The sequence below is a fragment of the Myotis yumanensis genome, unplaced genomic scaffold (genome assembly GCF_028538775.1).
Source record: "Myotis yumanensis isolate MYYU_CA2020_CCGP unplaced genomic scaffold, mMyoYum1.0.hap1 SCAF_1, whole genome shotgun sequence".
Classification (NCBI taxonomy): Eukaryota; Metazoa; Chordata; class Mammalia; order Chiroptera; family Vespertilionidae; genus Myotis; species Myotis yumanensis.
The window spans coordinates 37,383,381-37,503,907 of NW_027223752.1; the positions used below are offsets into that span (position 1 = coordinate 37,383,381).

A 120,527-nucleotide genomic window follows, 5' to 3' on the forward strand; every position below is an offset into this window, starting at 1 on the left:
CCGTCTTGATGATCTGCTCTCTCTACATAACCCAACACAAGGCTTTGAATGGCACAGGGGCTTAATCCCTATTTGTTGTTAAATGAATAAATAAATTAATGAAACATATATGTTAAAAGGCTTTTAAATGAATCAGATATACTTTTAATTTTAATGCCAGTAATATAGCCATACAAAGAGATTTAATGTTTAAAATATTTAATTTGCCTTTTTATAAAATTTTTTTACAAACATACCAAAGACACTTTGTCATAAAGTAAAAATGAACTTAGAAATTAACAAAAAGAATATTTCTTCACTAGTCCACTAGAACACTGGCTAAATGTCCTGATATGTTACTCTAGTCACATAGAAGCCAGGGAGGTAAATAAATGACAAAGCAAACTTAATTACAGAAACGGAATGTATCAGATTATTTAGGGAATGCTGTTGTAGAGGACAGTGTTTTCGTGACCAAGTCCAGTGAATCCCGAATCCTTACGTTATTTTTTTCTATCAGGAAAGACTGTCTCGTGGGCGATTTCATGTTTTCTTCTGGTTCAAGGGGGAGAAGAGTATGGGGGTTGAACAGACATCGAGGCTGCCCCAAGATGCCAACTCTGTGAAAAGAATTATTGGTATAGCTGAAGCAGTAAGGCCAAAGACTAAGGTGTATGGCTGTGTGTGTGTGTGTGTGTGTGTGTGTGTGTGCGTGCTTGTACACACAGCTTTTTATTTTTATTTATTTATTTTTTTTAGCATTCCCTGTTTCCCTGAACCACTGTGGTCTTAAATATGGGTCAAAAACTCAGCCCCAAACCAGATTTTGTACCGGTCCTTCCCACATTTCCCAAAGATGAGTCTTCTAATGGAAAAACCTCAAACTTCAGCCTTATAAAGTCTGCTACTCATGTGTCCAAACTAGAACTAGATAATGTTCTAGCAACCTTTTCTAGTCTAGATGGGTGTTCCAAGGGCTACTTGGAGAGGAAACAGGGGGAAAGGAGCAGGGATGGGCAGGAAGATGGTGCTTTCATCTGTGCTCAGCTTTCTGGCAGAGGCATGGTGTCTGAGGCCCTGTCCCTCCTGGCCCAACCTAGGAAATGATACACGGGCCCTCTCTCCTCTTTCCGTGGGCCCTTACACTGGCATGGACACAGACTCCAGCTCTTCCATGTGCTTTTTCATCTGGGCCGGGAATCTCGCGCCGACTCGATTCTTTCTCTCAAAGACATTCTGAGCTTTTTCTTTGAGAGACGGCAGCAGAGTAGACATGACTGGAGAGCGCATGTGAATGGCTGTTTTAATTGCTGGGCGCTTTGCCATCATTCTCCTATGAGGATAAACGTGACATTTAGTTCATATTATCCTATTTTCCAGAAATATTCTTGAGCTTAGGAATGTCAGAAGGCCATACCTGAACTCTACAAATGTCATGCGTTTCTTTTCCCCTCCTGATTCTTCATCCTCACGCTTCCTTCGTGGAATATTGAACATATTGGTACGAAAGAGCCTCCCTATTTCTTCCTCAATCTCTGAGAAATGTTGACGTCGGAAAACAATCCAAGCTACATATGCACAGAAAGTAAAAAAGGACTACAACGGAAAACAGGCAAGAATCACAACCCACAGCTATGATACGAAAAACTCCCACCTGTCTATATAAAACTGCTAAGTAGACGTAAAACTAGACGATCCAATTTTTCGACGTTCCTAAAAAGCTGTGGGAAATTATACATGTACTTTGTAGAAGGAAAATCACACCAAAAATATATAGTTTGTTGGCATCCTTTTGAAAAAGGGCATTCACTATAAATAAGCACCTGGCAAATGGCTATTAGTTATTGCTACACTTCATATTTCACATCCAAGAGAAAAGCCCCCAAACATAAATGACTCACCTCAAAGAATTTCCAGTCTTTTTGTGTATTTGATATTTTCTCCCTGCAATATAACAGATCACAACTCTAGGTTGAGAGGAAAGCTCAAATATTCAGTGATCTACACAAACCCTTATCTTCAAAAGGTCCCTTTGCAGGATCAATCCCTGCGGCCCCAAGACTATTTAGGCACATAAATGCTAGCAAGATGCATCAGTAATGAGTCCCAATGTGTTTTTCTCCAACTTCTTAGGTTATGTAGATAAAAACCCCTGGAGTGCTCTATCAACGGTTAATTACTATAAATTCAGGATAAATAAGCCAAGAAATGTATTCTTCCAAATGCTACTGGTGATGTGAGTGTTGGGGAGGTGGGGGGAGTGGAAAGATGATGAAGAAGCAACATGAGGTGTTAGTAGGAACAGAAATAAAGCAACTAGAGGGTAAGTCTAAAATGAAGAAAAAGGAAAAAATTGTAAACAATGGTTATGGTGATTGGGTGCAAAAAGAAGTGGAAATATATCATTATGCCATGCAAATATAATCTATGCCATGCAATCAATAGCCTGGGGACAGTAGTGTGCTCTTCCTTCTGAATGAGGCACTAGTGACTAATGGGCAGGGAGCATGTACAGTGTGGAGATGATGGACAAAGGGATGATTGACATCCTAGGATGAAGCAGGATGGCATGAGATTTCATCACAATACTCAGAACAGAGTGCGACTTAACTTATGAATTGTTTATTTCTTGAATTTTCCATTTAATATTTTCAGACCACAGTTGACCACGGGTAATGAAAACCTCAGAAAGTAAAACTGCAGGTAAACTAATGTATAAACAAAAAAACAAAGAAAATGATCCTGACTTGAAAATATATCAATAAAAACAACAATAAACCCAAGTCCTATTTGAGGAAACCCTCACAACTGGTGGCAGAAGAAGATTTGACTTTGGGTGGTGGGCGGTGCAATATACAGATCTTGTAACATAGAAACCCACACCTGAAACCTATATGTTCATGTCACCCCAATAAATTTAAATAAATAAAGTAGCATAGCTTTAAAGCAAAAAAATAATTTAAAACATTTTAATATATTTTTATTGATTTCAGAGTGACAAAGGGAGAGGGAGAGAGAGATAGAAACCTCAATGATGAGAGAAAATCATCCATTGGCTGCCTACTGCATGCTCCCTACTGGGCATCGAGGCTGAAATCCTGGCATGTGTTCTGACTGGGAATAGAACTTCGACCTCCTAGTTCATGGGTGGATACTGAGCAACATCCGCCAGGCAGGACGCTTTTACATTTTAATTACTGTAGTGTATAAACTGTCATCCTTAGGTAAAAATTGCCTTCCCACAAACAGGATCACCTCACTAGCTTGTACCCACAACTGTTGTTGCATCAAAACAAAACAGGGGACACACCCAATACACCCATCAAACACTGGTCTCCCTCGCAAGGCAGCCAAGTGGCCTTTGTGTGGCAGCAGGAAGCCTTCCTGGTTGAGAGCAAGATTCCATTAATCTGATATATGCTGAGAGAAAAGACTTTTTTGTTGTTGTTAATCTTCACCTGAGGATATTTTTTCCATTGATTTCTTTTAGAGAAGGGAAAGGGGAAGAAAAGGAGAGGAAGGGGAGCAAGAGAGAAACACTGACGTGCGAGAGACACATCGATTGACAAACCTGCAACCAAGGTACATGCCCTTGGCTGGGAATCAAACCCAAGACCCTTTGGTCCGCAGGTTGATGCTCTAACTGGAGCAAACCAGTCAGGACTGAGAGAAAAGATATTTAAACCCAAGCAGTAGATGGTTATTAAAATATCAGCAAATATTCTGGGATTCTTCCCATACTTTCTTGGCTTTCTCAAAAGAAACATCACATGTTTTGGGGGCAGAGCCTCAGCTGAGCTCAATTATTCTGTACAACAAAAAAAGGAACCTTTCTCCAGGGCACCAAAAGTCAAATTTAAGAGTCTCGAGGATGAGGATATACAAACAAATGAAGATGGAATGAAATCCTAGGTGTGCACTTACTTCCCACAGCACATGTGATGCTTATCGGGCATTCCCAAGCCCAGGACAAGGACACAGTACTTCTGTGCCAAGTATTTCTGTGCCACTTCTAACTTACTTAAAACCAGCTCCATCTCTTTTTTCTCCACAAGGCCCCTGAAAAGAAAAATGATAATTTGGATTAATTTTGGAAAATGCCTATATTAATTAATGGAAAGCCAGAAGTATAAACTATTTTGAAGGAAATACAAGTGAGTCCACATATCCGACTTATCCTTTCATCTGTTTTATTCAAGCTGTGGCAAAGGTCCTCAAAGTCCTTTGATATTTATCATTGTCACCATCATCTCAAGTTTATGGTGAATTTTCACTTTTTTAAAATATATTTTTATTTATTTCAGAGAGGAGAGAGAGAGAGAGAGAGAGAGAGAGAAACATCAATAATGAGAGAGAATCATTGATCAGCTGCCTTCTACACACCCCACACTGGGGATCGAGCCTGCAACGCAGGCATGTGCCCTGACAGGGAATCAAACCGTGACCTCCTATTTTATAGGTCGATTCTCAACCATTGAACCATGTCAGCTGGTTTCACTTTTTTACAGATTCTTTATACTTTATGCCACATAACCTTAATTTTATATACAGGCAGTCCTAATTTATTACCTATCTTGGTTTCTGAGGCAGCTAGCAGCCCACTTCCCTGCTGTTTTGCTAAAACTCCCACCTGAGCTTCCCCTGGGTTCCTGATGTTAATACTAAGGGCTAGGGCTCAATGTGTGCCTATTTGCACCTCTGTGTTTGCTAAGCAGGCATCGGTGGACTACTACTCTTGACACTTTGGCATTAATTACAATAACCTTTCTTCCCCTTGAAAACATACCCCAGTTTGAACTGAATTGCAAATGAACTTTAAGACAGCCTGTTCTTCGGCCCCGGTGAGGTTGAAACGGCCCCGGTGAGGCTGAGACGGCCCCAGTGAGGTTGGGACTGCTCCAGTGAGGTTGGGACAGATAATGGGGACCAGTATAGACTGATGAACAGGGGTAGATGCAGAGGCAGAGCAACATTGAACAGACTGTCAAACTACAGTGGGAAGCCTGGGGAGGGTTTGGGGGGCAGGGATTAAGAGATCAACGGAAGGACTTATATGCATGCATATAAGAATAACCAATGGACACAAGACACCGGGGGGTAGGGACCAGGAGAATGTCAAGGGGGGGCGGGGAGGAGACATATGTAATACTCTTTGTAATACTTTAAGAAATAAAAAATAAATAAATAAAAAGAAAATTTAAAAAAAAAAAAAAAAAAGACAGCCTGTTCTTAGGTTACACCAGCGGTTCTCAACCTGTGGTTCGCGACCCCTTTGGCAGGGGTTGCCTAAGACCATCCTGCATATCAGATATTTACATTACAATTCATAACAGTAGCAACATTACAGTTATGCAGTAGCAACGAAAATAATTTTATGGTTGGGTCACAACATGAGGAACTGTATTTAAAGGGCCAGAAGGTTGAGAACCCCTGGGTTACAGCATGTCTGAAGCCTAATTTTATAAGTTTTTGCAATGGATGGACCTTCAGAACATTATGCTAAATAAATCAGTCAGTCAGAAACAGAACCATATGATTTCACTTATATGTGGGATATAAAATTGAAACTCATGAACATAAACAGCAGTATGGTGGTTGCCAGAGGGGTGGGGGTCGGGGGAGAAGGGAGGCCTAAAGTAAGGTGACAGGAGAAGACTTGACTTTGGGTAGTGAACACACAGAGCAATATACAGATCTTGTAACACAGAAACCCACACCTGTAACCTATATGTTCATGTTGACTAATGTCACCCCAATCAACTTAATAAATAAAATAAAATAAAATAAAATGTTTTTGCAGTATAGAAGGGAACAATATTGTCCACAATACATTCCAATGACTGCTATGGAAAAGGTGTCACTAACTTTTTTCTTTAAAAAAATTTTTTTTTTATTGATTTCAGAGAGGAAGGAAGAGGGAAAGAGAGAAACATCAATGATGAGAGAGAATCATCTGTCGGCTGCCTCCTGCATGGCCCCTATTAGAGATTGAGCCTGAAACCGGGCATGTGCCCTGACTGGGAATCGAATCAGTGACCTCTTGGTTCATGGGTTGATGCTCAATCATTGAGCCATACCGGCCAGGCAGCATTTTTCTTGCCTTTTAATTTTCAGAAAGATTTAAACCAAAGAAATGCACTCTAAACAACAGGGAAAAATTATTACCTCTTCTGATGTTAACCACTAGACTAACTACATGAGGATATGCTGTGGGGGGTTGAGAATAATATGGCTAGCTCAAAGCACAAATCATTATCATATGTGATGAGAAGGCTTATGAGTGGCTGAAATAAAATAAGTTTCTGAAATAGACAAATTGGGTTCCAACTTTAAATGCCCACATTTCGTATAACCCAACACACATCCCCGCAAGCGCCCCGATGGCCATCACTGGCCTGTCTCCCTGTGTCCTTCAGTAGCCCCCACCCCCACCGTTCACCGCTGCTTTGCCAGAGCTGCCAGTAGCTAATATTCTTTTGTTGTTGTAAACAAAACAAAGCAAAGTTGAGAAAAACCTTGAGACTTTTAGGCCAATGGTTCTCAAGTTTTAATATATGTAAGAATCGCCTGGGGTTACTTACTAAAAGTGCAGATTCCCAATGCCACCCCCCTCTCAAAGACTCTGGTTCAGTAGATCGGGGTAGGGTGGAACCTGGCATTTAAAACAAGCCCAGATATAATCCTCTGGAAAAAAAATTGATAATAATTTCAAGTGCCATACAATTGATCATAAACTTTGATCCAATAATCTCTCCCAGAATTTTCTTTAATCTTCCAAAATTAGGAAAAAATCTAATGCATAAAGATATTCAATACAATCATTATTTATCTTTTATCTATCAGAAAAACTAGAAGTTCCAAAAATATATAAAATATATATAGCCAGGTACTTAACATAGCATTTAACTTAATGTATGACTCCTGTGGGATTTAAGCCAAGCACCAAAGTCTATACCCTTAACCACTATACTATACTGTCTCTTAATAGGTACAGTAAGTCAATAACATACATTGAATTGATGGAATGTTATGCCACCATTAAAAATTGTAATTATGGCCTAGCCGGAGTGGCTCAGTGGTTGAGCATCGACCCATGAACCAGGGGGTCACTGGTTCGCTTCCCAGTCAGGGCACATGCCCAGGTTTTGGGCTCAATCTCCAGTAGGGGGCATGGAGGAGGCAGCCAATCGATGATTCTCTCTCTTCATTGATTATATATATATATATATCCTCCCTTTCTCGCTGAAATCAATAATAATGTATTTTTAAAATTATAATTATAAAGACTGTAATAACAAAAAAGACTTGTGACATGATGTTTAAAACTGCATACATTAAAATAACTGCATACATAAGTGTGCCTTTGTTCAGAAACTGTATGTCTGACGGAGGAGTAGAGGTACAGTAACCAGTGAACCACAGAGGTATCTTAAGACTAAAAAATGAAGCAGGCAAGTCCATCCACTTCAGAAACTGTATGTCTGACGGAGGAGTAGAGGTACAGTAACCAGTGAACCACAGAGGTATCTTAAGACTAAAAAATGAAGCAGGCAAGTCCATCCACTATAATATAATTTACTATAGGCTAAGTTACTTACAAGGGGCAAAATTGGGGCAGACAGGCAATCCAGTGGTCTAGGTCTGCATAGCAAACCTCTGTCATCAGACAGCTACTACAGCCAATATTTTATAGTACAGCTGAACTCCTAATGACTGACATGACAAAGAATGTAGTACAAGCCAGGAACCATATCTCCTGGTGGATACTTGCTTAGAATTGATGCCAACACCTAGTTTGATATTTATCGGGGTTGCTATGCCATTCTGGCCGTTTACTGACAGGAATCTTTATAATTACACTAGAGGCCCGGTGCACAAAAATTTGTGCACTGGGGGGGGGGGGGGTCCCTCAGCCGGGCCTATGCCCTCTTGCAGTCTGGGACCCCTCGGAGGATGTCCACCTGCTGGCTTAGGCCCGCTCCCTGGGGGATTGGGCCCAAGCTGGCAGTCAGACATCCCTCTGGCAGCCCGGCAGCCCATGGGGGATGTCCACTTACCAGCAGGGAGCAGACCTAAGCTGCAGTCGGACTTCCTTAGTGCTGCTGAGGAGGTGGGAGAGGCTCCCACCACCACCGCTGTACTTGCAGCCATCAGCCTGGCTTGTGGCTGAGCAGAGCTCCCCCTATGGGAGTGCACTGACCACCAGGGGACAGCTCCTGCATTGAGCATCTGCCCCCTGGTGGTCAGTATGTGTCATAGTGACCAGTCATTCCCAGTCGTTCTGCTGTTAGGGTCAGTTTGCATATTACCCTTTTATTATATAGGATAGAGGCCTGGTGCATGGGGGGGCCGGCTGGTTTGCCCTGAAGGGTGTCCCAGATCAGGGTGGGGGTCCCGCTGGGATGCCTGGCCAGCCTGGGTGAGGGGCTGACGGGTGTTTGCAGGCTGGTCACACCCCCTTCAGGGTGGGGGTTCCCACTGGGGTGCCTGGCCAGCCTGGGTGAGGGTCTGATGGCTGTTTTCAGGCTGGCCACACCCGCTTTAGGGTGGGGCGTCACCACTGGGGTTCCTGGCCAGTCTGGGTGAGGGGCTAAGGGCCGTTTTCAGGCTGGCCAAGCCCCCCCGGCGACAGAAGCTCCCAGCCTCTCCTTTTTTTCTTTTTCTTTTTATTCTGGGATTTATTTACCTTCTATAATTGAAACTTTGTAGCCTTTAGAGGAGCTCAGAGCCGGCTAGGGCAGGCGAGAGGGAAGCTTGGCTTCCTCCATCATTGGGGCAACCAAGCCTCCTGCTTGCTCCAGCTCCGTGGCTGCCGGCTGCCATCTTGGTTGGGTTAATTTGCATATAGTCATTCTAATTGGCTGGTGGGCGTGGCTTAAGGCATAGTGAAGGTACAGTCAATTTGCATGTTTGTCTTTTATTAGTGTAGATTGTGTAAGTTTACAGGACACAGCTAATCATTAACTGAGGCTTTGGTGCTGGTGGAGACTAGTTAGGTCAGAGTTTTCAGCATGGGAACTTGAAGAGAAACAAAAGCAGGGATACAGAGATGGAGTCAGTTTTGTTCACATCAACATCTATATACTGTAATTCCTGATTATAAATGAATGAACTGTGGGAAAGTGAGCAAAGTTGATTGGTAGCAGGTGGTGGGCACTCTGCACAGTGGTTTGGGCACAGACTTTGGAGTTAGACAGACCTGGGTTCTAATGTCAGGTCCAGCAATTACAGGGTATGCTATCTCCAGCCCACTGTTTAACCTCTCCGAGCCTTAGTTTCTTCTTCTTCTGTAAAATGGGGATAAGGCTTCTTCTGCTGGAAATAGGGGTTTTAATCATCTAAAACCAACAAATGTATCTTTGCTATCCTCCCACCTCCTGTTCTGCTCTTCTCTCACAATTTGTAGGCATTCCTCCCAAGTGCCAAGCACTGGGTTAAGTTAATATGCATTATTACTCTGTGAAGCAGGTACTGTTATTATCCCTATGTTATACCTCACTAGTTCGATTAAAATCAATTTTTTTCCTTAAAGTTATTTATATCCACATATCTCAATGTAATCTATATTTATTTCTATTATAATAAGTAAACCAACAGACTACTGGAAGCCTGAAAATGAAGTTACCATAATTTTGTTTAGAATCACACCATAGAATCAATGATTTTAAGTCTTATTTATTTATTTATTTATTTAAGAGTATGTTTATTAAAGCTGGGGACAGTAAAACAGAGGAAGATCTTAAGCTAGAAGAGGCAAGATCATAGCAACAGGAGGAGCCTAGCGGAGCTGCGCTGACCCTTCGGAAACATGAGGAAGGTCGAGCCTAGGCGAGGCTGCCTTGGCCTTTTGGAAGGAAAGTCACGGAGGTGGAAGAAGTGAGCCAGCTGGGCTGTATGGACTCAGGGAACAAGTTATAGAGGCAAAAGAAGGGCCCTTGGAGACAGGTTCAGGGAGTTAGTCCCGGTGAGTTGTCACTGCCCGCTGCTCCCCTGCTTACAAGTCTACTGAGAACCCTTGGGCTTAGGAGAAAGAAAGCAAAAATACACGCCTGAGAAAAGAAGGTTGGGGAAGGCACAGGCGTGCTCAAAAGAGAATGCACTTGTTTTTTTCTTTATCATCTGTAACTAATTCCTTCTAAGAAAGCCTACCTTATACCACTGTGTTCTAATAAGTTTTAAAATAACTATGAAACCTTTCTTCTGTTATCTACTTCCATAAATTAAGAAATGAAACAAATATCTCTGCTAGATTAACAATATTCCTCAGAATTAGGAGAGAAAACACCTTACAACATATAAGCTAACATGCCACCAAAGTCCAATGAGTTTCTTTGGGGGAATAATAAGACTCCTCAACCATTCTGAGCTCACAGTCAGCTTGAGCCCCTTTGCTTGCTCCCACAGAAGCACTTTATGATCTCTGGATGCCCTGCTCTGAAATGCAGACCTGAAATAACATGGATGTTGCATATTATGATGGCTTAAATGGAGCAGCAGTGTGTGAATTATTTATTTCGTTCTTTACAAAACTGCTGTCCAGATATATTTATCTATCCATAAAATCAGACTGCTTGGTTGTATACAAGGATTTTGCATTTTGAAAACATTCCGCAGCAGTAGATTAATGACTCTACCAGCATTCCTAACAGCTAAATCACTGGATTGGTTCCACATGTACTGGCAAAGGGCAGGCTGGGCACTTGGAAAGTTCCATGGCTTTTGAAAGGTCACCAAGCCTGAGAGGCATTGTTCTGCTCTGGATTCTGAGTTCCAGATTCTTTCCCTGTGTGTTGCTCTGAGTCACCTCTGTCTAAAGCAGTTAAATTCTTCACAAGCAGCCTAAGAAATTTTGTGGGGTTTCTTTTCCTGTGATATGAAATACTATTTTGGTTAAATCTGTTAAACTTTTTAATGCTTAGTTTTTTACTAGACACTTACAAACCTTTTTTAAAAAAATATATATTTTATTGAGTTTTTTACAGAGAGGAAGGGAGAGGGATAGAGAGTTAGAAACATCGCTGAGAGAGAAACATCGATCAGCTGCCTCCTGCACACCCCCCTCCTGGGGATGTGCCTGCAACCAAGGTACATGCCCTTGACCAGAATCGAACCTGGGACCCTTCAGTCCACAGGCCGATGCTCTATCCACTGAGCCAAACCGGTCAGGGCCACTTACAAACCTTTTAGCAAGAACTTTGTAAGCACAAAAAAGCATACAAATAATATCTATGTCTGTACTGTCCAATATGGTATCCATGAAGCTACATGTGGCTAGAGAAAACTTACTGTGGATAATCTAAATTGAGATATGTTGTAAGTATAAAATAGATACCAAATTTCAAAGACTTACCAAAAAAAAGTAAATTATTTCATCAATAACTACCTAATGTTAACTGTATATTATAATGATACTATTTTGGGGTCATTGGGTTCAATAAAATATATTAAAATTAATTTCACTTGTATGTTTTTACATTTTAAAAATATGGCTATTAGAGCCCTAGCTGGTTTGGCTCAGTGGATAGAGTGTCGGGCCTGGGGACTGAAGGGTCCCGGGTTCAATTCCGGTCAAGGGCACATTCCTGGATTGTGGGCTTGATCACCAGTGGGGGGCATGCAGGAGGCAGCTGACCAATGATTCTCTCTCATCATTGTCGTTTCTATCTCTCTCTCCCTCTCTCTTCCTCTCTGAAATCAATAAAAATGTTTATTTTTATTTATTTAAAAATATAAAAATATGGCTACTAGAAACTTTTAATTACATATATGGCTCTAACTATATTCCTATTGGGCAGTGCTGGTCTATATTATTTGATTTTTTTTTTTTTTTTACCAGAATACCTATCTGAGTTATTCAGTGAACTTTAAAAACTGGTGAACTCCTCCCATGTAAAATGTTTTCGTTTACTACAAAGATTTAAAATTTTCCATCATTTCTTCACCACAGACAAAAGTTCATTTTAATACTGGTAAGACTCTAAAGCACATTACAAAAACCTACTTACACCATATAGCTTTTGGGCTTCTTTTCCAGTGAGCTTTTTTCCAAGTAATGAGATAAATAGTACAACAATGCCATGAGGAAATGATCAAGATTCTTATTCCTTTGGGAGATGAAAATAAAAGATATTAACACTAACATATTTCAAACCTAAGTTTCTCAAAAACATATATGAACACAGCATAATAAGTAGAAATACATGTCATCATATCTATCATACAATTAATTTCCCATTTAAAATTCTATTAAATGTAAGAAATCTATTGAAGGTGTAAGAAATCTGATTTTTTCAAACAAGACTTTTTGGAAAGTCAGACATGAAATTATAATTCTGCTAATTGATAACTTAAATTGATGTTTTACTTTTCAGTTATTTTTAAATTTTAAAAAGTTTTTATTATACTAATAATATTTTCCCATTGTTTAAAAAAAATACACAAATGTAACAAGTAAAAAGTTCTCTCCTCTCCTCTTACCCCTCTGTCACCATCCTATTCAAGTTTGTTATGAATCCTTCCCTAACTTCCTACGAGCATGTCAAACTCAAAGGCTAACATGGGCCAAATAAACAAGATTTAAGTGTATGTGGGCCGCAAAAAAACCAAAAGCTTCAGTTTTCATAGAAACGTAGGTTTATTTTGATAGAGACACGCTGAATACAAAGGGCTGAAATAAATGAGTAATCGTTAACATAAAATAATAGAACATTTTAATAAAAATTAATATTTTTCTTGAACAGTAACTTACCAGACACTGAATAATTGCACAAATTAATAAACGTAATGCAAATAAACCTATTTTTCTTGTTCTCCGAAAGCAAAATATTTCCTATTGCGCACACCAAACAAGTCAGTCCAAGACTAATGACATGGCAATCAGCTGCTAAAATATTCGCTGCTAATATTAGTGGGGAGAAATGGTGCGCCTGCGCATACGGAGCATAAGGGAAATGAATGCGACACAATTATAGTAATCAGTCATTAGCGAACATTGTAGTTATTAATAATAATGTATAACAGGATAGTGTAAAAATTAAGTTACAAAATTTTTATTAAAACGTTTCTTACATACCATTATATTGGCTGGGCTGCAAAAATATTCAATGTGGGCTGCATTCGGCCTATGGGCCATGAGTTTGACATGCTTGTTCTAAAGCATAAACAATCACATATATACCATACAAATACTAATGCATAAATATGCCTTAATATTTTTGTAACAGGATAATGCTATATACACAAATTTTTACAACTTGTTTTTGTCACTCACATCTGTGTAGCGAGGACCTCTTTCCATAATACTATGTATAGATTTTCCTCGCTCTTTTATTTTTTTAATCTTTATTGTTGAAAGTATTACATATGCCTCCCTCCACCCCCCCATTAACCCCTTCTAGCTCACCCCCATCCTCACTCTTTTAAACAGCTGAATAAAGTATTCTACGTCTCATAATTTATGTAATTAGCTCTCTATTGACGGATATTTAGACATGCCCTGGGTGGGCATAGACATGCCCAGTTAGCTGGAATGTCATTCCGTACACCAAAAGGGTTGTGGGTTCCATTCCCAGTCAGGGCACGTAGCTAGGTTGTGGGTTCAATGCCTGGTCAGGGCATGTACGAGAGGCAACCAATCAATGTTTCTCTCTCACACTGATGTTTCTCTTTCTCTCTCCTGTTCTCTCTCTCTAGAAATCAATGAGAAAGCATATCCTTTGGGGAGGATTAAAAAAATATATATTACAGACATTACTGCAAGTAACCATATCTCTGGGTAACTAGCTAGGTGAAATTGCTAGGGCATACTCTATATGCATATTAAAGTTTCACAAGTCCTGCTCTCCAAAAAGATTGCACTGATTTACAATCCTTTCTCATTTTCTTTTATACTAGAAGTCGCTGTTTTCTTTCTAAATAATCTTACAAGACTTTTACTGCCTCCTTTCCAACCCCAAATGGCAATGTTTTCCTTAACTGTATCTTGAGAGCAGGATGAAGGTGAGCATTGCAGACTTTTCACAGGATATTAATAACTACCTGTCTTGGGTTGGGTCCTCCCGGAAACCAACCCTGAGACAGAAAGATCTGAGAGTAAGTAGTTTACTTGGGCAGAGATCTCAGGAAACATCAGCATATTCATCTACCGATATACTCTCCGCATCCCTTGCCCTGGGACTTTATTGTGGGCTCCTGTGACTTCTGGCGTCCTCTCTTTGGCCTGGTTCCTGAGAGGATGGCATGCATAGAGCCAGCCCCATGGCCTTTCTCCAAAAATCAGATTTGTCATCATTTATCAGATATAATTACTTTACAATAAAGAATAAAAGATCTAAAATGTCTCACAAGCATTACATACCTCATAAATGCTGAAAAAGAACAGAGCCGCTGCATCTCACTCTCTTGTAGCAAAAGCAAAGCAACAACTAAAAAGAAGAAGAAAAAAAGAAGATGGACAATTGAAAGAAGAACAAAGAGCTGCCTGAGAGGTTCACACCGGATAAGACGTAAGGATGAGGAAGCAGTTACTCACATTTAACATCATTCAGTGTAACGTTGCCCTGCTGACCTCGTTTCTCTAAGGCTTGAGGTGACTTAGCCTCTCTTGAAGCAAGTCTTTTGTCTGTCAACCTGTTTTAGAATATAACAGTCTCTAGTAGCGCTTTGAAAGGTTTTAGTTGATTTTAATCTATCCTCAGGTACATGAGGCTTTTACTATAAAGTAACAAGAGTTTAAGTCTCATGCTTGGGTTTTGTTGAAGGTAAGATCATTTTCAGATTTTAAAAAAACTAAACATTGCCCAGCCGATGTGGCCCAATGGTTGAGTGTCAACCCATGAACCAGGAGGTCACAGTTCGATTCCTGGTCAGGCATATGCCAGGTTGCAGGCTCCATCGCCAGTAGGGGGCATGCAGGAGGCAGCCAATCAATGAGTCTCATTATTGCTGTTTCTATCTCTCCCTCCCTTCCTCTCTCTGAAATCAATAAAAACATATTTTTTAAAATAAAATAAAAAGCTAAAAATTTGCCAATAGGCACATTATCAGAGGGATACATTTATGGGGATTTGTAACTCCCACCATCACTGTGAAATAGTGCATCCTCTTTCATTGCTGGGTATTTGCATTTCAGTGTAGAAGGGGAATCACATTTTCTTCAGGTTTGTAAAGGCCTAACCCATTCTGCGGAGAGGTGCCATCGTGGTTGGGAAATTCGGATACCTGTCTGAAGCATCAATTTCAGCAAAGTGAACTGCTTTGCCTCGCCTTCCTTTTTCCTTGGGTTCTATACTGGCAGGTGCAAAACTGTGATAGAAACGAGAAAATTAGGAACTTACTCTTTTCCCAGGGAAAAAATAATCGTATCATGACCACAGCTTATGTAACCTTAGGACTAAGGTATGTTATGAGTGGGCCTAAAGGGAATTTGAGGCACTGCAGTACTCAACTTACCCATTTACATATGGAACAATCATCTAGAAAAAGATTACAATTTCAATCTTTATATTCAGCCTCTATGTATCCACAGCTTCAAAATACTGTAATACACAAAACATTTCCATATGAAAATGTAGTAACTTCACAAGAAACGAAGCTCATGATAAGTTTGGAAGAATGCTTTAATTTATTGAGTACCCTTTTCTTAGTCTCATCTCTACAATTCAAAGTTTCTTGCCTTACTAGTTTGCTTGAGATAATTTGAGGCTAGAGAGCCCTAAAATAAAAAATTTTGAAAGAGTACATTTGGGACTATCATGTAGATCAAGCCTATGAACTAAGTCAAACAAACTTAGAATTATAAAATCAAAACTTTGGAGTTAGAGGACATCGAAAAGGTCATCTAGTACATGGCTGGCACTGACGGAGAGGGCAGAGAAGCTGACCCAAGTCTTATGGTTTGAAATGTGTGGCAGGAAGTGCCTGCCCTTAGCCAATAGTCAGCATTTACTGCTAAATCTCTAGTCGTTCTCTGACCTCTGGACATGCCTTCCCCACTTCACACTTGTCCCGAGTGGCTTGTCACCTGACCGAAGTCATTCTCTAGCTCCCCGATGAAATAGATTTCTTTGTGAGGGCCCTGCCTAGCTCAAAAGGCAGCCTCTGCTCTCAGTGCTGTTGGAATCACTAAAAAACATCACTAGTAAGAATTTGTTTTCGTCCTTTGAACTGTACCTCTGATTGACTCCTAAACCACAGTCTGAGGTAGTTCTGTATCCTCCTACGGCCTCCGCACACAGCCTCCCCCTAAACCTGACAACCCATTTAGAATCTGGTCCTTTCACAACTGCATTTTGTTCATGTGTTTTCCTAATATTACACAATAATCATGTTGTTTCCCTTTGCCCTGAAATAAATGAGGAAAAAAAAATCGTATTTTCCCTGTAGAACCCGCCACTAAAATGCAGAGGGCTGGCCCACTCTTGGCTTCCATAGGAGTTAGAGCTCGTCAGTGATGAGTTAGTAGTCTTCTCTTAGGCCATGGTGACAAACAAGAGCAGTTCAAGGCTTCTGGAGTTGTAGTCTCCTCTGCTGTATGTCCTCAGAGGCGTCAATGACTTTGGCAAAGACTCATATAGGCTGCTGGTTCTCTCCCAGCTGGGAGTAGGGGCACTTGAGACAAGAGGGATAGGAGTGCTGACACTGTGTCAGAGAGAAGCATGCCTCACGGGCCAGCCTAGATGTGGCCTGTGAGTGAAGATATTCCCTCTTTAACAAATAAGAAATGGGCATGCATGCTGACGAATTATGCAACGCCATCATCTATTCCTCACAAGGCATAATTATTTCATTTTATAGGTGAGAGACTGATATTAGCAGGACTAAGTAACTTGACAAATGATACTCACCTAGTAAGCAGGAGAGCTAGGAACTGAACCCAGGTCTCCCTGCAAACCACTCTTTACTGTCTCTTCCTTGACTGCCTGCTAAGAAATAAAGACCACTCTTTCCCTGCCTGTTACTGTGTGTCCATTTCTTGCATGGAGGCTATGGGTATCCTGTTGTATTCTGAGAGGTATCTCCCTCAGGGGACAATCTGAAAAGGTAAGGCAAGATCTGCCTGTGAAGAGGGTGCTAGGTCTTCTCTGAAGGGTAAGATTTCCAGTGTCATTCATCCAGGAAAGAGGCCAGGAAATGCAAAGTGGGGAAGAGGATGGGGTCCTCTTCTGATTTGAACTTGAGAATACCTAGAAGTCTGCAAACTCTTGTTGGCTAGCAGGTGTAAAAGGTGGCCTGCCCATGTGGAAGGAGGCTAACACCAGATAGAATGTGAATGCCCCTTAGATCAAGCTGTTACTTTGCAAAGCAAATTATCTGGATTCACGAAACTCCAAATTTTCCTCCTCGCTTCTGGCTGCTCTTTTTTAAGTCTCCGAAAGCCTTCTTTCCCAGTTATGTCCCCTGAATGAGGGCCTATCTCAGGGTTCCATTTGGTTACTCCCTTCAATTCCTCTGAGTAATTTCATCTACTCAATACCAATAACTCACAAATTTATATTTACGGTTCAGATCTTTCTGCAGACATATAACCTGCACACCTTTGCTTGGGCATCCTACAGACACCTCAAGCTCAGTATGTCCAAACTGAACTCATTCCCCTTTAACTTGTATTCACTATTGCTATTTCCCCCATCTCAGCAAAGAAGTGCCACCACCTGCCCAGGTGTCCAAGGCAGAAAATGTGTCATCCTTAATTCCTCTATCACTCTTAAGCCCTCACAGTCCACTAATCATTCAATTCTTCAATATCTTTTCAATTTCTCTACTTCCCTCTCTTCCCTCTGCTACCATCTTAATTTTAGCCAGCATCATCTATCAACTAAGTTTCTGCAATTGCTTTTTTTTTCAATCCTCACTCCTCACTTGAGGATTTTTTTAAAAATTGACTTTTAGAGAGAATGAAAGAGAGAGAGACATCTATATGAGAGAGACACATCGATTGGTTGCCTCCCACATGAGCCCTAACTGTAGAGCTGGGGATCCTGCAACCCAGGTACATGCCCTTGACCAGGAATGGAACCCAAGACCCTTTGGTGCTCAAACCAGTGCTCTGACCACTGAGCACACCAGTCAGAGCAATTGCTTCCTTTTCTAATTTTTTTTTTAATTTTTAAAATGTTTCTACTGATTTTATTGAGGAAGGGAGAGGGAGAGAGAAACATAGATGTGAAACATCAATTGGCTGCCTCCTGTACAAGCCCTGACTAGAGATGAAACCCGAAACCTGGACATGTGCCCTGACTGGGAATGGAACTAGCAACCTTTCAGTGTATGGGATGATGTTCAACCAGCTGAGCCACGCTGGCTGGGCTGCAATTGCTTCTTAATTGATCTCCCTGCCTCCAGTCTTGTCTACCTCCAAACTATTTTCCATGCTGCAGGCTGAGTCATTTTCCTAAGATGTGGTTCTAATCACAGGCTACTTCCCTGCTTAAAACCCTTTGATGGCTCCCCTGAATCCTCTGAATAAATTTCAACTTCTTCAGCCTGGTATGCAAGACCTTTCCTGATCTTGCCTTGGTCTCCTTATCTCTTAACACTTGGAACTCTCTACCCAGCCTGCTGAACTGCCTGCAGCCCCAAACATGCCCCATGCCCTCTCAAGAATGGGCTTTTGCACGTGTTCCTTCTGCCTAGAATGCACTCTCCTCCTCCCCAAGCCAATCTCCCTTTGCCTTGTCAACTCCTGCCCCTTCTTAGACCTTGGCTTGGCTAGCCCCTCCCCCAGGAAGCCTTCCCTGTGTTCTTGGCTTCAGGAAATGGTCCCAGTCCCCACTTGGGTACTGGGTCAGGGTACTTGGGTGAACGTGGCTTTCCTCTGCCCTAGCCCAGACCACGGTGGCAGTGGTAGCAGTCACTGGTGAAGGAGCCCCAGGGGGAGCAGCAACCTCAGGGAAGAGTCAGGGTCAGCAGTGCCAACAAAAGCTCCTCCTTCTAAGGGCAGCCTGGAAGAGTTTAGTTTATTGTCAGCAAGGAGAGCAGCACAGATGTCCCTCCTGCACTTTCAAATTCCCAGGCTTTTTTGTATTACCTCCTTCCAACCAGTGGAAAAACTGCTTCTGTCTTTTCCAAGGTAACCTGCGATCTTGATCCTATTCCTACCTTCCTTCTTTTCTCCTCCATTTCTTCTTTCTCCCCGCCCCCCCCAAAAAAAACACAACAACAAACATACAAATGTCCTACCTTGAATACAAAACCAACAAAAATCCCCTATCCTTAGTACTGGACCCCCTAAAGGGCTTACCATCTCTTTCTTTCCTTTTTCACTGTTAAATGTACTGATAAGAGAACTCAATTTTTGCCTTGGCTGGTGTGGCTCATTGATTAGATGTCATCCTGCCTCCTGCACTGAGAGACAGAGAGGTTGCTGGTCCCATTCCAGTCAGGGCAGTCCAGGTTGTGACTTGATTCCCAGTCCGGGGCATGTGGGAGCCCTGGAAGGCAGCCTATTGATGTTACACCTCCCATCGTTGTTTCTCTCCTCTTCCTTCCTCTCTCTCTAAAAATCAATAAACTGTTCTTTAAAAATAAAAAAGAATACTCTGTTTTTGCAGTGCCGTCCTGTATGCTCAGTAGAGACCAAACAGAACTAGGTCTGGGAGCGTGACCTTCTGCCTCTGCAGCACCCGCCCTTACCACTGCCCCTCTCAGCCTCCTCTGCCTCTGCTCTGTCTCATCACCATGCACTGGGGTGGCCTCTCCCTGCAGCATTGTCTCTGGAAAAAAGAGCCCTCTCAGGAGTCCTCTCTGACTTCAAACCTACACTTTAACTTGTGATGGGATATGCAGAGACTTTGAAAGAGAATCAGTACCTATAGTACCAACAAATCCAAACACTAACCCTGACCTACAACACAATGTACTGCTTTCCTCTTCCCTCGTATTGTCCCTAGCAGCTGGGCTCCCAAGGTGATCCTGACACTCTGAGGTCTGCCACCCAGAGTTGCTTTAACACAAAGCAGCCCCACTACAAAGAGCTGCCCTCCCATCCATCCTTCATGGTGTTCCTTTCCCATCTCTCCTAACTGGCCCCAGTTTGTATATTCCACCGAGTCCATAGTTTGGGGTGTGTTTTTTTTAAACTTTTTAAATTGAGGTATAACTTACATGTAGTAAAGTACATAACTCTTAAGTGGACAGATTGATGAATTTTTTACTATGTATATATACCCATGTAACCATCACCCGATCACTATATAGTCCATTTCCAGCCCCTCAGAAGATTCTCTTGTACCTTCTTTCAAGCCCTTGCTAGTTGATAACTTCCCAAAGCTGACAATTATTCTGACCTCTATCATTACAGTTATTTTATTTTTTTATTAATTTCAGAGAAGAAAGGAAAGGGAGAGAGCGATAGAAACATCAATGATGAGAGAGAATCACTGTTTGGCTGCCTCTGGCACACCCCCAACTGCGGATCCAGCCAGAAACCCTGGCATGTGCCCTGACTGGGAATCAAACCGTGACCTCCTGGTTCATAGAGCAACGCTCAACCATTGAGCCATGCCACTGGGCCATTACAGGTTGTGTTTTTTTGGTCTACTTTAAACTCATATATAAGTACAAGCATATTTACATTTTTGTGCCTAGCCTTTTTTGTTCAACATTGTACATGTAATCCCCCTTTCAAAGCAACTATCTCAAGTATATTCTTCAAAATTAGTGGAAATCAATCAAGCTATTTTCAAATAATAATTTGGTAATAAATGAAAAGGAACTTTCATTTATGAATATGAATATTTTATGAATAAGGAAGTCAATGTAAAATTGATATCTGTAATTTATTAGTAGGCTTGTATGGAAAATAAGATAAATTAGTTTTTAAAAATAATACTAATTCTGCCCTACCCAGTTTGGCTCAGTGGATAGACAGAGTGTCAGCCTGTGGACTGAAGGATCATGGGTTCAACTCTAGTCAAGGTCATGCAACTCGATTGCAGGCTCCATCTCTGGTGCCGGTCAGGGCACATGTGGGAGACAACAAATCGATGTGTCTCTCTCACATCAATGTTTCTCTCTCTCCCTCTCTCTTTTTCTCTCTCTCTCTCCCTCCCTTCCACTCTCTCTAAAATTCAATGGAAAAATATCCTCAGGTGAGGATTAATTTTAAAAAATTTTAAAAACTAATTCTTATATGAGAGTTAGTTTTAAAATACTACAAATTTATTTCCATTTATAAAGAAGGTAAGTAAGTAAAAAGTATGGCCCACATTTTCATCCTAGAAGAGAGGATTAAGATGGCCTTTTAATATATATGAAGTTTGCCCAGCCAGGGTGGCTCAGAGGTTGAATGTCAATCTATGAACCAGGAGGTCCCTGATTCCTGGTCAGGGCACATGCCCTAATTGTGAGCTCGATTCCCAGTAGGGGGTGTGCAGGAGGCAGCCAATCAATGATTCTCTCTCAGCATTGATGTTTCCTCCCTCTCCCTTCTTCTCTGAAATCAATGAAAATATACATTAAAATAAATAAATAAATATATGAAGTTTGAAACAAAATGTTGGCATTTAGATATTTCTATGTACTTGTGCTTTAAAAATATATTTTGTCTGCTTAATCCCAAAGCTATCTTGCTGTCTTTCTCATTGTCTATCTCACACTCACTGAGTATGATGTTTCAGGAGCTACTCAACAAAATTTTCTGAGATATCTGAGAACAAAATCTGAAATCACTGCTTTAGAAATGACTGATTACTCAAGTCCTGAAATAAATACTCAATGAAATATAAACTTTTGATTATGATTCTAATGTACTGTTTAGCCTTTAAATTGTTTAATTAACATTAAATAGAATGTAACTATAAATTACATCTGCTTAGCCAACTCCTTTCCTGGCCTCCAGCCTCCTTTGTCCAACAGCTTAAAACATGTATCCATGTGAACATGTCATAGCACCCTCAAACACATCACAATTTTACCTTTCAGTCTCTGTAGGTATTGGGCAATCCCAGCCACCCAATTACTCAAACCAGATATCTGGGGGTCAATCTAAACACCTAATTCTCCCTCTCCCTTCCCACCCAGGTACCACATTCTATCAATTCTATCCAAATATATTTTAAATATTTCTTAGTCCTGCACCTTCTCTTTATTGCTACCTACATGGACTTAGTCCTGACTGTTTCTACCTGTGTAACTATTTGTAATCCTCCTACAACTAACCTTCTAATTGATCCCCTGCCTCTCGTCTTCCTGTGCTTGAAACTAGATGATTTATTGAAAAATAAATATTTGGTGAATGTCTATTTTGTGAAGTTCTGTAAATGGCTCCACGGTCAGGAAGATGAGTCAGATAGTTCCTATCATTGAACGGGTTTACATTGGTGGGATTTCAGCAGGTATTTATTTTACTCTCTATACCCTTTGGTATTGTTTGAATTTTTTTTTTTACTCCAAGCACATGTAATTTTTATAAAGGCTATAATAAAATTCTATTAAGATTTACCTTCTGAATTCAAGACTTTTGGTTTCATCTCTCCAGTACCACATGCCTAATCGTAATCCCATCTGTTGTAAAATGAAATGATTGCAGCAAAAATAATTAAAAGTTCAGTTTACAATCCACATGTCCCAATCAGCATTTCACAGTAATTCCCATTAGCTGCTCTGCGGAGAATCTTACAGTGTGTGTGTGTGTGTGTGCGCGCGCGTGTGTGTGTGTGTGTGCGTGTGTGTGCGTGCGCGCGTGTGTGTGCGTGTGTGTGCGCGTGTGTGTGCGCGCGCGCGTGTGTGTGTCTGTGTGTGTGTGTGTGTGCGTGTGTGTGTGTGTGTGTGTGTGTGTGTGACGTGAAGTCTGGACTTTCTCCCTCCTGCGTGGTTTAATGTGGTTTCAATGGGAAGGATGGGGAGTTACTCTCTGCACTATCTCAAGGCCCCTCAGGCCAATTAACCGATTAACTGGGATTCGGACCACGATGCACTGACGCCCGGGACAACCGCGAGCGCGTGGAGGAGTCAGACACACGCCGGGAGGCGCGGCTCCGGCCGACCGCCCCTCGGAGGCCGGCACAGCCCGGGGACCCCTCTCCTCCCGGACCCGCCCGGCAGGGCTGCGGCCCCGCGGGAGGCGCTTTATTCCGGAGGCGTGAGGTGGGGCTTTCATAACACCCCACATCTGCGCGGGAGCCAGACTCCCTGCTGGCCGTCGGCCGGAACTCTTAGTTTTGTTTTCGTGGGCGCCGCGCCCAGCTAGGGAGGCCGCCCGGCCGGGCCGAGGGGCGGGCCGCTGCGGGAGGCGCCGGGGAGGAGGGCGCGGCCGCCGCGGGCCGGGAGCGGCGACCCGGGCCGCACTCACTTCGTGCCGCAGAGCTCCCGGCGCCTCCAAACGCTTCTTCTTCGGCAAATCCTCCCGCAGCTGAGCCATGGCCGCGTTCTGTCCGCCGCAGGCGTCGCCGGGGCAACCGGCGGGAAGGCGGGCGCGGGGCCGGACCCTGCTTCCGCCGCGGGCGGGGCGGCCGCCGGGGTCCGGGCGCCTCGGCACCGCGCTGCCGGGTCCCCTAACGTCAGCCTTTCCGGTGGAGGCTTTACCGGCGCGTCCACGGCAAAGCTGCGATGCCGGGGCGGGGCGGGGCGGGATTGTGTATCCGTACAGAATTGGCTCCTCCACTTTACTGCATTATGTTTACTTGGAATAACTAGACTCACTTCCACTTCTCTTTGTTCCAAACTCTTAAGTTCAAACCCGGGGTGGGGGGGGGGGGGGGGGCGGATTGGGGCGGCGGGAGGGAGGGGGTGCGGGGAGGAGGGGAGGGAGCTTGGAAACAGTGTTCAGACTTGGTTCTGCTGCCTAACCAGATGCGAAGCCCGGGCCGGGACAACGATGACGCTGCTGCAGACACCCCGTCCGGGGTCAAGGGGTTGTGAGGAGCGGTGTGTGGAGAAAGCACCGCCATTAGTAAGTGCTCAAAGTCAGCGTTGCTCACAGCAACTGGCCTTGCGTCAGTGGGTAGTCAACTGATACGTTTACATCTACACTTGGCACTTTTCAAATCATGTTTTTCATTTCTTCTTGCAGCTGAGTTGATATGCAGACTGGAGTTCTTTCCTCCCAACACTGATGCGAGCAATGCTAAATGACACAACGTGACTGGGAATGCCTCGTATATTTTGTTTTATCCCCACAGCTTGCTTGGATGGGATGCTCCGTTAATAGTCGGTGACTGTATGCTCCATAAATTTTTAAAATACGGCAATAGACATTCCCACTACTTTCACTCCTCACTACTTGGTAAGATACCCACTGGTTACCGTAACATAAAATCGTAGTCACTTAGACTTATGTTCCATTCACTTGCGTCCACTGCTGATAGCTGTCCTGGTTGGCTCGGGATATAGAAAAACCCACCTGGCTAGACACGGGCAGAGTTGCTTTGAGGCTGTGGCCTCAAGGCTGGCTTACTGCACGATGACTCATTTGAGAAGTAGACTATCCCAGGGACAAAGAGTTTCTCACCAAGCTGCCACACAACTCCGGGGGAGGGGAGGAGAAAACGGAGAAAAGCCTGGAATCTATTCACCCACAACCATTCTCGGGAAGACAGCCCAAACTTCTGTCAACCTCCAGTTTATCCCAATAAGGGAAGAAAAACAAAGATATTGGACACTTAACCATAGTTTAACTTCATGTTAATATACAAAACTAAGGTAAAAATAAGAGAACCCAAAACAATGACCTACATGAAAGATACAAGTTATTTCACATGTGCTGAGGGACATAGTATTTAAAGGAAACCTTCTAGAACTCTGAAGGACCACCTTATACTTCTGTATTAACAAACCTTCACAAAAGAGGGAAGAAAATATTGTCTTCATTGCTAAATCATTATTTAAAAAGTGACCCACTCATTTCTTAGGTTAGATTTTTCATCAAATAGGTTTTTTAATGCCATTAGAAATTCACAACCTAAAATGGAAATATAATTTTCTCTTTAGGAAAAAAAAATTCATGATATTATAGGTAGGGATAAAGGTACTATCTAAATATTAATAATTCCAAGTGTCCTGTGAGGGAAAGGTTTTGTTTTGTATGTATGTGTAGGTTTTTTTCCTAATTAAAAGAACTTCTCAAAGTCATATAACTAAGAGAACATAACAGAACTAAGTTGCTGGTCTCAGATTTTAGGCGCAAGACATTAAATGAATTACAATGCATGTTTATACTATGAAAAAAGTAATAATGGACAGGTTTATAGTGTTATGAATCTACCTTAAAAAATTAACATGTTGCCGAAACCGGTTTGGCTCAGTGGATAGAGCGTTGGCCTGCAGACTGAAAGGTCCCAGGTTCGATTCCAGTCAAGGGCATGTACTTGGGTTGCAGGCACATCCCCAGTGGGAGATGTGCAGGAGGCAGCTGATTGATGTTTCTCTCTCATCGATGTTTCTAACTCTCTATCTCTCTCCTTTCCTCTCTGTGGAAAATCAATAAAATATATTTTTTTTAAAAATTAACATGTAAGGCATGACAATGACAGTATTTTAATTAGCAACTCCATTGTTAGTTGCTTATTTCCCCAATCTTGAATTCACAAACAACCTAATTACTTTGGAAAGTGGTGGAAGAAAGAGCCTATGGCTTCTTGATTTGTTCTAAAAGACATTTCTACATTAAATATCACCCTATTAAGTTTCAGAAATGCATATACCCATTCCAAGAGCTAAATCAAAATAAACACTGGGCTCTTTTTTCAAAGACTCATACTTTTTCTTCAAGGAATGAAATTCTGTATCTAATTTTAATGCTTAAGGATAGCCTTTCAAAAATAGCTTTCACATACCTATTTATTAATTTACAGAAGCAAGTGAATATTCTTGTTGTTCCTTCATATATATATGTATATATATATGCATATATATATATATACATATATATGTATTCCTTTAGCAATTGTCTAATATATGGATTTGAGATTCTTTAAAACTTCAATTGCAGTGTTCAAGCAAGAAGAAGATGCCACACAACACAATTTTTATAAACTGCATTCAATTTAAAGTAGGTGAAGGCCTTATTATGGGCCTACTATTTAAGCTTCATAAAAAGAAATCTTTTTATCTAGATAGCAAGGTTATATTCTCATTTAAGATTATATATAAAGAAATTCTCATTAAGTCTCCCTTGATTATATGATTCATCAAATATCCTATTATGCATGTTAAGTTTAAATATATAGTATTACTATCTCCTACTGTATAATTTTAATGAATTTCCATTATACATATCAAATTAATACTACTATAAAAATTTAAGAGTGAGCTTGTTTTGAAATTTCACACATCCCAAATACTGTAAACAACCTATTAAGTCTTAACAGGTGTCTAGTTTTGTTGCCTCAAAACAGGAACAACTATGTTAGACATTCTGATAAGAATTTAAGTGCCTATTCTGAGAAATGTATTTTTTAAAATATATTTTTATTGATTTCAGAGAGAAGGGAAGGGAGAGAGAGGTAGAAACATCAATGATGAGAGCTGCCTCCTGCATGCCCCTGACTGGGGATGAGCCTGCAACCCAGGCATGTGCCTTTGACCCGAGTGGAACCTGGGACTCTTCAGTCCACAGGCCAACACTCTATCCACTGAGCCAAACTGGCTAGGGCTGAGAAATGTATTTTTTAATCCCTTAGTATTCTATATGTATTGCATTTGCTTTAGTCATGACCACTAGTCTCTACCATAATACACTTCTTTAAAGTTCAAGTGATGCTTAATTAATTCTTAAACTGTAATTTAGCCTTATCCTAAAATCAAGTGCTTTTTCCATTGTCATTTGACTATGGCTGATCTAACATTTGCTAAGGAGTTCCCAGGAGTTACTGGGTTACTAGTTTCAGCTGACCCTGGAAACACTAAATGGCTGCTTTGGTGGCTTTATCTTAATAATACTGAGATCTAGATACATTTGAGAAGACAGGATTAAATTTAAAAAAAACACTCAAGAAGGCTAGGAGCTTTACAAATTACTTTTCAAAATTATTTTTCAAAATAATAAAAAATTAAGTATCTGCATAGATTGAAATTAGTGCTATGGGCAGTTACCAGAGGTCAGGCCACCGGATCAAAGAGACTACTAGTCATTTTTCTGATACTTTAGAAACTAATGTCTTCTAAAGTGAGGTCTAAAATGAGTCATACTAATACCAAATTGCACTCACAGAAAGACTCCATTATATTTTGACATTAGAGCAAGGGATAAACAATTATAACAAATCAAGAACTACTGGAAGTTTAACAGCATGGGTATTACCTTGGTAAAAAATTAATGCTAAAAGTCACTCTAAGGCTATTAATGACCTGTTCTCCTAGTAACAAGGTAGTTTGTCAAATATTTATGTGATATTATCTCTAGTCATTGAAATACCCTGCCTCCTTGCTAAAAACTTTCCACCAGCTTGACACCGGCATTGAAAAACCCCAAATTACCTTCAGCTTTTCAGTGTAAATGTTTTAAGTTTAATTTGAAGCAATTTCACAATTGCTTTTTTATCTTCCCCCCACCCAAATGAGACTTGCTTTGGAGGAGGGGGGGAGGGAGGGAGAAAAAGCAGATGTACATAGGAGTCAGCTCTTGTGTGAGGGTCATTATCAAAGCCCAATATTTTTAGGCTAATTGCTCCCTAGTTTTTATATTCAAAAATTAATCTCTCTGCATGAAAAAGAAGGGTCCACTACTATATTAAAAATATAGCTTCTATAATTCACTGTTATGAACAACATGAAGCAAATCTACATCACTTGGAAAGAGATATCAAAATGTCTATGTGTGGTGAAAACATTAGGTTAACTATGCATTTTCCAATCAGCTTTACAGAATTTCTCCCAAGTTCCCCTTGAAGAGAATAAATCAGAACAAAGCAGAAGTGTAATTTCAATGAAAAATAAACATGAACCCCCTTCTCCCAAGGATGTGAATTTTAAGGCCCAGGATAGTAGATCCCAAAGGGTTGCAATTTTCCTATCTGTAACAACCTCAAATCAGATAAGATATATAGGAAAATGGACAAGTTGTATATTAACAAAATACAGGGCTACCTTGCAGTTTGCCTTTAAAAGATCTATTCTAGTGATTTAAGGCAGATATGGAGAAAGCTTTATGATTCTTAAATCAGGAAAAAATACATATCTCCTCCTATCCCCCTAGAAATTATACCTGCTCAAAACATATCCTTATGGAATTTGCCTTAAGCTCAGAGGTTGAGCTGTTTCACTAGACAATTAAAACACAGAAAAGCAACTTGTTCCATACTAATTATCAGAAGACAACTCCTGCTCCAGCTTTTTTCAGTTTAAAGAATCATTACACTTAACCCCAGAATATAGCTCGTATTTTAACCGAATACTCAGGTGGATTTTCACTGGAACACTTAAGCCAAGCCTAAGGAGTCTGGGTACAGTGGAAGACCCCAGTTTGGTTTCTGTATTAAAAGAGGGGGAAAGGGAGTTTACCCAGATCTTCTCCCCTTAAGTTGTTGGTAATTAAAGCAGGAAACTCATTTGAGAATTAGACATGATTGAGTTAGATATATTTCATCTCATATTAAAGACCAACTTGAGTAAGAGTACCAAGAGAAAATTGAAAACTCCAAGACAGTAATTTTCAGATCAATTTCAGCTTTACTTTGAATTTGTATATATGCAATTGTGTGCAAAAATAATGTCTGTTCTTGACTTTACTGCAATGTTGACTTTCCTCTTGTAGTACATAAAAATAAACAATTCAAGCTTCTATGTATTTTATTGTTACTAAGCTTCCACAGAACATGTGTGCAAACTTAAGGTTTCCCATCTCAAACTAAGCTAACCAAAAATGCTCAAGTCAGCAAACAGCAAAATGCATTAAAGAGAAACCTCAAATAATCAAACTTTAGAACTAACTTTTTATAATTAAACTAAGTTGTTGCTCCTTTCCTTTCATATGCATACACTGGGCTAAAGACTTCCAAAAATAGATCTCATACTTGGCACAGGACATTTAAAAGAAGAAACAAAAACAGAGGAAAAAAAATTAGAGAAAGGAAAAGAGGTTTACGCTGACTGCAGTGCAAGCTTAGTCCACTTCTTCGATGGTGGGTCCCCCGGAGGCTCCAGACCCGCCGCCGCCAGGGCCGCCTTGGTAAAGTTTGCTGATGATGGGGTTGCACACTCTCTCCAGCTCTTTCTGCTTGTGTTCATACTCATCTTTCTCTGCCATCTGGTTTCGGTCGAGCCAGTTGATCACCTCCTGACACTTGTCGAGGATCTTGTTTTTGTCCTGCTCGTTGATCTTGCCCCTCAGTTTCTCGTCTTCCACCGTCTGCTTGATGTTGTAGGCATAGGACTCCACGGCGTTTTTGGCGGCGACACGGTCGCGATTGGCTTCATCTTCCGATTTGTACCGCTCCGCCTCCTGCACCATCCGGTCGATGTCGTCCTTGCTCAGACGACCCTTGTCGTTGGTGATGGTGATTTTGTTTTCCTTTCCCGTGCTCTTGTCGGCGGCGGTGACGTTGAGGATGCCGTTGGCGTCGATGTCGAAGGTGACCTCGATCTGGGGGACCCCGCGGGGCGCCGGGGGGATCCCGGTCAGGTCGAACTTGCCCAGCAGGTTATTGTCCTTGGTCATGGCCCGTTCGCCCTCGTACACCTGCACCAGCACGCTGCTCTGGTTGTCTGAGTAGGTGGTGAAGGTCTGCGTCTGCTTGGTGGGGATCGTGGTGTTCCTCTTGATGAGGGGGGTCATGACGCCGCCGGCCGTCTCGATGCCCAGCGACAGCGGGGTCACGTCGAGCAGCAGCAGGTCCTGCACGTTCTCCGACTTGTCTCCGATGAGGATGGCCGCCTGCACCGCGGCTCCGTAGGCCACCGCCTCGTCGGGGTTGATGCTCTTGTTCAGCTCCTTGCCGTTGAAGAAATCCTGCAGCAGCTTCTGGATCTTGGGGATGCGGGTGGAGCCGCCAACCAGCACAATCTCCTGGATCTGGCCCTTGTCCAGCTTGGCGTCGCGCAGCGCCTTCTCCACCGGCTCCAGGGTCCCGCGGAAGAGGTCGGCGTTGAGCTCCTCGAAGCGGGCGCGGGTGATGGACGTGTAGAAGTCCACGCCCTCGTACAGCGAGTCGATCTCGATGCTGGCCTGCGTGGACGAGCTCAGGGTGCGCTTGGCGCGCTCGCAGGCCGTGCGCAGCCGCCGCACCGCGCGCTTGTTGGGCCCGATGTCCTTCTTGTGCTTGCGCTTAAACTCCTCCGCCAGGTGGCTCACCATGCGGTTGTCGAAGTCCTCGCCGCCCAGGTGGGTGTCGCCGGCCGTGGACTTCACCTCGAAGATGCCGTCCTCGATGGTCAGGATGGACACGTCAAAGGTGCCGCCGCCCAGGTCGAAGATGAGCACGTTCTTCTCGCCGCCCGCGCAGCCCTTCTTGTCCAGGCCGTAGGCGATGGCCGCCGCCGTGGGCTCGTTGATGATGCGGAGCACGTTGAGGCCCGTGATGGTGCCCGCGTCCTTGGTGGCCTGGCGCTGCGAGTCGTTGAAATAGGCCGGCACGGTGATGACCGCGCTCTGCACCTTGCCGCCCAGGTACGCTTCGGCGATCTCCTTCATCTTGGTGAGGACCATGGAGGAGATCTCCTCCGGGAAGAAAGTCTTGATCTCGCCCTTGTACTCCACCTGCACTTTGGGCTTCCCTCCCTCGCTCACCACCCGGAACGGCCAGTGTTTCATGTCCGACTGCACCGTGGCGTCCTCGAACTTACGTCCGATCAGCCTCTTGGCGTCGAAAATGGTGTTGGTGGGGTTCATGGCCACCTGGTTCTTGGCGGCGTCGCCAATGAGGCGCTCGGTGTCGGTGAAGGCCACGTAGCTGGGGGTGGTGCGGTTGCCCTGGTCGTTGGCGATGATCTCCACCTTGCCGTGTTGGAAGACCCCCACGCACGAGTAGGTGGTCCCCAGGTCGATGCCGATAGCCGGGCCGCGGGCAGACATCCTGACAGAGAGAGGCGAGCGGCGTGAGGCGAGAACACCAGGGAGAGAAAACCCGCGGCGTCAACTAACGGTCGCCGTGCACCTGACCCCGGCCGTGCAGCAGCACCTCCCGCTCCGCGCCGCTCGGCTCCCGGCTCTTATAGCCGCCGCCCTGCCGCCCTGTGGGGAATCCCAGAGCCAATCGGCTCCCAGGACCGCCCGCCGAGGCTTGCCTTGGTCGGAGTGACCCGCCCGGGGCCCAACAGCTTTCAAGTGAGTGAGGGGCGGGACCGCGGCCCGCGCCAGGCGCCGAGGGGCGGCCGTTATGCAAATGAAGCCCCGCCCTTGTCTCCTAGCGGCCGGGTCCGCGGCTGCTCACGCGCTGCCCGACTGCTTGGGGGCGTTAGGCTCGCACACGCCCCCCCGCCCCCCGCGCCCCCAGGTGTGTGTGCGTTTTCTAGATCTTTGCCTTCCCTAAGGCAGGATTCGTCAACGTCCTTTGGATTGGCAGGGCACGCGGCCAATGGGCAGCGCGGGCTTCCAAGCGGGGCGGGGAAGGAACGGCTGGGGCGTGGTGGGAGCGGGGCGCGGAAGGGGACCGGGAGAGGGGAGTCACCTGGGCTGTTCGCCCAGTTTCTGGGCCCTCAGTGCAGTTCAGCGCCAAGTGACCCGACTACCCGAGCACTCGGGGACAGGGCAGTTCATTGGGTGGGCTGCACCGAGGAAATAGGGCTAGAACCTGCTTTTTTAAGGTTGACGTGGCCTCGGCGTGAAGGCGACTCCCCCTAAGCCGGAGGCGGAAAGGAAATAACCCTGGTGTGCTGGGATCGGGCTGCGGCCGCCCAGCATTTTACTGGGCCCTTGGCGTACCTCGCAGCGTCTCAGTAGGTGTGAGCGCTCCTGGCGGGCGAGCACAGCAGGAGCCCGGGCGGGAGCCCGAAAAGGCCGACCTTCCTCCCCACCCCCCCACTCCCGCGCCGCGCGCAATAGGCACTGGGGAGTGGCTGCAACTCGCCTCCCCAGCGTTTAAACTTTCTCTCCCTCGCTTTCCATTTTTCCTGCTGGCCCTGCCCCTTTAAGCTTCCTGATTTCGTCTCCCTGTTCTCTCCTCTGCTTTCTTTATTTTGGATTTCAAGGGCTTTATCAGCCACTTTGAGTTAATCATGGGATAAATCTATAATCAGACCCTCACGTTTGCTCCCTAAAATAACCCAGCCTCACTCCCAGCCCCCCACCCCCCCCCCCGCCCCATCCTCTCATCCCCAGCCGCCGCGCACGCGCTCGTGTTTGTGACCCGAGGCGTGTTTGTGACAGCTCGCCCGAGTGAGACTTTCTTTAGCTCACGTTACATTAGAGGCATAACCCCCCAGAGAAGGTAGGTGAAAAGAACAATTCGTTTTCTAAGAGGAGCCTGAGACTAGGTTGGAAGTCCTGCCTGGCACCCGGTGCCGGGGTAGAAGCTGACTCCGATAGATGGGCTCCTGAAGGAAACAGCAACAACATCGCTGGGCTAACACTTCGCATGGCGGGAGGAAGCTGTAGGCATTTCTTCAACAAGCTTTAAGGGGCACCTTCCATGTGACAGTAAGAAGACAAATGAGATTGTCTTTGTGAGGTTGAGAGTCTAATAAAGAGATAAACGTAATTGGAGAGAAGTGCTATGGGAACACAAAGGAGGGGCACATGCAGACGGGAAAGTGCCGGCGAGGGCTTCCCGGGAGAGATGACAGGCCGAGCTAGGCGCGGGAGTTGGCCAGCAAAGTGGGGAGGAAAGGCATTGTTTGCGTGGGTTGTAGTAGCTGGGGTAAGAGGAAAGCATCGTATCCTGGGGCAACTACAAATCTTATACAGACTAGTGGTCCTACAAGAGCGGGGATACAAGAAAGAAAGAGCGTCTTCAGGTGGACAGCATAGGTCCAAGGACTTTATCTGCCACGATTTCCACCCCCTGGGGCTATGGGAGGTGGGGAAAGAGGGTAGTAATGGATAGCCCATATCAAAGTTGTGTAAGACAGTGCTGGAGCAAAGTTTTTGTCTGGGAAACATAAGTAATCTGTGGCCTAGAAGTAATGTTGCTAGAACCCTATAAAGCAGCGGTTCTCAACCTGTGGGTCCCGACCCCTTTCGGGGCCGAACGACCCTTTCACAGGGGCCACCTAAGACCATCGGAAAATACATATATAATTACATATTGTTTTTGTGATTAATCACTATGCTTTAATTATGTTCAATGTGTAACAATGAAATTGGGGTCACTACAACATGAGGAACTGAATTAAAGGGTGGCGGCATTAGGAAGGTTGAGAACCACTGCAAAGCCTATCAATGAACATTTACCTTACTTTTACCTAGTTGTATATGTAATCTCCAACATTTAAAAACACGTTTCCTACTAATTTGTTCACCTCATTAGTTAAATAGTACTGGTTTTAACCACAATTCCCATCTCCTTTTCCATGGAAAAAAAATTAAAGAAAAATATGAACTAGGAAATCTTTTAAAGAAAATATTGGGAAGACAAATATAAAACCAAAAGTTTTCTACTGAAGTTGCCTTAAATTGTGAGTACATACCTCTTGATTTTATTCTTGCAAATTATTGTCTTTTATGTAGTTATTTAAAAAGGGGGGATTAGAGGGCTGGAGAACCATCCAAATATTTGTAGAACTAATATGATGTGATTTAGAAACAGACTCTCAGCTACAACTGAAAGCAGAACTGTAAGAAAAACAAATTCTTCAGATCTCTCACACATTTACCTCAGGCAACGCAAGATTGCAAAAAGCAAACATGCCAATTGGTATACACAAACACTAAAATTAAAACTTCAGGAGGGAGAGGTTCTTAGTAACTATGTACTATCTCTATGTACAGTATTACAAACAACTCTTGCAATCTAACGACCACATTCATCTATAACATGGCTTTGTAAAACCACAGTAGCAATTTATTTGTATTTTCATTAGCAATATATCTTTTTTCTGCTTTTTTTACCTAGTAAACATGTTTCACACTTTAGATGGCATCCTGAGCTTTCCCCAAAAAGACGCAGTATTTGCATTTGATCTTATATGAAACTAGAAGCCAGGTGCACAAAATTTGTGCACGGGGGGCGGGGCGGTGTCCCTCAACCGGCCTGCACCCTCTCCAATCTGGGACCCTTTGGGGGATGTCCGACTGCCTGTTTAGGCCTGATCCCATAGGTCTCACAATCTGGGACCGCAGGCTTCTAACTGCTCGCCTACCTGCCTGCCTGATTGCCCCTAACCACTCCCCTGCCAGCCTGATTACCCTCAACTGCCCTCCCCTACTGGCCTGATTGCCCCCAACTGCCTTCCCCTGCCTCGACCCGCCTCCTCCGCTGGGACCCTCCTCCTCCACAAGAGGTGGTGGAGATGCCGGGACAGGCTGCCTTTGCCCTGCGTAGAGCCTAGGGGTCCCCCAGGCCTCACCGTGTGGATCAGCTGCCGGGCCCTGCCTCTATGCATGTGGCCATCTTGTGACGAAGTCGTGCAAGGGTGTGACACCACCTAGGCTTTTATTATATAGGATAAACTTTTTTAGTCCTAGAACATTACCATACACTGAGCATCCTTGGAATTTTTACATTGTTCTATATTGGTATTGATTTTTTAAAAACTTGTTCTTTTTGATGATTGTGGCTCAGAATTCATTAAAAATATAGTCTATTAAAATTATCAACTTAGCAAATTTATGATCAAATAATCATCACAGCCAGCAACAGTGCAGCAAAACAGGTAAACTCTACTAGTGGGAATGTAAATTAGTACAATCTTTCTGGAAAGCAATGTGATAATATTTTTTCTTTACTTTAAATGCGATCATATCCTTTATTTAGCATTACCATGTGGGATTCATCCAGAAATAATAGAACATTCAGGTAGTATTATTTATGATAACAACATTAAAAAGGAAATGGCTTAAATATCTGACAATATGAAAATTATTACATCAATTATAGTATATCTATATGATGAATTATTATGTAGCCATAAAAATTGTTTACAAGAATTTTAATGACACAGAAAAATGTTTGTGACATAATTAAGTGGAAAATAAGATACAAGACTTTTGTAACTTCTTATCCCATGTGTAGGATAATCTTATGTATATGAAAAATGCATCAAAATTGGTTCTCTCTAGATGGTAGGATTATCAGTAATTTGTCTAAATACCCTTATGTTTTTACAATTCATTTTTGAAACTTGACTATTAACATTCACTCAAGACAAAGTTTACTAATCCTATTTACATAGAAATTACTACTGATTTTCACCAAATGAAATCTGTTTGGCAGATTATAAATATTATGTGTTTCAATGTATTTTTAAAATCTAAAGGCTGAGGTTCAACACAGTGTGGAAAAACCAAGAGTTTTAGTATATATCAAACCCTCTTTAATTAATCCTTAACAGCCAGAAAAGTACCTGGAACACAGTAGTGATTCACTAGTTCAATGTTTATTAAAAGTGACCAAAAAAACTGAATATTTTTCCTGTATAAGAGGAAGATTATCTGCCTACCTCTTATATTTCTGTACTCAAACTGCAAATATCAAAAGATGAAACAAAGTCACATCTAAAAATACTTGTACTAGAGATACAAAGATGAATAAAATAAGGTCTAAAACTTTGTACATGGATAGTCAGGCCTGCTCTAGGGAGACTAAGAATAAGTTTTTTCCCAAATTACTAGGGGAAAAATTTTATGGATTTTTCTGGCACCCTCTCAGTCCCTATCTACCCAGGTTCAACCTTCATAAAGCTTGTGGATTGATTTGAGGAGGTAATGTTGGCCTGAAGAAAAGGTGGAGTAAGTAGCAGCCTATAAGTTGAGGACCTATGAGCAAACTGATGTCAAACTAATTATTATATTTAAGACCTCTGTACATACTGTCATTTTGTAATTCTTGGAAGTATCCTGTCCCAATATGTTTATCCAATCACCTGTCATATAGGAAAAATTTCACTATTTGCTTATTTGAGTCTTGGAAAACTGTCTTTAAAAGTTACAATTAAATTATAGATACACAGTAGCCTGGGGTAGGACACTACCATGCCTGGCACTGCAGGCTATCAGAACCAAACCTAGAAAAAAGGTTTTTACAGGAGAGAAATCTGTGACCACAGCAGATTATAAATACTTACTTCAGTTTTGTAGAGGGCTAACTTGGAAAATAGACTCTTGTGGAATAGTCTGAAATCATCTGAAAGAAGTCAGACTTAATATGCCATTATTGGTGACACTTACTAAATTAAGTGAAATTAAAATGAACTGAAACTAAGACAATCGTCTTTGAGAACTGATCTGAAATGAAGAGAGTACTCATTGCTGATCACTTGAAACAAAATTAATAAGCTCTTTAACTGAAAAGAAACAAAATGAATTATAATGGTTAGGAAGTTATTTCTATAAATAAACTATGTTTGTTATTCTGAAAAACAAATTAACCAACCCTTTGAAAGAGCTAGATACTATGTCAGTGGATTCTTATAAATGTTTATTTTTGTATTATAAAGAAACCTAATTAATGTGTTGCCACCTGTGTTTGCTATGAATTAGTACTTTTGCAGTCATTGTGTATTAAAAAAACAGGATTTGGCAGTAATCATTTTAGTAATTCTCTTTGTGTACTTCTGAAGCTTCTCAGGACTACTATAATTAGCTACATCAGATAGTTTATTATTTTGGTATTAGAGAATGGAAGGAATTGATAACATTTCAGACAAATAATTTTTTAAAAGTCAGGTTGAAAAGTACAGTATAAATAAAAGTAATATACAAACAGTTTAACTTCTGAACATAGAGGAGGGAATTTTATTAGGTAAAAGCAATGGATTAGAAATGTAACAAAAATTCTCCATGTAACCCAATAAACTCCATTTTGTAGTAATATACAGAAAATAATCAAATTGTAGAATGCATTTAAATCACTTGTTATTCATTATATTCATATTTTAGTAGTCAAAATTTAAGCATATTCCTTTTGTGAATCTAATTCTACCAGTCAGTTAAAAATTACTGAATCTCTACTATATTGATCTGGAACCTTTAATTATTGATAATATTTTTTATCTTTTCTGTTTCCTACTTGTTATAAGTCTGTTGTTCTGTAGGCTTCCTCATGCTCCCAAAAGAGATTAACTCTAGTTTTGTTTTTTCAGAAACTAACAGTTTTCTAAACTTATTTGTTTTATTTTAAAGCAATTGAATTCATATGATTTTGAAATCTTTAGTGGACTTCTCTTCTCCCTTCTTGTGCTGGACCCACACATTGTAATTAACTTTTTCTGATTTTTTAATCTAATTATTAGAATGAATATTCAAGTTATCCTATCTTAGAGCTAGAGAGTTTAAATTACTTAACCTCTGCATATACTATTATGAATACTCTAAGTTAGATCTCTTTGTGCAACTCCTTATTAAAATATTTGAATAGGTATGAAAACATAATAAACATTTCTGAAAATATATGACATCTTAATATTGTACAATAAAATAATAACAATAATAATAATGAATTGGGTACACAGTTAACCAAAAGTAAAACTACAAGTATACTCACAATAAGAAAATAATATGGCTAGAAATGTATTTTTTTAAAAGTATTTGTAGCCAGGTTAAAATTTCACCAAACATTTCATTTCCCCACGAAAGGACTTTTAAAATATGTTAACCATTATTTTATTCAATACTTAGTTGAATTTTATCTTGAAATTTGAAAACTGAGAAACATTAATACTGAAAACAAGTGTTTAACAGAAACTCATTCTGTCCTATTAAGGCATATTGCTAAGTTCAAAAGAATATAATGCCTTAAGATACACTCTTTTTGGTTGTCTGTGAATTGTGAAAATCTACCACTATTGAAGAAATAATACCACTTCTGTTTTTTCCTTCAAGTTAACAGACTTAAAAGGGAGCTTCATTAATATTAATAATCAAGTTTGTATCATATATACAGTAAAAAAGGGTAAATGTTACATGACAGTAATAATGATATTATCTTTTCTTGTTAAAGTATTGTTCTTGCTTTTTTCCTCTGTACCCACATTTTTATTTACATTCTACATATTTTATGTATTTTTAATTGTTTAAAAGCATTTAATAATATGTAAACTCTGATTCAGATTAAGTTTAGAATTATATGTTTACACAGTTATGTGATTACTAGAGGCCTAATGCATGAAATTCGTGCAAGGGGCTCGGCCCTAGTGACCGTGGTGGCTGCCTCAGCCCTCGCAGCCCCAGCTTAATCCGGAAGGTCAAGGTCATCCAGAAGGTTGTTCGGCTGCCTGGTCTAATTAGCATATTATGCTTTTATTACTATAGAAAGATATTTACAGTAGCCTAGCAAGCCTTTTAGAAGGGACCCTGGAAGATAATCAGCATATAGTTTCATTTTAGTATAACTTTACCCATTGAAGTCTTATGAATATTCTATTTTTCTTTAGCAGATTTTCCACAGATACTAAGAGTCGCCGTGATTCAATTTTGTCACAACAAAGTGATTTCAAAGTGGTCTTTTCTGAGTTTTCTTGGATGCTTGTAACTGGAACATTTGGGGCTGATGAGGTTTGTCAGGAAGACAGAAAAGATGGTGTCACTTCAGATCTGATATTCCTGGGTCTGGATTTAAAGATTATCTGTTGAAGATTGATTCTTCCCCAGGTCCTCTCCAAATTCAGATCTCACTTCTCCAGAGGGTTAGAAGGCCCTATTTCACCACTGCCACACAGAAAAAGACAAAACTCAAGAAAGATAATATTACAAGTTGACTGCTCTGCAAGATACATGTCTTAGGTCAGAATTTTATGGCTTTTGGCATCAGACCAGCACACTATTAATAGAACAAAGAATGGAAACAAAAGCATAGTTCCTAGAACTTGAATTTATTTAATTTCTTCCCCAATGTAACTCATTATACCCTTCAAATATAAGGCGTTCTTATCACTCAAATAATTCTCCCAACTATAGGGACACTTTTTCACCCCTTGCATTATCTAAGCTAGAATGGGTAAAGCACATAAATATTGTAACATAAAGATAGGATGTCAGCCAGGTAGATGAAAGTAGGGAGGAAGGAAACAGTGTTTTCCTTCAAATAATTTTACAGTGTACTTTAACTTATTACTGGCAAATCTGTTTGAAATATAGACCTAACAAATTTAAAAGTAAAACATCAAGTTAACATGGTTTTCTCCAAATATTAAATACTGAATACCCTCTGTAAATGAAAATAAAGTACACACACACACACACACACACACACACACACACACAGATTTTTCCTTCAAATTCCTAAATTCACAGCTTCCCTAACCTGCCCCAGTGATTGTGGGTAAAATTATATTTTTTGCAACAACACTTTGCCTTAATTTTTTAACAAAGAAATTGTTTCTTAAAATACTTCCACCCCCCACCCCCACATCAGGGAACATATAAACATTTGAAAAAAAGATGACTTTCATAATCTGTATGCTCAGAATTATTTCATCTAAAAATGAATTCTGCTAATTCCCATTGGTATAAGCAATTGCTTTAAATAGAATAAAAACATAGTAACTTTTTAAAGTTTAACTTGGGGCTTCATAGGCTGTCTACCTAACTCTATTCCTTTCTCAAATAGGTGAGGATATAGAAATTTTCTCACATAAAATTAATATTCCTGACTCTGAAATGAAACCATGTCTTTTTTTTTTTTTTCGGTCATCCTTTGATTTCCTGTGATTTCTGACTTATTATAATGCCAATTATACATTGATGCATTCAATTCAGAGCCAAGCACTGAGTTATAATCTTCACAACCATCTTTTCCTGTTAACAAATGAGTATGATAATGAGAAATCATAATGGTTTCCTGCCCCCTAGTGATCTGTGGTGGATTTTGATAGAAAGGGTGAACAATTGTCACTAATGAATCTCAATGATTTGGTTTTCCTGAATATAAGGGAACAACTTAAATAGGACTTAAAGTTCTTAAAGCTAAAATCAAGTAAGCATGTACATATAAATATGTAGGTGGTATTAAATTGGTTTAAAATTAGCATGAATTTACAAGCTGCTACAGTCATTTAATTAATATTTACCAATACAAGTTCTAAATCCTTGCATTTTGCCTCTTGCTAGCATAGTTTCATAAGTAGCTAAATTTCATCTGGTTTTAGTGAGACTCTTCCCATGTTACCCAGTAAATATGTCCTTGAGTTTGATAGACCATGAAAAGTGGTAACCTAAATTATATAGACATTACCCATTCTTCTAATTTAAAAAATAAAATTTGGCAGATAGATCCTCGAAGCAGTAGATTTAACACAGAAGTAAAACCTATTGTATAGGCTGTAGAAATCTGGCAATAGATGCAGGACATTAAAATCAGTTTCAGTTGGGAGGAAACTCTGACTTAAACCATTAAATAACTGTTCATTTGTTTAAACTTTGCTTCTAGGTTAGGGTGGATATACAGCTGTTGTTCCCTGAAATTATCTTTCATTTCTTTTACAAGTAAGACTTGTTCAAGTTTACACTAGAAAGCCATAGTGTTTTTTTGCAAATTGAATTACAAATGGCTAGAAAAATTTTTTTACTTTTTATTGATTTTTTTCTTTTTTTAGAGAGGAAGGGAGAGATAGAAACATGGAAGAGTAACACCTACAGCCACAGGCTGCCTCCTGCACACCCCCTACTGGGGATCGAGGCTACAACCCAGGCATGTGCCTTGACCAGGAATCTAATTGTGGACCTCTTGGTGCTGGGTCAATGTTCAACCAGTGAGCCCCACCAGCTGGGCGAAAAGAACAACTTTTGTTTTTAGGCAAATTCTGATTGCTTTATAAACTTTAATCAAACCAATCACTATATGGTAATTAGGGATTTTGTCTTGTTTTTTTAGCCAAAGAAATGAAAAATTTCTTATCCACATCTTGTGTTAAGGCAAAAAGAGGAAACTGTTTATTCTGGGGTCCTGATTTTTCTTGGGAATGTTTTCAAATGATTTGAGTTATTCATCAGTTTCATAATCAGTAAAAGGAAATGAGCGTTGGTGGGGAAAATTAAAACATAAAGGTCAGGAATCAGGAAAAGAGAGGATAGTTCACAAATATAGAAATATGTAAGTTGAATTCAAATTAATTTTTAATTGAGCACCTACCATGGGTCCCAAAAGTGGCTGACAATACCACTGTTTTAAATTTAAATAAAGAAAATGGAAACATATCAGTATTTAGTCTTTATTTCTAAAACATCACCCTGAATGACCCATTCAAATAAGAAGTTTTGTTTTCAACTGATTCTTTTTACATTATTCAACATGTTCATTAGGTACCCACTGTTACCAGCTATGTTACCAGGCACCTCAGATGAGAGGTGATGAACAAGAAGCACAGTCTCATAGGAGCTTTATCACGTGTTCCTAGGCTGCAAAGGCCCTTCTTTGTACTTCTTGGTAGGTGGAGTATGTAACTTAGTGGTGAAATACAGGAATGTAGAAATCAGATAGGTCTAGGTTCAAATTCCAACACTCGTATCTAGTATTTAGTTTCTGTGTGGTCTCAGGAAAAAAGTCTCTCTGAACCTCAGTCCCCATCTGAAAAATTAGAATAATACTTACCTCATAAGGCTGTAAAGATTAGAATTACACATGTAAAGCATTTAGCAGCGTAGAAAGAGTGCTAACTAAATGGATGCGAGGATTACTAGTGAGAGCCTGGGATGGATGGATCATGGGTTTCCAAATCTGGCCTGCCACTTCAACTTCTTAACACCAAATATAACTCTACTTCAGTTCCCTGGCATTCATCTGTCACCCTGTTTACTATACCCCAAGTATTAAGGAGAACATACCACAAGGATATGTTCCCACAGAACTTTTCAGTACCTTAGGATCCTAGTAATGCTAGGGTGCCTGCAGAACAGTAGCATTTATCACTGAGAAGCATTTGATGATACACAAGAGGTGGGGATGGTGAGGAAAAGTGAGGAACTGACCAAAGTAGATTAATGGCAAAAAAAAAAAAAGAATTTTAACTCATAAAACCACTTAAAATTAAGAAAAAGAAACCAAATTTCTTTATTCTCAACTATATGTGCACATACACATTCAGGTTATTTTTCTTTTGGTTGGTACCGATTTAGCTTTTAAAAATAATGACAAGTTTTTGTTTAACAATTTCACTGTTTTTTTGGGGGGGATTTTCCAGAGACCTATTAAATATGCAAGTTCCTTAAGTGATTTAGGGAAACAAGTTATAGTTTTAACCAGGGAGAAAGTTGGCAACAACCACCACCCTCACTTCCCATTCTTTTAGAATATAAAAATTGGTATATTATCTCAAGTATTTAGGCATGTCCTTGGCATGTTCATAATTGTTTTCTTGGGCATTCTATAGCTCTAACTCAATTTTTTAATCTATTCAAATTATTTTTAAAAAGTGTTTTTATTGATTTTTAGAGAGAGGGCGAGGGAGGAAGAGAGGAACATTAATGTGGGATCGAAACATCGATTAGCTGCCTCCTGCACACCCTAGACCAAGGACTGAGCCCACAACCCAGCCATGTGTACTGATTGGGAATCAAGCAGCAACCTTTCATCGCACAGGATGATGCCCAACCGAGCCACACTGGCCAGGGCATAATCAAATTATTTTAACCTACCAAATTACTTCAATCTTTACTCAAATCACAGAAAATTTCAAATATTTAATTTTTTATTCAATTTTTATGACTTGTTCATATTTTTGTCCTCAACCACATTACTTAAATGGGATTTTCAAGGTCAGTCTATTATTTTACCTTTTAATTGGTGCTCTGAGTGCCCTAGCAAACACCTTATTTTAATTCTTTTATTTTTATAACTAGCCCCTGGAATCCTTCTTCTCATTCTTGTCTGTATTCAAACTTCACACATTAAACATTAGCCATTTGGTTGACTGCTCGACCAATCACTATGATGTGCACTGACCACCAGGGGGCAGACACTCCGCCCAGGTTAGCTTGCTGCTGGGGTCCGGCCGATCGGACTGGGCGAGAAGGGCCGGATACACCCTGGAGCTCTCCCATAGTCCCTCCCAGGCCAGCCAGCCCCGATGGGGACTGGGCGAGATGCCCCGAATCGGGACTGGGCAATATGGGCTGGTCACGCCCTGGAGCCAACCTCCCGTGGTCCCTCCCCGGCCTCTAAAATATTTCTTCTAATTAATTTCCTTTCAGTGTGCACAAACTTATGCACCGGGCCTCTAGTATTTATATATTTGGTTACTAATTGTTGGCTATTAGTACATGTCCAAACACTTAAATTATATTCCCTTTCCTAATAGAATAGACATTAGGAAATGGATTGGTAGTATTTAGAAAGAACCCTGTTCTTTTATGATGAAAAAGCCATTGCAATACATTTTGATGAGGGTCATGTAAAACAGTGGTCCCAGAGAAAATTGTTTACTATGATACTAGACAGTTTAGAAATTTGGTTTAAGTTTATCTCTCTACACTATTCTGATCGTCTCTGGGTTTGTTACAGAACTTTTATCAGGTTCCTATCAGTAATGTATATGGCATATTTCATTTTAAGTTGCATTTCAGATTTAATTACTTGCTGAAGTACTGTATCCAAGACTAAGATGAATCACTTTTTCTATGTAGCTTTAAAAAAATCCTTGATTTCTCATTTATCTTTTTGTGTATTTTTCCCACCTCTACTTCCCATTTTAATATTGCATGGCTCCTGTACTATTCCTATTAACACCTCAATGTCTCCTCACAAATCTCTGACTCACACTGTGCTCTAATACTTCTCTGTCAACTAAGTCTGTGCTAGTTAATAGATCTCTCAATTCTCCTGTCAACTTGTTCTTTAATGAAAGTTGTATTAAAAAATATGACTTGCATATCTTAAAAATCTGATGTAAAAAAAGAGCAATACTATTTATACTCACAAAATTATACTTTTAAATATAGTAGTTATTTAAAATCCCGTTCATTATAATGGTATTACAATGCAAGTAATTCACATTAAAAGGCATTCTATTCAATAATTGTGTTTATTGGCGGGTCAGTTAGCCAGTGTTTTAACTCACATGTAATTCATGTAGACCCTGTGTCAGCAATACCTAACAGTAATACTACTTTAACTAAAAAATGATAAACTATTTCCATTTATATGCTCTGTGATTATTTTATAGTCCTCAAATTTTGTAGTCCTTTACAGAAAAAAAATAAATAAAGCATGGTGATAAACTGCAATTTGCCAAAGCACATTTTCTCCAAATCTTAATAGTATGAAACACAAGACAGTTTTTTGCACACTCTCCTTTTATAGAACAACCAGATTTGTAATTTTTTTATTTTATTAATTTTATCAATATACATGGCAGCTTTCTCAAATCTCAAAGTTCCAAAAGTATGTACTTTTAAAGGTGAAAATCATTTTTCTTTAGATGTCATATTCCTAGAGAACTATTAAAATCTATTTATATAAACAAAAATAACTGATAAACTAACACACTTTAGAAATCAGAATATTTTAAATTATTTTAAATGAATACAAGATATGTCTTTTTAATTAACTATCATAGTTAAATTTAATATCACAAAACAAAATGACTTGTCCTCACAAATTTCTCAAATGGAGTAAAGTCATTGGGTTTTACACTTAATATAAGTTTTAAATGTGATTATTAAATGATAATATTTTATCAATTATAGGAAAATATTCATTTATAGGAATTTTCTTAGGTCTATCAATTCTTTTGGGCCAAGTCTGAGCCCATGTCAACCTTCAAGGTTAGATTCAGTGCACCTAACCTGCCTAATAAGAATATGAATTTCATTGATAAGAGGGGAATAAACAATGGCTCAATCACTGTTCAACTTACCAAAAAGAAAAGATAAAAAAAGCTAAAAGTGAATAGGATAGCTTCAAATACTAATTACTTTTTAAAATTTAAATAGGAATGGCCAATGATGTTGGGTTTAAAATTTCACAGGATAACCGTAAAAAAAAAAAAAAAAAACCCACATAGAAATAGTGAAGTCATCACCTTATTAATAAAAAACTAAAGTTTAATAGTCATTAAATGGGTAACAACCACTTGCAGTCTACATTTAAAAGAAATTTTTAATCATAGCTAAAACAAACTAAAAACAAAGAATTCTATTAAGAAAAAACAAAAATGATAAACATTTAATAACACCTAAAATGTAGATACTTAAGATCCTAAACAAAAATATTTAAGGTAAAAGGGCCTTGAAATTTTTTTCCAACAATTAATCTTAAGAAATCAATTTCTAAATAGCTCATATCCTTTGCTTTGGTGTTTTTCTGCTATCAACTAAACATTAGAACACAGAAAGTGATTTATGTTCTTTTTAAATGCTTGGCATTATAATGTGATCTCATATCTTTCCTCAAATTGAATTTTGCTCCACATATTCCACATGTATACAGATGAACATCCATGTGCTGTTCCAACTGTTCATTATTTGGGAATATCTGAAAGCAGACCTGGCATATAGTCTCACCAGCAGATAAATGAGAAATCATATGCCGTACATGGTCATGCTTTCTGAAGTTTCCTTGATCACAAATGGAACAGACATACCTGGCCATGCCTTTGTGCATATCATTGTGCAGTCGCAACTGACGTTCTCTTAAAAACTGCTTCCCACATGTCTGACACACAAACTGTTTTTCCTTAGTATGAACAGTATAGTGTTCTCTTAGATGACACCGCTGATAAAATCCTTTTCCACACAAATTACAAAAATGCTTTCGTCTGTGATCTCTTTCATTTTCTTCCATGATAGCATTCTTAAACATGTCTTGGTCTAGGCAGCCAGACATATGTTCAACCACTAGACTTTCAGTTTCAAAACGCTGGCCACAATTAGGGCACCGAAAAGGACAGGCAGAATGTTTAAATAACTGCTTTTTTTGGATACTGTTTATCTGGAAATGACTGTCCCTAAAATCATCCAACATTTCAACAAACATATCTCTTATTTCAGACTGCTCATCAGGATTCTCTTCCATGTCCATTTTCTCCTCAGTATTTCCTAACCCATTCATTGTCAGATCTTGGGGCTCTCCACATCTTTGAGCATGTTCCTGAAGTTGTCTACCCTTCACAAGTATTTGTCCACATTTACCACATGCACAGATATTTTCAATGTGCTTGGCTAAGTAATGAGATGACAGGTCCTCCTCAGTTATTGTGAGTCCGCACAGTTCACAAGATGCATTCTCAGTATCTTCTTGTATTGGACTGCTGTTGTTAGGGGGTCGCGTATTTTCTAAACCACCTCTTTCATCAGCATTCATTGACATTCGAGGTTTTAGAGTTTTCCTACCACTTTTTTTAATACTGACGTCTTCAACATAGTATCTGTAAAATGGCTCTTCAGGTTCATCTTCTAATTCATCGTTGTCAGTGGATTCATTACAATCTTTATCAGTAACTTTAATAATGTTAAAGTCTTTCAGTTCATCTGTAGGAATATCTTCTGGTTCCATCTTGATAATGATTCTTTTTCTCTCGGCAGCTCTGCTCTTTTCTTCACTGGCTAGTTCAGACTCCACTGTGCTACTCTTTCTGCTTCCAGTGGTTGAAGCTGAATCATCAGCAGGCTGACTTGTGTCTCCTCTGTATTTGTCTGTCTGTGCAGAATATGTCTTAGAAGAATCCTTTTCACCAAATTCAGCTTTGATATTACTCTCTTTTCCATCTCTAACATCTACTATTCTGTGATAGGATCTCGTGTTTTGATAAGAATGTCTGTTAGTACAGGTTAGCACATGCTCGTCTAATAATTTTTCACAGCTAAAGCCAAATCCACAACTATCACAGGTAAAACTTCGTCCAAAGCGTCGTGACACACGTTCTTTTGGAGTAGATAATTTGGACACAGAACTTTTTTTACACACGTCAAATAGTGGTTCAGGAAAATTACCCAATTGTAAAGACTCTTCATCAGGCTCTCTGTTATGTGGTGTATTTACTGTTGAACTTGGCTCTGCACACCACCTATTGGCTTCATTGCCATTTTTAGCCACAGTATCTTCATACATTCTCACCCCAAATATCATTTTGCTGTTCTGTTTGCTAGAAGCAGATGATGAACATTTTGAACTAGAACAATCCGCATCCTGTATGTCTTCTAAGCAGTCAGGAACATTGTACAGCTGTAGGTAATTCATGGCCACTTTAAACTGCTCAAAACTGGAGGGAGCTGTCATTATTTTTCCTAAATACATAAATTGCAAAATGAGATCAAAACACTCAGCACTAATTTTCATGTTGCTGAGATTCAGCTGTGCAGTACTATGCTGATGGTTCATGAAAAACATTCTAAAATAGGAGCTACAAGCAGCTAGAACGGCTTTGTGTGCTTGAAAGTAAATGTCATCAATTGCAATACAACAGTCACAGAGAAAACCCCATTCCCTTTGGTTGTTTAGCTGCTGAAGGACGTAGCTGCTGTGGCTGGGCTTTGCCATCTTCTATTAGCGACCTATGTAAAACAAAAATATTACAGTCAGACAAGATATCACAAAAGCACTTGAACAAAAGAATAAATCTGATCATGATTTGTGACTTGTGTCACTTCGCTATTACAGTCAAGGTATGAATCAAGCCTCCCATTCTAATGTAGCAAAATTCAATAATATATATCTGAATCATGTTTTAAATTTGAAAATGAAAATTACTCAGCCATTTATTCAAGCTTCTCATTTTGATTTTAAGAAATGTAAGCAAAGTCAAGCAAAAACCATCATTTTGGTCTCATTACAACTCTACAAGGGAAAATGTATACTAAATTTGAAAGGAAAAAGACATGAGTTTAAAGGATATAAACAATGAAAGTAAATAAAATAGTAACTTAAGTTGAAAATTAGTAACTAAACTGCAAAATATTAAAAACTTATTGGATGGTGGACATACAGGAATTATTGCTCATTTTTAAATGTGATAAGGATATTTTAGTTTTGTTTAAAATGAGTCCTATCTTTTAGATATACATACTGATATTTTATAGATGAAATTATATATCTAAAATATACTTGAAAATAAATACAGTGGGTTGGCTGTGGGACTAGACACGATACGAGATTGGTCATGTACTGATAACTACTAAAGTTGGGAGACAGGTATAATTCAATTTTGTATGTTTGAAAATTTCCTTAGAAAAATTCTATTTCAAAAAACTTATTAAATTACATGGAAATGACACTGAGCAAATAGGTTTGGTCACTGCTTTTTTCTTGATTACTGGAGAATCAATAATTCTGTAGAGTCAGAATAGCTGTCTTTTTGCCCTGACTGGTTTTCTCAGTGGTTAGAGCGTTGGCCCACAGAGGAAATGGTCGTGGGTTCGATTCCTGATCAAAGGCCTGTACACCTCGGTTGCAGGCTTGATCCTAGCCCCCAGCCGATTCAACCCATCAATGTGCCTCTCTCACCTCTCTCTCTCCCCCCCTCTCTCTGTGCCCCTCCTTCCTCCCTCCCACTCTTTCTCTAAAAAACAAAACAAAACAAAAATCAATGGGAAAAATATCTTCATATGAGGATTAAAAAGTAAAATAAAATAGTTGTCTTTTGTTGTTCGATATGCACTGTAGGATATAAGAAGCAGTGGACCTATTTGAGGAGAGGTGTCTATCCACAGATTGTAAATTTTTTCTGAATATTTTAATTGTTTAAAAACATGTATACAAAAGTAATGCATGCTCACTGCAAATAATTCAAACATAAAAGTATATCGAATAAAAACACACTTTAGACTATATACCTCTTCCCAGAGGTAACCTCTCCAAACACTCTGAATTGTATCTTCAATTTCTATGGGTACATACAGAATCAACAGATTTGAGTACCTACCATGTGCCACACATAGTTTTGCTTTTGTTGTATATTTGTTTTTTTAAGCCTAATTGGGATCATACTACATACGTTACTTTCTGCAACTAGTTTTTTTCCACTTAACAACGTATGGTAGATACTATAAGTATTTTTTAAAATAATAATTTCCTTTTTAAAATGTTTTTATTGATTTCAGAGAGAGAAAAGGAGAGGGAGAGAAATAGAGAGAGATAGAAACATCAGTGATGAGAAAGAATCATTGATCGGCTGCCTCCTGCACGTTCCCATTGGGGATCAAACCTGCAACCCAGGCATGTGCCCTGACGGGGAATAGAAAGAACCCCTGGTTCATAAATCGACAATCAGCCACAGAGCCAGGCTGGCTGGGTGACACTATAAGTATTTTTTTAAAATACATTTTTATTGATTTCAGAGAGAAAAGGAGATGGAGAGAGACAGAAACATCAATGATAAGAGAGAATTATCGCTAGGCCTCCCACCGAACACTCACCACCGGGGGATTGAGCCCGCAACCTGGGCATGCGTCCTGACTGGGAATTGAATCTCAACCTCCCGTCTCATAGCTTGATGCTTAGACAAAACTGTAAATATTAATGTAGGGAGTTGACTTTGATAAAAAAAGGAAAGGAAAATATTAAAAGCACCAGAAGTCCTATTATAATATTACAAAGCTAAAATAAAATCCAATTTTAGCCTCAATTTCTAATCTGTATATATAAAACTTCAGAATCTGTTTTCTACTGAAAAAACAAGTTCCTAGGCAATCTATCCTATCTAATAATAGACAAACATGGTAATTAACCATACCTCCGCTACGCTTCCCATTGGCTAATCAGGGTGATATGCAAATTAACTGCCAACCAAGATGGCGGCCGGCAGCCAGGCAGCTGAAGCGAACAGGAAGCTTGCTTGCTCCAGTGATGGAGGAAGCCAAGGTTCCCCGCCTGCAGCGGCTGGGCTCTGAGTTGCACTCTAAGCAACGATGTTGCAATTATAGAATCTAAACAAACCCCAGATACCTGCTTTTAGCCTGCCTGCCTCGGAGCTGGAGCTGCAACAAAGTTTCAATTACAGAAGGTAAATAAATCCCAGAATAAAAAAGAAAAGAAAAAAAGGAGAGACTGGGAGCTTCAGTTGCAGACTTGGCCCGCCTGAAAACAGCCCTCAGCCCCTCATCCAGGCTGGCCAGGCACCCCAGTGGGGACCCCACCCCGAAGGGGGTTTGGGCACACTGAAAACAGCCATTAGCCCCTCATCCAGGCTGGCTAGGCACCCTAGTGGGGACCCCCCACCCTGAAGTGGGTGCAGGCAGCCTGAAAACAGCCATCGGCCCCTCATCCAGGCTGGCCATGCACCCCAGTGGGGACCTCCACCCTAAAGGGGTGCGGGCAGCCTAAAAACAGCCATCAGCCCCTCACCCAGACTGGCCAGGGACCCAAGCGGGACCCCCACCCTGATCCGGGACACCCTTCAGGGCAAACCAGCTGGCCCCCACCCGTGCACCAGGCCTCTATCCTATATAGTAAAAGGGCAATATGCAAACTGACCCTAACAGCAGAAAGACTGGGAATGACTGGTCACTATGACACACACTGACCACCAGGGGGTAGACGCTCAATGCAGGAGCTGCCCTCTGGTGGTCAGTGCGCTCTCACAGGGGGGAGCTCTGCTCAGCCACAAGCCAGGCTGACGGCTGCCAGCACAGTGGTGGTGGTGGCAGCGCTAAGGATGTCCGACTGCAGCTTAGGTCTGCTCCCCGCTGGCAAGTGGACATCCCCCGATAGCTGCCGGGCTGCCAGAGGGATGTCTGATTGCCAGCTTAGGCCCAATCCCCTGGGGAGCAGGCCTCAGCCAGCAGATGGTCATCCCCCGAGGAGTCCCAGACTGTGAGAGGGCACAGGCCAGGCTGAAGGACCTTCCCCCACCACCCCCCCCCCCCCCCAGTGCACAAATTTTTGTGCACATGGCCTCTAGTATATATATAAAAGCCTAAGAGACGGACTGACCAGTCAACTGGTTGCTATGATGCGCAGTGACCACCAGGGGGCAGACGCTCAACACAGAAGCTGTCCCCTGGTGATCAGTGTGCTCCCACAGCCAACCTCCCACACTGCAGCCGGCCGGCTAACCTCCCGTAGTCCCTCCCCCCAGCCAGCCAGCCAACCTCCCGTGGTCCCTCCCGATCAGCCCCAATTGCTGGCCAGGCCAAGGGACCCCACCTGTGCACAAATTCATGCACCAGGCCTCTAGTTTGAACATAAAAAGAACATTTAACAATAAATATAGAAATAACATGTTCACTCTTCATCCCCAAACCCTTCAAATCTTGTAGTAATTAAGACAGTATCTGACTTTACTTACTTCACTTGTTTTTTACCTGTTCATCACAGATCACACGTGGATCCTTCCCTTTTCCCTACTACTTAAAGACTCATCCAGCCTTCCTTTTCCTGCCTACAGATAGAGTTGTTGCATGGTTAGGGATGCGCATGAAACAGTACTGTTGACATGTACTGGTGAAATGAAGATGGCTCAGGTGAACTACTGCCTTCTGGAAATTGCAACCACTGTGTCTTTTCTATAAACTAGATCAAGTATTTCAAGTAGGTACAATATTTTAACCTTTTCTGACTCAGATATCTGTGCCCAAACTGTGAGGGATCACATTCAGTATGTACCTAAATACAAAAAGCAATTAATGCACAAGATTTTCACTGTGTTATTTATAATTTCAAATGCCTGATAATATGGGAGTTGTTAGTAAACCAAGATAAATCCACACTCTAAAATTCAGTCATGTGATCTTTAAAAACTATATTTATGAATGAAAACTGTAGAAGAAAATGAGAAAAGTTTGACCTCTCCCCCCAACCCCAAGCCTATTTTATGTGGGATCCAGAGACCTTTAATGAATAATAAATCAAAGAGAAAGAGGGATAGATATTATCTCAAAATTTTTTCTAGTAATAAGAGTTGTTTAAAATGAAACGAAGTTGTTCAGAGGATAATGAATGCCCTGTGTGGCAGCAGAGACAAATGTTGCCGAGGACAGTATGGTACAGTGAGGAGCACAGGCTTTGGATCAGACAGATCTGAACTCTAATCTAGAATTTGCTGCCTTGAGTAACTTGTTTGTTCTCATTGACCCCAAGTTTCCTGAACTGTCAAAGTGGGGATAAATAATAATTCAAATAATACATCAAACATGAGAATTCATAGAAGCAATGTTTACAATGTGTACTTGGCATGTAATAATTAATGGAAGTGACAACAGTGGCAGCTGTATGGTTGTGATGCTTATGTAGATAAGCTTAGCTTCCTTCCAAATAGGAGTCTAGCAGTATGAAAGCCAGCAGTTAATCTGTAAAAACTTTCAGGTTTTAAATATCCTGTGCTTGATATAATAACATGAAGAGCTTAAAGGTTCCAAGGACCCTTCTAATTAAGTGAAAAGCAGTTTTATGGTAACCAAAATTAAAGCAACAACATAGAAGACCAAGATGAAAGGCACACCTGAAGCTATTGCTGCAATCAATTAAATTTGTGAAAATGTATACATTCTGTGTTAACACAAACACAAACAAATAAGAGCATCGATAGCACTTTAATGTCAACTTATTAATTCAATAAATATTTACTGAATATTGTACTGAGTCAGCATAGCACAGGTATTCTGTAATCTCAAGCATATATCATGCAGGTGATTTTTGAATTTTTCTAAGTTAGTGACTTCACTTAACATGTACTCAGTAAAGTGCCCACTCTGTAGAAGGCATTATGCTGTGGAGTACCGAAGGGCTCTGGATCAGATAGGCCTGGGTCCACCTGGGTCCCACTGCCTCCAAGTCTCTCCTCATAGAGCTAGAAGCTGAACAAGTGCTGACTGTGTCTAAAAATAACGTAATACTACAGCTTTGAGGCTGACCTAGAACTGTAGTTTGATCAGTGTCATTATGCAAATGTCCAAGTTCTGGGTAAAAATAATTTTAGGTACACTGACATAAGAGCAATCATTCACACATTAGTACCAACAACTCTGTTCTTGTTACACCTCATTCAGAAAAACTTTAAGAAGGCTTAATAACACTAAAAGGGAGAGGGGGACAGTCTAGGGTGAGGGATCTAAATTCCTGAGACTTTTAGCTTATCTTGAGAATAATTTTTGCATTAAATTTTTATATTAATTTACTTTTATTAATAACTTTCACTCAAATTCCAAAAGAAGTTTGCTCTTTTCAAGTTAATATCCTTAATGCTACCAAAACAACCTAGTGAACTTTGTTATAGTAAAGCTTGTAAATAGTTTTAAAGAAAAGAACTGCTGTACTTCAGTTGTTTGTTTTTGAAAATTGATTTTAGAGAGAGATAGAGGAAGGGGGAAGATGGAGATGGAGGGAGAGAGAGAGAGAGAGAGAGAGAAATTTGTTGTTCCACATACTTTATGAATTCCTTGTTTCTTGAATGTGCCCTGACCAGAGATCAAACCTGTAACCTTGGCTGATCAGGACGATGATCTAACCAACTGAGCTACCCAGCCAAGGTCAGTTTTTCTTGTTTTTATAACTGAAACTGGTGGTGGCATTTGTTTGTTACTAGCTGCATCTCTGGTAGAACAAATGTATTACAGCCAGAAGCCAGGGGCTTAGGGCTGAGAACAGAAACTTCAAATGAGATTTAAAGGCTAGGACACAAAGTGTGCATGCAGTTCTCCAGGAAGGACGAGGAGTTAGGTGATGCAAAAATTGTATACTGAATTTTTAAAAATTTAGTCTGGCCCTGACCAGTTTGGCTCAGTGGCTAGAGCGTTGGCCTGTGGACTGAAGAGTCCCAGGTTCGATTCCAGTCAAGGGCATGTACCTTGGTTTCGGGCACATCCCCAGTAGCGGGTGTGCAGGAGGCAGCTGATCCATGTTTCTCTCTCATGGATGTTTCTAACTCTCTATCCCTCTCCCTATCTGTAAAAAATCAATAAAATATATATTTTTTTAAAAAAATAAATAAAATAAAAATTTAGTCTGAAAAAGTTTACCAGCTCACTTTAAATTAAAAAACCACCACACCAAGCACATTAGGCAATTCAGATATTCAGAGACTTTTATAGCTTAGCGAGACCTAATCTAGTCAAAAATTCTTATTTCATATAAGGGCAAAGATCTATGGCTGTTATATAATGTATCAAAGGGTATAGTTAACTGGTAAGGTAGGTATTAGGATTCCTGACCACCCAGGTGAGTACTAACCACCACTGTACAGTAGTTACTACATAGTCCTTGGTACTATCTACTGGGAATTGAGCCAGGATATGTGCCCTGACTGGGAATTAAACTGATGACCTCTTGGTTCATGGGTCAACCCTCAACCACTGAACCATACCAGCTGGGCTGTACTATGATTTTATCCATACATTTACATCTAGTTTTATCCAGTAGACATGTTTCCTAAATTATACTGTTTACCAGGTGTACCGGTTAATAATTTGGATTTTGTAATCGAAGAAAACATGGTAATTTCAAGAGAAACATCAAAAGTGCTTTATTCAAATAATGTCCATCGCTAGCTACACGTTTCCCCCACCTTTCAGGTAATTTGTGGATACTGTCCCAACAGAACTTTTCTTGTTTAGAGGCAAACCATTCAGAGACCCAATTTTCCACTTCTTCGTACGTTTTGAAGTGCTGCTCAGAAAGTGCGTGTACCATTGATTGGAACAAGTGGTAATCTGAAGGAGCAAGGCTGGTGAATATGGCGGGTGGGTTAATACTTCCAAGGCAAGATCTTTTAGCGTATCTTTAACTGGTTTTGAAGTGTGCGATGGTGCGTCATCATGAAGCAAAATCACTTTGCTGTGTCTTCTGGCACATCCTGGTCGTTTTAAAATCAAAGCGTGGTTCAAATTGATTATTTGTTGTCGGTAGCGATCAGTATTAACGGTTTCACCGGGTTTTATTTTTTATTTTTTTAAATATATTTTATTGATTTTTTACAGAGAGGAGGGGAGGGGGGAGAGAATTAGAAACATCGATGAGAGAGAAACATCGATCAGCTGCCTCCTGCACACTCCCTACTGGGGATGTGCCCGCAACCAAGGTATATGCCCTTGACCAGAATCGAACCTGGGACCCTTCAGTCCGCAGGCCGATGCTCTATCCACTGAGCCAAACTGGTTAGGGCATTCACCAGGTTTTAGAAGCTCCTAATACACCACACCTTTCTGATCCCACCAAACGCAGAGCATTGTCTTCTTTCTGAAGCGATTTGGCCTTGCAGTCGATGTTGATGGTTGACCTGGATCAACCCATGATTTTGTGCGTTTGGGATTCTTAAAAAAATCCACTTTTCATCGCCAATCACAATTCGATGCAAAAAAGACTTTCTTTCGTGCCATTGAAGCAACATTTTACTGATGACTTTTCGGTTTTCCATTTGTCTTTCATTCAGTTGATGTGGCACCCATTTTCCTTCCTTTAAAATCTTTCCCACTGCTTGTAAATGATCGGAAATTGTTTGCTGAGCAATGTTTAATCTTTCTGCAAGTTGTTTTTGAGTTTAACACACATCTTCAACCAATAATGCTTATAATGGTTGATCTTCAAACTTTTTCGGTTGACCTGGACGTTCTTTATCTTTCACATCGAAACCATCACTTTTAAAGCGTTTAAACCAGCGTTCACAAGTATCTTGAGATGGAGCATGTTCACCATAAGCTTCCCGAAGTATACGATTACTTTCAGCAGCACTTTTCTTCAAAATAAAATAATGAATTAAAACTTCCCGCAAATGCTCTTTTTTTGGCACGAAATTCGACATTTTTAAGCGTAAAAGTATCTATGATGTTAACACCTTCAGCAAATTTGACATATGAAGTTTTGAAGCTTGCAAGCTATTTCAGTAAATTTCTCACTGACAAAACAGGGTTTCAGAAATACTTTTCCTTCACAGTTAAATATCTTAAATTGGAAAAAGTTTTGCTGGATGTTCTTTTGCCCTAACCTTAGTCAAATGATAATTTAAGGGTCTATAAATAAGCATATAAAGTGGGTAAAGTAACTTTAAAGGAATTTTGGAATTGATCCTGTCTGTAAGGTAAATAATCACTCTAATTTGTATCAGACTTACATTACCAAGGATGCCCCTGAGGACGATTTGCATAGCCTCAGTGAGTCTACAGCAGAGCCCAGCATCAGACTTAATTCAGCATGCTGGTCTCTGAACTACTAATTACCTCTGGATCTCAAAGGACCTTTAAATATGTATTTCCTTGTACCTACTTCTATGTCTCATCTCATTGAATGTATGTACATGGATTTAATATGAGAGCTACAGGCTAGCTTTTTAAGAAGCCTGAAATGTAATGAAAGGATTCTCTCATGTTTATAAATCAGAGTATCAGAATGTATTGAATACCTACAATATTCCTAATATTGCACAGAGCATTGAGGTAGAGGGTAAAGAAGGATGGTATACAATAGAGCTAATTACAGATAAGGGATTAAATTTTAAACCAAGAAACAATCTGAGAATAATTAAGTACTAAACTATATTGAATAAAGTTCAGGAAGAGTTTAGGAAGAAAAAAGCACAAATTGTACTATAACAGGTTTTAGGAAGGATGTCGGATTTAAGTGAAGCCTTAATGAAGGAGTAGAAAAAAAGGGAAACCAAAGGGAAAGAAAGGCATTTCGGTAATCTGTATAGGTATCTGTGAATAACTGGGGAAAAGTGCACAGCAGCATAAACAAAAGCTTGGAAATGTAATGGGAGGGAAGGCATAATTTGTTTTATTGCCTTACTATCAATGGGCCAGGCTCTAGTCTAAGCAAATGTCTGTGTGCATTTTCATATGTATTATAGACATGTGTGTATGCATGTATATATGTATATAATTTTATCATTTAATTCTAACAAACCCTACAAAGTAGGTAATGTTTCAAGACCCATTTTTCAGATAAAACAGAGGCACACAATATTATATAACCTTCCTAAGGCTACAGAGGACTTGGTGAGATTAGAACACAAGCAGTATGACTCTTCGGCCTGAGATTATGGTCTTGACAATTTTGCCACCTATAAAAATAAGGTCAGCCCTGGCCACTGTGGCTCAATTGGATGAGCGTCGACTAGTGCACCAAAAGGTTGCCAGTTCAATTCCCTATCAGGGCACATGCCCAGGTTTCGAGTTCGGTCCCGGTTGGGGTGCTTACAGGAGGCAACCAATATTTCGCTCATTCTCTCTCTCTCCCTTCTCTCTCAAATCAATAAAAAAATCATATTAAAAAAAATAAGGTCACCTCAGTAAAATTCTTTCATAGAATACCATTTTCCAGGGCATACAGTCCAATTTTTAAACTTAATCAAATTTTTTAGGTTTTTCCCTAGAAATTTCTAGGAAGAACCAGTTGTACAGGCTCCCAAAGATAAAAGGTTTCACTTCAAGACACTTAAATGACAGACATGATCAAGTTTAGAAAGTTTTGTTCACCTTTTAGAGCACATTCTGGCTGGTTATTAGACTGTACTCTCGATACTTAGTACAGGAAGTTCTGAAATTATAATTGAGTTATGTTCTAAAACTTTATTTTTAAGCTAGTTATTTGAAGCCTGAAGCATATTGCCATAGAAACAATGCTATAAATGGTGGCTGAGTTCTATGCTCACACCCTAAAATCTTAAAAAAAAATTTTTTTTTAAATATTTTTACTGATTTAGAGACAGAGGGAAAAGGACAGAAAGAGAAACATCAATGGGCTGCCTTCTGCATGCTTCCTACTGGGGATCAAGCCTGAAATACCAACACGTGCCTTGACCAGTAATCAAACCTGCGCTGCGACGGATGTTTAACCAACTGAGCCACACTGGCCAGGCTTACACCCTAAAATCTTTAAAACCTCTAATGTAGCTAGCTGTATGTTGGCTGTAACAGTGCTAATGTATCACTTATATCATTAATGATAACATAAGTACTGTACAGCAGTGCCTAACTGAACTCTCAAGGACAAGAGTGAGGCTTTCAGGCCTTTGTGTTCTCTGCACACTCTTCCCACATGGCTGGCATTGAATGTGTGCTTGTTAAATGAAAGTATTAACTAAGAGCCCAGGAAGCAGACGCCAATAGATTTGAATACCAGTTCTACCACTAAACGTCTTTTCCTTCCAAGCCTACTTTTCTCATCTATAAAATAGATAATCATACTCCTCATAGGACTTGTATAAATTAGAGAAGACAAAATCCTGTTGTCTTTTCAACCCAATACAATTTTTCTTAAATATTATTGTCATCATTGTAAACACAGTTCACAGAATTTTATAGAGACAAAAAGTTCAGCCTACTGCTTTATAGATGAGAAAACAAACTGAGCCCCAGCTGGTTTGGCTCAGTGGATAGAGCATTGGCCTGTGGACTGAAGGGTCCCGGGTTTGATTCCGGCCAAGGGCACATGCCCAGGTTGTGGGCTCGATCCCCAGTAGGGGGCATGCAAGAAGCAGCTGATCAATGATTCTCTCTCATCATTGATGTTTCTATCTCCCCCGTCTCCCTTCCTCTCTGAAATCAATCAAAAGAAAAAAAAAAGAAAACAAACTGAGGTCCTAAGAGGTTAAGTAATATGTTCAAAGTCACATCTAGTTTTAGTGGCTGGCAGGCTAGGACCTTGGTCTCCTTAATCCCAGTGTAGGGCTCTTCTTACTATTCCAACTGCAGCCCCCACGTGCAGCATAACTGGCTGCCTGCTTTCTCCTCTGCATCAACTGTTTTACTGAAATATAGAGCTTTCAAATTTCCAAGGGTTGTTTGCACCTACAAAGTGACCTGAGACTGCTGCTTTTGGAGACTGTGGTTTGCTGGTCAGTGTTTTTCTGTCTCCTTGCTTGCCAAGCCAACAGCTGTCTCTTCTAAAAGGTGTGAACTCTTGTTGCCCACCATTTCATTCTGTTATGGGTCATAAAATTAAGACAAAAACTCATCGAAACAATCTATGTAAATAATTTTCTATGAGGACCTAGGGAAGTGCGCTATGAGTAAGATAAGGTTTTAATTCCTGCATTTTGTTTCACCTATTTTTAATTGTAGATAAGCAACAAATTGCCTTACTCTTTTGCTTTCAGCCCAGGGCTCCTGATAAACTTGTAAGTGAGGTGTTTCTGTAGTTCAGCTGCATTACAGCTCTAGGAAATTAATCCACACAGAAAGCAAAGGGAACAGAGTGGCGTCTGGAATATTCCTCTCTCCCCCAAGAGTGGCGTAGGAAAAGTATTTAATCCAAATAGTCTCTATTTTGATCGTTTCATCCCAAAGAGGCAACATGGCATCTTCTGACCACCAGAGGGCATTGTGTGAACAGTAAGCTTCTCAGCAAAAAACAGCTTGACCAGAAAGTCCCTTTTTGCACGTGGCATTCATATTCTTAGAGTTCGTTCTGTGGATTTTCTATTCCAAGTACTCACTCTGTGACTGTGACTGCTCCTCCACCTGTATTCTCTATCTTAGCTGGCAGCATTATGCACTAATCATGCAGAGTACTTGGAAGTCACCTGGGACTGCTTACTCATAATTACTAGGTAAGTCTTGCCCATTTTTCTCACTAAATATTTCTCTAATCTGCCCCTCTAGTCCATCACTACCTTACCTGAACTCCACCGGCCTCTATCATCACTCCTGAGTTATTACAACAGGCTCCTTTACTGACCCCTCACTCTCAGACAACTCATGAAGAAAATAAGATCATACCATTCTTCTGCTTAAATACCTCAACAGTTCCCTTCACATGTCCTCAGGCTGAAGTACAAGCTCCTTAGCTAGGCATACAATGCCCTCCCCATCCACCCATCTAGTCTTGTTTGGCTATTTCCTGCTTCAAACTTCATGTTCAAGCAGCATAAAACTGCTTGTCTACCCAGCACCCCCCATTTCTTCATGTATTTTTTAACCTCCATTTTTAGTCATACTGATTGGTTCTTCTGTCTCCCATGTATCATTTAATAATCAGTTTACCACCTCCTCCAGAAAGCCTTCTGTAACACCTTCTCCCACTATTTTAGGTTTTGATATTACTGTGTATTATCTTATTTTGCACTTATTACACTTTATTTTTTAATCATCAGAACAGCAACATGAAGTGGATGTTAAAGCACAGACTAACCAGAGTGGGTTCAAATTCTGCTTCTGCCACTTGTTAGTATGGCCCTGAGCAGGTTATTTAACCAACTTGTACCTCAATTCTTTTTTTTTTTAATGTTTTTATTGAGTTCAGAGAGAGAGACAGACAGAAACATCAATGATGACAGAGTATCACTGATCAGCTGCCTTCTGCAAGCTCCCCACTGGGGATCAAACCCACAACCCGAACATGTGGCCTGACTAGGAATAGAACCAGGGACTTCTTAGTTCATGGGTCGATGCTCAGCCACTGAGCCACACCGACCAGGCTCAATTCTTATTTGAGAATGGGAATGGGAATCTTTTCTACCATTTAGACTTGTCATAAGACTGCCTGTCACGGATTAAATGGTAAATAAGAATCAGCTACCAAAATTTCCTGTGTTAGTGTCCCCTCTAGATTATGAGCAACTTAAAGGCAAAGACTTTGGCTTATTTCTCTGCAACATAACATGTATTCAGTAAAGGCTGAATGAGTAACTGGTGAGGCAGCTCTCTGATGATGGGAAGGCCTACCCTGTTTCCTTTTCAGCAGATCCACACATATTTTTAAATTGTGTTGTTTCTAATTTTATAGCTGATATTTTAAGTATATTTTTATTGATTTCAGAGAAGAAGGGAGAGGGAGAGAGAGATGGAAACATCAATGATGAGATAGAGTCATTGATAAACTGCCTCCTGCATGCCTAAAATCTGGGTATGTCCTCCTGGTTCATAGGTTGAGGCTCAACCACTGAGCCATGCCAGCTGAGCTAGCTGATATTTTAAATGTCTAACTCTAACCAAAATCCTAAAAACTTTCACACTTTTATCTACCTGAAAGTCAATAAGCCTGACTGGGGTGGCTCAGTTGGTTGAGCATAGTCCCATGCACCAAAAGGTTACCAGTTCGATTTCCGGTCAGGGCACACGCCCTGATTGTGGGCTCATTCCCCAGTAAGGAATGTGCAGGAGGCAGCTTCTAGATTTTCCACTCTCACACCCACATTTCTCTCTCTGTTCCTCTCTAAAAATCAATAAAAATACATATTTTAAAAAGTCAATGAAATGAAACCAATAGAGTATCATAAAAAGTGTGTTCATTCTAAGAAGCTTAACTCATTTTTTAATCCTTAAATCTTTTTAAGATCCCCCTCATCCTTACAGCACCTAACACAGTATCATGCTTTCATACATGCTATTCCCTTTGCTTAGAGCTTTTTCTATGTCCAGCTCATTCTCAGACACCTCTCTGCTGTGCTTCTAAAACAGCCGGTACCTACAACTAGAGGGAGACAAATCATGTATCATTCAAACTGGGATACTATATCCATCATCACACTGATAACAGGGGATTATAATTATGTGGCTCCCCTGCTTTGCTGCAAGCTCCTTGAGATCAGGGCACTGTTTTAGTCATCACTGTATCCCTCCCTGAGCCTGATATTTGGTTGATATTTGATCAGTTTTTGAATAAATGTTAAAGTAGATAAATTTTATTTTGCTTATCTTTATTTTTTTTTTTTTTTGCACTATTTCAATCATGGCAACTTTTATATAAAGGGTCAGGCAAAAATAGGTTTACAGTTGTGAGTTTGTGAAACAGAGTTTACTTATATTATTATTTACTAGTGGCCCAGTGCACAGGGTCCGGCCGGCCAGCCCTGATGGGGGCCAGCAGGGTCGGGCCAGCAGGGGCGGGGGCACCATGGGAGGTTGGGGGCTGGGGGGCTGATTGGGGCCCCGATCTGGCTGGTTGGCCACCGCAGTATGCATCATAGCAACTGGTCGTTCCGTAGTTCGACTTTTATATATATTGATTATTGTATTGTTCTCCCATATTGTATTGTTCTCCCATATAAACCTACCTTTTTACAGTGGCCAAAAACTTAAAAAGCAATTTCCCATGCATTATACAAATGATTCTCACACCAACCCTGAGGTGGGTATTTTTATTAACTTCATTTTGTAAATAGGAAACAGGTTTAGTGGCTGATATCAAATGCTCATATTACAAGATGTGGCTCAAACTCTTTTTTACATCTGAGCCCTAAGTCTCAGTTTTTATAAACTAGACAACACTCTGGCAATGACAATGAACTCCAGTGTCCCTCTGGAATGAACATTCTAAGCCTTGCAGAGTCACCCCATTCTCAAAGTGCCCCATATGGCAAGTAGAATGCCCTGCCTCTTCCCCACCTCCTCTTCCATCTGCTGACACCCACTGCTTATCAGAGCAAACCCTTCTGTACACTAAAGAATTAAAGTGGGGATGGAGCGCTTCAGTTTTCTCTAAAAAGGATTACATACATCTTGGACAATGAATAGAAAATTTGGTTGGTGATTTAATTCTTTAATTTCCCAATTTTGTTTCTGAAAATTATTTTAAACTCAGAGTAGTGTAAAAAAAAATGCATGTCTCCAACACACTCAAATAACCAATGTTGTGATTAAATGTGTATGCACTATTTTGTTTTCAGAACATCATCAACTTCATCACAGCTCATTCTTCTTAAATCTACCAGGCTAAGTAACATGTGACTGTACTTGCACTAAGATCACTTGTAGTTACCATACAAGCCACAATATATAGTTAGAAATCTATCTTAAATATGTACATCTCCTTCCATGCCACATCTGAAACCACCGTCATTAATCCCCTTCTTTCCTCTAATTTCCTTTCCTTCATGTTTGGCATGCTACCTCTGAATAGAGGAACCCCTCATCCCACAGCAGCACAGATCTTGGCAGTAGTCTTCATGACAAGTATACCCACTCCTTCCCAACTTATAAATTATGAAATGACCTACAATGTGAGAGTTTGGTTTGGTTTTAATGAGTTTGGCTGGCATAAATCAATCCGTGAGCAGCTGGACATCAACATTACTATTAAAGTGTGAGAACTAACACTAGCCTACCAAGGTACAGTAAGCACTTCATAAGAACAGACCTAAAATAGAAGCCCTGTTATATTTAAACTCGCATGCTTGTTACTTAATTACAGAATTTCAAATCAGCCCAATGCAAAACATTTCCTTTTCCTCTACCTGGCCAATTCTCACCAATCTGAGTAGTGAACAGAGAACATGAGCCCATGAATCATCTGACAGGCCATCCCTAGGCAGGATGAGGCATACACAGCAGCAGTTATGATCAAATCTTGTTTTCTCTCATTTTAAACAAGGAATTGACTATTATAACAGTGATTATGTATGGGAGGTGGGAGTCAGAATGACTTTTTTTATATTTTATGTACTTCAATGTAGGTTGAATTTTCACAAAGAGCATGGATTTATAATAAAGTATTTCCATTTTTTTAATTAAAAAATTTTTTATTGCATTCAGAGAGGGAGAGGGAAAGAGAGAGATGGAAACATCAATGATAAGAGAGTTGTTTGGCCGCTTCTTACATCGAGCCCACAACCCAGGCATGTGCCCTGAACGGGGTATCGAACCGTGACCTCCTGATTCATAGATCGAGCCTCAACCACTGAGCCACACCAGCTGGGCAAAGCACTTCCATTTTGAGAGGAAAAAAAAGGGACATGAATCACTTGTAATTTGGTTCATATAAGAATATTAGAATAGACCTGGTCGGAGTGGTTCAGTTGGTTGCAGTGTCATCCGTACACTCTCACATCGGATGTCTCTCTCTCTCTCTCCCCTCTCTCTCTAAAATCAATAAAAGCATCTGGAGTGTGGATTTAAAAAATTTTTAAAGAGTAATAGAATAAATAATTTCAATATTTTATGGTAAGGGATATTAGCACAAGAAAATATCAGGAGAAAACATCCTATAGAGATCAAAGTGACCTCTCAAGCAAAGGTTTTTCAACTATACCTCGATTTTGGGGGAAGACAACAGACTGTAGCTCAAAAATAAAAATCTATGGAACACTTTCTGCATTTTATCCCAAATGGTTTCCTCCCCATTTGAGCCAGAAGGTTAATAGCAAAGGCTTAGCGCTTTTCCTAGCTGGAGGAGAGGCCTGAAAGCAGGCACTTCTTTTCTCCTACACATTAGAATGGGAAATGGTGCTAAGTACAAAAGTATAGTGGTGTTAACGCAAAATCAAAACACAAGGTCCAGAGCAAGTGGCTGAGGCTGTGTTCATGCCCTGGGAAGGTCCTGGTTAAACACTGTTTCTGTTTTCTCGGACAATGATGCCCCAGCCCCCACCCCAAGGTAGGCCACTACATAGGAGTGGGAAGAATACAAAGGCTTCAGGAGGACTGCTCAACCTGAGTTATTCTATGAGATGAAATCTGGTCATAACAGACAAATGTGCTTTTAAAAGAAATATAAGATGTTATCTGAAGGCTCTACTGCGAACTGTCCTTATCAATCTTTGGAGGAGCATTTCTTTGCCACTATGCTTTAACTTTCTCTAAGATGATGACGCTCCCATCTAGCTCCCAAAGCCATTCAGTTATTATTGAGACTTGATCAGATATCCAGCAAGTGATGTGGAGGAAAGTTTTGAGGTTCTGCTGGCCAGTCCTCAGTCAAGCTCCATCACTTTGTATCCCAATTCTCCCCATCATATCCATCCAGCTGCAGTAACAGAGTTTCACAGACTCTAAATGCACTGTTTCAAATGAGAAGGCAGTGATTGCTTTGAAACTGTAAGAACTGCATCCTTCTCCGAATCTGCTCCAGAATGGCCTGAACTTCAGCGCAAGAAACTGATTCTAGGTCTCCCCCAAAAGCCTGGACCAACCCTTGGGTGTGAGTGTCAAAGGGAAATCTGTTCCTGGAACAGCTGTCCTGCCGTGATACACACTGTAGGTGGGAATACACGTGGGCCAGGGGAGACCGTGCAGGTACCGACCGCGCGGATGGAGGGCTATTATTACACACACACCCATCTCCTACCGCCTCCAGCAAACATCAGGGGCTTTCACCGACAGCTCCCGACGCTCCTCTCCCGGGAAATGTCATGTCAACCTCTCCGATCACATGCAGACAGATGCGTGGTTAGATAGAACGGGAGAGTGGGAGGCGGCTGAGCTCAGATCCAAGCCTCCACGCCTCAGCGGCGACGACTCCGCTCCCCACCCCGCGCCCTCGGCGAAAACGGACACAACTTCTAGAAAGCGCCCACCCTGGAGCGAAAGCACTTCTCCCAGGAAAGCGATCCTTTCCGCTGAAAATCCCCAAACCCGAGACCCGACACTTTCTACCGAACAAAAAGCTTGTGTGCCGGCAAGAGGGGGTGGGAAAGAGCGTGGCAAGAATTTGCGCGGCTTTCCGCCTCCTCCTCGGAGCGCGCCCAAGTCTGCGGCCTCGGCGCCCGGACGCTTCCCCTCCCACCCGTCGGGGAGCCGCCGCGGCGAGGAGAGAAGCGGGCTCCGGGTACGTCAATCAGCCGCGTCCGCCCGCCTTCCGTCTACACCTCCCCTCCCTTCCCCCCCTCCTCCAAAAAATAAAGGCAGAGAAAGAAAGGGAAAAGGAGGCGACTGATGCGGGAACTCGTCTCCAAGGGGGCTCCTGCTCCGACCCCGGGAGGCCTCACGTCCCGGACCCGGCGCGCCGGCGGGCGGCGGGAGCGGGAGGCGGCCCAGCAGCCGCCCGTCGCCGGGTCCTCACGGCGCGTCCGCCACGCTCCGGCTCCCCGCGCGGGTCGGCGCCGTCCGACCCCGCACTTCGCCAAGGCCCAGCGGCCCGCCGCCCGGAGGCGCGGGCCAAAGTTGCGCAAATTGTCCCACAGCTGGCAAATACTCACCGGCCGCCGCGGGACCCGGGGGTGCGGAGGTTTTCGGGAGTTTAAGGCCAAGAAGCCACGCGAAAGGCGGGCGGGAGGCGAAAGGGCCGCGAGCTGCAGTGGCGGCGAAGCGCGGCGCTCCGGCTGGGCTGCGCGGCGAGGTTCTGGCTCCGCCGGGGACTGTGCTGCAACAAAGGACTTCCGCTGCCGCACAGCCGCGCCTGCCGCACCGCACTGAGCCGGCCCCGCTTACGCGGCGACTCCGGGTCTGCCCACCAGTTCGCCGCGGCGTCCGCCAGCCTTCCCCTCCCTCTCGCCCGCCCACCCACTCCGCCGCTGGCTGCTAGGGGCACCCGCGGTCGCCTGTTTGTTGCAACAAGTTTCTGCGTCGGGCGCGGAGGAGACTGGCGCAACCCGCACCGCGGGGGCCGGCGCGGCCGCAGTGGACCACCCCTCCTGCCCCTCTCCCCCGGGGAGGCGTGGGACCTCCTCCTCCCGTTTGCACAGCTGCCTGGGACTGGGCTCCACCCGACTCCCCGAGGGCTGGATGCGGCTTTCCCCCTCCGTCCGCAGTCAGACCCCTGCGCGGGGGCACCAGCAGCTGGGCCCGCCCTCGCGGCGCTTCCCGGGCGTCCCGGCACCCTCGCCCGGTCCCGGACCTGGCCAGTCCGTCCGGGGTCGCCCGTTCCCCACGCTCCCCTCACCCTGCCTTCCACGGGCCAGTCGGCCTCCGGCTTTGAGTCACTTCCCCCGCCATGCCCCACCCCGCCCAGCCCGCCTCCCCGCCCAGGCTCCCGCGGCTTGGCGTCCCTGGCCCCGCGCCCTCATCACGCTTCCCTCGGACACGCGGGCGCGTCTTTCCCCAGCCCCACTCCCGCTCTGAGGGGGCGCCCATGATTTTGCACAGCCTGGGGAAAGTCCCCGGGTCACGCGGGCGTGTGGGCAGCCTGTAACGCTCAGGCTCGCCCCCACGCTTCCGCCTACAGAGTCACGACTGGGGACTGTGGCGGAGGCGCCGAGCGCGGGCCGACCCCCTCCTGGCCACTGGAGCGGGCGGGCGGGCGGGCGAGCTGGCACGTAAGCACGCACACTCCGGCCCCGGCGCCCCTCGTTCGCGGCTACCCGGCGCGCAGTCACGTGGGCCCGTCACGGGGCGGCCGGCGCGGGAAGCCGCGCGAGAACGGCCCATGGGGTGCGTGAGCCGGCGCCGCCGCGTGACGTTGGCGGCGCGGGAGCTGCCCCTCCCGCATGGAGGGCCCGCTGGCCGCCGCGGCGGCGTCTGGGTAAGCGACTCGGCCCGGCCCCCGTGGGCTGCTCCAGGCTCGGTCCCTCCCGCCGCGAGCCGCCCGGGGCGGCGGCGGTCTGCAGCTGCGCCGGTCGCGGGACAGATGCAAGTAGCTGGGGAGAGGGGTGTTTTGGGTCCGTTTGACATGTCAATCAGGGCAAAGAGGAAAATGGCAACCGCGAGGGAGCGCTGGGCCGAGGATGCCCGAGCCGCCCGAGCCGCCCGCACGAGGCCGTGGTCGGGGCCTGGCGCAGGCTGGGACGGCGCGCGAGGGCGCCCGCTGCAGACCGGGCTGCGACTCCGCGCGAGCAGCCCGACCTCTCCCGCGAGTGGGCGCGTTTCCAGGTGCAGCCTGCAAACGGCCAGTGTCTTCCCTCTCCCCCACCTCCTTTGTGATTACTTTGTTTCTAGAGCAGGAAGTACCCCTCCCGACTCATGATTCATTTCTTTCTTTTTTCATATTAATCTCATTCTGAGCACATCCAGGTTGTCTTTTTAAAGCTTGTCGCATGTATCACTTTCCTCCCCTGGCTCGCGCTCATTGGGAGAAAACACGCTGCTCAAGCAGCCCCTGGACCGCACCTGGACCTTGACAGCAGCTAACTTGTTTCCTAAATTAACGCCTGGTTCCCCCCAAGGGATTACATCGGGCATGTATTCTCTTGAGATGATATCAAGTCTTTTTGGTAAAGCTGTTCATTCTCACAGGATTTTGCCAAGTGTGTAGAGTACACTTTGCAATTAAAGATTTTTTAGCTGGAAGGGGCGGTATAGAACAATCCAGTGCATCCCTCTTGTTTTACAGATGAGGACACCGGCCTAAAGGGCGAGCGTGCCGCTTGATTGAGGTCCTGCACCTCTTGAGTAAGTGGACTCGAGGGCTCCGGACACCTTGGTCACTGTTCTCTCTGCCACACCAGGAGTGCAGTGCCAGTGTAATCCACTCATAGAGACTATCTGTCAGAGGTGATTATACTTGGCTTGATCCAGAGTCTTGAGAAATCAGATTTGGCCAGTGTGTGATGGCTTTGGTATTTTTAAGAAATGGGACTGGCACTATTTCTAGGGGAAATAGAATGGCTGTAATGTACTTTGAAGCTCAAAGCTCTCCCCCCCCCCCCCTCCCCATTCAGCCCTGTTCTCTGCAAGAATAACCAACATTTGCAGCGCTGTTTGCTTCCATAAGGTTAAGGCACCAAAGTCCACTTTAGCAATCTGTTACGTTTTAATTAAGAATGAACTGTTAATCCATTATCAGACATCAGCTCTTTAATAGGGACCAAAACAATGATGGGTGGGACATAGAATAGATGAGTACTGTGGCTGCGAGGTTATTAGGAAGCAGTGAAACATCACAGGCATGGTCAGCAAAAAGGGAGGGAGGGACCTCGCCAGACTTGCTACACCTTTTTGCCCAGCCCTGCCCTGAATGTCTTATGTGGAGGGAGTGGAGATGGATCCTGCTCAGGTTTGGTTGCTTTTTATTAAGTACCTGCAGTGGCTAGCCGCTAGCTGCTTTCATAGATGAATTTCTTATACTTACCAAAAGGAGGTAGTATTGTCTCCATTTTTCAAACAAACCAGGAAATAGGCTCAGGGATTTACTTGGCTTCAGTGATACAGCCATTTGCAGTAGAATTCAAGCCTAGGTCACTTATCTCCCCAGTCTAGTCTGTGCTCTTTTGCACAGACTATATCTCACTACCACTCAAGCCAGGAAGGGGATGAGAGAAATCGCCTGTGGCTGATTTATTGGCGCCTGTGGTTGCCCAGAGAGGCTGAGCAGGACTTTCAGCTGCCCTCTGTGCCTTAGAAAGTGGAGCTGTGTGCTTCCACCCTATCTCCTGAGGGGAATATGAAGGAGCCAGGCTGTCTAGCTCTGGGGAGGAGGGGCCCAAGTGCCTTGGCCGTAAAATATCCTGGTGAAGGCTGTGCTGGGAAGTGTTGCATAATGCCCTCCCCACCACTGAACCAAAGTGATTTATTTGCAGTGGTCTGTAGGTGCTGCTTGACCGTCTTGTTCAAGCAAAACTGGCCCATTTTAGTAATAACAGGACCAGAAAAGAGTTGGGGGTTTTATATGATTGCAGACTTTTTTTTTCTCGTCTTAAAAAAGCAATGCAGGTGCTCTTATCTTGATAAATTATAAAGTACTTCTACACCACTTCCTGTGCTCCCTTTCTGCTCATTTATTCCAAATTGCATGTGAACTTCAGTCTTTTGATAAAAGAATACTAAGAAAAATGCTGCTTCAGTTTATAGTTACAAGCACAGACTATGGAGTCAGGTCTAACTTTTGATCCCCGCTTTATACCATTTGCTAGTTGTGTGTCCTAAACCTAGGTTTTTCCTCATCAGTAAAATGGAAAGAGAAAGAACACATATAGTCACAGTGAGGATTAAAAGAGATAGTGTACATAGAGCACTGAGCACGGGCCTTGCTCATGGTACTTACTCATTCTAATAGTAGCTATTGATAACTTGAACAGTATCATTCCCTCTAGGATAGGAAAGATGACTATTTGAACTTGCTTCGGAAGAGTGGAGGAAGAGGAAATAAAGTGTTTGAAGCAAACATCCGTTTCAGGGTTATTGACTGAATTTATTAATACTTCTTTCCCTTTGCTAGCAGGAATTGTTTTTTTTTATCTTATCTTTAGAAAAAGTGGTTAGTATAGTGTTAGTAGTTATTTTTTGGAATTTTTCTTATTCATTTCTTCCCTGGTTACAAATCAATATACAATGACTTCTTGTTCCTTCTGAAAAACCCTAGACACTTGAAGCAAAGGGTTTCATTAGCCCATGTGGATAACGTGTTTGTGGAGCATTCCATGGCAAACAAAGTGTTGGTTTACCTATATTCAGAAGTTATAATCATTTTTGTTTGTACTGTGTTCTAGATCTGTGCTAGCACTGTTGTTTTCCAACTTTCTCCAGTCCTTGTAGTACCTTATTTTTTTCTTTCAGAAATGCAGTCTTCTTCTTCTTCTTCTTTATTTTTCTTTTCTTTTTTTTTTTTTTTTTTAGTGGACTAAAAAGAACCTTTTCCTTTTCTTCACAGGTTTCTGATTTTTTTTTCAAGGTCCACTAGCACTTTGCACAGACTGGTGTTAGCATTTTTGTTTGCCTGGTGCTGTGGCTTTATCAGGCATCCCACATGTTGGTTAGATGGGGGTTAGAGATGTGATATAGGCTGGCTGTGTCTGCCAGCAGGTGGTAGGCCCCAAACTAACGTTTCCCTGTTCCGTTAAAGGTTTCTAGAGCGTAACTGATCTTCCTGTGTCATCTACCATGATTGCTTCTTACCCTCTAATATAATATTCTCAGTGATTTTTACAAGCAGATGCCTAGAATTACTGCAGATCTTATCTCAAACAATATTCTCAGATTTGGAATTTCCACATCAATTTTTAGATATTATGAAAATAGGTGTAATGGTGTATGAGAGTAAATATCTCTTTTTTCTAAATACTTTTTTAAAAGAAGTCTGAAAATGGTGTGTTCCTCCTTTGTTCCCACTGCCCATCCTACTAGCTTGGGAGCACTTTTTTTGCTGTTAATCCTCACCTGACGATATTTTTCCATTGATTTCTTTTTTCTTTCTTTTTTTGTTTTTGTTTTTGTTTTGTTTAGAGAGAGGGGGAGAGACAGAGAGAAACATAGATGTGAGAGAGACACATGCATTGGATCCATTGGTTGCCTCCCCTACGCACCCCAACCAGGGCTGGGGATTGAGCTTGCAATTGACTTGCGTGCCCTTGACCAGAATCCAACCTGGGACCCTTCAGTCCATGGACCGATGCTCTATCCACTGAGCCAAACCTGCTAGGGGTGGGAGTACTTTTGTTTCTTAATGTGGCTAACTGGTTAGTTTAAAGTTACAATTAGAATTATAATTGTTGATTTTTGTTCACTTAATGTAATTGGTATTATTCCCACATTTTTAGCACTTCTTACGAAGTTGCTTCTTTTTCTCTGTGAAGTAGTCTCTAAAGCAAGCATGTCAAACTCACGGCCCACAGGCTGCATGCAACCCACAACGAATATTTTTGCGGCCCAGCCAATATAACGGTATGTAAGAAACGTTTTAATAAGAATTTCGTAACAATTTTTATACTATCCTGTTTTACATAATTATTAATAACAAACTCCAATGTTCGCTAATGACTGATTACTATAATCATGTTGCATTCATTTCCTTTTCGAGCCCGTGCACCATTTCTCTCCACTAATACTAGCAGCGAATATTTTACCAGCCGATGGCCATGTCATTAGTCTTGGACTGACTTGTTTGGTGTGTGCAACAGGAAATATTTCGCTTTCGGAGAACAAGAAAAATAGGTTTATTTGCGTTACGCTTATTAATTTGTGCAATTATTCAGTGTCTGGTAAGTTAATGTTCAAGAAAAAATATTAATTTTTATTAAAATGTTCTATTATTTTATGTTAACGATTACTCATTTATTTCAGCCCTTTGTATTGAGCATGTCTCTATCAAAATAAACCTATGTTTCTATGAAAATTGAAGCTTTGGTTTTTTTTTCGGCCCACATAAACTTAAACCTTGTTTATTTGGCCCATGTAAGCCTTTGAGTTTGACATGCTTGCTCTAAAGCAGTCATTCTCAACCTTGGCTGCACATTAGAATCACCTGGGAATCTTTTTAAATTCCTGATTTCTGGGCCTCATCCTCCGGAAATTCTGTTTCTTTGTTATGGGGTGGGACCACAACATTAGTTACAAAGAAACAGAATTTCCGGAGGATGAGGCCCAGAAATCAGGATTTTAAAAAGATTCCCAGGTGATTCTAATGTGCAGCCAAGGTTGAGAACCACTGCTCTAAAGTTTCTAATGCCGTGGCTCTTAATTGAGGTATCTTATTAGAATCACGGAGCTTTTTAAGGAAGGCTCAGTGCTTTATCCCCAGCTATCGTGTTTGGGTTAGTCTGGAGTAGGAATTAGACTTCAGTACAACTGTACATGGAAAGTTTTATAATAGAAATAAAAGCCACTATTCCAGGATAAAATTATTTCTGCAAACATTCTTTCTCTAGGTTACACCTTCACAATCATATGAAAGTACCATTAAAAAGTTTAAATCATTGTATAAAACCTTTTATCATGTGGCAGATTGATTATCTCTGCTTTTACCTTTTTATTTATAGCCATGAGTGAGTATCTCAAAAAAGCTGTACACATTTCTCTGCCAACTTTCTTGTCTCCTTGCCTTAATTAATAATAAAGTCACAGAGGTAGGAACCACAGAGAAAATATCTAAGACTATTTGTTTTCCACAGAAATAAATGTCTTACTCCTTTAGATCCTTTTTTTTTTTTTTTTTAAGATTTTTACAGCCTGAGAGAATGAAAAGCTATGTATTCCAGGACATTGTTCTGTCTACCCTAGGTCTGAGAGTCATCTAACATACAATAGATTTTTTCAATAAATTAAAATCAAAGATACTGAATATCAAGCTAACTTTGAATTAAACAAATGTAAATACTGATATAAAGCTGTTCTAGTTTACTTAGTTTGAGCTAATCCAGAGTTAATAAAATCTAGTAAGTAAAGAAGATTTTTGTAGTCTCAAATAATGCTAACCCCATTGTAGTACAAATACCACTTTGATAACAGATACAGCATTTTAATATGTAGCACTCATATTTTTGGCTCTAGTATTTGTAAATATAATAAAATGATAAATTATTTTTCTGCAACCTCTCTCACATCTTAAAACTTCTACCAAAAATTCTCAAATGTAACTTCTAAGATCTTTCTGTATGCATAAGAAACTTTGGCTGTTCCACATACTAGAGAAAATAAAATTGATGATCAAAGAAACTATGAGCAAAGGCTACATAAAAAGCCTAGCCGATAAATTGCAAAGTGGGTTGTATTAGGGAATGTTTTTAGTGACTTTGTGATGGATTGGCTTTATTGACTTGAGATAAAATCCGCTTATTTTGCCTTCAAATAATCAAAGGTCTATTATTATGAAAACAAGTTGGAATGAACCTATTATGTACTAGTATATTAGTTGTGGGTTGTTGTTTTTTAATACATCTGAATTTGTTTCATTTCATAAACTTAGAAAATTTATCCCTTTATTTCAATCAGTATATTTGTAAAATCTGCCATCAATATATATATGTTGAAAGTTCTAGAAGGGGGTTTTGAAGAAAGAGCTTTGAGTTTAAAGTCATACTTGAAGTACTACCAGCATCATCTAATAACTAGTTATCTGACTTTAGGTACCTCTCCCACCTTCTCGGAGCCTGTGGTTCCTCAACTATAAAATGGAACTAATTTAGTACCTGCTTTGTTACTGCATAGAATCAAAATAATATAGTGTAGGGCAGATTTCTCAAAATGTGGTCCTTGGATGCCTTACTGGTTTGGCTCGGTGGATAGAGCGTTGGCCTGCGGACTGAAGGGTCCCGGGTTTGATTCCAGTCAAGGGCATGTGCCTTGGTTGCGGGCACGTCCCAGGTGAGGGGTGTGCAGGAGGCAGCTGATTGATGTTTCTCTCTCATCCATGTTTCTGACTCTCCTTCTCCCTTCCTCTCTGTAAAAAATCAATAAAATATATATATATTTTTAAATGTGGTCCTTGGAGGTTCCTGAAACCCTTTCAGTGGGTCTACAAGGATCTCTCTTTTGCAAGGCCAAATTCTCTTCATATTTGTGAACCAAAACATGGCAACAGATTGAAAGGAGAAGCATAGAAAAGAACCCAGCTATATTTTTTAAAGCCTGGTATTAAAGAAGATTGTAAAATAGCCCTAGCCGGTTTAGCTCAGTGGATAGAGCATTGGCCTGTGGACTGAAGGGTCTCAGGTTTGATTTCAGTCAAGCTCATATGCCTGGTTGCAGGCTTGATCCCCAGTAGGGGGCGTGCAGAAGGCAGCCGATCAATGATTCTCTCTCATCATTGATGTTTCTATCTCTCCCTTTCCTCTCTGAAATCAATAAAGATATATTTAAAAAATAGAAAAGAGGATTGTAAAATATAAAACAATGCCACCCTTCTCACTTTAAAAAATGTTTTAGAAAAGAAAATGTATTGTTTATGTTATATAATGGGTTTATTGTTATAAATTAATAAATTTAAAAATTCCCACCTTTAATTTTTCATATAGTAACTGTTGATAAAGAACCCACATAAACAACAGCTCTTCCCAGTCTGTAATACTTTTCTTAAGGGTGTAAATGGATGCCTGGCCGGTGTGGCTCAGTGGTTGAGTGTGGACCCGTGTACCAAGAGGTTTCCAGTTCAATTCTGATCAGAGCACATGCCTAGGTTGTGATCGATGTTTCTCTCTCCCTTCCTCTCTCTCTCTCAAAAAAAATTATATATATATATATATATATATATATATAAACATATTGTTTTAAATATAGTTTTATTGATTTCAGAGAGGAAGGGAGAGGGAAGAGATATAGAAACAATGATGAGAGAATCATTGATCAGCTGCCTCCTTCATGCTCCCTCCTGGCTGGGGGTCGAGCCTGCAACCTGGGCATGTGTCCTTGACCAGAATCGAACCCAGGATCCTTCAGTTCACAGGCCAAGGCTCTATCCACTGAGCCAAACCAGCTAGGGATATATATGTGTGTATATATATATATATATATATATATATATATATATATATATATATAATTTTTTTTAAGTGTAAATGGATTTTGAGACCAGAACTTTTTAGAACTGCTGATCAAGGGTAATAACTGAATAGTTTCTATTAAGGTTGAGATTTATAAAAGTTTATAGTTTTACTGAGATAAAAACTATAAACTTGAAAAAAAAGTCTTGAAAACTACCAGATGTCATCCACAAGTGACAAAATGCCCGCAGAAACTGGAATGAAGACTATACTTGGAAGAAGGGAACAGCAGTGGATAAATTTCCATTTTTATGGCTTTTATCCTGAGAGAAGCCCCCAGTTGGTGACATGAGGGGATGGCTAAAACTGGGATAATAACCGGTAATCTTATTGGCTTGAAGAAAGGAGGACAGAGTTCAGAGTGACCACACAGCTGGAAAGTAAGCAGGAAAACCTTAGAAAGGACGAGTGAAAGGGCTGAATACTGCATATAAACTCAGCTCAAATCTCTAGCCAACCCCTAAACTGACACATGTGTTGAACAGCCTTTAAACAGCATACCTAACACAAATATCTGAACCATAGGGAGACAGAACTTGGAGTTTAAGTCCAGCCTAGTTAATTGTCTGCAAAAACAAAAACATCAGTACTCTTTGGAAGACTATTATAGAATCTAAAGTCTTTAGTAATCACAGTGTCTAGGACAGTGGTTCTCAACCTTCCTAATGCCGCGACCCTTTAATACAGTTCCTCATGTTGTGGTGACCCCCAAACATAAAATTATTTTCGTTGCTACTTCATAACTGTAATGTTGCTACTGTTATGAATCGTAATGTAAATATCTGATGTGCAGGATATATTTAGGCGACCCCTGTGAAAGGGTCGTTCGACCCCCAAAGGGGTCGCGACCCACAGGTTGAGAACCGCTGGTCTAGGCTATTACCAAAAATGAATACACATATAAGAAACAGGAACTTATCCCCCTAATTAATGGAGATTAACCCCAAGATGACCCAGAGGTTGGATTTGGCAGAGAAGATCTAGAGCAGCTATTATAACTATGCTTATGGATGTAAAGCAAAATTAGGTAGTAATGTGTGAACAAATAAAAAATCTCAACAGAGAAATAGAAAGTAACAGATGAAAATTTTTGACCTGAAAATACACTGAAAGGTTAAAGTCAGTGGTGCATGGGCAGGCTAAATAGTCAGCTCAGACGGTAAATAAAGAAAAATTGAATTTATTTAAGGAAAAGTGGTTGCAGGATGGGGATATCCAAAGGGAAGGGCTACACAGCACTGAGCCAGAGGGTATTGAGTCTATTATGGCAGCAAAAATACTTGAGTGGAAAAAGGAAGGGCAAAAAAGAAGCACCAGGAGAGCCTAGACCGGGCTGCTTTGGCTCTCTGGGAAGTCAGAGAAAAGGGAGCCTTAGAAATAGGCTCAGGGGATTAACCCAGGATGAGCTGCCCATTGTTCCAGGTTGCTAGTCTCATGGGGTTCCTTAGAGTTTGGGGGAAGGAGAGGGAGAAAGGAATGGCACTGGATGCTCCTTGGAGGGAGAGGGAGCACTGGATCCTTTGTCCTGAGCATCTCGCTCTTTCAGGTGGAAATCCTAGGGGAGGTCCCAGGGAAGGGTCTTAATGGAATATTCATCAGCTTTCCAGGTGTGCTCTTTCCAGGTCGTGGTCTCCAGTGATTGGTTGGTGCCAGGGTCATTAGTCAATGTGGCTGGTCCTGAGTCAGCCACTGTGTCACCTGTCTGGTTTTGCCGCTCTTCGGGCCTGGAGCTGAAATACAACTGAGGCCTAGATGTTATCTTTTTTTCTTAATTTTTAATTTTTTTTAAATTGATTTCAGAGAGAGAGAGAGAGAAACATCAATGATGAGAGAGGATCATTGATCGGCTGCCTCCTGCACGCCACCTACTAGGGATCGAGCCTGCAACCCGGGCATGTGCCCTTGACCAGAATCAACCTGGGACCCTTCAGTCCGCAGGCCGATGCTCAATCCACTGAGCCAAACCGGCTAAGGCTAGATGTTATCTTTAGGGAGGAAAAGATCAAGGGTCCAAACCACATGACCAGTGGTACACTAGGGGAGGATAGGTTACCCTGGGGGGAGGTTCTTGTTTTCCTAGTTTTGCCCCTTGCTAGGCATCCAGGGCTCTCTGCCCTGTACATTTCTGTACCTGGCCCATAGTCCTTGCTCTGCTCATGTCTGATAATATATACTATCTGCAATAAAAAAAATTCACTGAATGGATTTAATAGATAAGAAATGACAAAGTGAGTGAACTTGAAAATAGAAATTATCTGAAGCAGAAAGAAATAAGTATACGTGAAAGTTCTTTATAAACTTCAATGCTCTATGTTAGCATTAAGGAATTATTATTCTAGTTTCCTTTCAAGGCCTAAACTTAACCTCTTCCCTTTGCATTAACTTCTAATTTGTAAATCAATGACATCTAAAAGAATACTTTTGAATACTCTCTCCTCACATTGACCATTTCCTCTCCACTGTCAGAAAAAGAAACCCCTCTTTTCTCCATGCCTAATTGCTATGCTTATACTTTTGATTGCATTCCTTCTGGCTTCTCGAGGTGCCACCCCCTCTTTAGCCTGAAAGTTATCTTCAATCTGCAGCAACCTCAATGACCTATCTTATTTGTACCTACCCCTTATGGCTGCTGCTTTCCAGTATAACCTTGCAGTCAGATATTTTGCTTTTGCTGTTTTCCCAGATTGTTTTCATAGGTCACCAGAAACCTTTTGGTCACACACTTGCGGGTGTTGTAGCAGGCTTCATCCCGGTGTTACTCTGCAGCGTTTTCCGTCATTGCCACCTCCTCTTGCCAAGGTTCTCACCTTTCCCTCACCTCCCTTATCCTCCCCCAATGACAGTGTATTCTCTTATTTCTCCTCTCCCCCTTATTGTATCTTTTCTGTGTTGTTCAAGGATTTATTCTTACCTGATTTTCTCTTCGTTTACGCGATAGTCCCATTCACTCGGCAGCTTCAGCCTTGTCGTTTTAGAGGACCTCCTCTCCCTCTCCAGCCCTGCTCTCTCTCGAGCCTCCGACCAGCATGTTGTCCCTACTCTGATCACTAAACACGTGTACTCGGATGTCCTAAGTGAACACTTGAACTCAGTGTGTCCAAAGTGAAACTTGACTCTTACCAAGCCAGTTTCTGTGTCTCTTCTTTGGCATTCCGAGACCCTGCCTTTATATCAACTCCTGCACATGGCAGTTACTCTGCCAATATGACCTGAAGGAATGAACAGTCTTCCAATTACCCAAGCTGAATTCTGAGACTCACCTTTGACTTGATCTCTGGAGCTGACCACATCCAATCTGCTGCCAAGTCACGTCAGCTGTACGTCTGGTGGATCGTTTTCTTTCCTTCATTTACACCATTGGATATCCCAGTAGGCTCCTTGTTCTTTATTTCTCCAGGCCTTTCACTTACTAATTTTTAAAAATATATTCCAACTAAACTGACTAGTCTTGACTCAGAAGCCAAATGATGGTGGTGGTGATGATGATGAGTGCTATTTATTGAACACTTCCTATGGGACCACATTTCTAAGTGCTTATATGCATCATCTTAACAACCTGTAAGGTAGATACCATAATTACCCATATTTATAACTGAAATGGAGGACTAGAGAGTTGTGTTTTGTGAAGACCACACAACTAAGTGACAGAGCAAGAATTTTAATCCAAGTTGTCGGATTCCAGAGGTCAGGCTTTAACTAGTACACTGTTCTCCCTCACAGAAAACATCTTAACAGACACCACTGGAGTACCTTTTAGTTTATATTCAGTGAGCTGGCTGACCCCATCTTGTTATTCACTTCCTTTTGTGCCCTGACTGGGATCTACCTACTTTTGTTGTTTTTTTTTTGTGCCAAACGGAATTCTTCAGTTATCTATATATTTATATCCCTCCCTGTAATTCTAGGCATTCTGTTTTTTTCTGCCTGCAGTGCTATGTTCACCTTCTGCCTATTCGTCTAAATCCAGTTCAAATGGCTTATTTTCCTTTGGGTTTCCTGTTATTTATTCTCCCTCACTTAACTTGTTCTCCGAGCTGCTCTATGGCACTTGTCACTTCATGTTGTAATTACTATGTTTTATCTCCCCTGTTAGCTTATAATCTTCTTGATTTCAGCATCTGTGTATTTTTTTTTTCTGTCCCTATGCCTTGTGCAATGCATGCTTTCAAATATTTTTCTTTATTAAATTTCTCTTCAATAAATATTTTTTCAATAAGTGAATTTTACTGTTACTCATACACCATTAACCACAATATTTTTTTATATGTGGCTTTTTAGTGTGCCATTTTCATTTTCATATGGTTCAGTAGTTCATTCTATTAATGTACTGTGTGTGTGAGTGTAGAGAACTGGTGAAAATGTTTATGATCTAGGGGGATTTTTTTGAGACAATTTATAAGGCTAGTTTAAGGTACTTCAATTTGACCCATTTCAGAGAATCTAAAATCCCCAATAGGGGACATGCAGGAGGCAGCCGATCAATGATTCTCTCTCATCATTGATGTTCCTCTTTCTCTCTCTCCCCCCCCCCCCGCCTTCCTCTCTGAAATCAATCAATAAAAATATATATATATATATATATATATATATATATATATATATATATTTTTTTTTTTTTTTTTTTTTTTAATGAAGGTAAGTTCTTGTTGGAGCATCATCCTGTACACCAAACAGTCTGGGTTTGATTCCTGGTCAAGGTACATACCCACATTGCAGGTTCAATCCCCAGTCCGAGTGGGTGTGGGAAGCAATCAATTGATGTTTCTCTCTCTCTCTCTCTCTCTCTCTCTCTCTCTCAAAATATAAATTAAAATTTTAATTAATTAAAAAAACATATCCTCGGGTGAGGATTTAAAATTTTTTTTAAAATAAAATAATGCAAAATAAAAAATGAAGGCCTGGAGTGGGGTGAGGGTAGGGTGGAAGGGTCAAAAAGGGAGAGAAAATGAGAGACATCTGTAATACTTTCAACAATAAAATAAAAATTTTAAAAATAATAAAATTAAAAATTAGGGGGAAGGGATTACATGTAGGTACAGTGGGGCCTTGACTTACGAGTTTAATTCGTTCAGTGACGGAGCTCGTAACTCAAATTACTCGTATGTCAAATCAATTTTCACCATTACAAGGAATTGAATGCTAGGCTGATGTTGTGGCGTTCACTGTGACGTTCGCTGCGCCAACTAGCGGTGGGGTATCTAAAGCTGGCTCGTAACCCGAATTTTAGCTCGTAACTCAAAGCAAAAAATCGGCCGAGAGACGGTTCGTATCTCGAAAAACTCGTTAGTCGGTACACTCGTAAGTCAAGGACCCACTGTATATATTTATGATATAAAATTTGCATAAAAGGTTTTGTTTTAAGTTTAAACAGTATGGTTCCCTCCACCCTTAACTCCCTGCTCCCTCGTTTCCCTCCCAGGAGCAAACATTTTACTCCAAATATTGCTGAGACTTCCCAGGGCCCCTTGCTGTCTAATCCCGACTATTCACTCGGCTCCTCTAGTTTGTGTGTCATGTTCTCTGGGAGGTAGAGAGGGAGGACATTTGAGTCCTGGAACCCATTGCCTGAGTTTGAATCCCCTGCTCTGCCACTCACTAGCAATGACCTTGGGTAAATTAACTCTCTGTGCTGATTCAGTTTCTTTATATGTAAGATTCATTGAGTAGTCCCTTTCTCATTGAGTTGTACTGAGAATTAGTGAAATATTGCTTGTCACATAGGAAGCTCTATATAATGTTAGCTATTTTTATTACATTATCACTCAGCTGTCTGCTGCTCAAGCTATTGCCAATGCCCGGATAGCTAACCCCACAGTCTAATCACTCACTTGCTTATCCCTTGGACTCTCTGGCTAGGAAGGAAACTTCCGTCTCTGTTTAGGTCTGCTTTTTTAGAGGAGGTTCTCCCAGCCCCCCAGTGGTGCCTCTATACCATAGCTGCCTTCTCCCTAAAGCACCAGGGTTCTCTGAACAGTGGGGTGGAGAAGGTGGTCAAGCATAGCCTCCCACCTCTCTGGAGCCACAGCATCTTGAATGCCCTGGTGCTCACACTAGACTTCTCTGCCAGAATTCTTTTGCATGTTCTCCCTCATGCATGATTTTTCCCTGAGACTAGTGCACCCATCCAGCATTCTACTTCCATCAGGACTCTCTGTACTTATATGTGTCTGAAACCAGTTAAGATCAGGGTTTAGGTTCTTTCCCATGAGACTCCCAGGCCTCTTGTAAATCAGAGGATGTGGCTTGACATCTATTTTAAGGGCTCCTGACCTTACTGTGACTGGTAAGTTTCCCAAACATTGTATGGTAGTTAGGGCACCAGTGTCCCCTACACACACCGAGGACCCCTACGGAGCAGACACCTCTACCCCAGCCAGGACACACTGTTACGTTATTAATATTTATAGCTAACATTTGAAGAGCATTTCAGTTACACAGTGCTTTTCACCTAACTTCTCTTAGCTCTGAGGCAAGGATCAATATCCCATTCCCATTTGTCCGGTGAAGAAAACTGAGGACTAAAAACATTGGTTGCATAGATAAAAGAGGACAGGCCTGCCTTCTGCTCCTGTGTCACTCATACCAGGCTACCTTCTTACCAGACAAAGAAAAGCCATAAATGTTTATGGTTTCAGCAGAATTGGTACTGATTGTCAAATTAGGAGGATTTAGTGTTAGCTAAGTTTGGGGTGAAATTAATAGAAAATTGTTGACCAGTATGCTGTACAGCTGAAACTAATACAAAATCTCTCTCTCACACACACACACACACACACACACACACACACACACACGAGTGAGAGAGAAGAAAGGATAGAGAGAAATATCAATTTGTTGCTGCACTTATTTATGATTCATTAGTTGATTCTTGTATGTATGCCCTGACTGGGGAATCCAACTGGCAACGTTGGTGTATCAGGACGACACTAACCAACTGAGCTACTCAGCCAGGGCGATATAAAATAATATGGAATATAAACTGTAATTAAAAATAAAAGAAAATTGTTGCCCTAGCTGGGTGGCTCAGTTGGTTGGAGCATTATCCAATACACCAAAAGGTTGCTGGTTTAGTCCCAGGTCAGAGCACGTACCTAGGTTATGGGTTCCATCCCTGGTTTGGGTGTGTTTGGGAGGTAACTGATCGATGTTTCTTTCTCACATTGATATTTGTCTCCCTCCTTTCCTCCCTTTCTAAAATCAATATCCTCAATGAGGATTAAAATAAAGAAAATTATTGAATAATTTTACTTAAATGTAGGTCTCCTTGTACTCAGGCTTATGTGAACTGTAGCCAATTTTGTAATTAAAATCTTTATATTCTCCTTTTTCTTAGAGCCACAATGGACACAGCTAGCCATAGCCTTGTCCTTCTGCAGCAGCTGAACATGCAACGAGAATTTGGTTTTCTGTGTGATTGCACAGTTGCTATTGGAGATGTTTACTTCAAAGCCCACAGAGCAGTGCTTGCTGCTTTTTCTAACTATTTCAAGATGATATTTATTCACCAAACAAGGTAAGGATGTGCTTTTGCAAATCTGAAGAGTTTTAATACTGTGGTATGTCTAAACCTTATAATAACATCATTTGGGGGATTCTTGTTATGGGGTCACATAAGAAAAAAAAATTGTTATATATTTTTTATATATCAGTAATTAAATGCAATGTGAAGGATTCATATTGGAAGATAAGAATAAAAACAATAATAGCTCAAGTTTATTGAAGGATTATTTTATACAAGCACTAAGTATTTACCTGATGTAAATTATACTATTGTCCATACTATTTTAGAGAAAGGAAATCAAGGCTCAGTTGTTAAGTAACTTGCCCATCCAGGATTATACAGCTACTAAGGCTAATAAGTTAGACTCAAACGTAGATCTGTGCTGTTAAAGGTCTGTGCTCTTAATCACTAAGTTGTTGATTGTATTCCATAACACTTTCATATCAAGGTTTCGATGTCGTAATTCTACTCACCTTATATTCCATATTACAGTTCAAAGGTCATTTGTTTCAAATATTTTTTCTAAAAGCTTTTTTGAATTTAGCTTACCCCAATAGAATAGGTATGTAGGCAGAGGGCTGAGAAGTGGTGTTCACATTCTGAGCTCTTGGTAAAGAATAGCTTTATTCTATCCTACGTTGAAAGTAGTAGAACAGTCTATGATTTTTTAAAAAGACCTTACATGAAATACTTAGGATTCCAGCCTGAATTATACATTTTTAATTTTATTTATTTGTTTTTTGAAAGTTGATTTTCTCATTTTTTTAAATCCTCACCTGAGGATATGTGTTGTTTTTTAAATTGATTTTTAGAGCAAGAGATAGAAAGAGAGAGAGAAGCATCAATGTAAGAGAGAAACATCAATCAGTTGCTTCCCGTTTGTGCCCCAATCTGGAATCAAACCCACAACCTCTTGGTGTATGGGATGATGCTCCAAACAACTGAGCTACCCGGCCAGAGTTCAATTATACATTTATTTAAATTGTTCATTCATTCAACTATTGATTGAGCACTTAAATGTTAGGCACTGTACCAGACCCCAGCAACAATATAAGTTATACTCCTTGCCCTTGAGAAATTTATAGTCTAATTAGAGGCCCAGTGCATGAAATTCATGCAAGGGGGCAGTGCAGGGGAAGGAGTCCCTCAGCCTGGCCTGCACCCTCTCCAATCCGGGACCCCTCAGGGGATGTCTGCTGGCTCCTAACTGCTCACCTGCCTGCCTGCCTGATCACCCCTAACTGCTCCCCTGCCAGCCTGATTGCCCCTAACCACCTCTGCCTCGGCCCCCACCACCATGGCTTTATCCAGAAGGATGACTGGAAGATGTCCCGTTGACCTGGTCTAATTAGCATATTACCCTTTTATTAGTATAGATAGAAGAGTAATGAATGTAAAGAAAATAATTGCTGTGTAATTGCTCTCTCTGTACCTCAGTTTCCTTCTCTCTAAAAACACTAGAATAACGTACCTACCCATGGTGTTGATAAAATAAATGGACTAATAAAATTAAAATGGTTAGAACAGGAGCTTTGCACTGTTAGTGTTATTAATAATTAATGTAATAAGTCTATAATAGAAGTGTTGCACAAGGTAAAGTGGAGTGTCAGCAGCCCTATTTTGAGAAGATTGGAACAGGATTTACTGGTACAGAGGCCCTAGATTTTAAAGGATCAGGAGTTGTTCTACAGATGTTGTAGAAGAATGCAAGAAAGTTTATTGAAGGTAGAGGAAAACATGCATGAAAAATGCAGATATGAACTAGTCTAGACCAGAATGATTGGAATGTATGGCACAAAGTGGCGAGGAGGTTAGAGTCGGAGACAAGTAATGGGTAGCCTTTTCTGCCATGCCAGAGTTTCCTCTCTGTGTCGATGCAGAAACTAGATTAGAAACACTTCCTTCATATCAATCTAATTTGAGAGCTATGGGTTGGCTCACCTCTTGTACCTGTTGTGTACCAGGTACCTTGCTAAAGTAAATCCAGGAGATACAAAGGTGGCAGCCTGCTGTGTGTTATCTCTTGGGCAGTGAAAATCCTCAGCTAACAGAGCTCTGTGCTGATACAGAAAACACCTGCCACAGACTGTGAAGTGAGTGGGTCAAAGCTAAGAGTGAAGCCCAAAGGGAATCCCAAGATCTCAGGACTAAAGAAATGGATTGTCAGCATACTGACACCAGTGCTTTCTGATGCACTCACTCAGACTTTTGCTTCAGGGGAGTCCATGGACTGATTGCATTGTTCCTTGACATCCAACACTTACCTCAGGTTGTCTTTATCCTAATTTTTCAGGGTGTTTCCTGATTTCTTGTTACACAGTTATTTCCATCTGTTATCTGAATTCTAGATTCATATGTAAAAAATTGGCTTGGGACTTATTTTAAAGCTTTTCAAAGTTATCCCTGTATTCACTTGTGATTTAAAGAGTAGATATATTAATATAGTTTGGAAGACAAAATAAGGTTAACATAACTTAAATTCTAAATATTACCAATTTCAATATACTCTTTAAATTTTTAAAAATATTTTCATTGTGATAAAATATATATAACATAAAATTTGTCATTTAACCATTTTTTGTACAATTCAGTGGCGTTAATTACATTCACAATGTTGTGCAACCATCACCACTTTTTATTTCTAAGGCCTTTCATCACCCCAGAAACTATATCTTTTATTTCTTAAAGTATTACAAAGAGTATTACACATCTCCTTTTTTCCCCCCCTTGACATTCCCCCTGCCTCCCGCACCCCCCAGTGTCTTGTGTCCATTGGTTATTCTCATATGCATGCATACAAATCCTTCGGTTGATCTCCTACCCCCTCCCCCCCAATGCTCCCCAGGGTTCCCACTGTAGTTTGACAGTCTACTCAGTGCTGCTCTGCCTCTGTATCCATTTTTGTTCATCAGTCTATAATGGTCCTTATTATCCATAAATGAGTGAGTTCATGTATTTTTCTCAGCTTCCCAGGAGCAGTCTCAGTCTCACAGGGGCCATCTCAGCCTCACAGGGCCCGTCTCAACCTCACAGGGGCCGTTTCAACCTCACCAGGGCCGTCTCAACCTCACTGGGGCCGTCTCAGCCTCACAGGGGCCGTCCCAGCCTCTCGGGGCCGTCCCAGCCTCACGGCGGCCACCTCGGCCCTACGGGGGCTGTCTCGGCCTCACGAGGGCTGTCTCAGCAACACGAAGTTTGGCATTCTGTCCTTTGTTGGGCAGCTCCTTGCTGGACAAAATCTCCAGGCGTTCCTGCTGACTGAATATCTGGTATGCTTGCTTGGATTTCGTTTTCTACCAAGTGCACAGACTGCCTGTCTGCCATCTCCCAGTGTCCCATGTGAGACTGGATCTGGTGGACCTGCCTGTGCATTTGCTGGTACAGCGGTTCCACATCGCTGGCCCAGTCGGCTCCGGCTCCGGCTCCGGCTTCCTCCGAACCTGATTCTGCTTCTTGAGTGTGTCCCTTATGTATGCGAGGAGTTGAAATCTGCATTCTGCTGGGCCGGGCTGCAAAAGTGCCAGTGGTTCCCTTTGTGCCACTGGCACAGCTTGGGTGGGGATGTAAATTGAGTAGGGCAGGGTCCCTGGGAATCACCAGGGTGGAGCAAGGGGCAATAGCATCTCCGCGACTCCTCGCCTCTCCGTGACTCTGCGTCTCGCGACCCCGAGTGCCGGCGAGCAGCTCCGAGAGACAGCCACTCTCGCTCTCCCGCCGTTGCAAGGCCGCCTTGCCTCTCCCTGTAGGTGTCTGGGACCTCAGGATCCCGCCCTAAACAAGCTCAGTGGATTTGAGAGTCTGCATCCCCTTCCGATTGAAAAAAACCGCGCATCCAGTTGCAGCCCGCCTGGCGTGCAACTCCCCACCTCTGTTCTTGGCGAATCACCAGGGCAGGGCAAAGGGCAATGGCGTCTCTGCGACTCCTCGCCTCTCCGTGACTCCACGTCCCCGCATCCCCGAGCGCCAGCGGGCAGCTCTGCGAGCAAGCCACCCTTGCTTTCCAACCCGTTGCAAGGCCGTCCCGTCTCTCCTCGTAGGGGTCTAGGACCTCAGAATCCCGCCCCAAACAAGCTCAGTGGACTCAAGAGTCTGCAGCCCCTTCCGATTGAAAAAAACCGCGCATCCAGTTGCAGCCCACCTGGCGCGCGACTCCGTACCTCCGTTCTTGGAGTCTCTGCACAATCTACTCAGTCTCAATGCTCTTCTTTCTTTCCTTCCAGTTGTAGAGCTTCCACTGGGCCAGCTTTCCCATGGTTCTGAATGATAGCTGTCTGTCTTATAGTTGGTAGTCTCAATGTTGTTGTGGGAGGCAGCACGCACAGGTCTGTACCTTACGCTGCCATGTTGGTTCTCGAGAAATAATCTTACTTGAAAAAAAATAAAAGAGGATATGAAAATGTCCAATCAAAAGATGATAAGCATCTGAAGAGACATGGTTTGTGATTCTAGAAATGAAAAACGCTAATTAATTAAGCCCATACTTCCCACTTCAGAAACTATATCTTTTAAGTAACCATTTTTCACCACCACTCCCACAGGCTCCTGGTAACCTCTAAACTATTTTCTGTCTCTATGAATTTGCCTATTCTAGATATTTCTTATAAGTGGCATCATACAAAACTTGTCCTCTGGTATCTGGCTTATTTCACTTACCATATTTTCAAGGTTCATCCATCTTGTAGCATGTATTAGAACTTCATTCCATTTTATGACTGAGTAATATTCTATTGTATCTGTGTGCCACATTTGTTAATCCATTCATCTGTTGATGGACCAACTCTTGGGTTGTTTCTACCTTTTGGGTAATGTGAATAATGCTGTATTGAACATGGGTATTTATTTGAGTCCCTGTTTTTGGTTATATACTCAATAGATTTTTTAAGTTCTTCAAGAGCAGAATACCTGTTTTATTTGTAATTTTTCTACTCCCTGGCAGCTAGTATCACTTAGGAATCACTACATAAACATTGAACTAATCTGGATATCTGTCTATTTCCTAACTTTCGGCAGTAGATTGGAGACATGAAGACTGGTTGCTCGGTCATAAAACCGGTATCCAATGAAAGTTTAAACTTTTGTTGCTGTGTTTCATCAAGGCAAATTGCTAAGTTTGAACTTCTTAGGAAAAAATTGCTTTAGCCTAAGACTATATACTGTTAACTAAAAGACTAACTAGGTTGTTTCATTTTGTGTGGGTCTGTTTTTTATTTTTAACAGTGAATGCATAAAAATACAACCAACTGACATCCAGCCTGACATATTCAGCTATTTGTTGCACATTATGTACACGGGGAAAGGACCAAAACAGATTGTGGATCATAGTCGTTTGGAGGAAGGGATTCGCTTTCTTCATGCCGACTACCTTTCTCACATTGCAACTGAAATGAATCAAGTGTTCTCACCAGAGACTGTGCAGTCCTCAAATTTGTATGGCATTCAAATCTCAACCACCCAAAAAACAGCTGTCAAAGAAGGGCTGGAGGTCAAAGAAACGCCTTCCAATAACAATGGAAACAGAGCTGCTGTCCAGGGTGACCACCCCCAGTTGCAGCTTTCTCTTGCTATTGGGCTGGATGATGGCACTGACCAGCAGAAGGTCCATCCTGCAGCCCAGGCCTTGGAGGAACACCAGAAGCCTCCAGTGTCCATCAAGCAGGAGAGATGTGACTCAGAATCTGTGATCTCCCAGAGCCACTCCTCATCCTCATCCGAGATGACAGGCCCCATGTTCACCGAAAGTAGTATCAAAATTCACTTATGCCATTACTGTGGAGAACGTTTTGATTCTCGTGGTAACCTAAGACAACATCTCCATACCCATGTGTCTGGATCTCTCCCATTTGGTGTCCCTGCTTCCATTCTGGAAAGTAATGACCTTGGTGAAGTGCACCCACTTAATGAAAATAGCGAAGCTCTTGAATGCCGCAGGCTCAGCTCCTTCATTGTCAAGGAAAATGAGCAACAGCCTGACCACTCAAACCTGGGTACTACAGAGCCTTTGCAGATCAGTCAAGTGTCTTTGATCTCCAAAGACACAGAGCCAGTAGAATTAAACTGTAATTTTTCTTTTTCAAGGAAAAGAAAAATCAGTTGTACCATCTGTGGTCATAAATTTCTCCGAAAGAGCCAATTGCTGGAACACATGTATACACACAAAGGTAAATCTTACAGATATAACCGATGCCAAAGGTTTGGTAATGCATTAACCCAGAGATTTCAGCCATATTGTGAAAGCTGGTCTGATGTCCCCCTGAAAAGTTCTCGCTTGTCGCAAGAACAATTAGACTCATCTTGTGCCTTAGAGTCAGAGCTCACACAAGAAAATGTGGACACTATCCTAGTTGAGTAGGAGTTTCTTCAGAATTTTTATATCAGTTCTGACAGAATTCACATGCATTTTTTATTCATAAATTATTTTTCTCCTCAAGTTCTGTTAACTTTTCTTCTTTACTATTTATCGATAGTTTTAACATTGTCGTAAGATATTAATTCATGGTTTTTAAAATAACCTTCAATGAGGGCTGTGAATGTCTTATAAATTAATTCACAATTTGGAAATCAAAAATCAATGTAGTAATATGGAACTTTAGAAATAAAGAGTTATTTATAGAATTTCTAAGTTTTTCCAGGTTGTAGAATCAGTAAAATCAAATTAATATGAAGTAAATGAAATATTTTTTAAAGAATACTCTAGACTGGCACTTTTGGCTAATGTTTCACATGAATAAACCCCTAAAGAATTATTTTTAAATATTTTCTGCCATATAGGAAATTAATAGTTATTTTAATGCATAACTATGTTATAATGTATAAAATGTGTTTTAAGCATAGCTATACCAAATCATGAGTAGTTTTTAAATTATGTTTTACTTACTAGCTCTGCAACATTTTACATGGCTTTTATTTACCTTTTAACATTGTGAGCATACCTCATTCTTAATAGAAAATATTTTAGTTAAAAAAAAAAAGAAAAGGAGCAGGGTCAGACATAAAAAATCCTAAAGAGTAACAGGTACATACACAGAGATGACCATATGAAACAGAGATTCAGATAAATCTGCATTGACTAACACCCCAGTGTTATTACCTTAATCCAATGTTTTCTTATTTTTTTAAAATATATTTTTTATTGATTTCAGAGAAGAAGGGAAAGCGAGAGGTAGAAACATCAATGATGAGAGAGAATCATTGATCGGCTGCCTCCCGCATGCCCTCTACTGGAAATCGAACCCACAACCCGGGTATTCCCTGACCAGGTAGCAACCATGACCTTTGAGGACATTTTCTGACAGCATCAGAGTTCAGTCAGGAGGGAGCTCAAAGAGTAATCCACCTCATTCTAAGGGTGTGAAGGTTTTCTCTGGGTAAATTGAGGTTAGCTGAATTATGAAGTGATAAATTTTTCTTGAGGGTTGAATGAAGAAAACCATTGGGCATTGTCTAAAGGAGTCAAGTTTCTACCTTAGACAAGTGAGTAAAGCTTCCTGGGGTCAAGACTGATATGTGCTGAGAGCAAAATCTATCTATGGATATAGGATCAATTGTATTGTGAGTGGTTAAAGTAAATGTGTTGCCCTTTGGGGTCAAAACTTTAATCTTTTTTTATTGATTTCAGAGAGGAATGGAGAGGGAAAGAGAAAGAGAAACATCAATGATGAGAGAGTCATTGATCAGCTGCCTCCTGCACACCCCACACTGGGGATTGAGCTGGCAACCCAGGCATGTGCCTTGACCAGGAATCAAACCATGACCTCCTGGTTCGTAGGTTGACGCTCAACCACTGAGCCACGCAGGCTGGGCCTTTATCGAATGTTAAATTTAAATCACTTAAGTAATTATTCTAACTCATACTGTTCTCAAATATATCATCTCATAGGATGAACACAAATATTAACATTGATTTTCATGTACAGTGGGGCCTTGACTTACAAGTGTCCCAACTAACGAGTTTTTCGAGATACGAGTCGTCTCTCGGCCGATTTTTTGCTTTGAGTTGCGAGCTAAAATTCGGGTTACGAGCCAGCTTCAGATACTCCACCGCTAGTTGGCGCAGCGAACGTCACAGTGAAAGCCACAACATCAGCCCAGCATCACGTGTCTCACTCGTTCACTTCAAGCGGTTAGCTCTTAGTTGAAGCATCAGTGTTGTGCTCACATTTGTGCTTGCAGTTATTTTGCAAAACTTCGTTTTTTCAGCCATGGATCTGAAGAAAGTAAGTGCGAAGGACAGTGCTGAGAAGAAGAAGCGGATGATGTGCATTGAATTAAAGAAAGAAATTATCAAAAAACATGACCAAGGTGTGCGTGTAATCGACTTGGCAAAGCAGTACCAGCGTAGCACTTCTACGATCTGCACCATACTGAAGCAGAAGGAGTCGATACAGGCTACATCTCCAGCCAAGGGCGTTAAAATAATTTCTAAACAGCGGACATCTATCCATGAAAATATGGAGAAGCTGCTAATGGTGTGGTTAACGGAGAAGCAGCTCGCAGGAGATACCGTGACGAAGGCTATAATCTGCGAGAAGGCACGAGCTATTTACGCTGATTTGCTGCAGCAGACCCCAGGCACTTCAATGGACGAGGCATCCGGCGAGCCGTTTAAAGCCAGTCGGGGCTGGTTCGAAAATTTTAAAAAGAGGACCGGCATTCACTCCGTTGTCAGACATGGTGAGGCAGCCAGCGCGGATATAAAGGAAGGTGACATCAACGAGCTCATCGAGGAGCACTCCGAGGAACTGACAACGCAGGAGCTAAAGGAGCTACAGACGCAGCAGCACACGGAGGTTTTGCAGGAAATAGATGACACGGAGGAGGAGGAGGAGGAGGAGGTTATCTCTATAAGTGAGATAAAGGAAATGTTGGGAATGTGGGACAAACTTTCAGACTTTATTCAAAAGAAACACCTAGAAAAAATTGCAACTGGGTGTGCGATGGAGCTATTTAATGACACTTGCCTAACTCATTTCAGAAATATTCTGAAAGGGAGGATGAAACAGATCTCATTGGACAGGTTTTTATCGAAAACTCCTGTAGATGAAAGTGATGAAAGCGTGGCGAAAAGGGCAAAAATCAGCAAATAAGATTCAGTTATTCAGTTCAGCCTTTCTCCTCCAACTCCATCAGCATCTTTAAGTCGTTTGATCTCCAAGGTAAATGCTATACATTAAACTTAATAAAACAAGTTTATTGCACTACATTCTATTGTTCAGTATTGTGTTTTTATACAATACAGTGGGGCCTTGACTTACGAGTTTAATTCGTTCTGAGACTGAGCTCGTTAAGGAGCTCGGTAACTCAAATTACTCTATCAACTCAATGCAAAAAATCGGCTGAGAGACAGCTGGCATCTCAAAAAACTCGTTAGTGGGACACTCGTAAGTCAAGGCCCCACTGTATTCGTTATTTTTTTTAAATATGTTTTATTGATTTTCTACAGAGAGGAAGGGAGAGGGATAGAAAGTTAGAAACATTGATGAAAGGGAAACACTGATCAGCCGCTCTCTGCACGCCCCCCACTGGGGATGTGCCCACAACCAAGGTACATGCCCTCGACCGGAATCGAACCCAGGACCCTTGAGTCCACAGGCCGATGCTCTATCCACTGAGCCAAACCAGTTCTGGCTGTATTCGTTATTTTTAAATACATTTTTCTTATTTAAAAACATTTAACAAAACAATTGCGGTGTTTTTTGGGTGTCCGGAACGGATTAATGGCATTTCAATTCATTGTAATGGTGAAAATTGATTTGACATACGAGTAATTTGAGTTACGAGCTCCGTCATGGAACGAATTTAACTCGTAAGTCAAGGCCCCACTGTATTTTAGGCTATTTAGGATATATTCCTTAGCCATCTTCAAGTAAAATTTTATTTTTTTTCTCATTTTTATTGTTTCCCATACATTTTCTGACTTTTCTCTGTTCTTTACTACTTCCTCAGTCATTGGTCCTTGACACAAAAAGTTTGTATCTAAAGGATGTGATTAGGGGTGCATATAAGTTGTGGGGTAGGGCAGTAGTTCAGGCCAGGGTCTGGACAAATGGTAAGAGTTTATTTGGGGTTGATTGGCCATGATAGACAAATTTAAAGCAGAAACATATCTACATTTGTGGGGGTTGAGAAAATAGTGGTTAACTGTATTTTTATTCTTATTCACATAGTTCTTTTATTATTAGGAATTCAAAGCAAATGTTCTTTCCTTAGTCTTCATGCTATTCTCTGATTTAGGAAGTGGAAAAATATTAACTCCATTTTATAGAAAAAAATCTCCAAAGCTGGGTTCTGGAGAACCAGTGAATAGTAGTGTGGGAACTGACCCACTTAATTTGTTTTCATTTGTTCAACAGGCATATTTTTAAAATAACTGGTATGACTAACATTGTGTCCTGAGTGTATTTTTTAAAGATATGATTTCTCACTTAGAAGATTTACTTTGTATAAAAAAAGTTCTTCCAGCTAAACCCTTTAATGTTGACTAATCATCTGTAAAATGTAGCTAATAATTTTAGCCATACATAATGGTTTACATCATTATTACCAAACTAAAAACTGGAAGTGCTATATGCACCTTAATCAATGTATCAGACAAATATTAAACAGACATTTTCCTCTTGGATTAGGTTAGAATTTTTCCCTCTTTTCCAGATTCTACACATAGTTATTTCCTGGAGAAAAACAGACTATTTTAATAATTGTCCTTATTAGCATATTATAAGAACTCACTATCTGATAAGTGCAGTCTGACGCATAAGAAAACCAGAATTTCTTGATTTATATTGTATCTTTTGAGATTATTATTTCTTGCTCTGATTTTCTATTTGTAAAATAGATATAAGCTATCCCTACCTCACAGGGGTGTTGTGAGGATTTGTATTAAAACTGTGTTAAGCTCTTATTATTATTGATAAAAACCAGTCATATAAAGAAAACTATATGTATTCTATTAGTATAGCTGAATCTGTTAACTTCAATATTCCAACCCATACATTCTAGAACATCTTAGAAGCAGTCATATACTATTCAATACTCAATAATTGACAGTATTCCTATTTTTACTTTTTACAAATACTCTAGAAACAACAGTGTTGCCAGAATTCCTATTCTACTATAGCTTAATCATTAGTATTTTTCTTTAGACCTTGCCAAGAAGGATATTAGTTCTTTTTCATTTTGGGGAATAAAACCTTATCAATTTCAGCTTTATTGAAAGTTTTTCCAAACATATTGTTTATACCTAGGAAAAAAAAGAAAAGCAATAGTGAAAATATTTTTATTTCTTTGATGTAAGTCATTTAAAAAGTAGATGGGGACAAGAAATGGAGTGGTGATTATAACAGTAATTCATTATGTTCTATTAAAATAGTATTGGAAAGGCTTCATTTAAAACAGAAGGAAACACATATAAATCATGGAAAAAGAATCTGAAAATGTATAATTCCACTAATGTTGATTTTTACAGGCATATATAGTCTTGATGGTGTAACTCAAATCATTGATAAGTACTGATTTTTTGTAGTAATCGAAGGAAGAGTAGGCCAAGTGGCGAGTTTTCATAATATAATCTGTGACTTGGTATATTTTAAATTAAGTGTAGTTCTGTGGCATTTTATTATAATTAACTTTTACATTCCTAGAGTGAAATCTGTTAATGAGTATTCTCTGCTGTACTTCTGTGTTTGTATGGCTGGACTTTTTGAAAACTGGTGAGATTACACAGTCCCAAACCTGGTTGTCTTAAATACAAGGAATCACACACTATGATTGTTGTCTTCAAGACCTTGAAGAATCCACTGTGCTTCAGGATGTATCTGTGCACTTGATTACTTAGTAGATATTGCCCCAGTGCAGTTCACATTAACTGTCATCAACTCTTCTATTTTGTGCCAAGTAAAATCATTAGATTAGATCAGATATCAACTTAAATACTTTCACAGAAACTTGGATTTCAAAAACTTATACAAGAAACAAGGCCCACGGAAGAAATCTTCAAATACAAGTAACACATAGCAAGATACAGGAGCCTGAAATCAATAATACATTGTATGCACTGTGAGTTTGCTTCAGAAACATTCTTTTAGAAAGTTTTGTATAGAAGAAAAACAGTGGATTTGATGTATTTTATCATGACAAATAAATTAATGTGACTTGATCATAAACAATCTTTTATTATCTCAGCTTATAGAATGTGTTTTTATATTTTATAGTCATGTCTGCCAAATACCTTCCTAGTGTCAAGGTAAGTAGTCTCTGTGCCAGGTAACATTTTGGAGTGTGATGCAAAAATGTACCAGTGAGCAGTTCTTATCAACCACAATCCATTTCTGGAAAGAAAGGTAATAACTACACTTTTCCCAGAAGTTTCTTGCTTTGCTCTTTTCTTTCTTCCCTATTTGCTCCTTACTGCTTCTCCTCCAGTAACAATAATCTGCAACAGTGGTTCTCAGCCAGGATGTATTAGGGTTCTTCAGAGAAACAACCCAACAGGATGCAAGTGAGTGAATGTGTATGTGTGTGAATACCCCACGGTCCAGTCAAGTTGACACATGAAAGATTGATTGATTGATTGATTGATTGATTATAAGGAATTGGATCGCCCAAAAATGGAGGCTAAGGAGTCCTAAGATCTACATTTGGCAAGTTGGAAACTCAGGAAAGTTGATGGTGCAGTTCCAGTTCAGAAACCAGAAGCCCCACAAAGGCAGGAAAAAACCAATGTCCCAGCTTATAGTCAAGCAGAAGATCCTTTACTCCAGCAGTTTTCAACCTTTTCATCTCATGGCACATAAACTAATTACTAACATTCTTTGGCACACCAAAGTATTTTTTGCCAATCTGACAAAAAAAAGTATGATTTTTACTTACACCAGACAACTATTGTGTTGACTGCTGTCTTTTTTCTTTTTAAGTTATTGATTTTTAGAGAGAGAGAGGAAGGGAGAGATAAACATTGATTTATTGTTCCTCTTATTTATCCATTCACTGGTTGCTTCTTGTATGTGCTCTGACCCGGGATCGAACCTGCAACCTTGACGTAATCCAGGTGTTCTATCCAACTGAGCTACCGAGTCAGGGAAGCTTTTTTTTATTTGACAATCTAAGGGAGAAGAGGTCACTGCCCCTGACTAAAATAGTAAGATATTGCATGTTTTAAAAAATTCTTGTAGCACCTGGCTGGCATGGCTCAGTGGTTGAGCATCGACCTATGAATCAGGAGGTCATAGTTTGATTCCCAGTTGGTGCACATGCCCAGGTTACAGACTCACTCCCCAGTAGGGGGCATGCAGGAGGCAGCTGATCAATGATTCTCTCTCATTGATGTTTCTGTGTCTTTATCCCTTTCCCTTTCTCTCTGAAATCAGTAAAAATATTTTTAAATAAAATAAAAATTCTTCCAGCACACTGGTTGAAAATCACTGCCTTACTCTAAGAAAGGTCAGTCACTTTTTTCTGTTCAGACCTTCGACTTACTGGATTAGGGCCACTCACATTAGAGAGGGCAATCTGCTTTGTCTATTGATTCAAATCTCATCTAAATACACTTTCACAGACACACCCAGAATAGTGTTCGTCCAAATATCTGGGCACCCTGTGGCCCAGTCAAGATGACACATGTTAACCATCACAAACATGGTCCCCCTCACCATGGGGACATTTGGCAATGTGGAGATGTTTTTGGTTGTCAGACTGGGTGGGGGTGGAGGGAAAGTTGCTACTGGCATCTTGTGGGTAGAGGACTACTTTACTGATAAAACATCTCACTATGCAGAGGATAGCCTCCCACAAAGAATTGCCCAGCCCAAAATGCTAGTAGTACTGAGGTTGACTAATCCTGGTCTAAAAGCTTAGAATAAGTTTTATGGTGGTTGTCAGAAATTTTGGGATTTCTATCTCAGTGATCCTTAAAGTTCTTAGAGAATATGAGAGGTGTTAGTTCAGGATTAAATTCTATTTGTATTACCCTTTATCCCAGCCTTTAAAAGCCCTAGCTGGTTTTGCTCAGTGGATAGAACATCAGCCTGCGGACCGAAAGGTTCCAGGTTCAATTCCAATCAAGAGCATGTACCTTGGTTGCAGGCTTACGCCCTGGTCAGGGCACATGCAGGAGTCAACCAATTGATGTGTCTCTCTTGCATCGATGTTTCTCTCTCTCTCTTTCCTTCTCTCTTCCACTCTCTAAAAATCAATGGAAAAAATATTCTTGATTGAAGATTTTTTTAAAAAGAAAGAAAAATATTTTAAAATGCCCAAGTGGAGTGGCTCAGTTGGTTGAGAATTGTCCCATGAACTGAAAGGTCACCAATTCAATTCCTGGTCAGGGCACATGCCAGGGTTGTGGGCTTGATCCCCACCCAGTACGAAGTGTGCAGGAGGCAGCCAATGGGTGTTTCTCCCTCTCCCTTTCTCTCTCAATTCAATAAAAAAAAAATGTAAAAAATGCTATTAATAAAATTCAGAGATGTATTAAGGAGCATGACAGTTTTTAATATATTCATGTAATGTTTGAATTAAGCAGTTGTGTCTCTAACAAGGCCTCTGTGAAATTAAAATGTGATTGTAGTTTGTCATTGGTGTAAATTTTTAATCTGACCCAAAGGTGGCACCAGTGTACGTTTTAAGAATCTATTTTAGCCCATGTTACTCGGTTGGGCGTAGTCCCATGCACCAAAAGGTTGCTGGTTCGATTCCCCTTTGGGGCACATGCCCGGGTTGCAGGGGCTGTATCCCACGGTGGGGGTTGTGGGGGGAAGCAGGAGGCAGCATCAATGTTTCTCCCCCTTTCCCTTCCTCTCTCTAAAACAATAAAAAATCATTAAAAGAAATGTTTGTATTGGTTTGAAAGAGAGGAAGGGAGAGGGACAGATAGAAACTTCAATGAGAGAGAAACATTGATTGCACAACCACCACAGGAGATCGAGCCCACAATCAGGGCATGTGCCCTGACTGAGAATCAAACCGACGACCTCTTGGTGCATGGGTAGATGCTCAACCACTGACCCATACCAGCTGGGCTCAATAAAAAAAAATCTTTTAAAAAAGAATCTTATTTTTTTGAACATTTTATTGATTTCAGAGAGGAAGGGAGAGAGGGGGAGAGAGAAACATCAATGATGAGAGAGAATCATTAATCAGCTGCCTCCTTCATGCCCCCTACTGGGAATCGAGCCTGCAACTCAGGCATGTGCCCTGACTGGAATGGAACCCGGGACCCTTCAGTCCACAGCCCAATGCTCTATACATTGAGCCAAATCTGCTAGGGTGAGGATATTTTTTTTCCCCATTGACTTTTTAGAGTGGAAGGGTAGTAGGAAGGGGAAGAGAGAGAGAAAAACATTGATGTGAGATAGACACATCAATTGTTTGCCTCTCACATACTTTCCACCCCCCAACCAGGGGTGAATATCAAACCTGGAACCCAGGTATATGCCCTTGACCCCAGGTATATGCCCTTGACTAGGAATCAAATCTTTGACACTTCAGTGGCTGGCTAACACCCTAACTATTGAACCACACCAGCCAGGGCTAATTCACTATTTTTTTAAATACTTAGCTTCTCCTGGGTCTTGCTTTACCTTATACAGTCATGACTAATGAGGGTTTTCCTAGAATTCCATAATATATTAGGTACCACAATATCCTGACACTCCTTTGATCAAGGTGTAGCAGGTAACTTTAAAAAGATCTCATTTATTGTGATTGTTATATCAAGCATTTCTGAGGATTCTTGTGAGCCTTTAACAGTAAGAAGACCTTGAAATTTTAGTCCCAATCAGGTTTGCTTTTCTAGTCAGGATCTATGTCATTACTGAATTTCAGGTCCTTGTTAGACTTGTGTGGACCAAGTAGGCCTTTGAAGAATGAGATCTTGCCTGGCTGGCGTGGCTTAGTGGTTGAAGGTCGACCTATGAACCAGGAGGTCACAGTTAGATTCCAGGTCGGGGGCACATGCCAGTGTGTGGGGCGTGCAGGAGGCAGCTGATCAATGATTCTCATCCTTGATGTTTCTGTCTCCCTCTCCCTCTCTGAAATCAATAAAAATATATTGAAAAAGAATGAGATCTCATGAATTTAGCGCTGCCACGTTTTTCTGTAGTGGAAACAGTATGGTAGTTCAAACCATATAGGTAAGTATCAACATTCTTTTTGGTCACTCACTACATTCTTTTTGTAGTAAGTGCCTTGCAGGGAGGAAAATCTAAAGAACCTGTGGTAGTTCTTTAGAAAAATGATATAACATCTGCAAAGGTAAAAGAAAAGTTTTTAAAATGCAGACCAAAGATTCCTGGATGCATCAGTGAATGAGTGGAATGAGTCTCAGAAGTCTGTATCGGACCAATTCTCATTTACCAACATTACCCTTCTTTCACACGTGCCAAGTCTGATGCCATGAGCTCATTGGTTCCTGTCCTCTCTTTTTATCTCACTGTTTTAAAGTGTGGGAAGAAAGGCACGTAAATGGAAGACTTCTTTTTTACGTGAAACATCTCCTGTCTCACAGTTAACACCATAGGCTTTGCAGATCTCTCAAATTGGTGGCTGTGTTCAGAGCCACTATTATGACCAAGCCGATTATGCATAGGTAACGCTAGGGGGCACCACTACCAAAGGAATGCTTCTCCTGGAGTTGATTTGCACAGCTGTGCGTGGTAGCTCTGCCTTTCCTTATTCTGGTTTAAGTGCTGGGTTTAAGAAGCCCTTATTTTGAATTTCTGCAGCAGGAGCAGTTTTCACTGATGCATCCAGGAAATTATATTAAATTAAAATATACAGGTGTATAAAGAACAATGAAAAAATACTCCCTAGGTGACACAACTGTATGTATTTGTCAAAATTTAGAACTCTGGCCCTAGCTGGTTTGGCTAAATGGATAAAGCGTGGGCCGGCGAACTGAAAGGTCCCAGGTTTGATTCTGGCCAAAGGCACATGCCTGGGTTGTGGGCTCGATCCCCAGTAAGGGGTGTGCAGGAGGCAGCCAATCAATAATTCTCTCTCATCAGGGATGTTTCTATCTCTTCCTCTCTAAAATGAATAAAAACTATTTTTAAAAAAATTTTAGAACTCTGGCCCTAGCCAGTTTGGCTCAGTGAATCGAACATTGGCCCACGGACTGAAGAGTCTCAGGTTCAATTCTGGCCAAGGGAACGTGCCTCGGTTGCAGGCTCAATGCCCAGTTCTGGTTGGGGCATGTGCGTTTATCTCTCTCTTTGTCTCTCCCCCTCCCTTCCACTCTCTCTAAAAATCGATGGGGGAATATCACTGGGTGCAGATTAACAACAACAAAAGATAGAACTCTGCACTAAAAAGGATAGATGTTATATGTGTGTAAATTATATCTTAGTGGAAAAAATTAAGATCACCCAAATATGAAAAAGCCTTAGAACTTAATAAACCATAATGATTATCATTCACTATTCAACCTTTCACAGATCAGAAAAAGCACATTAGTCAGACATTGAGAATATAGAGGCAATCCATAAAACTAAGAATAATTCTAAGCAAATTCACTCCAAAATCAACGTTTTTGATAAAGTTGTTTGTGGTATCTCTCTCTATATAAAAGGCTAATATGCTAAGTGTCCCTCCGACTGTCCCACTGGTCGCTATGATGTGAGCTGCCATGGCTCGCACTGGCCATTTACAAAGACAAGGCACCACAGACCTGGCGCCAACAAAGCAACACTCGGCTTCCCCCAAGTGGGACACAGGCCCCGCTACCACGCCGCTACCACAGCTCACCAAATCACAGCCAACACTGCTGAGACCCCATGGTGCAAAATGCGGCCCACCGCCCAGCCCAGCCCTAAATGGTCGCTATGGGCACTGGGTAATGACGTCACGTAGCAACACCCGGCTTCCTCTCCCTAGCAACTAGCCTCCTTGGAGTTTCTTCATCCCAGGAACACAACTTGCTTTATAGCCAGGTGCAAACATTTTACACTGTAACCAAATGTCTGTGAAGCGTTTTCCCCTGCCTTATCTCATTTGATCCTCACAGAAGTCCTGGAGTAGTTAGATAGGAGACTCAGTAGAATCCTGATCTTTTATTGAGAAACTATTGGCTTTTTTCACCTAAGTTGAGTAGTTACCAATTGTATGGCATTCCGTATGAGTACAGGACAAGTTTAACCATTCTGGTGAGCAGGATGGAAGTACTCTGGTTTGGGATGATCTGTGTAAAGAGAAGCAATATTCTGACTTTATGCTGCAAATAGCTAATCCACGTGAAACATCCTCACTGTAGTTTTCAAAGGACGCTATTTGATCGGAGCATGGATGCCAGTAGCTGCATTAGTTGTGGTTGTGACTGATAACAGAGATGGCCCAGAGACCAACCTGTAGCCATATTGACCAGACCTATGACCTAAAGGTACAGATGTCAGAGTAGGGATTTGGGAATAAAAGGTTTGAGTACAAGTGTACAGATGGTTGCATCTGCTTTTGTGCTCCCCTGTGGCCCCCCATTTCCCAGGAGTGCAGAAGTGGAAGGCTTGGGGTTAAGCCCACAAGTATAGCTGTGAGCAGTATATGACAGGTTTAATTCCTGCTCCATAATTACACTGTCATCAAGATAAGACCTTAAGTCCTATTTGAGTCTAACCACCAAATGAGTCATGAGGAGATGTGTCTTGTCTTGCAAATGTGCAGAAAATGCTGGACATTGGTACTGTTGCTGTTATGATAGGCTGGCATTTATGGAGACAATTTTCAGTTTGGGAGTTTTCCAAGCTTTGGGCCACTCACTGCAACCTCCTCCTCCCCTCCCCTCCGTTTTCCTTACTTGTCCATGGTGCCTGTGGCCAGCCTTGCTCAGGATTTTCTGTGGATGTGTAGTGTGCTCATGCACAAAGACACATAAGTACTCTCTTTCCTAAGCTCAGGACCTTAACCCCTGCAGATCTTTTTTTTAAAAAATATGTTTTATTGGTTTTTTACAGAGAGGAAGAGAGAGGGATAGAGAGTTAGAAACATCGATGAGAGAGAAACATCGATCAGCTGCCTCCTGCACACCCACTACTGGGAATATGCCCGCAACCAAGGTACATGCCCTTGACCGGAATCGAACCTGGGACCCTTCAGTCTGCAGGCCGAGGCTCTATCCACTGAGCCAAACCGGTTAGGGCAACCCCTGCAGATCTTAAGCCTTCAGGGAGAAAATAAAAAGTTAGATATTCACAAAGGGGCTGGGGACTCCAGACTTCAGCATGAAAGGTAGATCTGAAAAGAAAATTAGAATTGCCCGTGAGGACAAGTTTTTCACAAGGTAGAGTATCTTTTATATTAGAAAAATGAGATTTAAAATTCTACAAAATGTGAAATATTAAATACCTATGTATAGTATTGGTACATTAATGAAATATTTTGCTTTGGTGCAAGATTTAGTTTTAGGACTTTTAAGACATTACCAACTCTATCTCATAGAGTCCAATTATTATTATTGGGCTGTGTTTAAGAAAAAACAGGATTGTCAACAAGAGGGGAATAAAATCAGTGTCTTAATAAACTTTAGAACACTCAGAACTTTTGTTTTTTGTTAATCCTTACCCAAGGATATTTTTCCCATTGATTTTTAGAGAGAGTAGAAGGGAGGGGGAGAGGGAGAGGGAGGGAGGGAGAGAGAGAGAGAGAGAGAGAGAGAGATCGATTGGTTGCCTCCTGCACGAACCCAGGGATCGAACCTGCAACCCAGGTACGTTCTCTTGACCTGGAATGGAACCTGAGACCCTACTCTGTGTGGGCCAACACTCTAACCACTGAGAACACGGGTCAGGGCAACACTCAGAACTTTTGAAACACTCTGCTTTAGCAGGCATCATCTGAATAATTTAAGCATTTTCACATCAAGATTGCTTAGTTATTTAGAAAGCCATAAAGATTATTAATAATTTGTAGTTTAATATAAAGTAGGAACAATGAATATAGCAAGAGGTGATGAAAACAAGAACACTTCTGTCAAATTCATAGGAGACACCAGTCAGAATTGCCCTTTCCATGGAATCAGGTCAATGAAATTGAATCCAAGGTTTAGGTGTTTGTGTCTTTGCTGGAGGTGGGCTCTTAGGCATGTCATTGTAAAGTCTGTCCCACACCCAATCAGCAGAGTAGAACTTTCTTTGTAGTGTAAATTCAGTATTTTCATCAGTGTGATCTTCACAGTTTTAGGAAATGAAAGTAATACACCATGCTTGTCTTCAAAGACTTGAATAAGTAAAATAAACATGAGCCAATATAACATTTATTCTATATTAATAGTACACATATTAATTCAGGTTGAAACCTTTTTTCTAGAGGATTATTTCTTGAATATTAGCATCTGATCCACAGTAATATAGTACTAATTTTAATGAGAAATACAATATGGAACTTTTTATAACAGCTCACCCACTTAACATTTTACAGACAAAGAACTACTATAAATATGTAACATTATGCAGGCATTTTTCTGCACCTGCTCACACAACAGAAGGAATATACTGTTTAACTAGTTAGAAACGGAATGCTTTCAAGCTGCCCCTGTATTTCTATGACCATCTCCCACACCAGATAAAATGGTTTTTCTCTTTATTCTCCCCTCCATGGCACTTGTAATGCTGCATTCATTACCTGGGCCCTCTGCCTTCACTCCTGTCCCAGGGTCTGATGGTACTGCTCCCTTGGATGAGCTCTTGGAGGGCAGGCAGCCTGTCCCCTTTATCAAAGTGTTTGGCATATGTTATACCCCACACACGTTGCATCAAATTGAATTTAATCAGGACACCCAAATTTGATGTAGTTTCCTTCTGTTACATTTTTATAACTAAATAGAGATCACTACAAAAATTCTTTTAAAAATGTACCATAAAATCTATGCATTGAAATTTTGAATTCTGTAAAATAAGAAACTTCATGTCATACAATAAAACCTAGGAATTTGTAAAGAATTCTAAACCTTAAATGATGGGCAGGAAAGTCAACTGATGTACTAAGTGTTAGATAAAATTAGAAAGGCTTTTACATAGTTGAATAAAGCTGACATTAAAAGGATCTTTTCAAACAACGGGATTCTAAAGTTTGACAATTATTTTAAAAATTCTGCTATTAACCCTGAAAAACGTATTTCTTAACTGCAAAAAATAAGGCAACTTGAAGTTAGAAATTTATGAAGTTAACTCAGAATTGCATGCCCTGTTATGATTCATATCTTTAAAAGCCTTTAGTGGGAAGGCTATTTGCACATACTGGTGAAAAAACAGCCTCGCAGAAATAAATCAGAGTTTCTAAGACTCCACTACATAGTAGACCAATTAAGATCATCACAGACTCCGAGCTGTCAAATAGATTACCTGGGAAGAAAATGATGCAGACAGTTTTTCTGAAGAACTCCGTATGTGCCACGTGTTCATTATTCTTTGAAGTGGAGGAGGTGGCAGGGAACATAATTTCTGTTGAAAGTTCTTTTGTTTTCTGCTACCTTTATCTAAGCGTTACCAGGTGCTATTTTTATATCCTATAAAGTACTGTAAGAAAATATTAAGTGAATAATGCTACATAAAATAGAGGAGAGTTTTCATATTCTCTGGGTTGTAAAGCAAAATGAATTAACACTTGATTCTTAAAAGGGAGAAGATAATGTTGAAAACTTAACAAGTATCCAGTAAGCCAACCAGCTTTTAAACTTCTGAGTTCAAAGAGAAACTGAATCCCACTAATTAATAAATGTTCACTAAAGACACTTCGACCACAGCAAATTTAAATGAAAATGTGCTATAAATTGCCTTTTAAATGATCATGTTAATATTGTTAAAGGATTGTGAATGAATAAGAACCTATTTCTATTCATTTAATGTCTTACATATACAATCAAATTGCTTAAAATACCATTATAATAAAAAGTTTTGAGAGATTTCTAAGTCATCTGATTCCTAATTATTTCTATAACAACAAAACATTTTGGATCACCTTAGAATTCACTGTAGTAGGATTTAGCACGTGGAAGATATAATCAGATTGAAACCAATTAATGTCTTGATTCCTTTTTCAAACTGGAATCCTACTTATTAATTCACCAGATATTTTCAGTAGCAAAGATTGAGAAGAAACCACTTAAGAATGAATGTAAGTAGAGTAAACTCTTCATAAAAACAATCCATTATAATACATTCTAATAAAAATATATATCAAACCACAATGTGAGGGGGAGAAACAGAGCACTAGATAAAAGGTTACTTTCTTAACAAAAAAAAAAAGTTCATTACACATATTTACCTAGTATCCAGTTTTAAAACTCCCAAATGAATACACTTAAACCTTTCAAAATATTTTCAATAACTAAGTAATGTACTTTTTGCTCAATTATGAGAGATTAAAAGCTTACAATGCTAGGTATTGGCTTGAGCCATCTTGCAGTAAATGAAGGCAGGAGTCTTCAAAACACTGTAAAATGTGCCAACTTTAGTCAGGTTTTTTAAGTTGTTCACTTTTAAATATATATTTGCTGGTAGCTGTCCAAGTCCATTAGCACCACATATAGTGAACTAAACAGAAATATTTTTAGGGAGGATGACTCAGCCATCTTTTTAAAAAAATGTTTAAAAGTTAGACAAAAAAAAGAAATTGGTGTTTTGGGTCATGTGTTTTGAAAAATCCACTTTTCGTCTGGTTAAATTGAAAGGGTTTGGGTGGGTTCCCCCCAAGTTTACAAGCATGAAGATAGGAAAATCTGCATGCTTTTCAGCAAAGACTCTTACTGATAATAGTTCAGTTCCAAAGTCAGATTAGGTTCTTCTGCCAGAGGTCTCAACGGAAGGAAGGAAGGAAGGAAGGAAGGAAGGAAGGAAGGAAGGAAGGAAGGAAGGAAGGAGGGAGGGAGGGAGGGAGGGAGGGAGGGAGGGAGAGGGAAGGAAAGAAAGGGATTCTACAGGACAAATTAGCACATACTTTCTATATGCAATCCATAAATAATTCACGAAGTCACAGGATCATTTAAAATCATCTAATGTACATTTTTTTTTCTATGAATGTACAAATGCTCTTTAGCAAATACTATACGACTCCAGTGAAAGCTCTTCCTTGCTTATCTACGTCCAGAGTAACACTGTCACTCAATTTAAACAGTGGGGGACTGTACAGTCTGAAGCCTAACCTGAGAGGTAAGGAAGTGTATTCTAGTATTATGGCCACAAGAAAAGATTGAAATAGAATCCCTTTTTCAAAAAGGATGGCAATCACTGATTAGATCGATGATTTCAATAACTGAATGAAATGCAAATAAGCCCTTCTCATTGTTATAAGTTCTTTTTTTTTGGTAAGGAATTAGCTGTACTGTAAAAAAAAAAAAGATGAAAAATGTAATTTCCAATGTCCATGTGAAATATTTTTTCCTGGTGTCTCTCAAAACACAAGCACAATGAAAGAATACTGACATTTAAAATATAATGTGCTTTAGCAATGATGTTTTACTTTCTATTCAACCTTGTACTTGGCTCATCCTTGGTCAGGAGTAATATTTTTACTGATTAAGACTTCCTAGGACTTTTGCTGCCAGACTGGCTTCGGATCACTCTCCCCACTCTGAGGAGGGTTGAGGAGTGAGGTCTTGGGAGCAGAAAGCCTGCAGCAGGAATCTTGTTCTGTGGTGACTTGTTACCTGGGAAGTCTGCCGTCTCCCGGATGGAAAGTGACATTCCACTCTTTTTCTTTTTGCTCTTGCTGTTGTTTAGTTTTTTTGTTTTGAAACTTTTCCTTGGAGGATCCTCTGCAGACATGGATTTATACAAGTCTGTTTGGGACAGAAGGAAGGAGGCGAGGGAGAATGCTCTCCGTGTTGTGTTCCCACAGCTTGGCACTTGGTAATGATTTGCCTGTTGGATAGATTTGTGAATGGCTTTTGTGAGGGACTTGAGCAAGACCAGAGACCACTCATGTTTAAAGTTCAACTATGCATATTCTGCACATTCTGCTAAAATTGGGAAAAATGCAATTTTTTTAAAGGTAAGACTACTGCCTAGGAGTGTAACAACTATAAATAACACATTCACACCAAAAATAGCTCACCTTATCCACTGTTTTAAACAAGATAAATGTGCACTATAACAAAAAGCTTTTGAAAACTAAATGTAATGTTACCCTGTACACAGAGTTCAACTGTCAGAAGGAAACCAGGCTTTGTGACATCAGAGGACCAAAAAGAGATTATGGCATATTGTAGGTGCTCAGTCAATACATCTTCATATGCCATTTATGCAACTCCTTTTATGTCACTTTGCTATTGTGATCCACGCTGACTTCCTCCATCCAGAAGTAGCTGCGTTTTAGTGGTAGGCAGAGTTTCATAAACTTGATTAAGTCTTCAACACTTCTGGGCTGAGGTGGTACCTTTAAATTCCACAGATGAAAATCTCTCATTTGTTAATAAGAAATGCCACAATTATGGAAAATAATTCATTGTTAAACTTCTTCCCCCTCCCATGATCTGGAAATGGAGTCACTGTAGAAGACTGTTTATTTTATTATCACCAGAGGCCATTTCATTAACCAGCTGCTCTATAGACAACTGGATAGCATTCTTGACAAGAGAAGAGGCTGTTTCTATTAGGAGTGTTTCATACTGTTCTGAAGTTCTACCCTCAAAACCACACTCAGCAAAACCCCCTCCTTCCTCGTTTTCCATTGACATTAAGAATCGCTTAGGGACATTTTTAGATTTCTTGACATCAAATTCACTGATTTCAGTGTCTGTAATAATAATAGCAATGGGCTCCATTTTTTTGTTTTCTTCCGGTTTGGGTTTCTCTGCACTGATCTCCGTTTCTTTAAAATCTGATTCCTGGCTCACTTCATTATCTTTTGGCTTAATCTCTTCAGCTACAATCTCTCCACTTTCATGGTCTTTCCCATTTGGCTCACTTTCTAGGACATTGTTTCTGGCTTCTTCCGCAATTTGTTGATCTGGGATTGCAGGAGAGCGGGGAGCATCAGAAACCACTGGCAGCTGACGTTCTGTTTCTGAAGTTTCCAGTGGGCTTGTTTGCAGGGGCTCGATACTTGGTGTTTCCTCAGTTGTTTCAATGTCTTTTTCAAGGATTAGAGTTCCTGTTTGAATAGCAGAATGCCCCTTTTCTAACCCCAGTTCTACTGAAATCACATTCTCTCCAGGAGAAGTTCTGCTGTTGCTCACATTTGGTTCACAGACCTCATCACCCGCTTTCTGTGAGACCTCTCCACTTACTTCCTGGGTCAACTTGGTCTTTGTTGCCTGGTCATCCGATTTGGCTGGAGTTTTTGTATCCAACCTTTCAGCCTCTCCCTGAACTTTGATGCTGCAGTCTGCATCTTCTATAATTTCGGAATGATTATGTCTTTTCTCCCCCTTTGAGAATTTTATGCAGGGGATCCTAAGTCTGGATTTTGCCTTTTTCTTGGGAAGATTAGCATCCTCGGCACTCACTTCAGGTTGCACTTTGGCCTCGGCAGGTTTTTGCTGCTTTGAAGAACTTGACCTTTTCCTGTGTGTCACAAGACGTTTTATTGAGGCCCAGGCCCCCCCAGGGGGCTGTGGCTGCTCCGAAGCTCCAGCTCCTGACGCACACTTCCTGGCCACGTCCTCAGCTCCAGAGCCGGCTCTGGGCTTCATTGCTTTGGCTGATTTCTTTCTTCTCTTGAAGCAAAGCATTGATGCTTTTCCCTCCTGCCTCTCATCACAAGCTCTAACTTCTGCTGATCTCGTCTCATCCTTGCTTTCTACTTGAATGTCAGAAACTGGGGTCTCCATTTTTACAATACACTCCTTCTCTCGAAAATGATATTCTCTCTTCCTTAGCAGCCGTTTATGACAAGAAGCGGGGCAAAAGTGTCATACTAAGCAAAATTTCTTCCAGATGTATTCACTCCTTTCATCTCATTCCATACAGTTGTTTGAGGTGGTTTCTCCAGTATGCAAATGCTTAGTTTCTCTATTACTTGTAATTTCTCTCTTCAATTTCTTCATGAGAGCCCTTTACTTGATAGACTTTGTTTTAGTTCAAGATTAACCTGGTAAGAGAAGAGAGAGGTGAGAGAAGATAAAATATTTTATTTCACCATCAGCCTGTTGTTTTCTACAGACAATTTTCATTGAATGCGTATGATTCTACCAGGCATGTTTCCCATGTTATAACTGACTGAAAATGGAGAATAAAAATCGGTGTTAACTTAAAAAAAAAAGATTTTAGAGAGAGAGAAAATACATAGGTTGCCTCATACTCACCCATACTCATCCCAAATGGGGTTCGAACCTGCAACCCAGGTATGTACCCTGACTAGGAATCAAATCTGGGGCACTTTGGTGCATGGGACAATGCTCCAACCAACTGAACTATATCAGCCAGGTCTCGGGGTTAACTTTTGCCTTGTCAGAAAAATTTCAATGTAAATATATTTTGCTCTAGTTAAAACTTCAATTTGGATTGTTTCTACAAATCTGATGTTATTATTTTAAAAAATATTTTTATTGATTTGAAAGAGAGAAGAAGGGAGAGGGAGCGATCAATGGGAAACATCAATGAGAGAGACATCAACTGGTTGCCTTCTGTGTGCACCCTGACCGGGGTTCAAACCTGCAACCTGGGTATGTGCCCTGACCAAGGAATTAAACTGGTGACCTTTCGATGCATGAGTGGATGCTCAACCAACTGAGCTACAAGGGCCAGGGCAAGTTATGCTATCTTTTTGACTTGTTTATGACTCTGAATTCCAAGTTAAACAGACAAAGAATGGTAGTGATAAGCAAGCTAGTGTAATTTTTTAAAAATATATTTTATTGATTTTTTACAGAGAGGAAGGGAGAGAGATAGAGAGTTAGAAACATCGATGAGAGAGAAACATCGATCAGCTGCCTCCTGAACATTTCCTACTGGGGATGTGCCTGCAACCCAGGTACATGCCCTTGACCGGAATCGAACCTGGGACCTTTCAGTCCGCAGGCTGACGCTCTATCCACTGAACCAAACCGGTTTCGGCGCTAGTGTAATTTTTATGACATGCAATAAAGAATTCTGAAGCTGAAAAGGATTTTAGAGATTATTTAAGATTAATCAAGTCCAGTCTGATGAAGAAATTGAGCACAGTAATGGACAGTTAGCCTGTGGAAAGCCATATAGTTAGGTAAGGTCATAGCCAGAGTTAGAACTAAAGACTTGGACTCTCCAATGCTCTTTCCATTATACCATAAGGTTTCTGTTCTAAAAATGTAAATTCCATCAAGGAAGTGCTACTTTTCATACATACTCTGGGGAAATGTAACATTACTATGATTTGCCACTCTTAAATTTAGTTGTATAAATTTTTTCTAAGTATTTGCTGTTCAAACATTTTCCATAATGAGCTCATAGTTGAAGGTCAGTAAGAGCAAATGATAGTAATCGCTGACATTTATTGAGCAACTTCTGTGTCTTAGGCAGTGCTAAGCACTTTTATATACATCTCTAATCCTCCCCACATTACAAAGTGAGTAGGTGGTGGTATCACCATCTACAGACAAAGAAACAGGCTTAGAGAGGTTATGCAACTTGCCCGAGATTACACAGCTGGTAGGTAACAGAGCTCAGATTCAACCGAATATTGTGTCTGAAACCCATGCTCTGAAACTGGGCTTTAAGAGTTTCATCAGAAAAACGAACTATTTAAAGATGCTAATCTGCACTACATTCACTAGTCAAAAATTTTTTAAATGTTTAATGGTTATTTAACCACTATTGGCCCAGTGCATGGATTCGTGCACCAGTGGGGTCCTTCAGCCTGGCCTGCGGGGATCAGGCCAAAACTGGCTCTCCAGCATCCCCTGAGGGGTCCCAAATTGCGAGAGGGCGCAGGCCAGGCTGAGGGACCCCACTGGTGCACAATTGGGGCTGGGGAGGGGCTGCGGGAGGGCTCCAGGGCGTGTCTGGTCCATCTCACCCAGTCCTGATCGGTAGGACCCCAGCAGCAAGCTAACCTACTGGTCAGAGCGTCTGCCCCCCCCCCCCCCCCCCCCCCCCCCCCCCCCCCGTGATCAGTGCTCATCATAGCTACCGGTCGAACGGTTGCTTAGGCTTTTATAAATATAGATTATGTAGCCCATCAACTCATAATTGAATCAAGATTAGACTGAATTCTTGCTATTTTTAAAATTAAGCTTTTGAAATTCCTTAGATTTTATTTTCTTGGTTCTGGAACTAATTCAAAATCCAAATGTAAATGATAAACTTTACAACTGGCAAACTGGTTAGTTACATTTAAACATAAAGGTATATTTAAAAATTAATCCACAGATTGGTATGATGGTACCAATGAACAGAGGTCGAGGTGATCATCTAACAAAAATCCTATGCATTTCAGTTGATGGATGTCCTAAAATAAGCAAAGGGACGCATCCCTGGGGCTATTTTTATGTAAATCTTTCACTGTTGAAGGTTTCACTGTTAAAGTTCTTGATTCTATGAACCACATAAGGAACTGGAACTCTGAAAATCAGTTTATGATCTAAGTATTCCCTAAGGTTGGGTGTTACATACTACATGCCTCTGACAGACAGTCCTCTTACAGCAAAAATGGAGCTTAAATATGAACATTTAAAAGTGTCCCTCCTCATTTAATGCTTCCATAAGTACTAGAACTGCAGCTGATTAGAGCTTCCTTTAAGTCTTCTCACCTCTTGTGAGTTCTCAGCTCCTGAAAACTTTTATTAACCAGAGGATGTATAACTAACAGAAATACTGAAATGAGATCATGTGCAGGAATGTAGAAGCTCATTTGTATGATTATCACACTGTAGAAATAAAACACATACCCACACAAAAACCTAACTGCAATGGGGAAAATGCAGTCTGCAGACATTAAAATTTTGCAGAATGTTAGATTGCAAGTGATTCCTCCTTAATCTTAAAGTTCCTGTTGTCATTTCCTGATAGAATCGCAAGACTAATGCCACAGGGAACACCCCTGCCCCCTTTCCCTTGAAGCGGAGAAGCGCGGAGGAAAGAGCGAGCACTCCCCGAGTGACTCCCCGGGAAAGCAGCGACTCCCGGGAAAGCAGTGACTCCCCGGGAAAGCAGCGACTCCCGGGAAAGCAGTGACTCCCGGGAAAGCAGTGACTCCCCGGGAAAGCAGTGACTCCCCGGGAAAGCAATGACTCCCCGGGAAAGCAGCGACTCCCGGGAAAGCAGTGACTCCCGGGAAAGCAGTGACTCCCCGGGAAAGCAGTGACTCCCCAGCGGCAGCTGCGGACCGCGAAGCTTCCTCCGGAGGAAGGCGTCTCTCGGCTGGAGGAGCCTTATGGCAGGAGCTAAGCTCAGGATAAACTCAAAAAGGAAAGTGCCGGGGGCGTGCGACAGATAACCCAGCTTCAAGCTCTCTGCACAACCGTAATGCCAGGAACCCAAACCCATTCCCCTCAAATAAAGGGCGAAGAAGGAGAAACCTACCGCAACCCATGCTTCCAGGGCGAGCCGCAAGGAAGAGGGTAGGTTGGGCAGAGCCGATGAGGGTCGCGCGGGCTGGAGCTTCGTATGGACAAGTGACCTTCCCGGTTCTCACACCGGCCATCTCCGGGGGCGCAGATTCCGGGGTTCAGAGGCTCCTCCCGCCCACCACGCCGTGCAGGGTCAGCGGACCGGACACTGGCCCGCACCCTCTACTCCCGCCACCTCCTCGCCCTCCTTCACTTACCGATGGCGCCGGGGTCCGTGGCCAGGGGTCCCTGCTGCTCAGTGCGGGGTCGAGGGGCGAGCGCTGGCGGGGCCGGGCACCCAGGCAGCCGGGAAGCCACGGTCGCACCCGGAGCCAGCAGCCCTCCGCAGTGGGACCGCAGCCCGGCGGCGCCCCCTCCTCAGAGCGCAGGGACTGACAGCCCGCGGCACCAATGCGCGCGGAGCGGCGGGCGCGGGGCGGGGCCAGGGCTGGGGGCTGCGGCGGGGAGGGGGAAGGGGGAGAGGGGAGGCGGGGCCCCGCGGGGCCACCTGCGATAGGTCCGCCCAGCAGGTGGGAGCAGACCTCCAGCTCCGAGCCCCGGCGCGAACCCTGCCACGCGTCCACATCCAGGCAAGGGCAGGGGGACCATGGAGAGAGCCGGCGGATGGGGCGGCGACCCGGGTCGGGAGCCCCACATTTTCTGAATCGCAAAGTAGCAAAATCTGGTTTCAAACGATAGGCATTCTCATTATAAACCCCACACCATCCCAAACCGAATATTTAAAGACACAGCAGATAGAACATTTTAAAAGCAGGACTTCAAGTGCAGCGTGGGCTCTGGCCGGGCAGCTCAGCTGGTTAGAGCGTCCTCCCAATACGGCGGTTGCAGGTTCAGTCCCAGATGAGGGCACATGCAAGAACCAATGAATGCAGAAAGAAGTGGATCAATAAAATCGATGTTTCTCTCACTCTCAAATCAATCAATAAAAACCTGTGCAGCGTATTAGGCTCTCGTTTGTTTGGAGAGAAAATTACATATACGAATCGAAACAATAACAACAAAAAACTTTCCTCGGAGTGGGTTTGGGTGTAATGAAGTCATCGTGGCTCATTGCCAAACGGGCTGTCAGAGGCCAAAGCCCAGACCCTCAAGTAGAGATGACGCGCCCTGTGTGCGCACAAGGTGAGAAGGGCACAGGAACCCAGCCCCCCGTCTTTTATGCCTTAAATATTTCCAAGAATAAGTTGAGGTAGCTTGCAAGTTACCCATATTTCCCTTCAGGGCATTCCTGGCTGCCGGTTTAACCTTGTCCCTCTCAACTGAGCGGAGCGGGGGCGGGGCGGGTGGAGAGGCTTTCCTTAGCGTTCCAGTCCCATCAGAGCCTAGGGCGTAGGCAGCATCTACTTCCTGCCAGGCTAGGTTGTGTATTTTCATACATTTTCTGAATCTTAAATATGTATTTTAGAGAGAGAGTGAGGGAGAGGAAGAAATATAGAGGACGCCCCCTCTCCCCGCCCCGGGATCCAGCCTGCAACCCAGGCATGTGCCCTGACCAGGTATAGAACCGGCAACCTTTGGTGCGGGAGGATGGATGCCCAACCAACTGAGCCACACCGGCCTTGGCCATTTTCTGGATCCTTAAACAAGCCGCTGGTCATAGTGAAAAGCACCACAAGCAATTATTTATACACATAACACACTGTTTTCATGAACACCTAGGAAAGGTGTTGCTGGGAGAGCTCAGGGTGACTTCCTCCGGATGTAATATTACCTACAAGGGCATTCCTGGGAGCTCCAGCTGTGAGGTCCTGCAGGATGCTCAGTTCCTCCCTCCTCCTCCCGCCCCTCCCAGGTACACCGTCCAGACGAAGAACCTGTTATGGTGGAGGGAAGAACTACTGAACAGCGGCTGTACTCACCCCTTTTCTTCAATAGGATCATGATCTGTGGGAGAGTAAATCTCAGTTATCCACTTTTGGATGTTTTTCCAGGAATATATTTTACCTTTGTAAGATTCTATAGCTTTCACAGTGACTCATTAAGGAAAGAACTGTGATAACACAATAGCAAAACTGAATCCAAGTTGTCAAGATCTTTTTTTAAAAATATATTTTATTGATTTTTTTTACAGAGAGGAAGGGAGAGGGATAGAAAGTTAGAAACATCAATGAGAGAGAAACATTGATCAGCTGCCTCCTGCACACCCCCTACTGGGGATGTGCCTGCAACCAAGGTATATGCCCTTGGCTGGAATCGAACCTGGGGCCCTTCAGTCCCCAGGGCGATGCTCTATCCAGTGAGCCAAAACGACTAGGGCCAAGTTGTCAAGATCTTAAATTCATAGATAGAAGAGACAAGGATTATAAAACAAGAAAACCCATAAGCATCTAGTTTAGTTGTAATTAAGAATTCAATTTACCTGTTCATTCAGCAAACACCAGTCTGAATATGTCCTTTATATCCTCAGAGGGTTGCTAACCCTGCTTACTGCCAGTTTTGAACTTTGGCCCAAAGAAATCCATACCTGCATAACCAATGGAGGTGCTATTACCCACTGAGATCCAAGTTTTCACAAATCTAGATCTGGGAATTTGCAACATTTCCGGCAAAAATAAGATGAGCTTATTTATTGAAGACAGGGTAGCACAGCTGTGTTATTAGGAAATAGTTGAAAATGAAACAAGGGACAGGTTAAAACAATAAAGTCCACCTTAATAACTTGTAGATCTTATTCCACTTGCTTTTCTTTTTTTAAAAATGTATCTTTATAAATTTTTTTAAAGTATTACAGATGTTCCCGTTTCCTCCATTGACTCCCCCACTCCCCCCTGGGCTCCACTTGTTTTTCTTTTTTTTTTTTTAATCCTCACCTGAGGATATATTTTTTTCAATTGATTTTTTTTTAAGAGAAAGAGTGGAGGGGAGGAAGGTGGGGGATGGAGAGAGAGAGAGAGAGAGAGAGAGAGAGAAAGAGAGAGAGAAACATTGATGTGAGAGAGACATATCAATTGGTTGCCTCCCCCATGCACCCTGTCTAGGGCTAGGATTGAGCCTGCAACTGAGGTACAAAATCTTGATAGGAAATTGAACCCAAGACCCTTTGGTCCACGGGCTGATGCTCTAACCACTGAGCTCCATCCAGGGCCCACTTAAAAGAAAAAAAGATTAGTGAAAGGGAACTGAAGGGTGGTTTGAGGTTAGAGGTGAATTGATTTTGTATTTAAAGGGCAGATTTCTTTAAGGCCTATTACAAATAACTCATCTCTGACCTCTAACACACACACACACACACACACACACTGACAGATATAATACTATACACACACACACACACACACACACTGACAGATATAATACTATACATAAAATATTGCATTGTGGTTTTTCTTTATGACAAGAATTCAATGCCGTATTTTAGTTTTTTAAAAAAATGTATCCAGTATCTCATGCATGAAAGAAATCTGTCATCCCTGAACTCACGTAAGTGACAGGAAGCTGTTACCCTTATCATTGTCTGTTATTCCATTAGTAACTTTTCATTATATAATGAGAAACAGGCTATAAATATATCTATCCCATCTGATGAGAAATTATCCTACCTACAGCTTATCTTGTTAGCATCACCAGATACAGTACGCCAATAAAACAGAGCTTACATATTTATCTGATCTCTACTGATCCTACCATTTCTCCCATCCTGGTTCCTATCCACCCACAGCCTGGGCCTGAAGCTACCAAAAATGGTTTATAACTCTTTGGTAACACTTCCTACATTTTAGAGATCTGGGAGTAAGCCTCCACCCCTTCTTCCCTGGCACACCATCAAATGAACCTGTGGCTCCAGCTCTCTGCTGGTTGGATCTGTTCCTAGGCACCATCAGGGCTGCCCCAGCCAACACAAACGCAACAGTAATTCTGTTGTCGTCTGCCTCACTTGACAGCACATACATGCTGTCTCTCTTTGGGACTAAGAGTGTATATACATCTTCAGTGCATAGCAACAGCCTCTGAGGTACAGATCAGAGAAGCTGCAATCTGTCAGTAATATTACGAATATGGGGAGGGAAGGCATTACTAGCAGCCCAGAGAAGGGTAGGAATGAGGACAGGGAGGCCAGTGATCTGCAAGGACTCTTAGCCCCAAGGTAAAGGCACTGGACCTTCTCTGGCAACAATTCTCCTGTAGGTTTTGAATTCAGGCCTTCAATTAGCCAGCAGTTTTTTGTTCTGTATGCCTCCTCTTTATCACACCTCTTATCAGATTGAAGAATCAATCCCATAAAACCCATGGCATCAATAATTGCTTGGCAGCCTTCTTCGCCTCTTTATTTCTTCCCTCTGCTTCTTCCACCTTGTATCGTCCCTTCCTTCTGAAGGGCTGTGAAATGGGCAGCTTTCCACCTGTCACAGTGGGACGTCCATTTCTGTGCAACCCGGCAGGAAGAGCTCTGAAAGGCAGAATGATGGTAAAGAGCAGGGGCTGTGGAGCCACATGACCTCAGCAAGTTCATCTGGTGGCAGTAACAGTGCAATTCAAAGCGCTGATGAAGTAAGATCTCTAAGATTTATCACCAAGTGAAAAAAGCAACTTGTAACATTTGAATTTTTATTCAAGGCATATTGTACTTCTACTTGGGAACTTCTTGCATTGGTGATGGTCCATTCACTCCAAGCAAGACCTAGTAGAAACATTTGCATTATTTATTGTACTAGGGCTTTGTTTATAATCTTTGGCTTATAAAACCTTCTCTCCCACTAATTGTGTTTATTTTTCCTATCAACATTAAGGACTTTCAAAAATCATCACCCAAGGATATTTTTCCCATTGCTTTTTTTATTTTTAAATACATTTTTATTGATCAGATCCTCATCAGATCCTCATCAGCTCCTAATCAGAACTCCGACCAGAACTTTGGCTGAGATCCTGGCTAGAGGTCCTGACTAGGCTGCTGATCAACCGAAGGCTGTCTTCGTGTCATTCCTTCTTCGCCGACTCCGTCCACACCTTTGGGGACCCCTGGACCCGCTGGGATTGGACCCCAGCAACTGGCGCCCAACGTGGGGCATCTAGGGAACAAAAGTAAACTGAAGATGAGATGTGACTCTTTCCAATGGGAAAAGTAACAACACAAATCCTCTCTGGAAGGTGGTGGCTATTATTTCTCACAACACTGCATTTGAATTTTTAAACTTACCTGCTAATTCCTGTCCTAGGCTTATGAAATGGTGTTGGTGACCCAAAAGTAAAATGCAGCCTTCAGATGCCCTGTTGGAAATGTTCCCTTTCTCCTCAACCCTGGCACAGAGGCTGATTTCATTGACATGTTAAGGGGAGATGATGCCCTGCATGATGTAGGTGAGGAGAACCAAGATGGCGGCATAGGTAAACACCGGAGACTGCTGCCACAAACAACCACTTCAAAAATACAACTAAAAGACGGAACAGACATCACCCAGAACCACAGGAAAGCTGGCTGAGGAGAGACTCTTCAACTAGAAGGAAAGAGAACAGCAAACCGAGGCTCAGAGGAGGCGCAGTGTGGAAAATACAAAGGTTTGCAGCAGCTGCCGGGGTTCTGAGAAGCAGAGCCTCTGGGAAGGGACTGAGAGTAGCCATAACTGCTCCCTCCGCCCGCCCTGCTGATCCTGCCCCGCCCAAGCCCTGCGCAGAGCCATTTGCCGGATCGCCTCAGGCAAAGGCTAGATTAGCACCTCCCCAGAGGACAGAAGTTTTCCACACAGCTGATTCTCACAGCCAGTCAGCCTGGTGGTCAAATCCCTCAGTATTAACTAAAAAAATCAAGGCTTAACTAGAACAAGACTGCGCACAAAGACCACAAGGGGGTGAACCAAGAAAGCATAAAAAAGGCGGAGACAAAAAAACATGACAGAAATGGAGGATATGGAGCTAAAAAATGCAATTTTGAGGGCTTGCAATAAACTTGTGGAGAGCCTCACAAAAACTAATGAGACCCTCGATGCTACGATAAAGAAACTAGAAATTAAACATACACGGACTGAAATAAAGAATATTATACCCAATAGCAGACCAGAGGAGCGCAAGAATCAAGCCAAAGATTTGAAATTCGAAGAAGCAAAAAACACCCAACCGGAAAAGCAAAATGAAAAAAGAATCCGAAAATACGAAGATAGTGTAAGGAGCCTCTGGGACAGCTTCAAGAGCACTAATGTCAGAATTATTGGGGTGCCAGAAGATGAGAGACAGCAAGATATTGAAAACCTATTTGAAGAAATAATGGCAGAAAACTTCCCCCACCTGGTGAAAGAAATGGACTTACAGGTCCAAGAAGCGCAGAGAACCCCAAACAAAAGGAATCCAAAGAGGACCACACCAAGACACATCATAATTAAAATGCCAAGAGCAAAAGACAAAGAGAGAATCTTAAAAGCAGCAAGAGAAAGAAACTCAGTTACCTACAAGGGAATACCCATACGACTGTCAGCTGATTTCTCAACAGAAACTTGCAGGCCAGAAGGGAATGGCAAGAAATATTCAAAGTGATGAATACCAAGAACCTACAACCAAGAGTACTTTATCCAGCAAAGCTATCATTCAGAATTGAAGGTCAGATAAAGAGCTTCACAGATAAGGAAAAGCTAAAGGAGTTCATCACCACTAAACCAGTATTATACGAAATGCTGAAAGGTATCCTTTAAGAAGAGGAAGAAGAAAAAGGTAAAGATACAAATTGTGAACAACAAACATGCATCTATCAGCAAGTGCATCTAAGAATCAAGTGAATAAATAATCTGATGTACAGAATGAACTGGTGATTATAATGAATCAGGGACATAGAAAGGGAATGGACAGACTATTCTTGGGGGGGAAAGGGGAATGGGAGATGCGGGAAGAGATTGGACAAAAATCGTGCACCTATGGATGAGGACAGTGGGTGAGGAGTGAGGGCGGAGGGTGGGGCGGGAACTGGGAGGAGGGGAGTTATGGGGGGGGGAAAAAAAGAGAAACAAATGTAATCTGAACAATAAAGATTTAATAAAAAAAAAATTAAAAAAAATAAATAAATACATTTTTATTTATTTCAGAGAGGTAGGGAGAGGGAGATAGAAACATCAATGATGAAAGAGAATCATTGACTGGCTACCTCTTGCACATCCCCACCTGGGGATGGAGCCGGTAACCTGGGCATGCGCCGACCAGGAATCAAACTGGGACCTTCTGGTTCATAGGTTGATGCTCAACCACTGAGCACACCAGCCGGGCCCCATTGCTTTTTAGTGAAGGGAAGAGAGGGAAGAAGGGGGAGAGAAACATCGATGTGAGAGAGACACATAGATTGGTTGGCTCGTGCCAACTGTGATCAGGGATGGAACCTGAAACCCAGCTATGTGCCCTTGACTGAACATCAAACCCATGACCCTTCAGTACTCAGGTTGATACTCTAACCATTTAGCAACATTGCCCAGGCCTCAACATTAAGGATTTAAACCCACATGGCCTTTGGTGATAGGAAGGAGCCTAAAACCTTTAAGATGGTCTTTAAGTCACCACGTCTGACAATAGGCTGCTTTCTTCCCTTGTTTACGAAACTGCATTCCCAAAGGCCCCTTCCCGATGAAGCTTTCTAGGACATTTGAAAAAACATCAGAAACAGGGTCTGCATGCTTTGGAACAGGACTGATGCCGCCATTGAGTGTGCACCATTGCCAGGAAGTGCACAACGTAAGGGGAGCAGGGGTTCTGCACTCATGACCCCTTTGCCATATGTCCCCAAAGTACCACTATTCTTTATTTAAAATATATTTTTTATTGTTTTCAGATAGGAAGGGAGAAGGAGAGAGATAGAAACAAGGATGAGAATCATTGATCGGCTGCCTCCTGCACGTCCCACACTGGGGAACAAGCCTGCAACCCGGGCATGTGCCCTATCGGGAATTGAACCGTGACCTCCTGGTTCATAGGTTGATACTTAGCCACTGAGCCATGCCTGCTGGGCTGTACCACCATTCTTTATTTGGACTATAAAACAGTGAATTACAACACTGATGTGAACCTAGGGCAGTGGTCAGCAAGCTCATTAGTCAACAGAGACAAATATCAACAGTACAACGATTGAAATTTCTTTTGAGAGCCAAATTTTTTAAACTTAAACTATATAGGTAGGTACATTGTTATTAACTTAATTAGGGTACTCCTAAGCTGGCTTTTGCTAAAAACATCCTCGACCTGATTGAGGTACGTTCGCTGAGGTCAACCCCTTCCAACTCTCCCATCCACACTCGTCTTGTATACTTGTTTCGCCCAGGCCAAAAACCGACTTCTGCGCATGGGCCACAAAGTTTCAATCGCACTGTACGTGTGCGCCCGCACGTGGTATTTTGTGGAAGAGCCACACTCAAGGGGCCAAAGAGCTGCATGTGGCTTGTGAGTCGCGGTTTGCCGACCACTGACCTAAGGGATTAAAAATAATAAAACCAAAAACCCCAGGAAAAATACCGCTCTGCCAACGCGTGAAGATGCAATACCTTCTGGAAGGATCTAACGCAGGAAGACTAGGGGGGAAAGGGAGGAAAAAATGGGAGAGGAAGAAGAGATAAAAGATAAAAAACAAGAGAAGGAAAAACATTTGAGCAAAAAAAATGTTCTGTAGGTAGTAAAGCTCAGGTACATTGTAAAAGCTCAATAAACATTTGCTGAACCAATAAAGCAAAAAGGGCTAACCTACAGTTAGCACTGCATGACCAGCCTTGAGGACTCTAGAAATAAATCGTGTTAAAGCTGAGACAGAAATGAGAATTCCAAGGGAGTTCAGGACAAAAGCCTGTATAAGCACTATTTTTCAGGGTAAAGGTGTGGCTCAATGGTTGAGTATTGACTCATGAACCTGGAGGTCACGGTTGGATTCCTGGTCAGGGCACATGCATGGGTTGCAGGCTTGATCCCCAGTAGGGGGCATGCAGGAGATAGCTGATCAATGATTCTTTCTCATCATTGATGTTTCTCTCTCTCTCCCTCTCCCTTCCTCTCTGAAACCAATAAAAATATAGTTTAAAAAAGGAA

The 120,527-nt window shown here is 41.5% G+C and overlaps 5 protein-coding genes and 1 non-coding gene across 12 annotated transcripts; 2 read left to right on the plus strand and 4 right to left on the minus strand.

The window, feature by feature from the left end:
* Window positions 1-212: 212 nt before the first annotated feature.
* On the minus strand, window positions 213-23,363 carry PPP1R36 (protein phosphatase 1 regulatory subunit 36). Its single transcript, XM_070403721.1, has 11 exons — window positions 23,270-23,363; window positions 22,421-22,482; window positions 15,199-15,282; window positions 14,510-14,607; window positions 14,336-14,402; window positions 11,985-12,083; window positions 3,904-4,038; window positions 1,881-1,923; window positions 1,397-1,575; window positions 1,124-1,312; window positions 213-599 (listed from the first exon to the last, which is right to left on the minus strand). Exons 1-11 carry the CDS (start codon window positions 23,336-23,338, stop codon window positions 413-415), a joined length of 1,212 nt encoding a protein of 403 aa, XP_070259822.1. The 5' UTR covers window positions 23,339-23,363; the 3' UTR covers window positions 213-412.
* Window positions 23,364-28,564: 5,201 nt separating this feature from the next.
* On the minus strand, window positions 28,565-31,036 carry HSPA2 (heat shock protein family A (Hsp70) member 2). Its single transcript, XM_070418476.1, has one exon. The coding sequence runs from the start codon at window positions 30,923-30,925 to the stop codon at window positions 29,018-29,020; it is 1,908 nt and encodes a 635-aa protein (XP_070274577.1). The 5' UTR covers window positions 30,926-31,036; the 3' UTR covers window positions 28,565-29,017.
* Window positions 31,037-34,457: 3,421 nt separating this feature from the next.
* Window positions 34,458-65,949, minus strand: ZBTB1 (zinc finger and BTB domain containing 1). 3 transcript variants are annotated; one of them, XM_070418509.1, is made up of 3 exons: window positions 65,659-65,949; window positions 45,523-47,431; window positions 34,458-38,653 (listed from the first exon to the last, which is right to left on the minus strand). In XM_070418509.1, exons 2-3 carry the CDS (start codon window positions 47,415-47,417, stop codon window positions 38,617-38,619), a joined length of 1,932 nt encoding a protein of 643 aa, XP_070274610.1. In that variant the 5' UTR covers window positions 47,418-47,431; window positions 65,659-65,949; the 3' UTR covers window positions 34,458-38,616. The 3 variants fall into 3 exon arrangements, with proteins under 3 accessions (XP_070274610.1, XP_070274600.1, XP_070274591.1); XM_070418499.1 differs by lacking the exon at window positions 34,458-38,653 and adding an exon at window positions 38,660-41,510; XM_070418490.1 differs by lacking the exon at window positions 34,458-38,653 and having other exon boundaries at window positions 41,970-47,431.
* LOC139001494 (small nucleolar RNA SNORD2) lies at window positions 36,198-36,266 on the plus strand. The gene has a single exon (XR_011470059.1). It is a non-coding gene; the product is annotated as a small nucleolar RNA SNORD2 (small nucleolar RNA).
* A 937-nt stretch (window positions 65,950-66,886) lies between the features above and the next one.
* ZBTB25 (zinc finger and BTB domain containing 25) lies at window positions 66,887-94,228 on the plus strand. Of its 5 annotated transcripts, XM_070418582.1 has the most exons (5): window positions 67,544-67,888; window positions 81,920-82,099; window positions 87,305-88,071; window positions 88,163-88,245; window positions 90,284-90,366. In XM_070418582.1, exons 2-5 carry the CDS (start codon window positions 81,927-81,929, stop codon window positions 90,293-90,295), a joined length of 1,035 nt encoding a protein of 344 aa, XP_070274683.1. In that variant the 5' UTR covers window positions 67,544-67,888; window positions 81,920-81,926; the 3' UTR covers window positions 90,296-90,366. The 5 variants fall into 5 exon arrangements, with proteins under 5 accessions (XP_070274657.1, XP_070274683.1, XP_070274674.1 ...); XM_070418556.1 differs by lacking the exon at window positions 67,544-67,888 and adding an exon at window positions 66,887-66,920 and having other exon boundaries at window positions 87,305-88,245; window positions 90,284-94,228; XM_070418573.1 differs by lacking the exon at window positions 90,284-90,366 and having other exon boundaries at window positions 88,163-88,387.
* An 8,076-nt stretch (window positions 94,229-102,304) lies between these two features.
* On the minus strand, window positions 102,305-111,856 carry AKAP5 (A-kinase anchoring protein 5). The gene is made up of 2 exons (XM_070418521.1): window positions 111,746-111,856; window positions 102,305-108,094 (listed from the first exon to the last, which is right to left on the minus strand). The coding sequence occupies exon 2, from the start codon at window positions 107,832-107,834 to the stop codon at window positions 106,548-106,550; it is 1,287 nt and encodes a 428-aa protein (XP_070274622.1). The 5' UTR covers window positions 107,835-108,094; window positions 111,746-111,856; the 3' UTR covers window positions 102,305-106,547.
* Window positions 111,857-120,527: the final 8,671 nt, after the last annotated feature.

Excerpts from the sequence above, each read along its gene's own strand:
- ZBTB1 (XM_070418490.1), bottom strand. The coding sequence starts at position 47,417 with ATGGCAAAGCCCAGCCACAGCAGCTACGTCCTTCAGCAGCTAAACAAC.
- AKAP5 (XM_070418521.1), bottom strand. The coding sequence starts at position 107,834 with ATGGAGACCCCAGTTTCTGACATTCAAGTAGAAAGCAAGGATGAGACG.
- HSPA2 (XM_070418476.1), bottom strand. The coding sequence starts at position 30,925 with ATGTCTGCCCGCGGCCCGGCTATCGGCATCGACCTGGGGACCACCTAC.
- PPP1R36 (XM_070403721.1), bottom strand. The coding sequence starts at position 23,338 with ATGGCTCAGCTGCGGGAGGATTTGCCGAAGAAGAAGCGTTTGGAGGCG. Across the intron at positions 22,483-23,269 it reads CGGGAGCTCTGCGGCACGAA|ATGGGATTACGATTAGGCAT; the intron begins GTGAGTGCGGCC and ends ATTTTACAACAG. Across the intron at positions 1,924-3,903 it reads CATCACATGTGCTGTGGGAA|GGAGAAAATATCAAATACAC; the intron begins GTAAGTGCACAC and ends GTTATATTGCAG.
- ZBTB25 (XM_070418556.1), top strand. The coding sequence starts at position 81,927 with ATGGACACAGCTAGCCATAGCCTTGTCCTTCTGCAGCAGCTGAACATG. Across the intron at positions 82,100-87,304 it reads ATATTTATTCACCAAACAAG|TGAATGCATAAAAATACAAC; the intron begins GTAAGGATGTGC and ends TATTTTTAACAG. Across the intron at positions 88,246-90,283 it reads ACACATGTATACACACAAAG|CCATGGATCTGAAGAAAGTA; the intron begins GTAAATCTTACA and ends TCGTTTTTTCAG.